The 144179-nt window shown below is 35.4% G+C and overlaps 9 protein-coding genes and 1 long non-coding RNA gene across 12 annotated transcripts in view; 6 read left to right on the forward strand and 4 right to left on the reverse strand.

The window, feature by feature from the left end:
• The first annotated feature begins 2715 nt into the window (after nucleotides 1-2715).
• On the forward strand, nucleotides 2716-19406 carry tspan5b (tetraspanin 5b). The gene is made up of 9 exons (XM_048197286.1): nucleotides 2716-3075; nucleotides 4337-4387; nucleotides 4518-4664; nucleotides 7653-7823; nucleotides 9846-9971; nucleotides 10211-10258; nucleotides 11227-11343; nucleotides 13725-13786; nucleotides 18105-19406. The coding sequence occupies exons 1-9, from the start codon at nucleotides 2995-2997 to the stop codon at nucleotides 18115-18117; spliced, it is 816 nt and encodes a 271-aa protein (XP_048053243.1). The 5' UTR covers nucleotides 2716-2994; the 3' UTR covers nucleotides 18118-19406.
• LOC125272463 lies at nucleotides 11254-50000 on the reverse strand. The gene is made up of 4 exons (XR_007185848.1): nucleotides 49224-50000; nucleotides 48742-48867; nucleotides 46960-47057; nucleotides 11254-11337 (listed from the first exon to the last, which is right to left on the reverse strand). It is a non-coding gene; the product is annotated as an uncharacterized LOC125272463 (long non-coding RNA).
• slc24a2 (solute carrier family 24 member 2) lies at nucleotides 27834-48747 on the forward strand. The gene is made up of 10 exons (XM_048197285.1): nucleotides 27834-29478; nucleotides 32541-33600; nucleotides 43256-43291; nucleotides 43407-43515; nucleotides 43614-43688; nucleotides 44163-44239; nucleotides 44386-44520; nucleotides 44757-44846; nucleotides 46898-47064; nucleotides 47167-48747. The coding sequence occupies exons 2-10, from the start codon at nucleotides 32692-32694 to the stop codon at nucleotides 47414-47416; spliced, it is 1848 nt and encodes a 615-aa protein (XP_048053242.1). The 5' UTR covers nucleotides 27834-29478; nucleotides 32541-32691; the 3' UTR covers nucleotides 47417-48747.
• Nucleotides 50001-50486: 486 nt separating the features above from the next.
• Nucleotides 50487-56932, forward strand: saraf (store-operated calcium entry-associated regulatory factor). Its single transcript, XM_048197292.1, has 6 exons — nucleotides 50487-50729; nucleotides 52387-52565; nucleotides 52644-53139; nucleotides 54131-54293; nucleotides 55811-55902; nucleotides 56082-56932. The coding sequence occupies exons 1-6, from the start codon at nucleotides 50657-50659 to the stop codon at nucleotides 56105-56107; spliced, it is 1029 nt and encodes a 342-aa protein (XP_048053249.1). The 5' UTR covers nucleotides 50487-50656; the 3' UTR covers nucleotides 56108-56932.
• LOC125272465 (group XIIA secretory phospholipase A2-like) lies at nucleotides 56755-63774 on the reverse strand. 3 transcript variants are annotated; one of them, XM_048197290.1, is made up of 6 exons: nucleotides 63639-63774; nucleotides 59761-60654; nucleotides 58582-58701; nucleotides 58356-58432; nucleotides 58048-58213; nucleotides 56755-57555 (listed from the first exon to the last, which is right to left on the reverse strand). In XM_048197290.1, exons 2-6 carry the CDS (start codon nucleotides 60569-60571, stop codon nucleotides 57437-57439), a joined length of 1293 nt encoding a protein of 430 aa, XP_048053247.1. In that variant the 5' UTR covers nucleotides 60572-60654; nucleotides 63639-63774; the 3' UTR covers nucleotides 56755-57436. The 3 variants fall into 3 exon arrangements, with proteins under 3 accessions (XP_048053247.1, XP_048053246.1, XP_048053248.1); XM_048197289.1 differs by lacking the exon at nucleotides 63639-63774 and adding an exon at nucleotides 61935-62072; XM_048197291.1 differs by lacking the exons at nucleotides 59761-60654; nucleotides 63639-63774 and having other exon boundaries at nucleotides 58582-59008.
• A 284-nt stretch (nucleotides 63775-64058) lies between these two features.
• On the forward strand, nucleotides 64059-70818 carry xpa (xeroderma pigmentosum, complementation group A). Its single transcript, XM_048197293.1, has 7 exons — nucleotides 64059-64206; nucleotides 64739-64923; nucleotides 65050-65160; nucleotides 67397-67502; nucleotides 67722-67887; nucleotides 69443-69560; nucleotides 69755-70818. Exons 2-7 carry the CDS (start codon nucleotides 64746-64748, stop codon nucleotides 69907-69909), a joined length of 834 nt encoding a protein of 277 aa, XP_048053250.1. The 5' UTR covers nucleotides 64059-64206; nucleotides 64739-64745; the 3' UTR covers nucleotides 69910-70818.
• A 6195-nt stretch (nucleotides 70819-77013) lies between these two features.
• Nucleotides 77014-87550, forward strand: LOC125272464 (uncharacterized protein C4orf54-like). Its single transcript, XM_048197288.1, has 2 exons — nucleotides 77014-82031; nucleotides 87219-87550. Exon 1 carries the CDS (start codon nucleotides 77838-77840, stop codon nucleotides 82023-82025), a length of 4188 nt encoding a protein of 1395 aa, XP_048053245.1. The 5' UTR covers nucleotides 77014-77837; the 3' UTR covers nucleotides 82026-82031; nucleotides 87219-87550.
• A 4821-nt stretch (nucleotides 87551-92371) lies between these two features.
• On the reverse strand, nucleotides 92372-110250 carry LOC125272468 (microsomal triglyceride transfer protein). The gene is made up of 18 exons (XM_048197294.1): nucleotides 110029-110250; nucleotides 108680-108867; nucleotides 107288-107431; nucleotides 107062-107169; nucleotides 106858-106974; nucleotides 106639-106778; nucleotides 106406-106556; nucleotides 105902-106059; nucleotides 103710-103878; nucleotides 103200-103307; nucleotides 102458-102670; nucleotides 102166-102377; nucleotides 101954-102051; nucleotides 100207-100328; nucleotides 99887-100114; nucleotides 98617-98741; nucleotides 93353-93523; nucleotides 92372-93264 (listed from the first exon to the last, which is right to left on the reverse strand). The coding sequence occupies exons 1-18, from the start codon at nucleotides 110087-110089 to the stop codon at nucleotides 93117-93119; spliced, it is 2661 nt and encodes an 886-aa protein (XP_048053251.1). The 5' UTR covers nucleotides 110090-110250; the 3' UTR covers nucleotides 92372-93116.
• A 17190-nt stretch (nucleotides 110251-127440) lies between these two features.
• Nucleotides 127441-128289, forward strand: spink4 (serine peptidase inhibitor, Kazal type 4). The gene is made up of 4 exons (XM_048197295.1): nucleotides 127441-127571; nucleotides 127818-127849; nucleotides 127985-128097; nucleotides 128178-128289. Exons 1-4 carry the CDS (start codon nucleotides 127523-127525, stop codon nucleotides 128221-128223), a joined length of 240 nt encoding a protein of 79 aa, XP_048053252.1. The 5' UTR covers nucleotides 127441-127522; the 3' UTR covers nucleotides 128224-128289.
• Nucleotides 128290-132059: 3770 nt separating this feature from the next.
• Nucleotides 132060-144179, reverse strand: part of b4galt1 (UDP-Gal:betaGlcNAc beta 1,4- galactosyltransferase, polypeptide 1) — a 16771-nt gene continuing 4651 nt past the window's right edge. Inside the window, exons 4-6 of the mRNA XM_048197296.1 lie at nucleotides 133854-133976; nucleotides 133188-133292; nucleotides 132060-132887 (exon numbers count right to left, since the gene is read on the reverse strand). Coding sequence (XP_048053253.1) covers nucleotides 132758-132887; nucleotides 133188-133292; nucleotides 133854-133976 — 358 coding nt within the window. The 3' untranslated portion in view covers nucleotides 132060-132757. The remainder of the gene's footprint in view (nucleotides 132888-133187; nucleotides 133293-133853; nucleotides 133977-144179) is intronic.

A 144179-nucleotide genomic window follows, 5' to 3' on the forward strand; every position in this document is an offset into this window, starting at 1 on the left:
TCTATTATACGATTCTATTATATGCATTTCTATTATACGATTTTATTACACTAAACAAAGTGTAACAAACTCTACACTAATGTATACATAAAATAATCTAATACAGTTAGTTACAATATCTGTATGTTGTCAATTTGAATTCAATTTTATGTATATTTTAAGGTTAAAAAAAAAAAACAAAAAAAACAAAACAATGAATTTACACCTTTGGTTCTTCAACAAAGGGGAAGAGGTCCACTAGGGGGCCTCAGCAAACGATGTACAACATGTAAACTGACATTTTTATTTAATTTGTCCTATGAATTGTGTTTATTGAACAACATAAAACTTGTGGAATCCAAAAAATGTTCATGGTTAATTGACACTCCTAGTAAACAATGTTTGCAAACAAGCAGCAAAAGTTCTAACGGAAATAATCAGTGTGCATTACTAAATAATTAATTACTGCAATTTAATTTAGTTAATTTTTCTGTAATTTAAATACAGTTACTTCTGATTGCATTAAATACTGTATAGACTAGAAAAATCATATATAAAACAAGAGTGGATTTAACATCAAAATGTTATGTCTAATGTTATGATTTCAAAACACTGCTTCGGAGCTTTGCGAATCGAATCAGTGATTCGGATCTCCTATCAAATGGCTAAACTGCTGAAATCACGTGACTGTATAATATTACGGTAGAACTACTGAACTAGCATGAACTGATTTAAATATGTTTTTAGTACCTTTATTGATCTTGAGAGAGGAAATGTCATTGCTGTGAATGCAGGCCTCACTGAGCCATCGGATTTCATCAAAAATATCTTAATTTGAGTTCCGAAGATAAATGAAGGCCTTACGCGTGTAGAACGACATGAGGGTGAGTAATAAATGACAGAATTCTCATTTTTGGGTGAACTAACCCTTTAATAACTTTTTTAGAGTAACTTACCCAACACTGAATAATATGTTACTCTAAATGTTGCAAAAAGACAATGTTGTTCAAAATCAAGTTTTCTCAACAAATTTTTATAATCTGAAAGGTCTAAAAAATCAATGAAAATGTTTCTGAGGGCAGTCCTTGAGTTTTATTATCAATTGACAAGTAGATATTTCAATATTTGCAGAGGATAAGATTACATTCACATACGATTATACATATGTTGCACCTATTTTGAAGTTGAGCATGTTTTTTACATTTCTAGGAATACATTTTTATGAATGTTTTCTCAATATTGACAAACAAAATTGTAAATGTAAATCTACAGGATTATTGGTAGTTTTTAAAGATTTTTTTTCTTTTTATACATAGGAGATCATCATAATAGTACAAATTTAATTCATTTTGCAGTACATCTTGTTCATGCAGGGTGCTTAATTAGTGTTGATAGTTTGTACAAATTAGTTTTTGGTCTGTAGTTTAGAGAAATAGATCAGTATTGTGAACTCTATTGACTAATTTAGGTCATGAGTATTGGCTGCATATAGTGAGTTTTATTTAATGACTGTCGTGATCTTTGGTATAATCGCTGTGTTTGGGGATTTTAGGGTGAGATCTGTATGATAACTGCAGTGATTTGCTGACTCATGGAGGTGATTGTGGATGACCTTATTGCAGAACAGTGAGGTGGTCAAAGGGCCTTGGATTTCCACCGCCCTTGGGGATATTACAGCCTGCTTCACTCTTACTCAAGGACACAGATACAGCCTGTCTAGACTGTGCACTCAGCTGTCTGATATTCCAATTAACTAAGACAGTGTCCCCAAATAACTAAATGTTTTACTGCATAACATATTTTAGAAAGCAAAGCTCTTCAAACACACCTCTTTAAGTCAAAGTGAATCTGTAATCCACTTATTCAATATAAATTCCATCCACATCAAAGTACTGATGGTTTTTAAAAGAAAGATATAAGCAACTGAAGTGCCTTCGAATTGACACAATCAAAAGTCATGCATAAATGAGTATTGCAGTGATTTTATTCAGTATTTGTGACCCTCAAAATGTGATTTTACTTATCAAAAAAGCACATTTTCTGATGGCAGCACTTTCCTTCTTCAAAAATGGACAAAAAATAGGCTATTCTGTTGACTGCTTAGGCACCTAGTACACCAAAAACAAGTCCTTTTCCTGTACTACTGGCACATCTGCTCAGTTTTGATGTTTAGTTTATGTCCCATCAGGATACTGTTCAGTTTATTTCACATTTGGGTCTCAGGATTTTGTGACTTTTATTTTGAAATTATAGCCTTGTCTTTGTCAAATGGGTGTGGTACTGACAATGCATGTCTACAGTGACAGTGACAGTTAAATTGTGATTAATTGAATACTCTGATAATGTTACAGGGACAGAACAGAACCTGATAATACAGCTACATGCACCTCTGAAGATCATCCTTTCCTTGCACAATTACCCTACAGAGATGTGTTCAACCAAAAAGCCATGTGATTTTGAGTTTCATATTTTTTATTCAAAAATGATACTGCTGCAAATGTCTCATCACAAAATTTAAAAGCATAAATAAAAAATAAAGCATATATAATGTTACAGGATTTCACTGTAGCCTATATAACGTTAATGCATATTGTATTTATTTCATAATAATTCTTTACTTAATAATAGACATGCAGCTATTATCATTATAAAAATTCGTTATTTTATAAGTTATATCATTGCGCTCATTATGCGTTTTTTCCCTAATTATGAAACTTTTATTTTGAAGAATCGTGTAATGACATAATTCATTTAGCCGGAAGTGACTCTCGAATCTTTATTTGTAGAGGAGCGCTTGTCCCGTTATTCGCTGTTATTATCACCAATAATTATTTTGTTTTTTCGAGGCAAATTAATCGTTCGGGCGAAATAGGCAAAGCCCCGTGTGGCATTGCCTGACAATCTGTAAAAATGTCACAAACATGGTGTGAAAGGACGGAGTGAGGTTACCAGTCGGTGGGCGATTTTTTTTCTTCATCATTAGGGAGGAATTTCTCTGTTTTATCAAACGCAAGTATGTCAGGAAAACACTTTAACGTGCACGAAGTGGGCTGTTGCATCAAATACTTCATATTTGGATTTAATATTATATTTTGGGTGAGTTAAGAATTTTTGACATTGTGGTCGTGCTCTTTTTCATTTTTTTTATCGCCCGGGGTTTTCACTAAATCAGCCTCTGGGAGTCTGACACATTGGCGCTGCCTTAAATCCTAGTGAGCTGCCTACCTAGACAGAGCTGTCAAACGTTTCAAACGCGTTTATGACAACCAGACCGAACGTTATGCATTACTTATGAAGACCCAAACCTGTGCTGAATGTTCTTTGGCTCGTTTAGGGAATCATCTGATGCATCTTTCAATGCTATGAAACAAAAAAGTACATTCGAACGTTACGAAAGGCGCTTATCTTGGTCGTGAATGGAATTGCAGTTTGAACATTCCAAACGCGCTTGTGATTCCAGAAATGCTTTTAATAAAACGTTCCGACTGCACTTATGGTAATGGTTCAAACGTTCCAAACACTCCTTTGATGCCACAAAAATGTTCGAATGCGCTCATCCTACTCAGAAATTCTGTTAAAGCATTCCAAACGCGCCTATGATGCTAAAAAAAATGCTCCAAAGTTTATAACATGCTTATAATCGCAAAAATAGGCTGTCATCTTTTCCAAACATGCTATCTACGCAGGCAGCTCACTAGGTTTTGAGACACAACCCATGTGACAGGTGGTTTGTGCTTTGTCCATATCAGAGGTTAATATGGAAGCCCATTTCCACTACATATGATTTTTTTTTAAAAATCATAATTTTGACTTTTTATGTAAGAATTATGAGATTAAAAAGTCAAAATTATGACAAAGTCGAAATTGATCATAATTGTGACTTAGTATGTCGTAAATCATCAATAATTTGGGATTTAAAAAGTCGAAATTATGACTGTCAGAATTTAAACTTTTTTATGCAATACTATTTAATGACGTAATTTTGACTTATGTCATAATTATAACACACTGTCATAATTATGAGATAAAATGTTGAAAGTAAGTATGACTTATATACTGTAAATCGTAATTATGAGATTAAAAAAATGAAGTTATTAGATAAAAAGTTGAAGTTATGACTTTGTCATAATTCACTTTCTATGTCATAATTATGACTTTTTAAGTCATAAATTAGATTTAGAATGTAATAATTTCAACATTTCTATGTCATAATTATGATTTACAAATGTTCTTATGTAGCAGAAATGTAGGCTTCCATATTAGTAATCGATTTTAATATAACAACAAACCAAATTTAGTTTCAAAAGTAATTTATAGTGCTGATCTGATCTCTCACTCTATCTGACACACCGTCTAGCTGCTGGGAGTGGCGTTCCTGTCCGTGGCTCTGTGGGCCTGGAGTGAGAAGGTGAGTGAAGCACATCTTTTTACAAGCACTTCATATATGAATCTAACAAATCAAGTGTGATCTTGATCTAAATAAAGCAAAATAAAAGTTATTATTCTTACTTTTGTTCCTGTTCGTCTCTTTCCATCAGGGGGTTCTCTCCAACATATCCTCCATCACAGATCTGGGTGGGTTTGACCCAGTGTGGCTGTTTCTTGTGGTTGGAGGGGTGATGTTCGTGCTCGGCTTCGCAGGATGCATCGGTGCTTTGAGGGAAAACTCCTTCCTTCTTAAGTTTGTATGTCATATTTTGTTTTTACCAATGAGAACCTCTAAGCAATATATATTTATTGCACCTGCCATCTGCTTTAAATAATATCATGCTCTATATATTATGTAAAGCATGAGTGTCCATAGTGTAGTTCATGGCCTTATTGCAGCTAATTTAACATGCTTATTTGAATAGTTTGTACATTACAAGATAATGAATTCGGGTACATTAGAAAAAAATGATTTGAAACTTTCAGAAGGACATAAAATGTTGCGGGGATGATGTATTTTGTTGTAGGCCAAAACCTGGAAACGGGTTAGCATTTTTTAACTTCCAGTTCCATCGTCCCAAAGTTAATGGGTTTTTGGTTAAATTCCTGAAATGAGGTATGTCGTTAACAGAAGCTCAAGATATATTCATGTTTAATTATATGACATAAAATACATCGGTAATACTTCCTTGTGTTTTTTAAAAGTTTTTCTTGAAAGAGGTGGTATAGCTAAATGAGACTACAGAGGTTGTTGTGGACATTAAACCTCGGCTGCATCCGAAATCGCATACTTTCTTACTATATAGTAGGCCAAAAACAGTATGTGACAAAAGAAGTCTGAAATCACAGTACTCATAAAAGAGCAGGCAAAAAGTACCTGGATGACCTACTTCTAGCGAGATTCTGAAGTGTGCATATGATGGACACTTTACTTTCACATGAGGCCACGGGAGAGGATGTGTGAATAAGATTGAAGCGACACAACTGATGCTGGTCGGTCACATGATAATGACAATATGGTGAATATTCACATTCATTCATACTATAATATATAATGTACTTTATTAGTGGTCATGAAGTAATTACTTATTGAAAATAAGTACCTACTCAAGAGAGTATGCGATTTCGGACGCAGCCACTATCACGCAGAACAAGAAAACTCATCTACTCTGGGAAAATTGTTATTTATTTATTTTTAAAACTGAAATAGTTGTCTGATGGTGCGACCATGGTGTTTATAACCTACGTTAAGATTTTTGCCTCTGGTGATTGTATTTAGGCTTAAAAATTAATTAAAATTGTGTTCATTTATGAAGATTATCTTGATGAACAAAATGTGTAAGAATCACAAACACAGAGGTTATTTAGCAATAATCCAGAAGCCAATGGAAAAACCCTATTAGCTTTTTGTCAAGGTGATGCTAACTTCCAGGTTATTTCAAGGCAAATGTGACTTTTTATCTCACAATTTTGACTTTTTTTCTCAGAATTGCATGATATAAACTCACAATTAAGAGTTTAAAAAGTCAGAATGGTGTTATATAAACTTGCAATTGCGATAAATAAAGTCAGAACTGCATGATAAAAAGTCACAATTCTGACTTTTTTCTCAGAATTGCGAGTTTATATCTTACAATTCTGACTTGCATGTTATAAAGTCAGAATTGTGAGATATAAACACAATTGTGAGTTATAAAGTCAGAATTGGATGATGTAAAGTTGCAATTGTGAGTTATAAAGTCCAATTCTGAAAAAAAAAAGACGACTTTTTTTCTCAAAATTATGTTTATACTTATAAAGTAAGAATCTTGCAATTCTGACTTTATAACACGCAATTGTGAGTTTATATCTCATAATTCTGAGAAAAGTCAGAATTGCGAGACAAAAAGTCGCAATTATCTTTTTTTTTTATTATTCAGTGGAGGAAACAAGCTTCCATATGCTTAGGTTTAGGCTTTCAGGCTGGCATAAATTAAATTCCTTGTTATGACGCTCGGCATACATTTTGTAATCTTTATCTGCTGTGCAAGAGAACATTCTCCACAAAATGCAGCTTCTGTGCCCCATTTTGCAATGTAATTTGGTGAAAGTGGTTACAGTGATTTGTAAGAAGAATGTAGGACGATTGCAATTATTACACTGACGTCATGACTGCCTGTCAGATTAAAGGGCCGTTCTCACGAAGAAAGATAACTATAACAATGACTATATAGTTTCCACACCAACACATGCCATCTTTCTGTGTATTATGCACACGCTGCAGCTGTCATCTTCCACTTTAAATGCTTGAGCTCGCATCGCTGATAGTTCATCAGCTGGAAATAATCATTATGAAAGTAATTCCAACAATATTGTTTCTCTGTGCTGTTATTGTTATAGGGGTGGTGTTGAGCTCTACTATACTTTTATCATTATAGTTATCATCCTTAGTGTGAACGGATCTTTAAAAAGGCAAATATTCTAAAAATGACAATGCGAGATTTTCATATTTTAGTTTTAAAGCTGAAATTATCTACAAAGCAAAGCTGATTGAAGTCTGTACTGTATGAATTAATTGCAAAAGTTTAATACTTGATCCCTAACCTGAATGTTTGGAAATGCTAATACTGATGCTCCACTGTAAATAGAATCATTGTCTCAGTCCTGTTCAGACAAATGTGAATAGAGAGTGCAGGTGTGCAAACGTGTTTTTGAATGGCTGGATATGAGTAACTACGTGGAGGGGTGGGATTGACTGGATTTGAATGCGGTTTGAAAGTGTGTGAACTTCCTCTCACACAGGTTCTGGTGGTCTGTGTTACTCCTTTCATGAGAGAGGATGCTATAAGAGCTTTGTGAGAATGTCAAGAATGGTATTGCAAAAGCATACAAGAGGCCCATTTCCTCTGTAGGGTTCTTAAAACATCTGGAAACACCAGATGAACTGTGATGTCACTCTGGAAGTATTCATTGCGGTCACAGTGACAAATCATCGCTCACTGGACTTGTATAAAACATTGTGTATTCAGTTGTGAAAATATGTGGCTGTTTTGAGATGGGAAATAAGAACTGTGTCATCTCTAAAAAATGTACATTTCTCTGTAAATGTGTCGAGTGATGTTGGCAGGGTTAGTAATCATAAAACTGAGAACATTAACTTAATCTGTTGTGGGAAAATAACACATTCTTTATTTATTGGATACCCTTAGGGCAGATACTATCCATCATGAGTTGTGTAACCCGAACTTTGCTGTCCTCTTCTGCAGTTTTCCGTTTTTCTGGGAATCATATTTTTCCTGGAGTTGACAGCAGGAGTCTTGGCGTTTGTCTTTAAGGACTGGATTAAAGACCAGCTCAAGTTCTTCATCAACAACAATATTAGAGCGTACAGAGACGACATTGACCTACAGAATCTCATTGATTTCACGCAAGATTATGTAAGGACACACTGGCACACAAAACCAAACCAAGAAAAGTGTTTACTTAGTTTACTTAAAGGGTTAGTTCACCCAGAAATGAAAATTCTGTCATTAATTACTGACCCTCGTGTCGTTCCACATCCGGAAGACCTTTGGAACACAAATGAAGATATTTTTAATGAAATCTGAGAGCTTTCTGTCCCTCTATAGAGATCCAACACAACTACCAATTTTTAGTAAAGACATCATTAAAATACTCCATGTGACTCCAGTGGTTTAAAGGTGCCATCGAACGTTTTTTTACAAGATGTAATATAAGTCTAAGGTGTCCCCTGAATGTGTCTGTGAAGTTTCAGCTCAAAATACCCCATAGATTTTTTTTTTATTAATTTTTTTAACTGCCTATTTTGAGGCATAATTAGAAATGCGCCGATTCATGCTGCGGCTCCTTTAAATTCTCGTGCTCTCTGCCCACAGAGCTCGCGCTTGCCTTAAACAGCATAAACAAAGTTCACACAGCTAATATAACCCTCAAAATGGATCTTTACAAAGTGTTCGTCATGCATGCTGCATGCATACATCAGAACATGTGAGTATAGTATTTATTTGGATGTTTACATTTGATTCTGAATGAGTTTGAGACTGTGCTCTGTGGCTAACGGCTAATGCTACACTGTTGGAGAGATTTATAAAGAATGAAGTTGTGTTTATGAATTATACAGACTGCAAGTGTTTAAAAATGAAAATAGTGACGGCTCTCTTGTCTCCGTGAATACAGTAAGAAACGATGGTAACTTTAACCACATTTAACAGTACATTAGCAACATGCTAACGAAACATTTAGAAAGACAATTCACAAATATCACTAAAAATATCATGATATCATGGATTATGTCAGTTATTATTGCTCCATCTGCCATTTTTCGCTATTGTTCTTGCTGGCTTACCTAGTCTGATGATTCAGCTGTGCAGCTCCAGACGTTAATACTGGCTGCCCTTGTCTAATGCCTTGAACATGAGCTGGCATATGCATATGTTACATAACAGTCGGTGTTATGTTGAGATTCGCCTGTTCTTCGGAGGTCTTTTAAACAAATGAGATTTATACAAGAAGGAGGAAACAATGGAGTTTGAGACTCACTGTATGTCATTTCCATGTACTGAACTCTTGTTATTCAACTATGCCTAGATAAATTCAATTTTTAATTCTAGGGCACCTTTAACCCCAGTTTTATGAAGCAACACAAATGGTTTGTTTGTGCAAAAAAACATAATTTACCACTTTATTTATGAAATATTGAGCTGCGTTAATGAGCATCACAAGAGCACCACGACACATGCGTTTTGTGTCATACATACGCGAGAGCTGACATTGTTGCGTGAACACACTTTGGATATTATTTTGTAAATGAAGTGGTAAATTGTGTTTTTGCACAAACAAAGCACTCAAGTCTCTTCATAAAATTTAAGTTAAACCACTGGAGTCACATGGAGTACTTTAATGATGTATTTCCTACCTTTTTGGATCATGAAAGTGGTAGTTGCATTGAATCTCTATGGAGGGACAGAAAACTCTCAGATTTCATTAAAAAGATCTTAATTTCTTACGGATGTGGTGAGTAATTAATGACAGAATTTAAATTTTTGGGTGAATTTCCCAAGTGTTATTTTCAATGATAATCTCAATTTAATGTGCAAAGATAAGTATTACAACAACTAACCATTTTCAAAGTATTGCCCTGTTTATTTTACCAGTTCAACATGTAATCTGTTTAGTAAAGTAAATGATATACTACTACTACTACTACTACTACTAGTAATTATTATTATTATAGTTGATATAAATATACTATATGTCCAGAATATATATATATATATATATGTGTGTGTGTGTTCCATCTGTTCACATGAACTAACAATGAAAATACATCTAAAGCAGTTAATGTTAATCTTAGTAACTGCAATCTGTTCTAAACTGTAATGGCTTTCAGCTATTGGTAGGTTCACATAGGAATATTAATTGCATGTATGTTTCTACAGTGGGAGTGTTGTGGAGCTTTTGGGCCTGAAGACTGGAATCTGAATATTTACTTTAATTGTACTGACACTAATCTGAGCAGAGAGAAATGTGGGGTTCCCTTTTCCTGCTGCACCAAGGACCCCGCTGTAAGTAAACACACAAACACACGATTTCCAGTCATCTTATATCACCTAGAATGTGTCATTGTCTCCTTCCTGAAGACCTGGGAACATAAACAGGAAGTGATTACCAGCACACCCACATACAAAACAACAGTTCTCTATTTTTTTAATGCTTAAACCCTTTGATTTAATGCGGAATGTTAATTTGAAGTTTTTTTTCAGAGAACTAAATCTAAGCCTTCTTCCTGTTTCTCTTCCCAAAGGAGGATGTGATCAACACACAGTGTGGATATGACATTCGAGCGAAAGGTGTAAGTACGCTTTCTTCAAAAGAACATTCACCCAAAAATTCAGTCAACCCTTAATTACACTCATGTCACTACAATCTGTTTGACTTTCTTTCTTCTGTGGAACGCACTCTTTTCCATACTATTGAAGTGACTGAGAACTGGGGCTGTCAAGCTTCAAAATGACTCAAAATCCCCATAAAAGTATCATAATAGTAGCACATATGCACTATATTCCAAATTTTCTGAAGCTGTATGATAGCTTACCATAATGTTTTTATAAGTAGAATTGTTTTATATTTTGCATGCATTTGGCTAACACTGTGTCTGAACCAGACGCAAGCAGCGTGATGCGACAAAAGCAAATACAACCCATTATAATCACTGATGCTGTCTACACGATGTGGCACGACATGACAAAATCCTGACAGTAAACTGATGCTCCATTCTATTTCTGACATACTCCAAGCCCTCGCCCTACTTCTGACATGAGTCAAGTCAAATCAAGTCACCTTTATTTATATAGCGCTTTTTACAATGCAGATTGTGTCAAAGCAGCTTTACATTGATAACTGGTACATATTTTTTGCTGCACAGCAGCAGCATGTCAATGCAGGCAGAAAAAAGCACTGTTGAATATCAAATGTCAAGTCAAATGTCAAGTGTCCCCAACTAAGCAAGCCAAAGGCGACAGCGGCAAGGAACCCAAACTCCAACAGGTGACATCAGGTGGCAAACAAGTGGCAAATAGGTGTTAAAATGGAGAAAAAAAACCTTGGGAGAAACCAGGCTTAGTCGGGGGGCCAGTTCTCCTCTGGCGAACAGTGCTTTGTTACGAATCAGGTTGCTGTCATAAGTCTGATAGGATCGCAACAATCAAAGACAAATAGATTTGCAGTGGTCGCTTTGTTGCCTCAAGATGTTACAGCATGATGCGACAACAATCGCATCTGGTGTAGACACAGTGTAAATGTTTGTTTTTATGTTTAAAGGAAAACGAACAGAAGACGTTTATACATACAAAAGGATGTGTGCCACAGTTCGAGAAATGGCTACAGGAGAATCTAACCGTAGTTGCCGGAATCTTCATAGGAATTGCACTTCTGCAGGTGAATAAACAACGAAAATCAGCTAAATACACACAACATGTTTTGTTGTGTATGTGCCACTGGAAACAGTAGTGAAGGGACGATTTCCAAGGGTAACTGATAATGGATAATTATTTAACATAATGCAGTGCTCTGCAAGAATATGAAGACCTATAGACAGTTCTCTCACTTTACATTTATCCTACATTTTAGTTTATTTGTGATTTATTATTTTATTTCTAGGTTCTGAAACCTAAAAATGATTCATATTTATTTATATATACAGAGAGGTTTAAGCCCACTTTTTCTATTCCAGTTTTACACTGCCGTTCAAATGTTTGGGGTCAATAAGATATACACTACCGCTCAAAAGTTTGGGATCGGTAAGATTTTTAATGTTTTTAAAAGAAGTTTCGTCTGCTCACCAAGGGTGCATTTACTTAATTAAAAATACAGTAAAAACAGTAATATTGTGAAATATTATTACAATTTAAAATGACTGTTTTCTATTTGAAAATATTTTAAAATGTAATTTATTCTTGTGTTGGCAAAGCTGAATTTTCAGCATTGTTAATCCAGTTTTCAGTGTCACATGATCCTTCAGAAATCATTCTAATATGTCAATTTGCTGCTCAAGAAACATTTATTGTTTACAATTGTACAAAATATTTGTGTACAATATTTTTTTTTTTCAGGATTATTTGATGAATAGAAAGTTCAAAAGAACAGTGTTTATCTGAAATCTAATCTTTTGTAACATTATAAATGTCTTTACTGTCACTTTTGATTGATTTAATGCTGAATAAAAGTATTAATTTCTTTCATTTCTTTTCAAAAAAATAAAAATAAAAATTCTTACTGACCCCAAACTTTTGAACGGTAATGTATAATGCTACAGAAGCTTTGTATTTCAGATAAATGCTGTTCTTTTGAACTTTCTATTCATCAAGGAATCCTGAAAAAAAAAAGTACACAACTGTTTTCAACATTGATAATAATAACAAATGTTTCTTGAGCAGCAAATCAGCATATTAGAATGATTTCTGAAGGTTCATGTGACACTGAAGACTGGAGTAACGATGCTGAAAATTCAGCTTTGCCAACACGAGAATAAATTACTTTGTAAAATATATTCAAATAGAAAACAGTTATTTTAAATTGTAATAATTTTTCACATACTGTTTTTACTGTATTTTTAATTAAATAAATTAAGCCTTGGTGAGCAGACAAAACTTCTTTTAAAAACATTAAAAATCTTACCGATCCCAAACTTTTGAACGGTAGTGTATATATAATTTTTTTTTCTTTTCAGAAATACAAAAAAATGTGATCAAAAATGACTTTTACATTTCTCTTTCAAATAAATTCTGTTCTTTTAAACTTTATATTCACCAAACAAACCAGAAAAAAATGCATCATGGTTTCCACAAAAATATTAAGCATCACAACTATATTAAACTTTGATAATAAGAAAAGTTTCTTGAGCAGCAAATCAGCATATTAAGGCCATTCACACTAAAGACGATAACTATAACGATGACGATAAAGATATATGTCTAAAAATCGTTCTAAATATAAAAGATCAGCATAGTCCACACCACAACTACTGTATAACGATAACAGCACAGAGGAACTTTATTGTTGGAATCACATTCAGAATGATTTTTTCCAGCTGATGAACGATAAAAACATTGACAGCCAATCAGAATCCATTCTGCTTTAAAGCGACAGACGACATAAACTACAGTGCGCACTTGGAATAAGCAATGATATCGGACATTAATATAGTTACTATCTTTATAGTTATCATTCTTGGTGTGAACGGGCCTTAAGAATGATTTCTGAAGGATCATGTGACACTGAAGACTGGAGTAATGATGTTTTGCCATCACAGGAGTTAAATTACATTTTAAAATATATTAATAAATAAAACAGTTATTTTGATTCATAAAATAATTAATGTCACAATATTACTGTTTTGTATTTTTTTTAATCAAATCAAATAAATGCAGCCTTGATGAGACTTTAAACAGTAAAAACAATTGTCCCTGACAATTAAAAAAAATGAGGCCTTCTGATACATCAAAACCCTTCAATGTTGATTACCAGTATAAAAATTCATGGATTGTTTAATTTATCTCCAGTTTCTTTTGATTGCTTTTTCGTCTCAGCCACTGTCCTTCAAATTTACAAACTAAACAACCTGCCAAGTGTGGTTATTTTATTGATTTATTGGCAGCTCTGTGCTCTTTAGGGGGTTTGAATACTTTTAGAAGGCATTAAGCTTATATCCGATTTAATAATGTACAGGAAGCCACCTAATAAATTGTTGTGCTTTGTAATAGTGATGTGTAACTCTGTTGTCTTGTTGCCTGAGACATTAACCCATCCTCTGCTTCTAGATATTTGGGATCTGTCTGGCACAGAATCTACTGAGTGACATTGAGGCGGTCAGGGAGAGCTGGTAAGAAACATCAATGCTATAAGAAGTACACTGTCTTGAGCTCTGCATTTTGATTAGAGCCACCACACTCCCTAATGTAAAGCTGGGAAAGACTAAAGGCCTGTTCACACCAAGGACAATAATGATAAAGCTATAGTTCTAAATATTTATTCTAAATATAAAAGAATAGCAGAGTTCCCAACACTAAAACGATAAAGGCACAGACAAATGATATTGCTGGAATCACTTTCACAACAATTTTTCCAGCTGATGAATGATAAAAACATTGAGAGCTAATCAGAATCCATTCTACATTGAAGAGCTCGAGCATTTAAAGCGGTAGTTGACAAAACTGCAGCGCAGGCTTATAATAATCAGAACAATGTTGTCTGCTGGCGGGGATGCTAAAATATGGTGTGTTCACACTTGGCAGGTTTGGTTTGATTAAAACAAACTCTGGTGCGATTGCTCTGTTAGCGTGGTTCATTTGAATAAGTGTGAACGCTGCCATCCGAACCCTGGTGTGCACCAAACAAGTCGACCGAGACCCCTGAAAAGATGTCTCGGTCTGCTTCCAAACGAACTCTGGTACGGTTTAACTGATATATGAATGCAACACAGGCCAAAGACATGTAAACTAACCAAAAGCAGGGAATGTTAAGATGCGAGCCTTAAAATGGACAGAATGCTGAAGCTTTAGGGGTGTAACGATACACTCATGTCACAATTCGATACATATCATGATACTGAAGTCACGATACGATATTATTGTGATACTCCAAGACATATAGTAAAAGGATAACAAAAAATTTACTGTTGATTTAAAATGGTGAATTTGGTCTTACATTGGGAGTGGAAATGAATAAGGTTGGACTTGGTGCTGGTAACCCAATGTACAGGACAATGTTGACACCAGAATAAGTATATTCATAATTCTAATGCTGAAACACAGATTTATTTTAGATGAATATGTTTGCACTCTGTCACTGACTAGATATATTTAAAATAATGTAGGCCACTTTTTACTGGTAACATAAGACATTTGGCATTATCAGGACCCACAAATATTCCCCCATTGCATTCTTATACATTATATTCAATATTATATATAGTAGTTTAATGTAGTACCGTACGGAAGAGGATTAGGGCAAAGCAATAATAAAAAAATAAAACCATCTCGAGGTTAAAGTTGTTAAATTTTGAGAAAAAAACTCATTAAATTTCAGGAAAAAAGTCGAGATAAAATGTTGAGAATAAACATTAAATTTCGAGAAAAAAATCGAGATAAAATGTTGAGAATAAACATTAAATTTCGAGAAAAAAGTCGAGATAAAATGTTGAGAATAAACTTGTCAAATTACGAGAAAAAGCTCGTTAAATTTAGAGAAAAAAGTCGAGATAAAATGTTGAGAATAAACATTAAATTTCGAGAAAAAAGTCGAGATAAAATGTTGAGAATAAACATTAAATTTCGAGAAAAAAGTCGAGATAAAATGTTGAGAATAAACTTGTCAAATTACGAGAAAAAGCTAGTTAAATTTAGAGAAAAAAGTCGAGATAAAATGTTGAGAATAAACATTAAATTTCGAGAAAAAAGTCGAGATAAAATGTTGAGAATAAACATTAAATTTCGAGAAAAAAGTCGAGATAAAATGTTGAGAATAAACTTGTCAAATTACGAGAAAAAGCTCGTTAAATTTCGAGGAAAAAAGTCTAGATAAAATGTTGAGAATAAACATTAAATTTCGAGAAAAAAGTCGAGATAAAATGTTGAGAATAAACATTAAATTTCGAGAAAAAAGTCGAGATAAAATGTTGAGAATAAACTTGTCAAATTACGAGAAAAAGCTCGTTAAATTTAGAGAAAAAAGTCGAGATAAAATGTTGAGTATAAACTCGTTAAATTTCGAGAAAAAAGTCGAGATAAAATGTTGAGAATAAAGTCATTAAATTACGAGAAAAAACTTGTTAAATTTCGAGAAAAAAGTCGAGATAAAATGTTGAGAATAAACTTGTTAAATTACGAGAAAAAGCTCGTTAAATTTCGAGAAAAAAGTCGAGATAAAATGTTGAGAATAAACTCATTAAATTATGAGAAAAAAACTCGTTAAATTTCGAGAAAAAAGTTGAGATAAAATGTTGAGAATAAAGTCATTAAATTACGAGAAAAAACTTGTTAAATTTCGAGAAAAAAGTCGAGATAAAATGTTGAGAATAAACTTGTTAAATTACGAGAAAAAAGTCATTAAATTACGAGAACAAATTCGTTAAATTATGAGAAAAATGTTGTTACATTTTGAGAAAAAAGTCTAGATAAAATGTTGAGAATAAAGTCTTTAAATTATGAGAAAAAAGTCGTTAAATTACGAGAACAAATTCTTTAAATTACGACGTTAAATTATTCTCAACATTTTATTTTGACTTTTTTCTCGAAATTTAACGAGATTTTTCTCAAAATTTAACAACTTTAATCTCGAGATGGTTTTATTTTTTTTATTATTGCTTGGCACTAATCCTCTTCCGTAGTACTGAGACTAAAACTCTGTAAACTTTTAAAACTTTTAACTTTCTAAATTTTTCTCACACATTAATTTTCATTTTGGGTGAACTATCCACGATACGATATTGTTGCATTTTTGTATTGCAATATATTGTGACACGATATATTGTTACACCCCTATCAAGCATACATGTATTTTCTTGTCATAGTCGCAATGTTGTCCATCACAGTTCGGTACAGGCATCAGAATTGCATCTCCTCGCAGCAGATCTTTGTGTGTGTGAGACGGGGATTTCTGCCACTGTCTTTATACATTTTATAAGCTCTTTATGAGCTGTCAGCTCCATCATACAACATTATATGTATGCACATACAGCGAGTGGATTTAGCCCAGGGCACAGCATTGTTTTGGATGTTTGACAAGGTCCGTCGTAAAATATACATCATAAAAGAATTTTTATTTATTTTTTTTTTTTTTTGGATCTTTAAGTTTTGTGTTAAAGGGTTAGTTCACCCAAAAATGAAAATAATGTCATTAATTACTCACCCTCATGTCGTTCTACACCCGTAAGACCTTCGTTCATCTTCGGAACACAAATGAAGATATTGTTGATGAAATCCAATGGTTCAGTGAGGCCTCCATAGCCAGCAATGCCATTCAAACTCTCGAGGTCCATCAAGGTACTAAAAACATATTTGAAACAGTTCATGTGAGTTCAGTGGTTCTATCTTAATATTATAAAGCAACGAGAATATTTTTTGTGTGCCAAAAAAAATTAAATAACGACTTTTCAACAATATTTAGTCATGGCCGATTTCAAAACACCGCTTCATGAAGCTTCTGAGCTTTATGAATCTTTTGTTTTGAATTAGTGATTCAGATCTCCTATCAAACGGCTAAACTGCTGAAATCACATGACTCTGGCACTCTGATTCACTGATTCGATTCGTAAAGCTCCGAAGCGGTGTTTTGAAATCGGCCCATATACTGTATATATTGTCGTTATTTTGTTTTTTTGGTGCACAAAAAGTATTCTTGTCGCTTTATAATATTAAGATAGAACCACTGTACTCACATGAACTGTTTCAAATATGTTTTTAGTACCTTTATGGACCTTGAGAGTTTCAATGGCTTTGCTCTTAATAGAGGCTCCACTGAGCCATCAGATTTCATCAACAATATCTTAATTTGTGTTCTGAAGATGAACGAAAGTCTTACGGCTGTAGAACGACATGAGGGTGAGTAATAAATGACATTATTTTCATTTTTGTGTGAACTAACCCTTTAAAAATGACAGTGTGAATGCTAAGAAAACCAGAACTAAATGTATCATTTTCTTTTTTGATTCGGACGGCGATTAAATTACCACACGACCTTGGTGTTTGTCAAAAAACGGTAGGTAATTCGGCTGGGGATTTTTCCATGGGTAGTGGGAGAAAAACACTGACATTTTGAATTCACCGACTAGCCCCTGTAATTGTTGCAAATACCTTACGCTCCTATGAGAAACAATTACCGTATGAATGGGGCTATAGTTATCTTTAAAGTTGGTGTGAATGGGCATTAATGAAACTGACTAATGCAGATATATTATGGCTAATTTGGGTTGTGTTGTAGTTGAGGGTTGTAGTGTATTAGGCCATTTATTAAAACCACCTTTTGTATTAATTTAGAATGAAATGGCAGCAAAAATCGGTTTAGTTTAATGCAGTCTCAGACCTTTTTTGGTGTGTAGTGCACTGACAGAAATCTTTTCTTAATCAAACAGTGAGTTTGATGGTAATAGGCAGGTAGAGGATGTTTCATCTTCCTAACATTTCTGTCTTTTCATCCTCCAGTTTGTTTACCTGAAGCACTTGAGCCGTTCTACAGACAGAGCCTCCATCTCTCTGTCACTCAGCAACAGGGTTGGCACATTGTCATCACAGTATCCTAGCAACCAGTGAGGGATTCCATTCACATACCTCCTTTATTACAATGTACAGCGACATCTTCACGTTTCCATGATAATGGTGTCCGATGATAGATTTGTGTTTAATCCTTCTTCAAATATCACACAACGAAATCCAACAGTATTAACATGCTTAATCTACATACAACTAAGTTGTCTTCCTTAAGACTATCCATAACGTAACAACAGGCCACTTGCATTCTGTCTGTGTTGTTTTTTAACTGTTGATCTATGTACATATGCCTCAGATGAACATATTTGACACAACGAGCATCGCATTTCGCAAGTTAAAATTAGTGCAACTAAAAAAAAATAATAATAATCTGAAAACCTGCATTCGTTTCCATTCCAGATGATTACACTACAATTCATCAGTTTGGCAGATACAGCAATGATTCAGTCATTGAATTATTTCCATGTTTGTAGGCAAATACAAAGAAGCTTTGAATATTTATAGATTATTAGTTGACCTAAACGAATGAGCGCACCTTTTCCTGCATTTTCTGCACTGTTTGTGCGGGAGGAAATCTGCATAATTGTGCAAAATGGATATTTAAATATGATAAAATGTGTTTGTCAGTGCTAAGAGTACTATAGTTCTATCTGAAAACATGATCAAATTAGGCAAATTATTTATTACTTGCGGGGGATGTGTAAAATTTTGTGAATGACTAGCATCCTGTGGAAATCTGCTCAAGCCCAAAGCCCGTGTTCTGCGACGGTCCGCGCACCGTCCGTGTCGGCGTACAACAGCGCATGTGAGAATGACTTGAGCACTTGAAAAAAATAGATAGTGCGTATGCGCCAAATGCTTCTTTCCGCGCTCACGACCAGAGGCTCGCACACTGTCCACGATGGTGGTCTTTTCGCGCTCGACAAAAGAAGAATACGTTGAAAGGCTCGCACGCTCAATTGTGCGCAAGACGGAGCGGAACGCGGAAAATTAAGTATTCCAGGGCCTTCAGATTTCTGGCAGATTCTGTGCAGAACCCGTTTTAGTAAGGCAGTTGTAGCCTGCAGATTGTGCTAAATGATGAGTTACTGTCTACTTAACACTACATGAGTGTTCGACTCTCTCAAATGTATTAAATTCATCGAGACTATTTGTTTATTTTGTTCACATTGTCAGATTGTGTGTGTATATTACCTGTTTAATGGATTTTATAAAAACAGTTGCTTTTGAAACGAAGGGAAATTGCACTTGCATGCTTACTGGAATAACACTACATTTTCCCAGTGTGTTCAGCTATATGAAGATATTTTTGTGAATCGCTCTGTTTATCTGTACTGATTTTGAAATTATAGCCACTGTGTAAGTAAAGGTGTCACTAGAAACATTAGCACTGGAATTTAAGACTTTGATTCAGACTGTTAGATCTGGGGGAGGTTAGAACAAAACCTAGCAAACTGGGTAATATGGGTGAATCTCACAAATAACATGTCCAGCTCACATTTAACCCCTAGAAAAATTCTATATTTTTTCTTTAAAGAAGTACGGAAGAGGATTAGGGCCAAGCAATAATAAAAAATCTTGAGATTAAAGTTGTTAAATTTCGAGAAAAAACTTGTTAAATTTCGAGAAAAAGTCGAAATAAAATGTTGAGAATAAACTCCTTAAATTACAAAAAAAAACCCTTGTTAAATTACGAGAAAAAAGTCGTTAAATTACGAGAACAAATTCATTAAATTATGAGAAAAAACTCGTTAAATTTAGAGAAAAAAGTCGAGATAAAATGTTGAGAATAAAGTCGTAATTTAATGAGTTTATTCTCAACATTTTATCTCGACTTTTTTCTCAAAATTTAACGAGTTTATACTCAACATTTTATCTAGACTTTTTTCTCAAAATTTAACTACATTTTTCTCATAATTTAACGAATTTGTTCTCGTAATTTAATGAGTTTATTCTCAACATTTTATCTCGACTTTTTTCTCGAAATTTAACGAGTTTATTCTCAACATTTTATCTAGACTTTTTTCTCAAAATTTAACTACATTTTTCTCATAATTTAACGAATTTGTTCTCGTAATTTAATGACTTTATTCTCATTTAATCTCGACTTTTTTCTCGAAATTTAACGAGTGTTTTTTTTTGTAATTTAACAAGTTTATTCTCAACATTTTATCTCGACTTTTTTCTAAAAATGTAACTACATTTTTCTCATAATTTAACGAATTTGTTCTCGTAATTTAACAACTTTATTCTCGTAATTTAATGACTTTATTCTCAACATTTTATCTCGACTTTTTTCTCTAAATTTAACGAGTTTATTCTCAACATTTTATCTCGACTTTTTTCTCAAAATTTAACTACATTTTTCTCATAATTTAACGAATTTGTTCTCGTAATTTAATGACTTTATTCTTATCATTTAATCTCGACTTTTTTCTCGAAATTTAACGAGTGTTTTTTTTGTAATTTAACGAGTTTATTCTCAACATTTTATCTCGACTTTTTTCTAAAAATGTAACTACATTTTTCTCATAATTTAACGAATTTGTTCTCGTAATTTAACGACTTTATTCTCAGAATTTAATGACTTTATTCTCAACATTTTATCTCGACTTTTTTCTCTAAATTTAATGAGTTTTTTCTCATAATTTAACGAGTTTATTCTCAACATTTTATCTCGACTTTTTTCTTGAAATTTAACGAGTTTATTCTCAACATTTTATTTAGAGTTTTTTCTCGAAATTTAATGAGTTTTTTCTCGAAATTTAACAACTTTAATCTCAAGATGGTTTTATTTTTTAATTATTGCTTGGCCCTAATCCTCTTCTGTAAAGAAGAGTAAGGCTATTTATGTAACATTAAAATGTTGCATTATTTTCATGACAATTAAACACATTTCCCCTTCTAATTCTCAGTATTGTAATGATAAAAACAATTGTATTTTTTTTAAAATTTAATTTAAAGGTAAACTGTTTAACTTTTGCCTTCTAGCAGTTAAAAACAAAACTGCGTGCATTGGCATAGCAGTGGAAGAATGTTGTTTTGGTTGTGCTTCGGCTCTGCGTGACTGACTGGGCGGATGAATATGATCCTTCACCATAGATATGCTTTACAATGAACTTTGTTAGAGAGCTACATATGGCAATATATCTGTTCAATAAAATACCTTACTCACCTGTTGAGTAATAAAAACACCTTCTCAGCCAAGCTGATTGATTCAGACTCTCCTCTATTCTGCGTTTTTTTATATGTGTGATTCGGGCGAGTGACGCATGTGTATGCAATTTCCCCCGAAAACCATCCCGACAGGTCTAAAATATAACAGTTATAATAGGCTTACCATAGTGAATTAGAGTAAGGCAAAAACGCATTTTGGAAGAAGAATTGGTGATGTATTGACTCATTTAAATTTTGAATCAAAAAAGCTACATGGTGTACCTTTTATTTATAAAGTATTTGTTACAATCGCTGGAATAATTTTTGGATAAAAATTGGATCATTTTTAATATAGTGATATTCGTGTTAATGGTACACACAAACCTTGATGGTACAAAAAATAGGCTTCTTTTATTATTATTATTATTATTATTATTAACATTAATAACACCAAGTTCAGGGGTTTGATTTCCAGATAATTAAACTTATAAAACATATTCCTTCAATTCAATGCAATATGATTTCAGAGGTGTAAAGAGTAGGCTACTTGAAAACCATACTTGAGTAAAAGTACAGATACTTGATTACAGTGAAAATGACTCTGTTACAAGTTAAAAGTCACCAATTCCAACACAACTTGAGTAAAGGTCTTAGAGTATCTTATTTTAACAGTACTTTATTCATACTGAATGTAGGCTCAAAGATGCACTAGTCCTCAACACCTGAGAGACATGTCAGTGAAACACAAGAAACAGTTGATTTGTGAGGAGAGCAGTTTATTTTCTAAAATCAAAATGAAGCTGAACACCTAAAAAATGCCAAAAATAAAATAAAGGTTGACAGCCTTTTAAATGTCTACCAACACTCAAGCGAACAAAAAGGGAATAAGTAAAACAAGTAAAGCAGTAAATGGGGTGAATTATAATTGGGACTTGTTATAATGAGATTCACCTCAATATATGATATTGAATCATGAAATATTTCTGAACTCATAGTATCTGTGTCGGAAAGATAACAAGAATGTTTTGCTTTGATTGTGAAATGAATCTGCAGCAGCCTGTTATATAGTGGTTTTGTGACTTTTGTAAAAACAGGGTTTGTGAGGTTATTTGAAACACGAGCTGATTTAATGAATCCATGTGATTGTGATAATGCCTTTTCACTTTACACTTTCCTGATGTGTGTAACCTTAATATATCATAATATGTTTGTTTTCAGTTGATTAAAGTTTTGGACAGTCTTTGTGAAAGGTGAAGTCCAAAGAATTGCAAAAGACTGCATATAAACTGGCTTTCAGTGGTTTTGCAGTATGTGCTCAGTGAAACTGGACAACGAGGAAGTTCCCTTTTTTTTTTTTTTTTGTCTAGCACTTGTAATTAAACCTGAATTTTAAGCTTAAACTTTTGGTAGATTGTTGACTGGTAGTGCCATAAAAATATTAAATAAATATGTATTTTCTCAAAAACTATTGTATAGTAATAACAAGATGATGTAAAATTACATTTTATGATAACTTGAAAATTCACAGAATCAGTCATCTTGTTATTACCAGAAAGTGTAGTTTTTCTGAAACACTATGGATCTCTTAATAATGGCATACTTGCAGGAAAATGATATATGATCAGAACTTTCTTCTTTCTTTTTTTTTTAAATTCAGTTCTAATTTCTTCATGTTTCTGTGTCATTTCTTAATATTAATTTTACATTATCTTATTTAACAAATGTTATAAACAATTTACATTGTTTTCCAAGATGGTGGTATTGGAAACAATAAATTTTATATATGTTTTTGTATGTGTGGTAAGCCTGTGTCTATGTCTGTGACTCTTTTCTAGACCCTATAAATAAAGTGTTATTGTTGCCAATATTTAATTATCACCAACCTGTGCCATATGTTTTAAGGTGTTTTAAAAAAAAAAAAGTTATACTTTTTAAAATGAGAATATTTCATAAAATTGTTAACAAACCTTATTATTCAATTCTTATTTTGAAGGTTATCATTTTATCAATTTTATCATCTAAACATCAGCAACTATATAGACTAAATGTTACTTAAATTTAGTTATATGTACTTTAAAGTTACAACATTTGCTTGTGTGATTTGCGTGTAATAAAGCTGAAGATATGAGCGTAACAATGTATTGTAGGTATTAATAATGTCAAATCATGGCTGCATCTGAAGACAAAACATTCCTTGTGCAGTTTTAAGTATGGACGTTAGATGGCGCTAAAGGCATGAAATGTTGGGTAACATCATGTTACATCAAGGTGTCAAATAGTACCTGCCCTCTAAAGATAAACTGATGAAGGTCAGGATTCAGTTGTGAAAATTGCATAGAAATTAATATTTACTCATAGCAGTGAGCTGTACAAGAACTATCACAACATTGCAAACAACGGTTCAGTTATGAGCCACTCATTAGTGGTTCACGTGACACATTTACAGATTAACCTTTGTCTGAGTCTTCATGGTTTACGGTCAAATAAACTTCATTAATTCCACAAAGCGTAGCTCTTTATCTCAGAAGGTATGATTCAATGCTATATTTCACTGATGCTCTGTTAAAGGTTTATTTATTCCTAGAAATCCACCAACAAACATTAAAATATAAATATGAAACATGAATTGTAATAAAACAGTATTATACACACATGTACACACTTAACTAAATTTCAGGGGTGTGTCCACCTCGAGACCTTGCTGGGAATGAAACCGCGATGTCTAAATCACCTTAATTGCACTTGCTTATACAACCCTCCTTCTTCCTTTGGGAAGCAGCATGGGTAATCTGAGCAGATTAGGATCTGCTGTGTCTTCTTAATCCCACCACGATTAAAATAGGATTAGAACTCATCTCCTGGCCGCAGTATCTCAGTAACTGCTCAGTGACACTTTGTCTTTTTGTCCCATGGACCAAAGGCACAGCAATAGGGGTCACTGTGTTTTGAACTCTCATTATGTCATTGTCCTGGCAGCAATATGGCATTGCTCGCTACCAAATTCTGTACACATATGCATAAGATTTATGGCCATAATTCAACAGTAAATAAATAAGAATTGTGTGTTTGCAATTAATATATACCACATAAAATCACATTATTGGGGTAAGTGTTTGAAGTCTCTGGAGTCATATAAGACTTAAAGGGATAGTTCACCCAAAAATGAAAATTTGATGTTTATCTGCTTACCCCCAGCGCATCCAAGATGTAGGTGTCTTTGTTTCTTCAGTAGAACACAAATGATGATTTTTAACAGCAACCGCTGCCGTCCGTCAGTGGTATAATGCAAGTCAGCGGGAACTTGGACTATAAGAGTAAATAAAACACGACAGACAAATCCAAATTAAACCCTGTGGCTTGTGACGACACATTGATGTCCTAAGACATGAAACGATCGGTTTGTGTGAGAAACCGAACAGTATTTATATCATTTTTTACCTCTAATACACCACTATGTCCAACGGCATTCATCACTCGATTCGTGAGGTCTGATCGCACTCTGACAGCGGCAGTGATGTCTGGCACTCATTGAAGTATATGCGCGAGACATCACTGCCGTTGTCAGAGCGCGATCAGACCTCATGAATCGAGTGATGAATGCAGTTGGACATAGTGGTGTTTTAGAAGTAAAAAACGATATAAATACTGTTCGGTGTCTCGCACAAACCGATCGTTTCGTGTCTAAGGACATCAATGTGTCGTCACAAGCCGCAGGGTTTAATTTGGATTTGTCTGTCGTGTTTTATTTACTCTTATAGTCCAAGTTCCCGCTGACTTGCATTATACCACTGACGGACGGCAGCGGTTGCTGTTAAAAATCATCATTTGTGTTCTACTGAAGAAACAAAGACACCTACATCTTGGATGCGCTGGGGGTAAGCAGATAAACATCAAATTTTCATTTTTGGGTGAACTATCCCTTTAAAGGAACACTCCACTTTTTTTGAAAATATGCTCATTTTCCCACTCCCCTAGAGTTAAACAGTTGATTTTTACCGTTTTCGAATCCATTCAGCCGATCTCCGGGTCTGGCGGTACCACTTTTAGCATAGCTTAGCATAGTCCATTGAATCTGATTAGACCGTTAGCATCTCGCTCAAAAATGACCAAAGAGTTCAGTATTTTTCCTATTTAAAACTTGACTCTTCTGTAGTTACATCGTGTACTAAGACCGGCGAAAAATGAAAAGTTGCGATTTTCTAGGCCAATATGGCTAGGAACTATACTCTCATTCCGGCGTAATAATCAAGGAACTTTGCTGCCGTACCATGGGTGCACCAGATGCAATGATATTATGCAGAACCTGCAAGGCACGCTCCCTGTGCAAGAAGGGGGTCACAGGCAGAAGACTCAACTCAACTACAGAAAAGTCAAGTTTTAAATAGGAAAAATATTGAAACTCTTTGGTCATTTTTGAGCGAGATGCTAACGGTCTAATCAGATTTAATGAACTATACAAAGCTATGCTAAAAGTGGTACCACCAGACCCAGAGATCGGCTGAATGGATTAGAAAACGGTAAAACTCAACTGTTTAACTCTAGGGGAGTTGGAAAATGAGCCTGCTTTCAAAAAAAGTGGAGTGTTCCTTTAAAGTCACCATGAAATCAAAATGGACATATATATTATATTCACGACAAAATCAAGTCCCGTCTGACATAACATACTAAACTGTAACTTCAAGTACAGTATGTCCTTGATTTGCCTTTACATCATTTATAAAATTATTAACACATAGAAAAATATTAAGGACACACATTTTTATTCAAACATAGCTATATATTTTTTAAAATGTCAAAACATAATTGTTAACATATCATGGATAAAATTTTATGTAAAACTGTGTTATTTATTTAAAGGTTAACTGACTCTCTATCACCATCTGTGGTTAAACTTCAATATATGCGAAAATACTGTCGTCTGAGCAAGCAAGTAGCGTTTTTGTGCTAAAGTAGCTGGACATTCTTTTCTCTACTTACGAATATGACGTAAACACACAAGGACGAATGACATAAACATAAAATTTCACTGAAAATTCGATCTGACAACTTAAAGGTGCCCTAGATTATGTTTTTAAAAGATGTAATTTAAGTCTAAGGTGTCCCCTGAATGTGTCTGTGAAGTTTCAGCTCAAAATACCCCATAGATTTTTTTTATTAATTTTTTTAACTGCCTATTTTGGGGCATCATTATAAACGCGCCGATTTTATGCTGCGGCCCCTTTAAATCCCATGCTCTCCGCCCACAGAGCTCGCGCTTGCCTTAAACAGTGCCTTAACAAAGTTTACACAGCTAATATAATCCTCAAAATGGATCTTTACAAAGTGTTCGTCATGCATACTGCATGCATGCGTCGGATTATGTGAGTATTGTATACTGTTATATTGTTTACTTCTGATTTTGAATGAGTGTGATAGTGCTCTGTGGCTAACGGCTAATGCTACACTGTTGGAGAGATTTATAAAGAATGAAGTTGTGTTTATGAATTATACAGACTGCAAGTGTTTAAAAATGAAAATAGCGACGGCTCTCTTGTCTCCGTGAATACAGTAATAAACGATGGTAACTTTAACCACATTTAACAGTACATTAGCAACATGCTAACGAAACATTTAGAAAGACAATTCACAAATATCACTAAAAATATCATGTTATCATGGATCATGTCAGTTATTATTGCTCCATCTGCCATTTTTCACTATTGTTCTTGCTTGCTTACCTAGTCTGATGATTCAGCTGTGCACATCCAGACATTAATACTGGCTGCCCTTGTCTAATGCCTTTTATAATGTTGGAAACGTGGGCTGGCATATGCAAATATTGGGGGCGTACACCCCGACTGTTACGTAACAGTCGGTGTTATGTTGCGATTCACCTGTTCTTCGGAGGTCTTTTAAACAAATGAGATTTATATAAGAAGGAGGAAACAATGGAGTTTGAGACTCACTGTATGTCATTTCCATGTACTGAACTCTTGTTATTTAACAATGCCAAGATAAATTCAATTTTTCATTCGAGGGCACCTTTAAAATAGGCTAGTAGTGAATCGCAGTAAGCCAAAACCAGTTTTAAACACAGATTTTTAATGTACTCACTCAATTATCATATTTTGTTGTTTTTTTACCTCAAAATTCTTTTGTAGCACCTTTTTGTTTATTGCGTTAATTTGTCTTTGTGTAGATAACACTGTGAAATATATTATATATATTGACCCTGGTTACTGAAAAATACTTGTAACATCAAATGACTTTATTATAATGGTGGTTATAAGTATCAAGAATAAGTATTGGTGGTTATAAGTATCATGCCATTTAAAGACAGCATGAAGTGGAAGTTGGATATTCTTATCTCCCCTATTGTGATGTATATCCAGGGTTGTCAGGTTTTCTTCACAACAGAACTCGTTCAATTTAACAACCTGTGGCAACAGTGTTAAAGTAGCCCAAGTTCCGCGGGAAAACTGTGGGCTCTGCAATACTGCGCATATCCGAAATGGCTTCTTGAACAAGGAAAAATATAAGGTGGGACTTGATTATGTTTAGCAGGAATTGTTTGGATCATTGGATGATTGTGGCTTGCTACTGCTGTGATGTCATGTGAGTGACAGGTTGTCTGGCCCTTAAATACGTTATCAAAGAAGATAAGAGATGTTGTTGCAAGAGGCAGGGGAAGTTATTTTGATTAAAGATTACAAAGGCACATGAATTTTAACAAAAGAATGATGTGCACAGATAAATCATTTGTAATAAATACTGCAATGCTCTCTCTCTCTAATATTATATATATATATATAAATTAATATATATATATATAAAATAATTGTCCATTTAGTTTTCATGTTGATTCATCACCAACTAATGAAGAATAATATATTCACATTTTATGTAGGCCGTATATACCATGCCATCCTGTAATGCCTAAACCAACAACTGGCAACCACATTGGCTAAACTGAAGTGTATGAATCTACAGAGCGTCAAGAACCACAGGAGGAGATTTCACCCTGCAGAACAGAGTTAGCCTCAGGTCAGATGTGTTTGCACATTCTACATGATTTTCCATATAACTGAAGGACCAGACTCCTGGGCCATTTCCTGGAAGATTGTGTGGTTGATTGGAGGTGGAATTAGTCAATAGTTAAGCTGAAATGTCCTCTATGCAGGGCAGGGTCAGGTTCAGCTGCATCCAGCATGCTGCGCTCATATGCTATTTAAAGCCTAGCGAAAGCTTTGGCCTTACAGGCCTAATCTTCTCTTGACAAAGATGCATTAATCTATGGCTTCAATCTATGGTGCTGGATGGCAGCTTTAGGTCCAGTCAGAGTGGGATGGGTCACAGCAGCCTCAGGACTGGTATTATGGTATATCTCGTCCTTGCGTGCCTGGTTCGCTGACATCTGGGAACAGGCTCTTGAGAAAGACAGAGTTTATCTGAAAGGGAGGGATGAAGTAGGAGGGGATCATAGTGGAGATTGCATAAAATTCGCCATGGCTTAAGAGAGTGGCTAAAGGTAATCTTAACTCTGCAACACAGATGACCACTCAAGAGTGAGATCATAGCCAAAGATGACTTTATATATATAAAAGTTTTTTTTAATCCATGTAACCTACTTATCCAACTGCTATTTTTCTTTTTAATTCAAAGTATTACGTCTGTACACAAACTAATAAATAATGTTTATTTCAAATCATATAAAAAAAATAAAGTGTCACAAGAATAGTATTAATTTTACAAGTGGAATATGAGTTTTTGACATTAAATACTTTTGGAAAGGTGAACAGTTTTTGCTAATTATTTTCAAAGATTCTGCTTAATTGTTTTATATTATGCATGCAGCTTTTATCATCTCATATTGATTGAGAATACATGGAATACTTTTGAAAACTTTCATGATAAAAAAAAAGCCCATTGTTCTTTACACCATTGCAGGTTATGTATCCAACTTGTCAAGGGCAGAACAAATGGGTAAGGGATGGGGCAAGGAAGGAGAGAGTGAGGCGGGGGAGGGAGGAAAGATCAGACCTCCCCTTTAACCTGTGGCAGCAGTAGCAGCATTCTTGATCCATGACAGTGAAACAGCAAGTGGTTGGTGTCCATAAGTCTGTGGGATTCTTCCGAAAGGTTCACCGTCCACGGTTAACCACCAGATGTGAAGGTAAATTTATTATTTAAAAGTGGTATTCTGGCATGTGTCATGTTTTCCTTTCCATGTTTTTATTATTTCTTGAGTTTTTCTTGTAAGTCTTTAAGATCTATTAGGCTAATTTCAGGAGAAATGCAAAAATACAAAGAAAGACATAAGGTAATTCTATTAAATGAATGTGAAATAGTGGAATGATTATCCTATTAAACTTGAGATATGTTCTATAAATGTCTTTAAATCAAGGTGACCGATGGAAATGGTGTTCATTCACTGTTACTTAATGTTCCTATCATGCAGATATTATCACTGATAATACATATATATTAGTGTGTGTGATACAGTATGTGCTAAGATATACTGTGAGTCAGGGTAAAAGTAAAGGCTGTGTAAATCAGGATAACAGTGGCCTATAGATCCGATTAAATCCTTAACTTGACAGATGGACTCATCAGAGGACGCAGCCAAGAGTTTTAAAATTTGAAAGATATAAATGCATGAAAAGTTTTTTTTTTTCAAGGACTGTGCAATAGATTTTTATACATTTTAACAGTATTAATACATGAACTTGCAGGCATGCTTTAAGTTAAAATATTTTAAGTTAAAAATAAAATATTAATTATAGTTCTGTCTCTAAAATTCTGATTGGATGAGCCACGTTGAAGCTGTAAAATCATCAGTCTTTCTACAGAACTATACATCTTGGTGGAAGAATATGATCATTTTTAATATATGTAATATAATATTTTAATTATTACATTGTATTAATTATTTCTAATATAAATGTATAATTTTATATAATAATTGTAACTATTGGTTTATATGTATATATATTTTTTTTTTTTCATGAGAAAATAAGCCATGCAACACTCATGTTTGTCATGTGTGAATGAATTATTTATTTATTAGTTATATGCATTGTGTGAGTACAGGACCTGTCAGCTAGATTATAGTGGTTATATATTGGTTTAAAGACATTAGCACATGTCCTCCTCTAACCTACACATGCCAGATCAGAACAAAAGTGTCTCTCTTTAGAGCTGCATACTGGGATTGGTACATTTTTAGAAGCAGTTAGTTATATTCAGAAATTGGGTAATTGCGCACTACATCGGAACTGAATTATTGGCAAAGTTAACTGTAACTAACTGTCATATCATTCAATGGTTTAACTTTAGACTGTCGTAGGTAATCATATGTGAAGGGATTCTATTTTAGGATTCACGTGGTACCCTATATGTCTAAAAAAAGGGAAGGATAACTCTATTTGTGTTGTGAGCATTGTGAGGAATTCTATGGCATTGCAAAAAGTATCAGTTGATTTAACTTAAAAAAAAAAAAAAAAGTGAGGAAACCTGTTGCCTTAAAACTATTCCAAGTAATAAATGTAATGTGTCATTGAAAAAATTAAGTTATGTGAACTTGAGAAGTCCACATAACGTAACTTTTTTTCAGTTACGAATAAAGTTTATGTACTTAATCATTTTAACTGGTTTCCTCACTTTTTTTAAGTTAAGTCAACTGATCACTTTTTATAGTGAATGGCTACCGTCAACTGAGAGGAGCTAAGCTTTCTGTTGCTTTGTTGACATAGGCTAGTTGTCACATTGAGTAGATAGTTCAATGGCAATTTTATAATGCAAAAGAGAGCTTTGTATGTGTGCCAAACCACAGGGTCTCTCAATGTCATTTACTCACCCTCATGTTGTTCCAAACCTATACAACTTACTTTCTTCTGTGGAACATAAAAGAAGATATTTTGGAAAAATCAACAACATTCTTCAAAACATTCTTGTTTTGCAGAAGAAAGAAATGCAAACAGGCATACAAGAAAATTGGGGTTAATAAATGATAACAGAATTAAAATTTTTCGGTTAACCATCTCTTTAATGCGAAGATTAAGCATAAAGGGTTAGTTCACCCAAAAATGAAAACTCTGTCATTAATTACTCATCCTTATGTTGTTCTACACCCGTAAAACCTTTGTTCATCTTCGGAACACAAATTAAGATATTTTTGACAAAATCCGATGGCTCAGTGCAGCATGCATTGAAAGCAAGTTAATTAACACTTTCAATGCCCAGAAAGGTACTAAAGTTATATTTAAAACAGCTCATGTGACTACAGTGGTTCAACCTTAATGTTATGAAGTGATGAGAATACTTTTTTTGCGCCAAAAAAACGAAATAAAGACTTTATTCAATAATATCTAGTGATGAGTGATATCAAAACACTGCTTCGAAGCTTTACGAATCTTTTGTTTCGAATCAGTGGTTCGGAGCGTGTATCAAACTGCCAAAGTCACATGATTTCAGTAAACGAGGCTTCGTTTTGTCATAAGTTTTTCGAAATTTCAATGGTTCACCACTGGGGGGTGTAACTTTGGCAGCTTGATACGCGCTCTGAACCACTGATTAGAAACAAAAGATTCGTAAAGCTTCGAAGCTTCATGAAGCAGTTTTGAAATCACCCATCACTAGATATTGGTGAATAAAATCACTATTTTGTTTTTCTTTTGGCACACAAAAATATTCTTGTCACTTCATAACATTAAGGTTGAACCACTGTAGTTACATGAACTAAATGACTTGACATTTAACATTTTAAATACAACTTTACTGCCTTTCTGGACGTTTGAAGGTGTAAATTAACTTTCAATGCATGCCGCACTGAGCCATCGAATTTTATCAAAAATATCTCAGTTTGTTTTCCAAAGAATAATTTTTGGGTGAACTAACCCTTTAAGTCAACAGTGTAGCTTTATATGGAGAGCAAGTGTGGGATCAGTCTTAGAAACACTCTTGTCCTCCTTCGCCACTGCAAAGACAGACATGCTCTGGAAGTTAATAGGTTACAGCAAAGTGACTGACAGACAGATTCTTGATTGGCTGAGGAAAGTTATGTTAATCCTACTTAAATGATGTAGAATGAATAAATAAAATGAATATTCATGCTATTCAGTCATACAAAAATGTGATATTTTGGAATCACAGACTAGTAATAATTAATATGATATTTGTGAAAGCAAAATTGTTTTGATCCAGAATAACACACTCTTGTGATATGTTGTGTTTCAGAGATTATTATGAGGAAACCATTAGAGATTCTGGACCCTTCGAGGAATCGGAGAGTACATTGTTCCTGTCAGGTTTAAGTAGAGTAGGAGTGTAACCATGACCGGCACTCCATAGATTTCGGACCACCGGACCCCCGAGCTGCCCATCAACCATGGATCCCATGTTCCACAACATCAAACTGGGGTCAGTTTGCACCCCTTCGGAGCGGAACAGCAAGCGTCACCGATTGCAGCATGTCAGGAGGAAACTACGTCCTTCACGGATTTTTGGTTTTATCCTGAGCCTCTCTGCCCTCACATTGTTCCTGTCCTGGAGTGCCTTTACCCTCACTTTGGGCCCGTTCCCGAGATGGATGCCACTCACCTCTCTCGCCAACCATGAGGGACTTGCAGAGCCAGTGCCACAAAGAACTGTCCTTTCTTCCGACGAAGACCGTAACGTTTCAGCAGATACGCCCATCGCCATGGCCTCGTCCACTGAACACACCCAGGGAGACTACCCTGAGGATCTGTTCACACTGGAGGAGAGGAGGCAAGGTGCTGTCGTGCTACATATGTTCGGCATGATATACATGTTCATCTCCCTCGCTATTGTGTGTGATGAGTTCTTCGTCCCCGCTCTCACCGTGATCACAGAAAAACTCGAGATCTCAGATGACGTGGCGGGCGCCACCTTCATGGCCGCTGGAGGCTCTGCTCCTGAGCTTTTCACCTCTGTGATTGGTGTGTTCGTCTCACACAGCAATGTGGGCATCGGGACCATTGTGGGTTCTGCTGTCTTCAACATCTTGTTCGTGATCGGGATGTGCGCTCTCTTTTCACGTGAAATTCTGAACCTCACTTGGTGGCCTCTGTTTAGAGATGTCACCTTTTATATCATTGGACTAATTATGCTTATCGTCTTTTTCCTGGATAACCACATTACCTATGGTGAGAGCATTGGACTGTTATGCTGTTATGCTAGCTATGTCACTTTTATGAAGTACAACGTGGCCGTAGAGACTTTGATCAAGACTAAAGTACTCAGGAATCAAGTGGATGACATTGAAGCTCCTCCCAAGGTGAGTTGTATTGTTCCAGGTGAATTATCTGCTTCCCAGGTCAAAGTTGGCATTCAGTGGATGTGAATTACTGATGTCTTTCCTTCTACTCCTGTTATATCACTGTGGTTCTCAACCAGTGGAACTCAGCCTTTCCTTCAAGTCAAAAAGGTTGAGAACCACTGGTATCTCATGAAAATGGATTTGAAGTGCTTACAAAATAACTAGTATTTAAAGGGATAGTTCACCCAAAAATGAAAATTCGGTCATCATTTACTCTCCATCAAGTTGTTCTAAACCTGTACGAGTTTCCTTCTTCTGTTGGACATAAAATAAGATATTTTGAAGAATGTGGGTAACCGAACGGTTGATGGGTCGCATTGACTTCCATAGTATTTGTTTTCCATACTACAGAAGTCAATGGGGACCAGCAATTGTTTGGTTACCCACATTCTTCATCTTCAATCTTCTTTTGTGTTCAGCAGAAGAAAGAAATTCATACAGATTTGGGACAACTTGATGGCAGAATTTTCATTTTTGGGTGAACTATCCCTTTAACAACAACTTTGCTCTAAAATACACCATTGTGCAATAAGTACAGCTCCACTTTAAAACATTCACAAAAAAAAAAAAAAAATGAGAAAAACATTTGTGTTCCCCTGAGAAACTTTGCATTTGCTCACAAAAAATTGGATGGATATAAATTATAATGAGGTGGGAGGTAAAATTATGTTTCTTGCAAGCGAACACGTTAAATAAAAATAGTTTTTTTTTTTTCTACAAATTCTAACTTTAATTTCTGAAAGTATGTTGAAATGCATGTTTTTATACACAATAAGGAAACTGACAGAATAGACTAACTTACAAAGACATGGCAACTTTGTGAATATAGCGAGCAGCCGATGCTCACTGGTTTTCTAAGGAATTTCTAAGGATCTTGAGCAGTAACAACAGAACTAGGGAGCTGTTTGCAACAGCAATGGGAGTTGAACCTGAATATTGGCTGAGAATCAGTGTTCCCACTGAAAAGAACACAGACAGTTTTATCACCTCTCTGAGCCGGATTAGGCATTATATCAGGTGTCACCTGGACAGAGCAGACAACACTGCTCTGAATACACAATCAGCTGAGTAAGACCAGAACCCCTGCGATACGGACAGCAGAAAAAGAGACAGAGAGTAAAAGAGCAAAAGTATTAGAGATGAGGCAAGATGGAGATATAAAGGAAGAAAGTTGTTAAAATCTTCTACTTACAACCCTTTTGTTAAAAACTGTGTTTAAGCAGCCAGGCATCTAGCATCAAGAGGGATGAATATCTATTTTTGTCTTTTCCTGGCACAATTATCTTTGTTGATACTACCTCAAGAGAGTTCTTGGAGTTGGTTTTGTGGATCAATTCCTGATTTGTTAAAACCAGTATTTTGTTTTGTTTTTCAGTGAGAAAATATCTAATATCATCCTTCGAACAAAATAAATTTACTTTAGAAGCAAAACTGCATGATATATCTTTTAACAGAGAATTTTAGTTTTAACCTCTTATTAAATTAATACTTAATTTAAGTATAAACCTCACTAAATGTTGTTACTTAAACAAGAAAAATATTTCCAGTAGGCTAAGACCGATAAACTAAGATTCAAGATACATTAATAACAGTATTTGCAATCTTATTTTAAAGATGTTTAGACTTTTCACTGGGAAAAACGATAAAAATATTGATTAGGAATAGCTTTTTTTTTCTAGTGCAAAACATTGGATTTTATAGATTCAACTGTTTACTGAATTGTTGAATGTTTGTGTGTGTGTGTGTGTGTGCGTGTGTGTGTGTGTGTGTGTGTGTGTGTGTCCATCGTAGAATACTACAAGTGCATTATAGGACAAACACCAAAAACAACAACTGCGTGGACATTTTTAAAGTTATTTCTCTATCAAATAAGCATTATTAATAATCATAAATCTGACTAGAACAAGAAACAAATGTACACAGTATATGCAGCTGATTTTTATATTAGAAAGAAATATTAGAATTTCTTTATCATCATTCTTAGGTAAGAACTCATAGTGGCCCCAAAGTATTTAGACAAATCAGCCACATATACAGTATAAAATATCAATTGGTACACTTTTAATTCAAAATATTGAATAAAAAGCACTAAAACAAAAGATATACCATTGAAAATGAAGAAAATACATATATGGACACTTTCTGGTTGTCAGACATTAGTAAAATGACCTTGGGTCCAGTTGGTTACTGACCAAAAATGACATGAAATGCTAAATTTATTTGCAGAAGTCTCTAATGCAGCAACATTCAGACATTTTTAAATGTGACTTAATTGTCCAAAAGTGTCCAAATTGTTTTGGGGCCACTGTATATTGACTGTATATAGAGGTGATATGAGTAATGTATGATTGTATGCAATGCATTGTCAAATTAACATGAATCTGGATATCAGTTTAGTGGTGATATGTATTATTGGTATAGTTTAGGCCAATATGAAGCCAGTTAAGGTTAAAAACTCTCGTTTGTATCTCTATTACTTCAACCTGCTGTGTTTCGTTCAAACAGCTGGAGTCGGATTTGTTGTTTGCAGATGCAGTTTGTCCCTCATATGGAACACAGGTGAATCAGCTGACCGTGCTGCTTTGATAGGCTTCTTAGTAATGCACCAGGGGCATATACATTACTTTTAAGAACCATTAGTAGCATGTTATCTATATAAACCCACACTCATTAGTGTTAGATTGCTCTTTGCTGGTAGATTGCTTTTTGAATGTAGGAATGTCACCTCAGTACATTGGGAATATGATTCCAGAAAGCTTGTTAAAATTTTTCATAAATGTCCCACTTTTCATTCAGAATTGATTTTAACTACACATATATGCTCTTCAGGAGGACAGGTAGGCCTACTAGAAGATGGCAACATTATAGAAAACTTTACAAGGGATTTTTATCCTTCTGGATTGGAATGAAAAATGGCTTTGGTTTAGAGAGACTTCTAAAATTAAAATTAATAGTCAGGGGGATGGTATAGGACAGTTGGTACATGTGCTCTTTGCTCCTTTAGCTGAAGCTCGGGTTAATCCAATTAGATTTGATCCTTTTAGTACTGCTAAGTATAGACAGGTGTCCGGTTCTTTTTTAAACAGGAATCAAATATAGAGTATTGTGGGAAACGGGCAGGTTTTTGAATCACGACATCAGATTTCTTTCGCAGTTAGACTTTTATATTTGTTAGTGTTTAATGTAAGTTCTGAAACATGGTGGATATCTTCATCTCTGTTTGTGGTTTATGACTTCCAACCTGAAATCCTTTGTAATCCCAAATCAACTGCTTAGAATGGGTGACGCCAACCAAAGTAAAAAGACTCTTAGTGCTTATAGGAGTGACCTGCCTTCTGAAGAAGACTTTTGAGGGAATATCGAACATTACAACAACCCTTTTCACTATCAGTCCTATAATAGACAATTACCTGGGAGACCACTTTAAATTATTTAATTACACTTTGTTGCGCTTTATGGATATTTTGAAACCTTTTAAATGATTTTCATAGTAAACTGACAGCAAATATGAGCATGCATTTTAAGTGATAAAGTATCTGAATTTGAATAAAATAAAACAAACACTTCTCAATACTTTGAGAAAACATTAAATAGTTATTTTGTTATCTCCCACCTATTAAAAGTCATTGCAAAATAGGTTTCATAATTCATTTTGTGGTACTGTATAATATTCTAAGTGCCCTCTGACTTATAAAAAATAAGTAGTGCATTTGACTTTCTAGTTATATAATATGTAAATGCTTAGAATATTTGCTGGCATAATTCCAAGTGCTTAAGTATATAATTAACTTCATATGAAAAGTAAAGAGGGGAAAGTGTGAGAACATGGTGTTAAGTGTTGTGTGAGGTAATTTGTGAATCCTTAAATGCCTCTGTCTCTAAAATTGGTTACCTGTCACATTAAGCCTCTTTAGTGTGCTCACCTGCCTTCTCTGGTTAACTACAGGACCCTTGCTAAGAGACACTGTAGAGGCAATTCAAGTTCCCAGATGACCCATACAATGTTAGAAAAAAATGGTACGGTGCTCGTCACTGGGGCAGTACCCTAATGTACAAAAGTGAAAAGGTATATATTTGTACCTTCTTACCCCTAAATGGTGCATATTAGTACCTTAAGGGTACATATTACTACTTTAAAAGTACACTTTAATACCTTTTTACCTTTGTACTGCCCCAGTGACGAACACTGTACCTTTTTTTCTGACAGTGTATGATTAAACCTGGAATGAAGTCCACAAGGTTTTCAACCTTGTAATCAGTCTGCCTGCCTGTGTTTTTCCACAGATGTGTGCAAATGCAGTTGTTACAGAATTGAGCTCAATTGGATCTTTAGCTGGATTCATTTGAAACAAAGATGATTCAGCATCTTCAGTCTCTCTGTTAGATCATGCTGAATTATCTTCATTAGTAAAGGCATCAGGCCAGGAGACTAATCGGAAATGAGCTCAGATCCTTTTGTGATGTAACGGACCGTCTATTTATCCATTGTTATACTGATTGATGCAGACTGATTGAGTTAGTGACGTGGTGATGAAGTAAATGAAAAGTATTAATATACAAGCTGAAAATTTAATTTTGCATCACTGCTTAAAATACAGTAGTTTTTTTTCTAGTGCTTGCAGTACTATATATAGTACTGTAATGGTGGCATTGCACGGATCTAGCATGTTAATTGGTACAACTAATTGCTAAAACTGTTACTCTGCAAAGTTCATTAGCTGATCTTTGGTAAGACTGCCCTTGATCCCATTGACTTCATTTTTAGCATCCGTGTCTTGTGTAAGGGTACATGTCAAATGCAATGACAAAATTCTACAATATTTGTTAAATGTGCTTCGACTTTGTGATATTGGAAAACATTTCTGTTGTTTTGTTTTTTTTTACCTCCACAATCAAATTTTAGTCATGCATAAAGTTTACCATTTAAGATTTCACAAGGTCAGTTGTTTATTTTCTAACATTTTCACATGATGTCGACGGGCCATCCTGTTAGAATTTAAGTTATTGTGTATGCCTGGTGAAACATCTGTAAGTAAGGATTAATTTTTATGCCACACATATGGTAGCTCTCCAGAGTCCAGACAACCGAAGGCCAAAACAAGGTTGATTCTTTTCTGGAGGACACTTAACAAAAGAAAATTGACTTTTTCCTGTCCTCTGCCTTTCACATCTCAGCTAGTCGCTAACAAAAAGCTTGAAAATGTGCATGCTGTTATGGTGCTATAGCCCATCAGTATTGTAATTTTCCTGCAACTCCAGAAGGATTTATAATTCAGGTGATTGGCTCAAAAAGTTTGGGTAAAAATGATTTTGAGTCACATGTTCATTGAACTGCCTTTGAGATGAATCAGTCAGATCAGTCAGTACCTGTACTAAGTTGAATGCAGTAAAATATGCACCATTTCAAACCATTTTTAACTCAATTCTTTTAATGTTTGCTTTAAACACTAGTAATTTAACTGATCTTGATGCAGGATTTAGCTTTGAAGGTCTGGTTTCGCTTTAGTTTTTAAGGTCTGAGGTCAGTTTGTTTGTTTTTTTGGTGCCTATTTTTATGTAAAAAAAAAAAAGAAAAAAAAAAAAGATGTTCACATGATTGCTGTGTAATGAGTTTTGCAATGTGAATGTGTACTTGCATCTGCGCTACACTTTTAAAAAATTAAGTTTTTAAAAAGGGGGTTTTTGTAGCAATGCAATAGAAGAACCATTTTGGGTTCCCCAAAGAACCTTTCAGTGAACAGTTCTTAAAATAATTTTTTTCTTAGTGTGAAGAGTGTAATAATCTGAAGAAACTTTTTCCATTATAAAGAACCTTTTATGCCATGGATGTTAAAGGTTTTTCATGGATCCATTGATACCAATAAAGAACCATTATTTTTAAGATTGTAAAACACCAATGATGGTGAGAAAAACACCACAGTATAACGTTTTAAAAATGCTCTAACTTGTTCAAGAATAGCCAAGTCCACACCACAACTATAACAATAATGACACATGAACGATATTGCTGGAATCACATTTAGAGTGATTTTTTTTCTCCAGCTTATCAGCAATTAAAAAAATTGACAGCCAATCAGAATCCATCTGACTTTAAAGTGTGAGCTGCTGTTATGTTCATGGGAATTGGGAAGTCGGTAAGAATAAATGCTAATGTAGTTATCATTATACTTTTCATTCTTGGTTCGAATGGCCTTAACTCAGACATTTAAGAGTGTTGGCCTAACAGCAGGAAGTCTGTTAATGTCAGACAGCTTCAGTGAGCTGGTCTCTGGTTGGCTGACCTCTGCTTTAAAGCTTGCTGAGCGCACAGAGCTCAGCTCTATTTCCACAGGCATCACTTAGAGCTTATCTTCCACCTGCAGAAAGACCAAAGCTGGGGAGGGAGGAACATGAAGAGCAAATGGCAGGGCCTGCTAATCACAAACGAAACGTGCTTAAGCCCTCTATGTTCTACTGGGCTGATTAGGCTTAATTAAGGCTGCTCGTGTGTCTCTGCTAAGCCAACCAGTTTTCTCATGAGGACACTGCTGTTGCTGCCACCCCACTGGGCAACCACTTATTTCGATAGAGTTTATTTGAACCATTTAGAAGCAGCGCTTGTCACAACTGAAACTTTGGAAACATTTTGGAAAACCCAATGAAATAAAGTATGTGTAGATGTATTTAAAATGTTTAAATTATACAGTGTAATTATACATTTAAGAATTGAATAATAATAATTAACTACATGTACTTACTATAGGGTTAGATTAGGTTTAGAGTTAGTTCCATGTAATTAAGCACAATTTATAGTAATTACAATAGTAACTACATGCAACATGTGTAACAGACAAAAGACTAAAATAAAGTGTTACCCAATATTTATTTTCATAAGTACCTTTTCCTAAGTTCCACAAAAAAAAAAAAAAAAAAAAAAAAAACTGTTATTGATGGTATTTGGATGGTGGGGCAAAATTCTATGTTTGGTCTTCCAATACAATACTGAAAATTGTATTATCATTTACTCAGTCTCATATTGTTCCAAACCTGTATGAGTTTCTTTGTTTTGTTGAGCGCAAAATAAGATATTTTAAAGAATGTTGGTGGTAACCTGATAGCCATTGACTTCTATAGTATTTCCCCCCTACTATGGAAGTCAATGGCTGTCAACTGTTTGATTACCACCAACATTCTTTAAAATATCTTATTTTGTGCTCAACAGAACAAAGAAACTCATACAGGCTTGGCTGAATAAATGATGAGTTTTCATTTTTGCGTGAACTATCCTTATAAGAAGTGGTATTTAAGGCCATGTAAAAGCAGAAGACCAGAACTATAGTAGGTCTTAGCTGTTTTTAGCTTTTCTGTGTAACAGCTTAGCATGTTATTGGTTACCTGCATGTTGAGAACAGACTGATCTGATCTTTTTTAAAGGTGGCTTCGAAAGGTGGCCCCTTCTCTTTGTTAAAAGTCATGAGACAGTCCAGCTCTATTTATAAATTTAGTTTGCTTTATTTAAAGAATATGACCAGATTTAACTGCTGATTCTTTCATAGTGTTTGTTAATGGTTAAAATATTCACTGCACCCCACTGTGACCAAAAAGACTTATTACATTTTTTTATGCTTAAATGTATTTTAAGTTTAATTGTGGTATGTATTTATATACATAGAGAGAGAAAGAGAGAGAGATTTCTTGAGCACCAAATCATCATATTAGAATGATTTCTGAAGGATCATGTGACACTAAAGACTGGAGTAATGATGCTGATAATTCAGCTTTCCTATCACAGAAATAAATTAATACATTTTATAATGTATTAAAATAGAACAAAGTAATTTAAATTGTAATATACAATATTACTGTATTTTTTGACCAAAAAAATGCAGACTTGGTGAGCATTAAAGATGCTTCAAAAACATTTTTAAAAATTCCGCTAATGTTTCTACTAATATAGTCCAGATCAAGATAATGCTGGAGATGTTGCTGTTTGTAGGAGGAGCCAATGATGTCATAACAAAATCAAGAGAAAGTATAGTGTGTGTATCATTCAGATGACACTTTTACCATATACCTTGTTTTTGGACACAGTGGTGATAAAACCATTGTTGTCCAATTCTCTTACTTGGTTTTATACTTGCAGGCTATATTTTTAAAACCACTAGGTGAAATTCATCCTCATTGGAAGTAAATGATTTGTGCTTTCAAGTCTGGCGTGCTGTTGTTGTGAAGACTAAAATATATACAGTGGTGGTCAGAATTATTGGCACCTTTGGTAAATATGACCAAAGATGACTATAAAAATAAATCTGCATTGTTTATCCTTTTGATCTTTAATTCATAAAATTAGCAAAAATCTAACCACTGATGTGCAGCAAAAGATTGTTGAGCTTCACAAAATAGAAAGTGGCTGTAAGGAGGAAAGTTTGAGTGGCCAAAGACTCTTCAAGGATCACAGCTGGAGAATTGCAGAGATTAGTTGAGTCTTGAGTCTCAGAAAGCCTAAAAAAATGATCAAACAGCACCTACATCCCCACAAGTTGTTCGGGAGTGTTTCAAGAAAAATCCTCTGCTCTCATCCAGAAACAATCTCCAGCATATTCAGTTGTTAGACAAGACTGGAACTTCAAACGGGACCGGCTTCTATGGTCAGATGAAACTAAAAAAAAGAGGTTTTATCTTCCTTCAGGACAATCCTGATTTTTTCCAAAACAAACATCAAAAACAACAAAAAAATGGGTCACTGAGCACAAAATGAAGCTTCTGTCATGGCCATCCCAGTCCCCTGACCTGAACCCTAAAGAAAATGAGTGGAGTGAACTGAAGAGAAGCACCAGCATGGAGCTGGAATCTGAAGGATCTGGAGAGATTCTGCATGAAGGAATGGTCTCTGATCTCTTGTCAGGTGTTCTCCAAACTCATCAGGCATTATAGGTGAAAACTCAGAGCTGTTATCATGGCAAAAGGAGGTTGCAAAAAGTATTGAATAAAAGGGTGCCAATAATTGTGGCCAACGTGTTTTGGAGAAAAACATTTATTTCATAATGTGATTTTCCACCCACTTTCAATTCTTTTCAATGAAAGGTTAGATTTTTGCAAATTTTATGAATTAAAGATCAAAAGGATAAACAATGCAGATTTATTTTTATAGTCATCTTTGATCATATTTACTAAGGGTGCCAATAATTCTGACTACCACTGTATGGTGCTTATATAACTAAACATTTCCTGAAGCTTCTCTGAAAATAACTTCTCATTTAGAAACTGTGGGGCTTTTTATTTAAGAATACCCCAAAATTACCTGATGAGGTCATTTGTTGAATTGTTTCTTAGGAAAATGTTTTGTCAGGTTGCAAAAAATTAACTCTATATAACTTTATTATATATATATATATATATATATATATATATATATATATATATATATATATATATATATATGACCTCATTAGGTTATGCCCTTTTTTGCAGTGTAGACATAAAACTGCCAATTGCGTTTTATATTTTTAACTATGTCCACAACTCTATGTATTTTAGGTATCTAAACTAATTGTTAATTTGATTTTTTTCCCTTTTGATAAGAGACTACTTTTCATAGAATTCAATGAGTTCTGTTTCTCTCTTTTTTCTCAAGGTTATCAGTGCAGTAGATGAAGAAAATAAACTTTCGGCAAGTATCATCTGACACTCAGCACTTGTCCTCAATGTCTACACTAACTTTTCAGTGAGTTTTTAATGATAGAAAATACAATTAGATATCTGAAGGTATTCTTTTTTCCTTATAGGCTAAACCCCGCCTCCAGCGAGGAGGAAGCTCCGCCTCCCTCCACAACACTCTCATGAGAAACAGCATCTTCCAGCTAATGATTCACACACTCGATCCTCTCAGTGATGGTAATGTGAAAAAACAGATACTCCAAATATACAAATATGCACACATATTGACTCGCTTCATAGATTTGTAGTCTTATTAATGAAATAATAAACTTCAGGGAAGTTCAAGGAGAAGGCATCAATTCTACACAAGATCGCAAGAAAAAAGGGAGAAGATGAGGCAAATGGTGTTGGTGAGTTTAAATGTTTTGTAAAAATTCAACGTGGAACAGCATTTACTTTTGTAATGTGATCATCCTGAGTAAATTCAGGATAATCAAAGTTTTTATCCAATGAAAAATGGCCATTCCAAACCAACGTAAATGATTGGAAAAATACAAGGATTTGGCAACGTCAACCGAAAAGTAAAGTCATTTCTGATGCAGAACTTCTAAAAATGTTTGTTTACAAACATTTTTTTTTCTTTGAAAATGTGCAGTTTGCAATCACAATAACATCAGCAACATTTTTGATTTCCTTTTATACTGATTTCCTTCCTATTGTGCCACAGCCTACAGCTAGATAAAACGCTTACTAAATATTTATGTCTGTCATAAAATCTGCTGATAGTGATGGGGTTAGTGCTTAAATCACATCATTACATATTGCATTATTAAAATATAATTTCAAAGTTACTAAATTGATATTCCTGTTGTTTTAATCTCTAGCCGACAAGAACCTTCCCAACAGCAGTAACGTGGAGGTAGAAGTCACTCCGCCCATGAATGGCAGTGTTGCAGCTGAGGTGATTTCAACATACATAGTAATCGCAACACAACCAGATCACCTTGGACATGTCCAACATACTCCCTCCAGTTGTTTATATATTTGAATCCCTAAGATCCTAATACTGACTGATATCACTGTGTTTTTGTGGCTCTTATCTCAAAGGTTGAGGAGGAGGAAGATGAAGACCAGCCTCTGAGCTTAGCATGGCCAGACACAGCGAGAAAGCGAGCAACATACCTCTTCATCTTCCCCATCGTCTTTCCATTGTGGCTGTCACTGCCAGATGTCCGAAGAGAGGTACGATTGAGTAGCGTTTTCTATTTTTACATTTGAACAACTGACATATTTAATGCTGTTTATAAGCCGTCGTACTTTAAGGTGCAACATGCAATTTCTGTGCAATAGTGGTACTATAAAGACTATTGACTGTTAGGCTGTTGAAACGAACGGATTGCTTGTTTTTTTTATATATATATATTTGAATAGCATGATACCCCTTCCTTATTTTCCTTATGTTCTCTTTTGTTCCATAGACGTCAAAGAAGTTCTTTCCGTTAACATTTTTGGGATCTATTTGTTGGATTGCTATTTTTTCCTATCTGATGGTGTGGTGGGCTCATCAGGTACTTCAATCTCTTCACACACTTCATCAGTAGTACACACTCAACCATCCCACACCTGTTCTAATGCCCTTTCTTTTACAAATGTATTTAAATTACTGTTAGCAATACTCTAGGCATACTGTAGGGATACTGTATGTCCAAAAAAGAATAGAATTGTGAGTGAAAGAGGAGCAATGTATTCAATGTGAGGTAGTCATAGGTGAAGGTTGATCTCTCCTTATAAAACTGCTGTAAATTTGTAACTCAGAGTAGCCAGCCAAATCCTAAAGCCAATTAGCTGTTCTTGTCATTTTCCTCAGAGGCAACTGCTCTCTAGCTCTGCATCAGCTCTCTCTGTAGAAACTCTACTAAACCCATTCAACCAGGTTTTCCAAGTTTTTAAGTAGCCTTTGAGTTAAAAAGGTTGAGAACAACTAAACTATAAATCATTTGACCCAGGACTTTTTGGATTGTACTGGATCAGAACTTCTTGTTCAAGTAAAGTCCCTTTCAAGGAAAGTCTGTTCTCCTGGTGGTCATATTTGCAATGCCTCCAGGCAGCTATTTAGTGCATTCAAGACCAAGTCCTACCTACCTGAATAGGGAATCCTGAAATCTCAAATACTGTTTGCCACACTCACAATTAAATAATATTTCAAATCAGCAACAAAATCTGACATGAACCATCCCATTTTTCAGGCTAGATCCAATGCGCATATGCAGTCATAAGGCCGATTCACACTGCACCGACAGACACAAACCAACGCCAACAGTCACTATATTACAGCATGTTACTTCTCAGACATTCTAATTCTGATTCTGCGTGTTCAATCTGTGAAAACAAGCTCTGTGACTTTCGTCAGAACCTAGTGAGATGCCTACATAGGGAGCTGCCTTTAAAGACAGCACTCTAACTGAAATGGAACCTATTGTTGAAAGTGACAGATTTGGAACATTCTAAATATTACAATACCGCTTCTTACAGTTGATTTCAATGGTGCTTAGAGTTAGTATGTTCACACAATTTTTCGAATAAGCATAAAAATACATAGCACACACAAATGTATGCACTAATATTATTTATGGCTTTTGGTTTTGGATGAAATATGAGTATATTTGTAATCAACATTTCTCTCTATCTGTCATCTTGGATGGACTTTTCACCAAGCTCATGGCAGTGCTCTCTGGGATTATTTTTTTTTTATTCTTTTTAACAAAGAATAGATGTGATTTTGCCAAAGCAATGTGATTTTGGCTATCTTAGACTGCAAAATAATTTTACTGCCTACCTTTTGGAAAGGCTTCAATGCTACCTTCATAGGCAGCAAATTAAGTTTTGGAAAAGAGCCATTGTGTGGCATAAGTAAAGTAATAGTTTTCTCTAGATCCCAAGCTAGAGCATGTTAATAGAGTGCAACTGTCGGGTCCGGAAATAAAAACTCCATTCATTTTCTCCATAAGGAAATTGATTTTGAACTATAAACCTTTAAAGACAGACCTACTGTGAGCTACAAGGTTGTTAATCCGTGTATTTACTTCTGCTAAAGCCGTCATCCTGCATTATTTCAGCTTATTTTAAAAATATTTATGTTTAACAGTGAAATTCCTGGTGAAAAACTACATTAGCCATGATACTGTACAGAAAATTACACCAATCAAAGAGACGAGAAAAGTAACAAGCTCTAAAATAGCTCTTTTGCCCACTTCCACGAAGCACTGCGAATGAAGTAATCAAGTCAATCTCCCTACACTCTCAAAATACTGAAATGTTTGTATATTATATATATATATATATATATATATATATATATACACACACACACACACACACTGTTTGCCCTTACAGAGATTTATCATTAGCCAAATACTACATTTTCCTGTAGTGCTACTAAAGTAAAATCATAATAAATTAATGCAGGAATGTAATAAAAGCAAGTCTTTTTTTGGCACTTTAATTTCTTTGATGACAGTTGTTGCCAATACCAAGTTTTCACCAATTATCATAGGGTTTTGGTGGAAACTGTGGTTAACATTTGTGCATATTAAACACCCAATGCAAATTTCTGCCACAGGTTGGTGAGACTATTGGAATAACGGAGGAGATCATGGGTTTAACTATTCTAGCGGCTGGCACCTCCATTCCTGATCTCATCACCAGTGTTATTGTTGCCCGGAAAGGTCTCGGCGACATGGCCGTCTCCAGCTCAGTCGGCTCCAACATATTTGACATCACTGTGGGGTGAGAGATCTTCATCATCAACTTAATACTCATTATTTAACTGAATCGACTAGCTAAAACAACCTTCTAATACATCATTCTGTGTCCGTTCACTGTCCCCAGCCTGCCATTTCCTTGGTTACTCTTTGCAATCCTAAACGACATGGCTCCAGTGACTGTGAGCAGCAACGGCCTGTTCTGCGCCATCGTTCTGCTCTTCCTCATGCTCCTCTTCGTCATTATCTCCATCGCTGTGTGCAGGTGGAGGATGAGCAAGCTGCTTGGTTTCCTCATGTTCCTGCTGTACTTTGTGTTTCTGGTAGTCAGCGTAATGCTGGAGGACAAGGTCATCAGCTGCCCAGTCTCCATCTGATTCCTTTATCACGCCCGCTGTTGTTCGTTTTCCAGGAACAGGCCCTCTTTTATTGCTCTGAAGGCACTCCAGGGCATACGAATTATAACACAAAAGCTGAGCTGTGGCACGGCATCTATATATCCACTGAAGTCTGAGTAGCAGGGCTTTCCAAGCAGTAGTTTGTTACGGGAAAGTAGTGCAATATTCTGCATGCACTCTCAAAGCAGTACATAGAGACTTGATGTACTGTAGATTTTAGCCATTTTTAATATGATGCGAGATGAGGCTGGACTTTAAGAGCGAGGAGACACCACATCCAGTGAGGAGGCGGACATATATGGGGAATGTCTACAGACTCAGGAAAGGACCTTTGGTGCAAATATGCAATAATAAATAAATCAAGATCCTGGTACTGTGCTTTAAAGCTCATGGTATCATAAGCCTTGTGTTGCACAATTACTTCCTAAAAAGAAGGAAGAAACAAAGCTCTATATTTGCTTTGTCCAAATGCTGGTCCTTTCTGATTGTTATTTGAGCATTTTCATTCTGAGTATATCATATAATTTATTGAATAGACTTGTAGACTTGTAGTCTTCAGAAGTCTAGAACTGCAAATAATCAATATCCAACACACAGATTTGGAGTGCTCATACTATGAAATATAATCAACCACATTAATTATGTTATTTGTAAATGCAATATTTTGTATGTTTATTCTCTGGGACTGATGTTTAATTTGATGTGATTTGTTTGGCGAAATCCAATGAGTGGATGAATAGTGCAAGATATTCTCTGCTTGTAGAGGAGAACCAGTTATCACTCTCTTATCACAGTCAGTTACAGCAAAAGCCGTCATTTCTTGTGCTGTAGGGTGACTTCATAATCATCATCTGTCTCTAGAATATTGAGCAGTGTTCATGAACTTTTACTGACTCTACTGTTATCAGAGCTGCCAGCTGGTGTCAATGTGAGTAGATCTGTACGGTGCACTTTGCAGAACTCTTTAACAATCATTCATCTCTGCCTGTATCTCTCATAACTGTCTTAATTGTAATTTCGGCTGATGGGATGAAATTTGGAAGTTAAAGTACTAAAGAAATGGAGCATCCAACAGCTTTGCAGTTGACCGATATTCTTAGTTAAATACAAATGTATCTATCCATTCATAACTTCTGTATATTTACATGAGTGATGGACAAAATAAAATTATTTCTAAACCTACATACTGCAGAAGCGCCATTACTTGAAGTATTTGTAGTTGTTTTGGAATTATTCAAAATTTTCAATTTGAGCGTAAATGAATAGTTCACCCAAAAATTAATTTTCTGTCATTAATTACTCACCCTCATGTCGTTCCACATCCGTAAGACTTTCGCTCATCTTCGGAACACAAATGAAGATATTTTTAATGAAATTTGAGAGCTTTCTGTCCTTCCATAGAGATCCAAAGCAACTACCACTGTCAAGGTCTAGAAAGGTAGGAAAGACATCATTAAAGTACTCCATGTGACTCCAGTGGTTTAACCTCAAATTTTATGAAGCAAGTGATTTTTACACACACACACACACACACACAGCTCTCTCGTGAACACAATTTTTTATTTTTCTCCTTTCCCCACCATGACCAATGAAAAGGCCAACTCTGTACAGTTCAGTCAAAACACTTCTTGAGATATATAAGACACGGCGTAAAAAGTAATAGAGTTCCACAATTCGACACAAATCATATAATATATTTTTTGTTGTCAGTTCATAATAAAAAATAATGTTAGAGGGGTATACAGGTAAATTTAACTTCACTTCAAAAAAGATCGTCTGCACCTACCGCCATCTTGGCCATCCCCTCGTGAACACAAAATGCATGTGACGCTCTCGTGTACACGCAAGTCTGTGTTCAAGGTTTTTTTTTTTTTTCGGTTTTTTTTTTACTTTTTTTTTTTATTATTACATATTAAAAAAACACACATAAAACAGTTACAACTATATCAAGACATCCAAAGACATTACAACTAAAATGATTGGGTTTACAATTCTTTAAAAAAAGATATATGTAATATTGATTTAAGTAGAAATAATGAAAATAAGCAAATACATCATTAATAAATTGTTAAAGAAGGAAGACAGCATATACAATTTTAATTTTCAAGTAACTTCAACTCTTTAACGAATAAAACGCGCGAGTCTGAACACAACACATGCGTCGTGATGCTCTCATGAACGCGCTTCCGCAGATTGATATTTTTGTAAATTAAGTGGTGAATTTTTTTGTTTGTTTGTTTTTTGCGCAGACAAAGCACTCGTCACTTCATAAAATTGAGGTTAAACCACTGGAGTCAGTACTTTAAATGCTGTTTTGTGGTGTAAAACAATCATTTGAGGAATTAATTCATAATTCATAGTTTTAGCTTCAGATCTTTGATGATGATACGGTCTTTGCCATAAATCATTGTTGAAATAATTTCATCTCATATTTTTGCTTATAAGCGCAACGTAAAGATTCAGTCCTGCTTCTAATAGTTATGTATTTATGTATGTATTTATGTATCTACACATTTTGTTATGATGCTTATACTGCAATGCCATTAAAACATCATTATTAATCAGCACAGTCATATACTTGCACATTACATTGTCATTTTACTTCATACATTTCAACGTGACAGAGACAATGAAACATTTACCAAAAAGTTTGGCTGAAGTTAATATTGTCTTATGTTAATGTTAATATTATTAGCGTTGTTTGTGAGGTAAACCATAATTATTGGAGAAGATATTACATAATTTTATATCATTTAAAATTAAATAATATTACATAATATAATTTCTAATGCTCATTTCATCTTATGAAATAAAGAAATACCCATACAGTAAGATTACAGCTGCGTTCATTGCTAATACTCGTGATTTAAAAAATAGTTAATGTAAAAAAAACAACACTAAAGGTATTATTAGAAAAGAAACCTACATTTTCAGTCTCAAACATTTTGTCAGTCTAAAACATTTTCCGCTTGTAATCCAATTACATGTAATTCAGCACATCTTTCAGTGGATGGCGATGAAGAGCAGCTCATAAGTTAACACCAGAACGCGGAAGCGGAAGTGTGATAAGAATGATGATGCACTAAGCTGTCAGTTACATTTGTTTGCATCAGACTTTATTTTTACTTCTTGCTAAAAGCCACGTACCGGCTTACAGTGAGGCATTTCGGACCATCTTACTCGAGGATAAAGAAGAGATTTTCCATCATAACCGGAGAAATGAGGAGCTCAGGAGTTTTATATCTGCAACTTTTGCTGTTGATTGTACCTCACATCAGCTGCTGGAATGATGGTAAAATGTCTTTTATATGAACCGTACAGTTAATAAACAAACAATCCTAATCAAATCAGAGATCTCAGAGAAGATAGATGGGTCGGTTTGAGTAAAATAAGTTCGTATTGAACTTATTTTATATTTGCATTGAAGTTTCAGCTTTACAGGATGTTGTTACCCTGCTGTGACTCTGAGAAATTTATTCGATCTTAAAGTTCACATTCGGTCTTTTTTATACCAAATATTTTGTGCATGTGTCTGTAATGATATTATTAAATATTACTAAGCTGATGTTATGGTGTTTTAGTAGTACTACATAATAAGAAAAACAGCAAGAAGACCATTTTGTACTTTTTTGTAATGTTTGCATCTTCTTAAACAGGACAGTTGGGGCTTTTTGATACAAAATGTTTTTTGGTGTGGGCAATATGATAATATAAATCTGTTATGATGTTTTATTATATTACTTATACCTGTTAGTATTACAAAATAATGATGATAATAATAATAATTTAAAGCAGCAGAAGAAAGAGGAAAACATAAATTAAATATGTGCATTTTTGTAGTATATGTATAATAAGGAGGACATTTTTGGTGGTGTATATGGCAAATATGGTAATATAAATATGTCTAAAATATATTATATTTTATTAATATTTGATACTACAACTTTTACTACTACTAATAATAATAATAAAAAGAAGAAGAAGAAAGAGGAAAATAGGAATTAATGTATGCCTACATTTTTGTAATATATCGTAAAGAGGACAGATAGGGCTTTTATGTGGCACAGTTGTTGGGGGTGTGGCCAAAATTATGATAAAAATATGTGATGATATTTTATTATTACATAAGAAGAAGAAAGAGGAGTATCTTAATTAAATATGTACATTTTTATAATATATGTATCTTAAAGAGATGCTTTTATATGATACAAGTGTGGCCAATATGATATGTGATAATATTTTATTAATATTTAATAATAATAATAATGACGACAATGAAGATTAAGGAAAAATACAAATTAAATATGTACATTTTTGTAATAAATATGTGACCCTGGACCACAAATAGCCAACAATACATTGTATGGGTCAAAATTTTCGATTATTCTTTTATGCCAAAAATCATTAGGATAAGTAAAGATCATGTTCCATGAAGATATTTAGTCAATTTCCTACTGTAAATATATCAAACATTTATTTTTGTAATTAATATGCATTGCTAAGGACTTCATTTGGACAACTTTAAAGGGGATTTTCTCAATATTTAGATTTTTTTGCACCCTCAGATTCCAGATTTTCAAAAAGTTGTATCTCGGCCAAATATCCAAATATCCTAACAAACCATACAACAATGGAAAGCTTATTTATTCAGATGATGTATAAATCTCATTTTCAAAAAATTGACCCTTATGACTGGTTTTGTGGTCCAGGATCACATATATCTTTAAGAGGACAGTTGGTGCTTTGATGTGGTGCAAAATTTGGGGTGTGTGACCAGAATAATCATATAAATATGGTTATATGTCATTTAAAATAAAAAAAATATAAATAATACATACCAGAAGGAAAATATAAATGGAATATTTTATAAGCTTTGTATCTTGTATCCGGTGCAGATGCAGACAGACAGATAAAAAGTAATAATAATACAATCTTTTTTCCTTCAACAGATGCTGTGTTACTGCGCGATGTTCAGGTGCTCACCCTCTACAGAGGACGCTACACCACTGCACGTCGCTCCAGCCCCGTTCTACAGCTGCAGTGTGCTGGAGGGTCAGCTGGCTGTGGATCATATGTCCCAGAGGTGGTGCAGTGTTACAACAGAGGATCAGATGGCATAGACACACAGGTCAGGGTCAAAAATGGCCTCTTGCATACGGTAACTGTCTCTGAACTATTCATAATATTACTCTCTCTCACTTTATAGTGGGAATGCAAGGCTGACATGGACAACTTGTACAGGTTTGGGCGTGTGGAGGTCTCCTGTGAGGGCTATAACAGTCCTACTGATGCCTATGTGCTGAGAGGCTCATGCGGTCTGGAGTACACGCTAGAGCTCACGGCAGAAGGGAAGCAGCAGCACACTCATGGCTCCGGGGGCTCGTCCGGCTTCTCAGGCTTTGCCTCTAACTTCTTCCAAGGCTTTTCCAATCAAAAACAGCAGCAGAGAGGAGGCCCCTATCAGCAATCCGACAGCCAGTATTCCTTCCAAAACAGCCCCTCTGGTGATGGAGTGGGTGGGCTTATAGCAATAGCCTTCCTTTTGTTGGTGGCATATGCTGTATACAAGATGTTTCTGTGCAGTCCTTCTCACGGCCACCAAGGTTACAATGGAGATGGGACTCAGGGATTTGGTGGGGCCTTTGATAACAGCCAAGGCATGGGACCGCCACCTCCTGGATTTAAACCAGATTATTACTCAGGTAATAATCTATTCAAAGAGAAAGAGTTTGTAAATCACTTTTGAAACTATAAATATGACCATGTGCAATGTGAGGAGGGCAGTTTGAGTCCATTATTCATTATTATAGACTTAATATACTTATATATACACATCTGGTTAGAAGTTTGGAATATTTAAGATTTTTACATTTTTTCGAAAGAAGTCACTTATGCTCAGAAAGGCTGTATTTATTTGATCAAATATACAGTAATATTGTGAAAAATAATTACAATTAAAACTTTTCTATTTAAATATATTTTAAAATGTAATTTATTCCTGTGATGGCAAAGCTGAATTTTCAGCATCATTCCTCCAGTCTTCAGTGTCACATGATCCTTCAGAAATCATTCTAATATGCTGATTTGCTGCTCAAGAAACATTTCTTATTACTATCATCTATGTTGAAAATGCTGCTTAACCGTGATACACTAACATGCAAACGTTTGGGGTAAGATAAAAAAAACAGTAAACAAATAAAAAAAAGTAAATGAATACTTTTATTTAGCAAGAATGCATTAGAATCCTTAAAAATGTATCACAGATTTATTGATAATAATAAGAACCATTATTAATAATTGAGCACAAAAAATAATTAATAATAATTGAGCACCAAATGATTTCTGAAGGATCATGTGACACTGAAGACTGGAGTAATGATGCTGAAAATTCAGCTTTGCCATCACAGGAATAAATTACATTTTAAAATATCCTCAAATAAAAAACAGTTATTTTAAATTATAATAATATTTTACTGTTTTTACTCTATTTTTGATGAAATAAATGAAGAGATTTCAAATGCATTCAAATCTTAATAATTCCAAACTTTCAAACTGAAACTGTGGTTTAGGGACTATAATAACCTAGTGTGTGCACTCTGCATATTGAAAGCCAAATTGAAACCAAATATGCATAATATTTGCATATTTATTTATGGGTAATGTATAAGATTTCCATTTTGTGGGTTCTCTCAGAAGACCACTCCAGCTCAAGGCCCGGGTACGGCTTTTCCGATGCGTACACCAGACCTCAGAGTTCCTGGACCGGTTTCACTGGTGGAAACAGACCTGGTGGGGGCGGATTCTGGACTGGAATGGGCACAGGTGGAATTCTGGGATATTTGTTTGGGAATCAGAGGTAAGAAAGCAACATATTCTCACACGTAATTTGCAACAGATTACACAGAAGTCACTGCCAAACGAGCAGCTTTCTGTTGGCCACGCAACCAATTAGAACTCGATGCGAAATTCCTAATGGCATGGATTCTTATTGAATTTACTGAATAGATCTCTACAGATGACGTATTTTTGTAGGCAACCCAGAAGTTTGCATCACACTGGTTCCCTCGACAAAAACCCAATAAGTGTTTCCATATGCTTTTGAATGATCTCAAAAAATAAGCTCTGTGATTAACAAAAGTTTATGATACAACATTTTGTCCAAATACATTTTCACAAATGAACACAACGTTTATGAATTTTGAAGCCTAAATTCAATCACCAGAAATAAAAAGCTGACCTTGGACTATATACGAACTATACCACGGTTGCATGACTTCAACGTCACCATCACTAAGCTTTGGTATTTATTTAAAAAAAAACACTTTCACTGAAAGTGCGAGTTATAATAGTTTGCAAGAGCATGATTATAAACACAACGAGGCTGTGAAAGTGGACTAGTGAGTAGATGAGTTTACCAGTCCGGTTGATGACTTTTAATGTCCATGACAACCTCTGTAGTCCCATTTAGGCACTTGTTATCAACTGCCTTCTTCAAAGACATGTAAAAGATTTAAAAAAATCACAGGTGAGGTATTACTGGTGAGTTTTATGTCATAGAATAAAATGTGTTCACCACAGACCTTATTTCAGGCATTTAACTAAAATCCCATTCAAAAAACCCATTGACTTCAGGACGATGGAACTGGATGTGCTAAAATGCGAATTCATTTCTGAGTTTTGGCCTACAAAAATACATCATCCCTGCATCACTCCATTTAACAGCATTTCAAAGGGTCCTTGATTATGATTTCACTCTTTTAACTTTAGTTAGTGTGTAATGCTAGTCGATGAGTTGAATGAACTCCACAGCAACTATATGAATGTATCCACTAACCATTCAGAAATGTCCAGATGCATTCTGTAAGTTGCAACATCTTCCTGAGTCTCTTCTTCAGTGTCCGACTCCGGTTTGAACAATGTTAGGCCGTTACTGACAATAGTCATTTTGGCTTCACGAGATTCTCCAGCTTTGTTGTTGTTGAGCAAGTGAGCTGTTAAAGCTGTGAGCTGTTAAAGCTCCTCCCTCTTCAGGAAAGGGGGCTGGTAGCAGCAGCTCATTTGCATTTAAAGGGACACACACAAAGACAGCGTGTTTCTGCTCACACCCAAATAGGGGCAAATTTGACAAGCTATAATAAATGATCTGTGGGGTATTTTGAGCTAAAACTTCAGACACATTCTGAGGACAACAGAGACTTATATTACGTCTTGTGAAAAGGGGTATAATAGGTCGCCTTTAATGGCATTGGTAACGGTTTGCAACTGTCATAGTTAAACATGACAGTTTTGATCTTGTCTTTTTGGTAAGAAAGGATCTGCTAACAACATAAATGTAAGTCTAACTGCACTAATTGACTTTTATGTTGATTTTAGACGCCAGCCACCAATGGGGTATACAAGACCATCTTATTCCAGCAATCCTTCTCCAGCACCAAAAACAAGCTCAGGAACACGAACCGCCTCAGGTAAACTCCAGCAAAATAAACTCTATTACAGATATCAGATGTGCTCTTGTGGGGCTTTTTTTAAGCCCATTTCCTTCCTAAAATGTCACTGTGCACTAGGCTGCATATTGCCCTGAGTAACCCATTAGAAGTCAATTAGATGTGTTTTGGTGATATATTTATGGTGTTTTCTGATGCAGGTTTTGGAGGAACTAAAAGAAGATAGATGAGATTATGAGCATCTACTCTCACAGCCTCAGTTCTCAGATTGGAAATGATAAACGGGCACATTACAACGAATTACAACTTTTTCTTCATACTACTGTTCATTCATTACCCGGACGTTGCTAGACTAAATGTAGCTCGTTATTGATCTTGATTGGTGTGTTGCTGTTCTTTTTTCATACTGGATTTAACTATGGATATAATACACCACCGAAAAAAAATGATCCTATTGTTTATCATGCATTTATTGCAATTTTGTTTTCTCAAAAGAAAATTTGAATGTTTTAATAAAAGTCTTTATTTTCTATATAAATATATTTCTGTAAATATTTAAAGTCAACATTAAATCGAAATGAACTCTGTTTACTTAATTCAAGTACTTGGCCTTATTCTGCAACGATTCAATATTATTCCAAAGAAATTATATTAAAGCCTTTTAATATAATGCATCCTTGAAAAAAAAGTCATCAGATACAGTCCTGGCTCCATTCTGGCATAGAAAATCGTAGATAATAAAATAAGTGCCTGCATAGTTTCTCATTGAAAATTCTGTTTAATGGAAAAATATTGAAGTAAAATTTGTTGCAAATGACATGTAATGTTGACTTTATATCTTTATATAAAAAGAGATGTATCAAAATCATGTAAAATATTCTAGGTTTTTTTGTGAGCGTGTTTGAGATTAGCTGTTACTAGACATACTGTGATGAAGTGCTTTGGCCACTGGCTATTGTGAAAACATGCAAACTGATACGTTAAGGCATAAGATGTCAATTTGCTTACTCTATTACTCATTGCCTTTATATTAAAATTCTGATTTGGAAAAGCTTTGACTATGACTATTCTGTGCTATTCATAGTTAATTATATAATAATGAATGAATAACAAAATCTGCTTGGTTACAAACATTCTTCCAAATATCTTCTTTTGTGTAGAGCATAATAAAGAAAATTATCATACTAGTTTAAGATGAATTAAATACTGATTTAGATAACAGAAGAATATATGCATAATGATACATTGATTTTGAATAGCGTCACTTTATTTGTATTCACTATATATATATATATATATATAATGAAAAGGAACAGCAGTATTTATATTAGATCTTATTTAGAATCAAGTTCATTTTATACATTTATAAATATAAATATATTTTATATATTATTATATATTTAGAATCACATTAATCTCACTTCTTTTGCAATTACAACATAAACAGCTCACAATGAAATAAACAAATACAAACAAAAAACATAAGGTAATGAGTTGTGCTGTACCCTGAGACAATAACAATCAATCAGTATATCACAATATACATAACTAGTGTTCATAGATCAGCCTTCTCCTCATAGTGACAAATACAGGATGATCTTTGGCTATCCAGGTAAGGCTTACATCCCATGTGCATGACAGTATCAAAGAGCAAAGTCACTGCTGACTCACAGGCTGTGAAAACATGAGTATAGGGTTTTATCTCAGCACAATGTACAAGAAATACAGTAGGATATCATAAGCTAGCTATGTATTATGTGCATAACTGTTTTCTGCAACTGGCAAAATAAATGATACAATTATTTATCACATACATATATGGAAGCTTGTTTCTGCCACTGAATAAAACTTTTTTTTTCTTCTCGTAATTCTCATATATAACCCACAATTCTGACTTTTTCCCCCTCAGAATTTAGATATACTCGCAATTGTGAGTTATAAAGTCCAAATTGCAAGATATAAACTCACAATACTAAAAAAAAAAAAGTATGTACTGAGGTATAAACTTTCAATAGTGAGAAAAATAAATCAGGATTTCAAGTTTCTATCTCACAATTCAGACTTTTTTTCTCAGAATTGTGAGATATAAACTTGCGATTACTTTTTTTATTCTGTGGTGGAAACAAGCTTCTATACTTACACAATATTAGTAAGACTGTCAATTACCTTGAACACTTTGGGACAAGCCCAGTGTCATTTGTAAATGCCCACAAATGCTCTCCAGACAGACCTGAAACTGCTCATCACAGTCATTTTTCTTTCTCCCACAGGTATCATAGCATTGATCATGCTCATTACAGCATCTGGTCATAGATGGGATCCCAACATCAAACTGCAGTCAACCAGAGAGAATATTAAAAGAGTGAGCATATAGAGCCAGTCATTTAAATCTCCTACTACAGATGAGTGAAAGTCACAATACAGCAATTCCAATAATAGATACTAGCTTCTAACAGCATATCTTCCGTCCTCACCTGAAACCCAAACAGTGGGGAGCCACATCCGTTGGGTGGAGCAGGTTTGTAGTTGGGGCGAGGAATTGGTGTGTACCCTAAAAAGAGCCATTTAAACCAAACACATTTAACGTTTAATTTTAGATGCTTATTATGTATGTATGTATGTGTGTATATATATATATATATATAACACATAACACATTTGTTTCATGTATCATTTACTGATGTCTAAAATATGACCAACCGTCGCTGCACTTAAAGAGACACCGTCCGTCTGAACCTCCGATCAGGTCCAAAGCCATGTTAAGGTATTTGTCTATCCTGTGAATCCCGTTTCGGATGGATTTTAAGGTCTTTCTCCAGTCTGGAGGTTCAATTTTTTCAGAAAACTCGTCAGCTTTAACCTCATTCATCATTATTCCAACAGAGAGCAGCAGTGCAACGCAGGAGATGACACGACAGGGCATAGTGCAACAAATCTGTCACTTTACAGGCTACCTCTAAAATCTATCTGCAAAATATTTGTTTACGTTTCCAAAAAGAGAACTCACATGTTTAAAAAGATCTGCGATAATAAAGTTGTTTTTACTAAAAGAAAAAGTTATAAGTACGAGTAGACGACAGCATCTACTTCCTGTTGATAAATGAGCAGATTTCTTCTTCTACTACCTTTACATTGAATGGAGGTTGGCAAACTAACTGGCGCATTTCCGCCATCTACTGTCCGTCCATCCATCCATCCATCCATCCATCCATCCATCCATCCATCTATCCTATCTATCTATCTATCTATCTATCTATCTATCTATCTATCTATCTATCTCATTCATTCATTTACTAAAATAAAATATGTATCTATTATTCATTATAAATATTATTTCTTAATTTTATAAAAATAATAAAACATTTAAATTAATAAATCAAATAAAGAACAATGAAACAACTTTATGTAAATATGTATAAGTATACTATATAAATATATAGGCCTATATATAAAATATTTAATCAAATAATATAACAATAAAATGTTTAAATTAAAAAAAACAAAGAAAAACAATAATGATTGAAATAGATTTATTAGAATTAGAAAAATAGAAATAGATTTTGTGTAAATATCTATAAATATAATAATCATAATCAATAATCATCATCATCAACAAAATGCTTAAAATTATAAATAAAAGAAAGTAAGACTAAAATAATGTAAATATCTCCTGAATGTATCGAACTCCACATATGAAATATATGTGCCTACAGGAAGAAAGTTCAGATAAAAGGCACATCAATGCTTTTTAACAAATAAACACTTTTTATTAATGTTTCTCAGGTTCAAATATTCTGGTAAAGAAATGTTCTCAAGGACCCACTCGCTGACTAGCCTTGTTCTTGAAAAAGAAGAGTTTGGAAAGGGAGACTTGAATACCTTTCCTCCTTACTTTAGGTGTGACGTCTCTGAGAGCTGGACCGAGAGGTTTATCAGAATCTAGTCTCTGGTCTTCACAGCATAATTCATCTATTCCTCCCTGGCCAGAATCCTGGTACTTTCCAGACCTCATGTCATTGACGCTAGCTTGAGCGGTGTTGCAAAGAGATGAATCAATATCCTCCACAGGTGATGGAGATGCAGCACAGGCCTGCATTTCGATGCAAAACTCATTAATTACAGGAGGATTCCAAGACCCAGTGTTTGATCCACATAAGGTAAAGCTTTCACTAGTCAAGTTATTCTTTTGTGCCTTAGGACACAACACCATGTATTCAAGGATAACTGCAAATAGGATAGCTGTGAGATAGATTACAGCCATTTCAGTTTCATGCCAAACTGCCTTCAGGTAGTTCTTTTGTGTCAGGGTGCCATGAGCTTCATTTACAATTTGTAAAACAGTATCGTTCTCGTCGGGAAAAGACTTATTGCTAAGACTGAAACTACTAGTAACATTAATTCCTTCCAGGTTTGCCAGTCCCTTTGCCAGACTGACGTCAAGAGCTTCAGAAAAATAAATGCCAAAAATGTCAACATGATATGTAGCCTTCAGCTTTGCGAGCAGTCCATCAACAACACTCTCTAGAAGATTATATGGCAAAGTTAAACCTTGAGAGGCTTCTTCCTCTGTTCCTGGCTGGCTGCTACTTTCAAACGGAGCTTCATCATGTACATCCTCAAGCTCCACTTGCTGTTCTGAATCAAGGGCCTCTAACTTTGTTTCAGAACTTGGTCCAAGTTTAAGTCTCATTATATCAGGCTTTGGAGTTTTACTTTCAAAAAGTTCTGACTCATGCAGCTCTTCATCAGCAGATTGAGCTCCTGTTTTCTTTCCTAAAAGAACAACAGGAATTAGTAAATATATTTTTTAAATTCAAAATCTATGAAGAAAAGTGAAATTTCCATGGGGAGTTTCCAGGTATGTTTTTTTGAGCAGACAAAATATTGGGAAAATAAATAAAATAAAGAAATAAAATACTGCTGTTGTATGCAAAAATTAAAAAATAATAAACAAATGCTGTTGTATGAATATAATAAAATAAAATATTACTGTTATATGCAAAAAATAAAATGAAAAAAATTAAAATAAAATATCGCTGTTGTATGCAAAAAATAAAATCAAACAGTTCTCTTGTATCAAAATAAAAAAAAAATATTGGTCTTGTATAAAATAAAATGAAATAAAATAAAATAGAAATATTGCTGTTGAATAAAAATAAATAAAATGAAAATATTGCTGTTGCATTCAAAAAATAAAATCAAATAGTTATCTTGTATCAAAAATAAAATAAAATAAAATAAAATAAAATATTGTTGTTGCATTCATAAAATAAAAGCAAACTGTTTTCTTGTACCAAAAAAAATAAAAAAATAAAATAAAAAAATATTGGTATAAAATAAAATGAAATATTGCTATTGTATGTAAAAATTAAATTATAATAATAATAAATATTGCTGTTATGCAAAAAATAAAATCAAATAGTTCTCTTGTATCAAAAAAAAAACATTGGTATAAAATAAAAGAAAACAGAAAGAGTGCTGTTGTATAAAAATAAAATAAAACAAAAATATTGTTGTTGCATTCAAAAAATAAAAGCAATTTTATATCAAAATAAAAATATATCAAAATAAAATTAAATAAAAAAATATTGGTCTTGTTTAAAAAATAAATAAAATAAATATTGTTGTATAAAAATAAAATAAAATATTGCTGTTGGATATTTATAAATAAAATCAAATAGTTCTCTTGTATCAAAACATAAAATAAAAATAGAAACATTGGTTTGGATAAAAAACAAAAGAATGCACTTGTATTGTTTTTTAAAAGTGATCCAACATTCTAAGTATTTCATTATATTATGGGTTTAGTGCAGGGGTAGGCAAGTTCGGTCCTAGAGAGCTGCCTATAGCCTTAGTAATCCTGAAGAGCTTGATTAGCTTGTTCAGGTATGTTTGATTAAGGTTGGAGCTAAACTCAGCAGGACAGTGGCTCTCTAGGACCGAACTTGCCTACCCCTGGTTTAGTGCCTCTGCAGACACTATAGTGACCTCTCAGATATGTCAATATTTCAGAGGTGAGTGTTGTTGACATCAAGTGAATGAAAACAACATACCTGACTATCTCAGGATTTTTGGTGGTTTGATCGATGATATCCATTATCGTATCAGTTACTGTTTTGCTGAGGATGTTGAGAGTTGTTCTCTCAGCTTTTGTCATGGTCCTGGGGCCAGCAGAGTGCCAGTTCTCCTCCAAGGTGCTGAAGTCATCCATGCAATCTTCATGTGGTGTGAGTGGCAATCTCAGAAACAACTTCAGATGGTTCTCTGCTGCCCGCTGAGAGAAGTACTTAAGCACGTCCATGTAAAATTCCCAGCGTGCAGGTATTTCAGTGAACATCTGAAGCTCCAAGCACAAATAATCAACAGGGAATGTCTTGCCCATTTCATTATTCAGGAGTTCCTGGTAAAGACAGTTGATCAGATCTTTACTAAACGTATGGATCAACTCTTGCTTGAGGCAGCCATTTAAAGACGTTATGCTGTCTGAAAACTGGTCGGGAATTTCCAGAAAGCGGCCATCGGACTTGTTTAACAGATATTTACAGTGCATGAAATGCATCACACGTACAAAACTTTTCTTGCCAATGATGCTTGCCTCAACACTTGAGATGTGATCATTGCCTGTCCTGTTACAGTGAGCGCAGTTATAAATATAGGGCAGATCGATGTTCAGTTTCTCCCACTCTTCAGCTCTTGTTTTAGCTTCCAAAACCATGCTCTCCTCTTCTCTTTTGTGGCTCTTTAATGTGTCGTGACAGATCGCTGTAACACCTCAGCTCAAGAGGCTCGTTAACCGATCATCTCTTCCTACTAGTTCATTTATAGCATCAAATAAACATGAATGAACATCAGAAGGAATGTAGTTTCCAACATGGAAAGACGTCAGTACACATCATTTTTCAAGTTCAAGTCCATTGAGGTTAATCTTCTGAATCCTGACTGCTTTGTCGGACAAAATGGCGGATTCGGCGTTATGATTGGTTAGATCGCCTGTCAATCAAACTCCTGGCGACGGGTCAGTTACTACTGTAGCAATTAAATATTTGTTTAGTTCTCACCAAATCTCGCGCTATTTTGCGGTAGATCATTAAACTGTTACGCTGCCTCAGAAGTCTGTCTGTAATCAGTTTCGTGAGGTGCCTTCATGCACAAACGCTGCTTTAAGTCATTGCCTGATGATAGGGCAGCGAGGCAATAAGTCGGCTGCCAAAGTTTTCGGATTTTTTTTTTCCTACTATGGAAGTCAATGGCTACCATCAACTGTCTGGTTACCGACATTCTTCAAAATATCTTCCTTTGTGTTCAACAGAAGAAAAAACTCATTCTCTCATTTAAATTTTTGGCTGAACTATCACTTTAACTGCTTCTAACTTAAGAAAAAAAGATAAAATATTTTGTATTTAAACCTCTCAGATAGCTTAGGCTATGTCACTATTTCAGAGGTAAAATTTGTTGAATAAGTAGCTAAAGTAGATAAAGCTCTGAAACACTGAACAGTCCAACATTTAAAACAGTGATTTGACAGTTTATATTAGCTGTATTACATAAAATAGATGGACTGTTATTCAAATTGCATTCTTGCAGAATATTTTTTGTGTTATGATGTTGATAGCCACCTTTGTATGCTGATTTGCTAATTAATTTCTTGTTAATTAGCAGTGATTATATTTCACAAATCTTTAGAAAAATATGCATTCATCATCAAAACAACAAACAAACAATTTCTGACACTAGGCCTATAGGCTATATGATCTTACCTGAGTAGTAATAGGTGGAAGCATGTATTTTCTTCCTTCCTCTACAGTGCTCTGGTCAGTCTCAAGAAAATTACTGATTTGACAGCTTGGATGAAACAATGTTTTAGAAAATTTTTTCTCCATCTTTTCAAAGAGCGATCGTTATCAGTGTCAAAATGCTTCAAGAAATTAAATCATAACACGCATCGTATCTTGTAGCTATGTGTGCAAATAGTTATTTTGTTCCGTTACAAAATATCAAAACTATTACATTTTTACTGTTACATCAATAATCTTTATATATCAAAGTGAGTATCATAAGTTGTCGTCGGATGCTGCAAACTCTTCAAATGAAGTTTAGATTGTTATGACTGAATATAACGCAGTTCTTCTCGACGTGCTTCCAGAAAAGGACCAATAGATGGCGATGTTGGACTTGTGATGCAAAATATCCGAAGAGGAGAAGAACAACACGCTCCTATTCGTAAACAGAGAACTGAAACGCTGAGCGTTTAACGCTGAACTGACATGTTTACATTTTATTTAATTCCTCATTAGACCAACTATAAAAAAACATAAACGGTTTCCGGTAAGATATCGCCTTTTAGATTACTTGTCGCACGAATTCTCGAGCTCTCTGCTTTGTGTTATGGTAACCAACTATAGTTTATGCTGCATATATATATTATTATATATTAGCGCAATAAGTTTATAACATATTCAATTTGATTTGTGATTTATCTAAAAGTGTATGTATATATGTGTTTATTAATTCATTCATATTGATCTTATTAATTATAATAATCAACTCAACTATAGTTTATGCTTTATACATGTTTATACAGTTTATAATACTGAATTTAATTTTGATTTGTGATTTAATAATATATGCATTATTCGTTTATTTATTCATATTGGTCTTATGGATTGTGTTAAATGCTTGGAAGGTTTTGATTTTTATTCATTGCATAATTTCCATACTTATAGTGAAAGGATTTGATTTTTGGTCACTGCATTATTTACAAACTTTTATTTGTATAAATACGTTTTAATTACTTACTGATTCATTCATTGTGAAACAAATGAATGAATGAGTAAATTTGTCCAAACTGGTATTGTAGGCTGATCATGGATGCACCAGAGGCTAATCATTCTCAAGTTGCACCGCCGGATGCTGCAAACTCTTCAGATGAGACCAGCGTGTCCTTAACACCACACATGTTGGCCAAAATAGAGCGGAACAGACAACGAGCATTGATGCTCAGACAAGCCAGGCTGGCTAGTAGACCATCTTCAGCTGTAGAAGGTTTGGCATGTGTTTGAAAACTGCACAACACATTTTTGCACATCACGAATTTGCATGAATTTCTCTTAAGATTGTGTAACTAATTTTATCGTTTACCATGGTTTATAATAATCTGTCTTCCCTTAGGTGCTACCTGTGCTAAAGTAGCAAAAACTATAGACTCTGGTGCAGGGTTCTTTATTGAAGAGGAGACAGCAGAGGATGAGCAGCAGGAGAAGAGAGTGGTCCAGCAACCAGGTGATCAAAAATGGCATCACATACACACACACATATATATATATATATATATATATATATATATATATATATATATATATATATATATATATATATATATACAGTACAGTCCAAAAGTTTGGAACCACTAAGATTTTTAATGTTTTTAAAAGAAGTTTCGTCTGCTCACCAAGGCTACATTTATTTAATTAAAAATACAGTAAAAAAAACAGTAATATTGTGAAATATTATTACAATTTAAAATAACTGTTTTCTATTTGAATATATTTCACAAAGTAATTTATTCCTGTGATCATTACTCCAGTCTTCAGTGTCACATGATCCTTCAGAAATCATTCTAATATGCTGATCTGCTGCTCAAGAAACATTTAATGTGTACAATTGTACAAAATATTTGTGTACAATATTTTTTTTCAGGATTATTTGATGAATAGAAAGTTCAAAAGAACAGTGTTTATCTGAAATCTAATCTTTTGTAACATTATAAATGTCTTTACTGCCACTTTTGATTGATTTAATGCATCCTTGCTGAATAAAAGTATTCATTTCTTTAATTTCTTTTCAAAAAAATGTAAAAAAAAATTCGTACTGACCCCAAACGTTTGAACGATAGTGTATAATGCTACAGAAGCTTTGTGTTTTAGATAAATGCTGTTCTTTTGAACTTTCTATTCATCAAGGAATCCTGAAAAAAAAAGTACACAACTGTTTTCAACATTGAAAATAATCATAAATGTTTATTGAGCAGCAAATCAGCATATTAGAATGATTTCTGAAGGATCATGTGACACTTAAGACTGGAGTAACGATGCTGAAAATTCAGCTTTGCATCACAGGAATAAATTACTTTGTCAAATATATTTAAATAGTACACAGTTTGTAATAATTTTAAATTTTAAATTTTAAATTGTAATAATATTTCTCACTATTACTGTTTTTTACTGTATTTTTAATTAAATAAATGTAGCCTTGGTGAGCAGACGAAACTTCTTTTAAAAACATTAAAAATCTTAGTGGTTCCAAACTTTTGGACTGTACTGTATATATATATATATATATATATATATATATATAGCAACTAAATAGTCCCATCTTGGATGTTTTTGTTGGTCAAACATTTTAAAAACTAATTTTTAAATATTAAAAGGAAGAAAAAGAAATCAAAACTTTTTTTAATGGAATATTGTTGTATTTATTACAAATTATTTATCCGTGCAGATCTTTTTTTTATTTTTTTTATTTTTTATTTTTTATTTTTTTTAAATCTTGGCATAAGTGAATCCCTGGTTGCTCGTCTTCAGTATGTTCCAAATGCTGCAGCGAGAATCTTATCAAACACCAGAAAATATGATCATATAACACCTGTATTGATATCTCTTCACTGGTTGCCTGTAAAATACAGAATACAATACAAGGTGTTAATATTTGTCTATAAAGCATTGCATGATCAGGCTCCTGAGTATTTAAAAGATCTGTAATTCCCTACAAGTCTCAACGTCATCTGCGCTCCTCTCAGAGTACGCTCTTAACCGCCCCACGGTCTGGATTGAGGCGTAGTGGAGACCGCACTTTTTCTGTTGCGGCTCCTGCACTCTGGAATGTGCTTCCATTATCTATAAAATCCTCGTCAAACATGGACATTTTTAAAAAGAACTTGAAGACCTACTTATTTTATCAAGCTTTGGAAGTTTGATTAGGTCAACTGTGAGTGACTGATGGCATGATTTTCTTGGTGTTATGTTTGGTTGTTATTTTATGTTTGTATTAATTTTATAATTATCTACTATTTATGGACAGCACTTTGGTCCATTTTTATGGTTTTGAAAGTGCTTTACAAATAAAAATTGAGTTGAGTTGAGTTAAATGCACATGCCCTCGTAATCTTGTAAATAACTTCCACTCCCTTTTGCAACGAACAAACAACTGTTGCGTTTATATTCCAGGTTAATACTTCGTATAAACCTGGTAAAAATGATTAGTGGGCAATGGAGGAAAACCTTGTTTTGCCCTCCAGATGGGCATTCCTATAAGAGACATCAGTTGAAAACTATGAATAGGGAAGAAAAAACTGTTGCAGCTTCTGTTTCATGGCAACTTTTTTTAGTTTAAAATTTGAATGAATAATTCATGTAAATCTTTAACAAACATACATGCTTCATAACTGCTTTTTTTACCTGCCCAATAGCCATCCTTTTTAATACTGGGTGACAAATTGATATAATTGTGTGTGTTTCAGCCCCAGTGATGGAGCCTGATTATCTGATGTGTGATGAGTGTCTGAAGCCATTTATGGACTCGTATCTCAGCAACAGTTTTGATCTGTCTGTGTGTGATCAATGCAGGTATGTCATCCATTCTGTATGTGGTCACAGTGGGTTCAAACGTACTGTTAAACTTGTGTTACGGAGGGTGCTCCTGGTATAATGTAGTTGTTTGTGTCTCAGTATTTCAGTTCCGTTACTTCATTGTGCTTCCTGTGCACCTGCAGTTCAGCAAGTGCTCAAAGCAAGCGCTGTAATGTGAATGCGTATTTCATTTTATAATTGCATGTGTTTGCATAGAGACAATGAAGTGAAGCACAAGCTAATATCTCGCACTGAAGCGAAACAGGCTTTCCTTCTGAAGGACTGTGATCTGGACAAGAGGGAGCCATCACTGCGATTTATCCTGAGGAAAAATCCTCACAATCCACGCTGGGGAGACATGAAACTCTACTTAAAGACACAGGTAGGTTCAACACATCCTCAATCCAGAGCTGTAAACCTGATCTGACACAACCTAAATATTAAACTCAAATCCCTTCTAATAAGAATAAATTAAAGTTGGAACAATACAGTCACATCTTCATCCTTCTCTTTACCACAAAACAAGCAGTATAAACCATAAAGGCGAAGTATGCTATTTCTGCACCACTAGCAACATGAAATGAATATACAAAATAATGTTTTTTTTTCCAAGCATGTTCCCAAACACACCTACTGTCCCAATACACAGGAGAAACGTTTTCAAAATCAAAGAAATTACACTTAATCTTAAAGAATATCAAATTGATTGTGATATTATGGTTACACTTTACAAAAACATTCTATACATTAACATTAGGCAAAGCAATAGCTAACATGAAATAGTAATGAATAATACTTTTACACCATTTATTAATTTTGGTTTATTTCTTCATTCTATCTTTCAAAAGATTTTTTTTTTTTTTTTTGAAAGAAGCCCCTATGATTGCCAAGGCTATCATACTTTTGATTTATTTGATCAAAAGTATAGTAATATAGTGAATAATTTTGTGAAATATATTTACAACTTAAATTAACTTTGTTTTATTTAAATATATTTTAAAATGTAATTTATTCCTGTGATTTAAAGCTGAATTTTCAGCATCATTAGTCCAGTCTTAAGTGTCACATGATCCTTCAGAAATCATTCTAATATGCTGATTTGCTGCTCAAGAAACATTTCTCATTACTATCATCTATGTTGAAAATGCTGCTTAATATTTTTGTGGTAACCGTGATACACTAACATGCAAACGTTTGGGGTAAGATAAAAAAAAAAAAAGTAAAATAAATAAATAAATAAATAAATAAAAAGTAAATGAATGCTTAAAAAATAATTAATAATAATTGAGCACCAAATGATTTCTGTAGGATCATGTGACACTGAAGACTGGAGTAATGATGCTGAAATTCAGCTTTGCATCTCAGGAATAAATTACATTTTAAAATATCCTCAAATAGAAAACAGTTATTTTAAACATTTCTTATTATTTTTAATGAAAACTGTTGTGCTGCTTAATGTGTTTGAGGAAACTGAGATACATTTTTCAGGATTCTTTGATGAATAGGAAGTTTAAAGGAAAAGCATTTATTTGAAATAGAAATCTTTTGTAACATTATCTCATTATCAATTTAATGTGTCCTTGCTTGCTAAATACAAGTATTTATTTCTCTTTTAAAAAAATAAAATAAAATCTTTTTTAAGCCCAAACAAATGTATATGCTAATATTTTTTTTTTTAAATAATTCCATTATTATTAATGTAATTAATATTATGACATTACTATATTTATAAATTAACTATAAAACCAGATTAATAAATGCTGTTAAAAAAAAAAAAAAAAAAAAAAAAAATTCATTGTGATACCTAATGTATGAAATTAACAAATTGAGCCATAGTGTAAAGTGTTACTAAATCATGCAACTGTTTCATGTATTCTGTTTGTCTGGTTTGTTGATTTTTGTTTGTGTATGCCATTTTTTTTTAATTGAATTTTAAGGTGGAAAAACGCGCTCTGGAGGTGTGGGGCAGTGAGGAGGCTCTGGAGGAGGCCAAGGAGAGTAGAGAGGAGAACAGGGAGGTGCAAAAGCAGAAACGCTTTAATAAAAAGGTTAAAGGTATGAAAGCCAACAGAAAACCATCAGACATAATCTATTTTTAAAGTGATTTACTGATTAGACGAAAACTGGTGAAACAATTCTGTTGTGCACCTTTAAATGAATGAATAAATCGATACTTCATTTGGTCACATGACTACATTTGGTCACAATGTGGAATTATACATTGCTCTCCATCTTCATCTGGCTTTCAGAGCTGAGGCGGGCTGTAAGAAGCAGTATGTTTAAGAAAGATACCAGCATTCATCAGCATGACTACGGCCCTGAGGAGCTGCTGGACGAAGAGGAAGATCTCTACAGGAAAGTGTGTCAAACCTGTGGACACGAACTCACTTTTGAGAAAATGTAAAGGCGTCTTCGAGCTCTCACAGCTGTGGCTACCGCACAGGGAAGAAGCAGGGTCCGGATCCAGGTCAGCAAAGAGTAATCCTGACCTTGTTTCTGATTCTTGTGGCTTGCAGTCCCGGTACCAATGCAGATTTGCATCAGTTTTCATGAATGGACTTTTTACTTGAACTTTGTTGAACAAGTTTGGAGTATCTGATACTCCTAACCAACATAGTGCTGCTGTTTTGTGTTTATGCCTTTCTAAATGTAGAAGCATCAGCAGTAGTGTCAGAAGATTAGAGTGTGCTGCACTAGATTTGATCACAAGAGGGCACTGTAGAGCTACTATTTTGAGAAAATGTTAGACGATGCAAGGTTGAGTTCTTTGTCATTTAGGGGAGAGCACACTGTTGAGCATATTCTATATCTGTAAAATGGAGACAAAAAAATACAAATGAGATATATTAAATTTTACACTCTTTAAACAATGTATTTAATATTTAGGATGTGACTAACAAAAATCTGATATTTCAACTGTGATATTATCATATCGCAATATACAGTAATTATGAGGCAAAAGCACCAAACTGGTCCAAAGTTGAGCTGGTAACAGGATCTCGTTTCTCAGTCTCCTACCTCGTAAAGTCCAGTGCCTGTTTGTTCGGCGTGGGATATTGATGATTCCATACGTAGACTGAGAGATTCTCTCACGGTGTTGTGTTTCAGTCTGTCTGTGTGTGACTATTGAAAGGATCCGACAAGGAGCACAAATGCACTCATTCCTTAATGGCCACTCTTCCTCCTCACCTTTCGTGCCAAGGTTAGCTAGATACTTTTTGCTGTATTAGAAATCATGAATTTAGTCTATGAAATGTTTGTTTAAAAAATGTGTTTGTAATACATTTTTTACATATTAGAACATGTTTCTTCATTCCGTGTTTATATTTGTCCATTATCAGCTTTTATTATCTGATGTCTCAATGACCACAAACATGCATATTATTATTCTTCAGGGACTCATATGATCGGACCAGCAACCACATGCCCACATTTATAATGGCAAAGCTTGTGTATGAGAGTGAATGTGTGAACGTTGCTTTTGTCATGGTGTCCACCGAGGCAGGGTTACACATGCCTTGCATTGCTGTCATTATTTGTCATTCACCCTAGCCTATATCTTGTTAGCGTTTTCGTCTCTAGAATATGACCAAACGAAGGACACCTCCAATTAATATCCTGAAATCAGTAGTGATACCAAAGAAAAAGATTTATTTTTAGTAACCTTTTAGTTACTAATAAAATACAAATATAGATAATGTGGTTTATGTGTAATATACTACCGTTCATAAAGATGTTTGAATGTCTGAAGAAAAGAAGTCTGTTATGCTTACCACGGCTATTTATTTGAATCAAAAATATAGTGAAAAAAAAAATAGTAATATTATGAAATATTGTTACAATTTAAAATAAATGTTTGTATTTTAAAGGGGACCTATAATGCCCCTTTTACAAGGTGTAATATAAGTCTCTGGTGTCCCCAGAATGTGTCTGTGTCTGTGAAAGTTTCAGCTCAATATACCCCACAGATCATTTATTATATCTTGTCAAACTCTTTGACAATTTGGTTGTGAGCAAAAACATGCAGTTTTTGTGTGTCCCTTTAAATGCAAATGAGCTGCTGCTCCCGCCCCCTTTCCAGAAGAGGGCGGAGCTTTAACAGCTCACACTTCGGTTGCTCAACAACAACAAAGCTGGAGAATCTCACACAGACAAAATGACGATTGTCAGTAACGGTGTTCAGCCTTACAATGTTCAAACCGGAGTTGGACACCGATAGAGCTAGCATGTGCCGTCATGTTAATCTTTTGTGCAAATCCAGCGTTGAATTGACCCTCGATTGTGAAGCAGTCCGGCGTAAAATGATGGCATGATAACAACACTCTACTACCACAACTCTTCCTCTTCTCTAAAGCAGCCCAACATGGCCTCACCCCCTTTGTTGCATGTTCCCAGAGGCAGGGTTTATGTAAATTTTGGGGTTTGTGATCCCACAAACCCGGGAAGAAGCTCGTTGTAGTCCTTAAAAAGTGATTTCTGTAAAAGAAAATAACTGCTCAAACGGCTTATGCTCAAACGGCAACATTACACAATAACTAAAGTTAAAAAAGTGAAATCATAATCAAGGACCCTTTTAATATATTTTAAAATGTAATTTATTTCTCTTAAGGCAAAGCTGAATTTTCAGCATCATTACTCCAGTCTTCAGTGTCACATGATCCTTCAGAAATCATTCAATACTAATCATTATATGCTGATTTGGAGAAACATTTCATATTATTATCAATGAAAACAGTTGTGCTGCTTAATATTTTCTTCACAAAAGATTTCAGTGCATATGTATTTGCATATGTATATGTATTTTTTGTAACAATTTACAGTCACTTTTGATCAATTCAATGCATCTGACCCCAAACTTTTGAACAGCAGTGCATATTCAGAGCTTATTGGTTGGTTTTCAGTTATTTCTCCTAGCTAGCTGTTAATTCATAAACCATAATTTATAAGCCACATGTTCACTGACCGTACATTTTTCTCTCATTGATTTAATGACCTGCGTATTCATTTTGTCAGGCTGTGTGTTCAACTCATGTGAACTATTGACATACTATGGATGCAATATTATTCAACAGCGTTAAAGTCACAAAAGGGTAATGAATTCATTCCTCAAGCTCCTTTAGTGGGGCATTTTTATTTCTGTTCTCATGCCTGGTGCGTTCTTATGACCTAATTGTGAAGTCTCAGCATAGCAGTTCTGAAATTCAAAACCCTCCACGCTTTTATCATCATTCACACTGACTCAACTAATGCACACAGGGACGTGAGATGAGCTGCCCACTAAATTGTCCACCTGTAGTCACATATGTACTGTAATAATAGGTCTAAAGGGCCTTTTGTTGATAGTTACAGGAGAAAACTTATATTGTATAGCTTAATATTAGCTACAACATAAACAAGGTACATCTATTTTGAGCTGTGTAATGCTGTTGCTTTTGCTAGATATAAATTGTATAGATTGCTTAGTGTCTTTGTGCTGCTGCTGATGTCCCAAAACCCCTGCTGACCTCTGGGGTCAATGTAAGGCCGAAAGACCAGCGGAGTGAGAATGAGAAGGACATACCACGCTAATGCCTGTGCTTTGATTAATGGCACTCATGATTTGCCACCTGCTGTTTTATATGGCCCTCTGTGAGTAACTGATCTCGAAGTACTTGCATGTGTGGCGTCCACATTTTAAATAGCTGCCTAAATTTAACAGCTTTGTAGAGGTCGTTAAACATTCAGACATCGACATGTTTGTAAGCAATTTACGTTCTGGTGTGAAAACGACGACTCTGAAGCATTTAATGTAGTCTGTAATGCAGCTGTCATAGTAGATCCATGTTTTACCCTTTCGGACACGTGATGGCAATACACGAGATGTGTGCGGGCTCGTGCAAATACTTTACATACTGTTAGCAGGTGTCCTAAATAGCCCCGTACCCGGCTCCTCCACGGCTCTAGAGGATAGATTAACCACTGCCAGGGAGGGGAATGTGTGCAGCCTGGCACCTTTTTTCAATTTTTGATACATTTTTAAGTAAAATTCTTACAAGATCTTTTGTAAAAATTTTGAAGCAAAAAAAAGTGCATCATTCCACCGTAAAAGTACTCCACACGGCTCCAGGGGGTTAATAATGGGCTTCTGAAGTGAAACGATGCGTTTTTGTTAAAAAAAAAAAAAAAAATCCATATTTAAAACATTATTAGCAATAACTAGCTTCCTGCAGATGGCTGTACACATCGATTTGCAGCGTAAGAGTAACGTCTGACCCGACACATCGCGTAATGACGAACGCGCAAACACAGAAGAAGCAAAACAAAACACCGGTCACAAATAAGAAGTCTAAAATGAGAAATTTTAAAGAGAAATGTCGGAGGATTTCAATATAAGAGAAGAGGAGCTTGAGTTTGTTGCACAGTCCTATTTGTTTAAACTGTGAGAAGTGTCTAAGCTTACAATACTCCAACATCCTGCATCATACATCACGTCACGGGTTACTCTTGTACTAGTTAACATGAATTATAAATATACAACAGCATTTATTAATCTTCGTGAATGCTAATTTGTGTACTAATGCATTTTTAACATTCCAAATGCAAATGATTTAACATTTAACAGTAAAAAAAAAAAAACTTTAAAAAGTTGTTCATTGTTCGTTTATGATAACATTCATTATGTTATCATAAACTATTAAACGGTATTGTAAAGTGTTATCTAGTCTATATAAGTATGCAGGATAAATAAAATGTTTGCATTTCTGTTTGACAAAATGTTAGCATCTCTAAATATTGGCATACTATTTGAATGTACATGAATAAAGTAATGACATTTGTAAATTATTTATTGTAATATTTTTTACTCCTGAATATTTCTTTGGGTAGGTTTATTTGCAATTTCTTGCTATATCCCTTAGTCATGGCAGCTTATATACGGAAGAGGATTAGGGCCAAGCAACAATAAAAAAAAAAAACCATCTCGAAATTAAAGTTGTTAAATTTAGAGAAAAAAGTCGAAATAAAATGTTGAGAATAAAATCATTAAATTTAGAGAAAAAAGTCGTTAGATTATGAGAACAAGTTCGTTAAATTATGAGAAAAAAAGTTGTTAAATTTTGAGAAAAAAAGTCAAGATAAAATGTTGAGAATAAAGTCATTAAATTATGAGAACAAATTCGTAATTTTTTCTCATAATTTAATGTTTATTCTCAACATTTTATCTCGACTTTTTTCTCAAAATTTAACAAGTTTTTTTCTCGAAATTTAACAACTTTAATCTCGAGATGGTTTTATTTTTTTATTATTGCTTATATAATCTAAAATTTATTTACTGACATACATTTCTTGAGACCTTCCCCATGTGACATCTAGCCCCGGTCTTTCACAAGTTATTTTAAAGTGTTACCAAAGTTTCAGAATTTAACTGACTCCTCTCACGTTGCATTTTAAAAATCAGGACTTCTAGGCAAATATGCTGTTATTAGACTGGATGTCACCATCTTAGATTTATTGTGAAAACTGTATCTCTTTCTTATTGGATGCCATGATTTCAGACTGTCATATCCCTCACACCTCTGCAGTTGTTCTTTTCTCTCTTTCTTTGTTGAGTTGTGGTTCTCATGTCTCTTTCCCAGAGCCAACTTGCCTTCTGTACGGTTGGCAGCAGGCACTGGCTCTAATACGGGGATGCAGCTGTCGTGGGCCAGAGGCGGACATTGATAACATTCAGTTGACAACAAATGTTTCTATACCCGCGTTATGTGTGCGGTTATGTGCTTCTAGGAGGCGTGCGCCCACAATAGACCCGTGGCTCTTCTGAGCATAGTGTTTTGCTCTAAGCTTTGAGGGCTATGACATGATGTCTAATAATACCTGTGTAATGTAGTGGAGAACGGGGTAAGATGTGTCATCCCCTTGATCTAGGAAACTGCCCGGGATTTTTTGTCATCTGAATTAATATTTATTAAGGACTCATCATATACAGCTGCCTACTGGGAGATGCACATGAAATCAGAAACTGATGAACATTTTTTTTATGCTACTGTTTTTGCCTGTCAAGATAAACTTTCTACACAAAATTTCTCTGAATAAAAAATATATTTCAAACATGCCAGTTGAGTAAATTTCCAATGCATCAAACTAGGGCTGGGCGATGTATCGAATGTTTTTGTCACGTGCATTTCTTCAGTAAAGCCGGTTCCCTGATTACCGCTAAATCGCCATCACCTGCTTTCAAATGGAGACGGCGATACATATCGATATTGAACGCGATATTGCGTGGCTTATCAGTGATCTACGGCTCTGTCTATTAAATGCCGCTCCATTTGAAAGCAGGTGATGGCGATTTAGCGGTAATCAGGGAACCGGCTTTACTGAAGAAATGCGCGTGACAAAAGCATTCGATACATCGCCCAGCCCTACATCAAACCATGTAGTTTTATGGCTTAAGGTTAGCTATGGATTATTACATGAAACTTTTCCCCAAAATGGTAAATGTGTCTGCTGCTTCGGGGTAAGTTGTGCCAGTGCTTTTACATACAAATCTTAAAGGGTTAGTTCACCCAAAAATGAAAATTCTGTCATTAATTACTCACCCTCATGTCGTTCTACACCCGTAAGACCTTTGTTCATCTTCAGAACTCAAATTAAGATATTTTTGATGAAATCCGATGGCTCAATAAGCCTCCATTGCCAGCAAGACAATTTACACATTCAGATGCCCAGAAAGCTACTAAAGACGTATTTAAAACAGTTCATGTGACTACAGTGGTTAAACCTTAATGTTATGAAGTGACAAGAATATTTTTTGTGCGCCAAAAAAACCCCAAAATAACGACTTTATTCAACAATATCTAGTGATGGGTGATTTCAAAACACTGCTTTGAAGCTTTATGAATCTTTTGTTTCGAATCAGTGATTTGGAGCACCCAAGTCACCTGATTTCAGTAAATGAGGCTTCTTACCTCATAAGTGTTTCGAAATTTCAATGGTTCACCACTGGGGGGCATGACTTTGGCAGTTTGATACGCGCTCTGAACCACTGAATCAAAATAAAAGATTCGCAAAGCTTTGAAGCTTCATGAAGCAGTGTTTTGAAATCGCCCATTGCTTCCCAAATGACACACTATATATGCACTTATACACTATGTACTTATCCACTATGTACTCATCCATGTAGTGTGTGAATTGTATATGGTTATTTTGTCATTTAACAAAGGACTCCGGGTATTTAAAGTGCACTTTTTCTTTTTGGAATTTTCTGTGTGAATGCACTACTTGCACTATTTGTACTTATAAACATCACAGAATAGTGCGTGAATTGGGACGCACCTATTGTCATAAAGTTGTTATTTTACAATAAGGTTGAACAACATGAACTGTTTTAAATGTGTCTTTAGTAGCTTTCTGGGCATCTGAAAGTGTTAATGATCTTGTTGGCAATGCAGGCCTCACTGAGCCATTGGATTTAATCAAAAATATCTTAATTTGTTTTCCAAAGATGAACGAAGGTCTTACAGGTGTGGAACGACATGAGGGTGAGTAATTAATGACAGAATTTTCATTTTTGGGTGAACTAACCCTTTAATAGTATAAAACTTACCATGAAACGTGTATGGGAACACAATTTCTTTGAATAATTTGAAGGGTCACTGTTGAAAAAAAAATCCTACCTATCAAAGACAATTATCAAGGTTTTTCCAACAAATGATGTAGCATAACATTTGATACATTTCCCCTCAGTCCTGAAGATTGTAATTGTATCTTCTTTTTTCTCATTTAAACGAAAATATTATTTGTTGTATTTAATTATTTTCAGTCAGTAATTTATTAAATTTAATTACTACTTAAAATATTAAAATAAATAGGCCCACATTAAGTATATAAATCCTTCTTATAACTGGTTTATGGATATTGACATCGTTATAGACACTGTGAGAGCAAATATGGGATAATGCATTTTTTCATAGCCTACTGTTGTTGTTTTTTTCATATTTTTTATTAAAATGTAAATTGCTCATATTGCTAGTACACTAATAGCTCAACTTACCCCTTAACATGACACTGACTGGCACAATTTAATAGTCATCATTTAGACTTGCGTCATTATCATTAGGCCTACTAGACATATGATTAGCGGTAGGGGGTCATACCTGTGCAGTGAGACTGTGCATATCTCTCCCTCTCTTTCCCCTCCCTCTATCGTCGTCGCAGTTTCTCCCTCGCTCACTTGTCACTTGCCCCTCGCGCACAGGACCGGTTCAGTCACACACACACACACACGCACAAACCTTACTACGGTCCGGTGTCAGAAGCAACACCACTGATCTCCGTGCGAGACGCCGTTAAGAACAGATGGAGACACTTCAAACGGCCATCGCGAGCAGAGAGGACACCGGACCGTTCAAAAAGCCGCTGGCAGACACGAAAGAACACTGCGACAGTGGCGACCACCGCGAAACGAATTATGTAGACCTGGGCAATCCATCGGACATGAAGTCAGACAGCACAAAGACTGTAAAAGTCACTTTCACAGGTGAAGGGAACCAGCTGGCAATATTTAAATGTAAAGGCGATGCATCCATCCCCGGGGTTAAGAGTCGCGGGGAGCGAGAGGAGAATGGAAATGCAGACAAAAGTTTATCGAAAGAATGTCACGAGGGAAAGTGCCATTCTGAGACGCTTTATGGAGAGCGCGTTCCGCTAATAGAAGATTATGTGGACTCGGGAACGGATGTCAAAACCGAGAATCCAAATTCTGCGTCGTATGAAACGGAGGAGTTACAATACACCGACATGTACTTGAACAGCCGCTGCGAATCAAAGGACAGCACGAGCGCAGCGGACGTAGAGTCACACTATATAACGACGCACGAGATTCAGCTAACGGAGTTAGATCACGATGTGGATTACGAGTTTGGTCGAGGATCCTGCTGGGATTTCGAGGATGATAATCTGGTGTATTCATTTGTTGACTACGCATCATTTGACAGCGACGAGACGACTCTCGGAAGAATCCAAAGCAAGTCCAAGAGCAATAAAGTTCCGCCCGCTTCACGCGCAGCGAAGCTTTCCGCCACAGGTGCTCTGGTCAGCACCGAAAGTGAACTTTGCGAATCCGATAAATGTGCCAGCTCGGATGAAGGCGGCGGACAGCATGGAAATTCGTCTGGACATATTCACCTGTCAATCAAAACGTCTTCGCGCGCGATCAACGACCCTGCCAGTGTTTTAGGTCAGAGGAATGTCCGCTTTCACAGCAGACGTGCAGGTGAGCGGAGTCATTATTCATTCAGAAGCTCTGACTCCAAAAGCGAGACCCTGTTTGACCGCTACTTTATCCCACCTCCGGGTCGCCAACACCTCGCGAGCAAACTGAGGGGAAAAGACATTAACGAATATTCCAGTGGCGCGTCCAGTTCCGTCAGCGAACTGGATGACGCGGATAAAGAGGTGCGTAATCTCACCGCGCGTTCCTTTCGGAGTTTGGCTTGTCCTTACTTTGATGCCATAAATTTAAGCAGCTCGAGTGAGTCCTCGGTGTCAGAGCACGGACTGAGTATTAACAAATGGTCCACTTTCGTCGACTTAAATTACGGGAATTTAACACGTGAGGCGCACAAGAACTCTACGCCTGTTTTTGAGGCAAACAAAAGCGCCGAGTGTACAACCACAAAAGATGTGGTTCAAACCAAAACGCCTAGTCCTCAAACTAAAATAGTGTCGCTGAAAAATAACTTGAACTCTCAGCAGGCGTCTAAGAAAATAGAAATACGAAGCAAACCGGGTGAAACAATCACACTGACTGAAACCTTGAACTTCAGCTGTAATGTCGGATCAGGGATACCTGCGCGCGAGAGGCGCGCGAAACGCGCGCTGAATGCCATAATGTCACGTTCCACAGCTGATGTTACGGGCACTACGCCAACCAAGGCGGGGTGTGAAGCAGAAAGTCCGCTCGGTGAAACCTTGGAAGATGCCCACAAGAAAGCCATCTTCGCTTCTAGTATTTTGAAAAATGTAATTTCCAAGAAAATGCAGTTTGAGCAAGAGCGTAAAATGGAAAGAGGTGAAATAAGCGATACGTATCCTGTGTCATCAGTGTGCCCTCACTCTAAGGATTGTAAAGAGACTGTGAAGAGCTTACAAAGACAGACTTCAGAAACTGCATCAGGACACTCACAAGAGGAACTTGGGGATGCAACAGACCAGCTACAAGAGAATCCGAGTTCCCATGCTGCTGAAATCACTGAGTCACCCTGTGACCCAGAAATGACCTCTAAATTAGACCCAAGTGAACCACTAAAGACTCCTTTGACCCCCAGCCAAAAAAGTGCTTTCAAAACCTGGAAAGATGGAGAGCAGGAAGCACAAGGTGATGGAGAATCTCATGAGGAGGAGACGCCACCAGACACCTCAATTAGACCTGTGATGGAAAGCAGTGAAAGTGTTGAGGGCGAGAGTAGTAAGATGATTAAGATGTCTCACTTGTATGTCCCTAGCTCGCAGCTTATGCCTAAGGAAAAGGAAGCTGCTGAGCTTTCATTACATAATCTGAAAGTGACTGGAGATCTTGCAGAGTCAGATGGGGGAGGGTGTGGAAAACTGAGCTCTGGCCAGCTCCAGTGCTCTGCGGACACAGACCAAACCTCACAGTGTCAAAAAGTGCCCGAAATCAAAATACACCTTCGAAGTGTCAAAGAAAACAAAAACAATCAGTTCAATATCACTAGTTTGTTAACACCTAACATCCATCACAACGCCAATGCTAAAAAGGCGACAAGCGAATCGAAAAGCCATTCGTTGACCATATCAGACAAAGTACCCCATTTTATGGTAAGGGATATTAGAGATAGTAAATGTAAGTTCCAGACTCCTATTCATCAGGTTAGGGATGTGCGCAAATTGGTTAAAAGCTCATACCGGTTTGTAGCACTAGAAAATGCTTGCGGTTCCTCAGGGACAGCATCCACAGCATTACGAGAGGAGAGCAAACCTGTTAATAGGGGACCTGACAAAAAGACATTTCCCACACCAATGGTAATAAAATGCCAGTCTGTGAACACAAACAATACCGCGAAACCCTCCGAGCCTGTTAATAAGGGTGAGAGGGTGGCTGAAACATCAAGATTATCCCTAAATCTCTCCTCTGAGTGGGCTACTAAAAGTGAAAGCGTGCGCGGCGCACCCAGAGTGCCATGCGCTAAGCAGCCTCTGACTGAACAGCCAGAGTTTAGCTTAAAAATCGACGCTAAAGCGGCAAAACAAAAATCAGAAAAGGCAACAGATAGCAGCGAGAAGAAACCAGAGTCTAAGGTTTCAAATCAAATAGCGCTTGAAAAGTTAAAGGCAGCTGTGAAAACTATGGAGCAACTATATGTTTTTGATAGGAACGAATGGAAGCGCAAAACGCAAGCGCCGCGACCAATCACCGACAGCCACGTGCTGTCGCTCATCACACGGGAGGAGCAAGGAGTCACGACCAAAACGGATTTTGAAAACGAATTTGGGAAAGCGGACACTTGCTCGCAGCAGCATGCTGAAAAGTTGACCGCAACCTCGAGTGCTGGTGTTGACGAGGATAAAGTGTGTATGCCAACAAGTTCTCACGGTCAAGAAGACACGGCTAAGTTAGTAGCCCAAAGGACAGAGTCTTTCAGTGACAAGTGCGTATTTAATCTAGGCAGTAACCTCAAAGCACCTAACCGTATAAACACAGTGAATGATAGCGCTCAACAAATGTTTTCTAGCAGAAACTATACGTTTAAATCTCATAAAGCACCTTTGTCGCTTAAAATCTGTCCTTCTAAATCAAAAAGTGAGGAAAAGCACCAGAAAGAGCACCAAAAAGAGCACCAGCAGCCAGACTCTGACAATTACCTAACAATCCCCGTTAAAGCTCACGCTTCAGATTCAAAACCCTTAAAACCTTCCCATCAGCCCCTGCAACGCTCACCTATTGTAATGGAGTCTTGGTCCCCTGAAAGTCCGACGGCTATGATATATCACCACGCCGTGCCCCTGCCGGCTGTACCTGCCGCTCAACCCCAGCTACTCTGCCTCACGCCCCCCACAGACCTCCCACCTCCTCACATCCAGCGCAAGCTGCTGCTGGACCCCACCACAGGCCAGTACTACTTAGTGGACACGCCCGTGCCCATGCAGCCAGCCGCCCAGCGGTTTTACCATCCTGAGAGTGGTCAGTACTTGGACATTCCTTTATCACTCACCCCAGTGCCTGTGTCAGTTTCGCCGGTCACCCTCGGTCCTGCGGCAGCCTATCCCCCTACCTACTTGGTCTACCCCTCGACCCTGCTGCCGCCTCACCCACACCCGGCCCCTCAGTCCCGCTCATCCACCTGCTCAGAGGCAGAGGATGGGGTCGAGACGGGCAGCATGTATATGATGCCTCCAGGCACCACAGTACCCAGCAGTACCACCACCAAACCTGTCATCAGTATTACATCACAGCAAGGTGCCCGTATTGTTGCTCCTCCCTCCTTTGATGGCACAACCATGAGCTTTGTGGTGGAGCATCGATAACGGAAGGTAAGTAACCACTGCATCACTGTGTGTATGTGTACATTAAAAAAAAATTAATAAATGTCTTTCAGTCATGCAATAAAATATCAAATAAAATAGCACTTATTTAAAAGAAATATTGCTTTCTCGGAAGATTTCTAAGCAAAACATTTTAACAAGTCTAAAATGCTAAAATAACTAATTTGGTGTTGAAAATTAAGACAAAAAGTAGCAAAATATTTTACAAAAATACATTTTAAATTATAAAATAATTAATTTGCTGTTAAAAAAGACAAAGTATTTGGACACTTTCTAATTGTTAAGCATAAGTGGATGTTCATAGTTAATGTGATAAACTACACCATAGGAATTGACTTCATTTACTAAAAATCACATTGGGACCAGTTAAATAAATGTGATTCTAAAATGCATTTTTATATTTAGTTGCACTTAAATTCATACATTTTCAAGTGTGGTGTAGGTCTTTTTGAATACAATGGATTTGTATTAAATCCCAACCAATCCCATTGTAATTGTTTGACTCCTTACAGTGAAGATTGCTTAATATATAATAGCAGTGGCGTAACTTTGTTTTAAAAAGTGGGTGGGACAGGAATGTGTGTGTGTGTGGGGGGGGGTATTGTAATTGTATTATTAAAAATAATAACATGATAGTTTCTTCCTTACATCTGCTATAATACAATATGTCTCGTGAGTATACATATTAGTTAATAATTACATGGATCTGATAATGTCCTGATAGACCAATGGCAGTATTTTCGTTTAGCATGCAAGAGATTCTGGGTTCGAATCCAACCATGTATAATTTTTTTTTTCTCATTAAAACCAAAGATGTTTATCAGTGATTGTATATCAAGAGCAGGGACAACTTTATGTGTATTTTGTTTTGTGATTTCAACGGAACGAGAGAGTCTCTGCAACAGTTAAGCGATAGATTGAAGCGCTCGTCCATGTGAATCGCAGTGTGCACGAGCGCCAAGAGAACACTGTTGCGCCTCTGATAACAGCGACAACGAGCACTCAACATGATTTCAAAAACAACACACCCCAGCGCCAGATCGCCTATTATTAACACAGATTGATAATCAACTAGAGGTGTTTCTTTTGTATTAGATATCCGCGAGATGTTTCAAAAAGTGGTGGGGACATGTCCCACCCGTCCCACCCGCAAATTACGCCTATGTATAATAGTAAGAAATTAGCAGTATATATACCTCTACCCCTAAACCTACCATGACAGAAAACTTTATGCATTTTTACATTTTCAAAAAAAAACCAAAAACAACAACAACCACACATTCTGTATGCATTCAAGTCCCCTCCGGGTTAGAAAAACATGTACACACACACACACACGCACACTCCTTGACAAAAAAAAAAAAATTGAGCCGGGCCAAAATGCTAAATATTTAGTCTTTTAATGGTCTTAACCATTTTAATCACAAATCACTGGTCAGGAAATTAGCAAGAATTGCACAAATATTGTAGATAAATTAACTTTATGAATAGCCTTCCCCTCTGTTTTTGTTTTTTAAATCTTTAAACCATGTGTGTAAACTTGCAGGCAGCTTTTTACAGGAAGAAGAGTCCACTCAATGTTAATGGCTTTAAGCAGTTCATGAGTATTTGAAAAATGTCTCCCATTTAGTTTGAGTTTAAAGTAAGATCAAATATTCACCATAGGGCTCAAATCAGGGGCCTGTAACATGATGGAAGTTGAACAAACTCAGGGTTATAGGATTAGTTTCGAGTTGACAAAACCAAACCACTCCAATCCGGCTTTGTTGGTACCATGATGCTGATCATCAACTTCCTCTGTCAACTCAGGCTTTGATCCTGAGTCCATAGAGCGAGTGCACATGAATGAGTGACATCAGTGGTGAACAGCCAATCACATGAGCAGAGAGAAACTATGATTCACTTCTCGCGAGAGAGTCAGCATGATTCAAAACTCCTTTGCTGAATTTAAACGCATAATGGAAAATACTTGTCTGTGAAAGAGGACAAATAAAAGAAATGATCTTTCTCTATAGGTGCAAGTGAAAGTTGTGAAGTTAGTTTATATATTTGATAATATATAGCGATATAGACTCAAACATACAAGGTCACATGTAGTCATATTTAATATTTACACCTTATTTATATTACATATGGTCTATATATATTAATATGCATTGAAACTAAATGCTTAATAACAACTTTTAAACTAAACATGCGTGCGTGTAATGGATTAATAAAAAATATAGATCATATAATTATACAAATCATATATAAATCATAAAATAATTCGAAGTAATTATCATTAAAATCAGACAATTTCATCGTTAAATATTGGTTTTTACTATATAGTGCCCTTTAATTTGGAGGAGGAGAAACTGGGGGAGTGACTTTATTGTGTTGGGTGTGTCAGTGTCACTTTGCTCACATCTGATTGGTCCAATTTCAGTTTGAGAATTTAGCTCAGCAGGTTAGCTGTGCAGCGTAAGTTACTATGGTGATGAACACCGCTAAAAGTTACTTTCATGGTACCTAAAACCCAGGATTGGCGCAAACTAATCTGAAACTTACTTGGCTAGCCAGCTAATCCAGCTTCATGGTACAGGCCCCTGGACTCTGAGCAGGCCAAAACATGAGCCTGTTGGGCTTGTTTCTTTGCAATTTGGGCAGGAGCATTGTATTGTTGAAAAATAACATCTGAACATCTATTTAGATAAATTTTCATTTGTGGGAAGCAAGCCATTCTGTAATATTCTCCTGTACTCCAAAGCATTTAATGACTTTAAAGTAGCTCACCAGTAGCAGCTAAAAAGTCTCCCCACACAATGACACCTCTTCCTCCATGCTTCACTGTGGTAGAGATGCATTTAGTATTATATTTCTCAGAAGATTTTCAAAGACACCGCTCTAGAGCATCACCATGCCACTCATGTTTCATTGTGATTCATCACTCCACACACCTTCCCATATTCTGCTAAAAAGATAATTTGGTCTTTGATGTTTTTTTGAGAGAGCTTTTGCTTTTTAAGTAGTGCATTTGCTTCAATTTTACACATTTCCTGACCAGTAAGACAATTAAAAGCTTTGTGCTTAGCTATTTTGGGCTTGGCCCATTTATTATACATATATGGGCAGATAAAAGAGATATGTGCAGCAATATTGTGTGAAAAAGTGAATGTGAATGAAGTGAATGAATTTTACTGTCTTAAATATTAAAGTAAGTGCCTGGGCATGAATATTAATGAAAAGTTGAGTCTTGTTAGATGGTTTTTTATGTGTTCAAGATTTTATGTTTTTAATGGTTTCAGTATGTCTGTGTGGTTTATTGACATCTGCATTACCACCAGAAACACATTGCATTGAATTTTTCCCTTTGAATCAAAGCAGCTTGACGAAGGATAGTGGCAAGTGAAAAACTTGTTTAGGTAAGGTGAGGAAGAAATCTTGAGAGGAACCAAGACTCGCATTGAGGCAGTTGCATGACTTTTACATAAGCTTGATTTATGTCTCATACAGTCAGAAAGTGAATGTCACAAAGATTTTGCAAATGGTAATACTGTATGTGTCAGTGTTGACGTAATTTTGTTAACTGTTACACTTCATCTAGTTTTTCTTACAATGCACATCGACAAAATCATAGAAATACCAAACACTGGCAACTATTGCTGGCACTTGACAGTATGCATGTGTGAGTGTGAGCTGGAGCGTGTGTAGCTGCATGTCTGTGTGTGTGGAAAGGTCAGTAGGCGAGTAAAGTATTTGTTGTGCTGAGGCAGTAGGATGACAGCTGCTGGGGCCGATCAGAGGACCAACTAGCTGCAGCAGGGTCAAACCTTTTTATAGAGAGAGACAGAGTGAGAGGGACCTTCCTATGTGAACTTTAGAGATTCTACAGTTTGCTGCATTACTGGCTGTAATGATGAAAGCAATATGTTCATTGACTGCATATCTAGTATTCTCATTCAGAATTACTCTCATCTTTGGTTTTGTGGCATTCCATTTGCATTATGCTGCATGATGTATATATAACGTGATGATAGCATTTCATCTATGGGTGTTTTTTCATTAGTGAACACCTTTGTGTCTAAGAGGTTGCATTAAAAACAGCATTAAGAGTCATTTTCATCACAACTAACAAGTTTTTCCATTTTTTTGGATGACATATCTATAAAAATAGAAAAATCAAGGTTAATATATTATTTTAAAAGATTTAAGTGTGTGTTATTTCCAATCTAGCTGCAATTTTGTCAAATTATGCAAAAAAAGAAAAAGAAAAAAAAGTAAAATATTAATTTACTGTCTTGGTTACATAAAATTCTAGCTAATATAAATTAGCCTAACAAAGCTGTATGTTTATTGGGAAAATGTCAATTTCATCACAGATGCTACTAAATGCTATACAAAATTTAAGATTGACATTTGTTGATTCAGACAAAAAAATATACACTCTAAAAAATGCTGGGTTAAAAACAACCCAAGTTGGGTTGAAAATGGATAAACCCAGTGATTGGGTTGTTTTAACACAGCTGTTGGGTTAACTGTTTGCCCGACGTGCTGGCAACTATTGTTAAAAATGACTATATATAGATGGCTTAAAATGAACCCAAAATAGGTTGGAAATTAAAAAAACGACAGATAATTACTAGAGGCAACAATAATAATCAAAATGTGAATATTTATTAATAAGCAATTTAATAAATGTTTATTGTTCAAATATTATTCATTAAACTTATTAATAAATGTTCATTTATTAAATATATTAATAAATGTTAATTTCCAACATACTTTGGATTCATTTTAAGCAAGCAATACAGTAAGTTTTAAACAATAGTTGACTTAAATAAAACTACCCAGCAGGTTGGGCGAACATTTAACCCAACCGCTGGGTTAAAACAACCTAATTGCTGTGTTTATCCATTTTCAACCCAACTTGGGTTGTTTTTAACCCAACATTTTTTATAGTGTACAATTCTAAATGTATGAATTGAGAATGTATGATCACTGTTGGACATTGTTAGTAGACAAATTAAATTTAATAGGAATAATTTTTATTTCATTTTCTAAAAGTCTGTATAGGACTGAAAGTGTGCAAAGTTAAAGAAACACCCAAATAAGTGTAAACTAATAGAGTAATATAATTAATCCTTGATATTTATTGTTCCGTTGATTAGTCTGTTCTCTCTTTTTCTTTCTCAGGATGGTCTGTCTGTCTGTCGGAGTTTGTCCTCCTCCCACTTCATCAAAAAAAAAAAATTCCTCAGACATGTTTCACAGTTTCCCACATCTGTCTTCATCAATTCCTGGTGTTGCCTCCTGATCTGTGACTTTTGCAACGTTCAAAAGCTAAAGATGACACATTTTGAAGCCGTTTTTACAAACCTATGTAACATTTGCTGTTTATGTAGTCTGTAGACTTTTTGAGGCAACTTTTTTTTTTGCCCATCCAGCCTTCTTGAAGCACCGCACAATTAAGGGAAAATGTTGCTCTTTCAGTTTTCATTACATTGTATAAAGTGTTTGTATTTTTACATTTGTATGGACTCCTTTTTACCTACCTATAGTAGGTAGTAGCAAGTTCTGATTGAGTGAAGCATGGCTTGTGTGAAAGAGAGAGAAACTGAGATGGAGAAAGAAACGTAGTGTTTGGTGTCCGTGTTGTGTGTGTGTGAGAGCGAGACAGAACAAACTGTGTCTGTTTCCTCTTACTGTGATGAAAATTATGGTTATAGCCAGTGTTGGGGGTAATGCATTACAATAACGCGAGTTATGTAATCAGATTACTTTTTCAAGTAACTAGTAAAGTAACACATCACTTTTAAATTTACAACAAAATATCTGAGTTACTTTTTCAAATAAATAACACAAGTTACTGTTTTCCCATTTATAGACTGATTCTCCTGTCCCCATGTTGAGAGAAATCGAGAGTGCAGAGGCGTTGTGTGTGTGCTGTGTAAACATGATGGTTATTCTAGTTCAAGACTAAATGTGACCATATGTGTACTCATTTACATCTTCTCATGCATCCTATTGTTCTGTATTCCAGAATGGCAGCACAGCTGAAAGGTTTGTTTGAGCTGCGCCCTCTACTGTACAGGCGTAAATATGCATTTCCTTCAGACTGAGGCTTATTCGTTTCACTTTTGGTGTGAAAGGGCCTTTGCATTTGCCAAAAATAGAACTTTTTGTTGTTATAAAAACAAACAGCCCAGTCCAGATGAAAAGTAATGCAAAAGTAACATGATCAGTTACCTTTTTAGGGAGTAACACAATATTGTAATCCATTACTTTTGAAAGTAACTTTTCCCAACACTGGATGGATCATTGGGGAGATCTGTATAGTGTCAATGTATGATAATCATGCTGTTATAATCAAACTGAAAACTTGTACACGTAAGAAGTAATTCACTATGGTCTCAATTACCTCAGTTTGCAGTGCAGGCATGTTGCTATCTTATGGTATTTTGCCTCCACAGTATTATTCTCCATTTGCTTTTGTTCTGTTTTACCCTTCTTTTCTATCATCTGTCCTCCCTGTTCATTTTTGTTAAATTGATATTATATTAAAGGTATATGGATCTGCAGGCCAATCTATGTACCAATTTTAGAAGGAGCGCATTGTTATTTTTGTCAGTGTTAAATATCTTTATTATAAATTAATTCCATAAAGGTGATGTCACATTCATATAATAGGGTAAAAAAATCCAGCTAAACATACTGTTCCATCATGAGACTTGCTACTACTTAAAAACAATTATCTTTATGTAGAAGTATTAGATCTATTATTAAATCAGAACACAAATAAGGACATCACAACCTGTTTAATAAATTATAATACTTATTTGATATATGATACTTAGTCATTATAGTGCTTATTTATGATACATATTTGGTATGCTAAAGAGTATTTAGAACGTTTTTCTGAGTAAACTGAGTATTTGAATGATTCTTCATTTAGTGGAACATGCACGTCATTGCACTATTAAAATCAGTTATACGTCTAGTTCCAGTGATGTTAATAGTACACGAGTAACATTGGAGGAATCTATTGGCTCTCTCAGCTGCCTTTGTAAGGGCAGTTAAGTCTTTGGATGCTCTGTTATAGGTTGAGAATTGAATGTTAAAGACTCTATGTACTCAACAATACACTTCAGAGGGAAAAATATGAAAGTCATTTGATTTTAGGCTAAATATTGTGTTTAAAAAAAAAAAAAGTTTTGTCAGGTAACTTTAAAAATGTGCTTTATATGGTAACATCTAAATGAACTGGTTTTTATTAAAGTCAAAAATATTAAATTGATCTTTAAGATAGCAATTGCTACCACTTATAACAATGAGGAAACCAATATGTTAAAGTCATAAAACAAAAAGAATTTGATTCAATTTGAATGTGCGTAAATGGGAGATATTTAATAAGTAAGCTAATTTAATGTGTCCACGCTCATTTCTGGCATTAGTCCTGAGAGATTACTCTTCGGGTTTTATGATGGTGGTCATTATTCCCTCACAGATTAGATGTAACGTTACTACATACCCTTTCTCACACCCTCGTGTGGCGTTGTTGACCTCAAAAGGCCTTAAATCTTCAACAGAAACAGATAGTTGTTGTGGGGCTCGTTTGATTTACACAGCTGGCAGAGGGTCGTTTGACCCGATGCCAGCGTGCTAGGTAACTTTTCCGTGAGCTCCTGAAACTTCACCCGCCAGAGGCATTAGCTCGAGCTGACAGTTTGTGGGTTTGTTTACGGGGTCGCCATGGCAGCAGCGCCAGTGACAGACACGCGCGCTCAGCTGCTGTTCGCCGCGCGATAGGAATGTCCGCGAGAGCAGTTGTTGGTTTTCAATTGCCAGCCGCCCCCAAGCGGAACTCCAAGTGTTATTCAAAACGTTTGACCTGCAACAGTTGTGTTCATAAGAAGCGAGCTTTCGTAAAAAGCGCTTATTATCTCTGTTGTGCACACTTATCTGCATTTAATTATATTTGAAGGTCAGATGGGAGTTATTGGTTCGCATTGAGGGCATCTAAATGCTTCAAAATGATCGTTTTTAACGTTTATTCACTTAAAAAAATTAAATTTTCATATTTTCATGGTTTTGTACAATAGCCGCTCTCATACAGAGCAATGGCAGATGTAGTCTTCATGAAAATGTAGCTATTTATTATAAACACGTGCAAAATCGAGAATTTCTTAAAGGGTTAGTTCACCCAAAAATGAAAATAATGTAATTTATTACTCACCCTCATGTTGTTCTACACCCGTAAGGCCTTCTTCATCTTCTGAACACAAATTAAATTATTTTTGATGAAATCCGATGGCTCAGTGAGGCCTCTATCCGCTTGTTAAGTCGTGACGTAAGGAACGCCGTTTCCGGGTCCAAGCCTCGACTCGTTTCACTTGAGAATGCCATCGACGGCCGTTTATGAGCGCTATTTATTCATATTAAACATCAATCATTTTAAAAAATTTAAACATTTTAAATACTTACAGTCTACACAACAGTCTCCGTGCTCACAGCGTCACAGATATTAATATTTTAATGATTTATAAAAGATGAATCATTGTCTGGCCATCTGGAATTTTGGTATGGAGATAAAGGTTATAATTATATATTTTTTGTAGTATTACACCACATCGTGTATGTATATTAGCACCATTTGTTGTTTTCTTGTGGTATGAGATAGAGCGTTAGGACCCGGAAGCGATGCCGCGTGACGTCAGACTTAACAACCGGATAGACGGCTATGCCTTCGAATCTTTTGTTTTTTCGCGTGTCAAAATGCCATACTGCTGAAATCACGTGACTTTGGCGTTCCGAATCACTGAGTCGAAACAAAAGATTCGAAGCAGTTTTGAAATCGGCCATGACTAGATATCGTTGAAAAGTCGTTATTTTGTTTTTTTGCCACACAAAAAGTTTTCTCGTCGCTTTATAATATTAAGATTGAACCACTATACTCACATGAACTGTTTTAAATATGTTTTGAGTACCTTTCTGGATCTTGAGAAGTTCAATGGCATTGCTGTCTATGCAGGCCTCACTGAGCCATCATATTTCATCAAAAATAACTTTATTTGTGTTCAGAAGATGAAGAAGGCCTTACGGGTGTATAACGACATGAGGGTGAGTAATAAATGACATAATTTTCATTTTTGGGTGAACTAACCCTTTAATGGAATTCAGTAAAAATTATGAAAGTGTGTATATTGAAAGATAGCTGGTCTTATAGTTAAACTGAAGCCTCTTTGGCTGTTTAATAAGGAGATGAGTGCCTAAATATGTCCCATACTGTAAACTTTCATTTTCAGTAGGATGTAGAAAACTTCAGCTTTAGGTGAGCTATTTATTTTTATTTGGATACTTTTTAAATTTTATACTATGTTCTCAGTATATCAACTTTACTTCTCGGCAAAGTGTTTAAAACTTCCCAAAGTTTATTATACTGTGTAGTGAATTTTATTAGTACTGTCAAATTGATTAATTGCAATTAATCACATCTAACATAAAACTCTGTATACACACACACACACATACATACATATATATATATATATATATATATATATATATATATATATATATATTAGAGATGCACCGATACTAAATTTCTCCACCGATACCGACAGCCGATTATTCAGAGTGATATCTGCCGATTTTGATACCGATATGGGGGTTCTGCATTTTATAGCTTCTTTTAAATTAATGATCATTTCATTATAATTAATAATTAATCATTATAGTTTTGATTATTATATTTTGAAAAAAAATTGAATAAAAACATTATTCTCTCCATGTCATCAACTTGTTTCAGAGTAACTGCTATCAGTTATAAACAAACACATTACTCAAATTAATATTAACACACAATAAACTATATATAAACTATAATAACAACAATAAACTATAATAACTAAATTCTGAAGATTAAATTCATATTTCTTAACTTTCTGAATTATTAATTCATATAATTACTGTTAATATTGAACATCAAACTGATTTCTTAGCATTTACACAAAGCACAAATTCAGTGCATTTTTCTCTTTTGATTGAAAGGATATATCGGCCCTGACTATCTGCTTTCAAACTATCAGCCGATACGATTTTTGGCCGATATATCGGTGCATCATATATATATATATATATATATATATATATATATGTCATGTTTTTAAAAAATACAGATATGCTGAAAAAAGAGCTATCAAGTTAATTAGTCTGCATTCATCCTCATTTTAGCTTAATGAAGCCTCGGTAGACAATCTATTCTATGCAAAGGATGAAGATAAAGATCTATTTATTATTAAAAATGTGACACTTTCAAAGCTATTTACACCAAAAAGATCACAAAAATATCCAAAAAAGACAAAAAAAAACCTTTATTCATGGTTGATTATCTTCCCATGTACAAGACTGACATAAATATTCTCAAGAATGTAAACATCTGGTGTAATCATGGAAACCAGACAGCATGAACTGCCTGTGGAGGGATGAAGTGTGTCAGAAAGCCCTCTGATTAAATAAATAACACAGTAGCACCTCAAATACACAGTCCTGTTATAATGCTATAATGTTACATTTCATAAATATTTCACTTTTGCTTTTATGGGTTGAGAAATTCTTTCACATGATGAGAGTGCCATTGGTTATCCTGACAACATTTCTATACATTCCTCTCATTTATAAAAATGGACAAAAAACATTAATTGAATTTGTGCTAATCATTCTTAAATGGAGAAAACAGGGCTGGACTTATAAGGACTCTATAAAAATAAAGGTTCTTTATTGGCATAAATGGGTCCATAAAGAACCTTTAACATACATTTTTCAAAAAGGTTCTTTCTAGTGGAAAAAGTTTACTTAGATCATTAAAATGCTCTTCACAGTAAGAAAAAAATGTTTACTGAAAGGTTCTACTGAATGGTTCTTCTATGGCATCACTGCAAAAAACACCTTTTGGAACCTTTATTTTTAAGTGTCCACATGCCTGACTGACTCAAGGTTTTAGCACATACAGCCACCGCAAAAGTGCAGAGTGGCTGTCTGTGTGAAAACCTTTTACATTTGCTAGCTAAAGCATCCAGTGTGGTCCCAGCTGGTCTACCAGACCTGCTCAAAGACTTTCTTGCACATGTTAGAGTTCTCCTGGTGTAGAGGAAACTCTGAGCCTGGCACCAGCTGAACTCTGCTTCTCTTTGTGGAGAATGTCTGTCCTGAGGGCAGCTTCTCCTGCTTGGACACCATCTCTCTAGAGAGCATCAGAAGCAAAGCAGGTTAGTTGTGTTCATTTAACACATTTTTAAATGTTATATGACTATAACCTAGAATCTAGATACCTGAAGGGGAAAGTGGTTTTGTCCATCTGCATGCAGACGAGGAAGGGGTACTCGGAAAACTGCACAGTGGTGATGAAGTCCAGGGAGGCTTCTGTCTCAAAACCTACTTCCACTCCAGCACTTACAAAGTCCATATCCACTGTCACGTTACCAATGACGACCAGAGCTCCCCTGCACACAATGTCAAGGATGAGCTTATCAAGAACACTAAAAACTCTAAAGGCCTGCAACTATAAAGATAACCATAACGATAACTATATTAGCGTCCACTCAAATGAACCATAACACTCTGTTCCAGTGTTGGGGGTAACGCGTTAAGAGTAACTTGTAATCAGATTACTTTTTCAAGTAACTAGTAAAGTAACACAAGTTACTTTTTCACATTTATGGACTGACAACTCTCCTGTCCCCATGTTGAGAGAAATAAAGTGCAGGTGTTGTGTGTGCTGTACTAAACATGATGGTTATTGTAGTTAAATGTGAACATGCATTTACTCATCTCACTTGCCCGAAAACATTCAGTATTCCTCAAAATGAATAAAAACAGTGAAATGCAATCTCAGAATTTTACGCAAACCTGCAATAATTAACTATATTAAATTACACAAATATACGTTATGTATTTAATCTCACTTTATTAACCAATGTCTTTGCTGCTGAGCTTTAATGATCTAATTCAACCATACTAATAAGCAAAATTACTTTAGATTTAGAAATAAGCCTTCTGCATCCTATTTTTCTTTAATCCAGAATGGCAGCACAGCTGAATGGTTTGTTTGAGCTGCGCCCTCTATTGTACAGAAGTAAATATTATGGAGTCAAATTAATGCCTTAAAGTTTTGCACAAAAATAAAGTTTTGCAAAACAAAAAAAAGAATTGAGCAATAAAAAAATGTTTTGCAAACAAAAATAAAGAATTGCAAAGGAAAAATAAAGTATTGAGCAGAAAAAAATAAGTTTTGCAAGCAAAAATAATAAATTGCAAAATAAAATAACGTAGTGCAAAAATAAAAATATAATCAATTACAAAAATCAATGACAGCTGTAATCCTATTTTATCTTTGCCACATATTTTTCATGCTCAAACCTACTAAATCATTTGCAACGCTCATTTTATTCTGCGTTTCAGTCAAGCGTGCGCTCACGATACCGGCTTTCGTTTGCGCTGCACTGTTCTGTGCGGTTCCCTTTATGGCACTGGTTTGACGTGGGGGTGGAGTCAAGAAACGGGGGCACGCCCCCGCGAAACACGTCATCGACAGGAGACGCAGATCGCAACAGAACAGATCAAGCATAGAGACAGAGCGCATTTATTATAATCTGAAAACCATGCCCACCGGGGGAAAAACAATCCAACCGGGGGGAAAATCAATCCAACCGTCTCCAATGACTTTGTAATGCATGATGCTGCCTCCTTGTCTTTTCTGACTCATTACAAAAAACAGAACAATGCCTAAAAGCTGCTGTGTGACAAGGTGTACAGCTAACAAGCTAAAAACCCCAGAAATAAGTTTTTATAAGCTGTCGACCCCAAAAAACGAATGTTTAAGGACACAAAAGTGGATACAGGCAGTGAGACAGAGCGCAACAGGTCATATTACTATAAGAAATGCATTGGAGGGGGTCGTAATTGGCGACAACATATGCTAAACAAACCAACAAAAACAAACCATTCATTATTTTTAACCATGTCAAAGAATTATTTCACCTGTCGCTGATTACGTTCCCCTCCAATGCATTTCGCGGGGGCGTGCCCCCGTTTCTTGACTCCACCCCCACGTCAAACCAGCGCCATAAAGAGATCCGCACAGAAAAGTGCAGCGCAAAAGAAAACCAGTATCGTGAGCGCACGCTTGACTGAAACGCAGAATAAAATGAGCGTTGCAAATGATTTAGTAGGTTTGAGCATGAAAAATATGTGGCAAAGATAAAATAGGATTACAGCTGTCATTGATTTTTGTAATTGATTATATTTTTATTTTTGCACTACGTTATTTTATTTTGCAATTTATTATTTTTGCTTGCAAAACTTATTTTTTTCTGCTCAATACTTTATTTTTCCTTTGCAATTCTTTATTTTTGTTTGCAAAACATTTTTTTATTGCTCAATTCTTTTTTGTGTTTTGCAAAACTTTATTTTTGTGCAAAACTTTAAGGCATTAATTTGACTCCATAAAATATGCATTTCCTTCAACCTGAGGCTTATTCATTTCACTTTTGATGTAAAAGGGACTTTGCATTTGCAAAAAATAGAACTTTTTTGTTGTTATTAAAAAAACAAACAAGCAAGCCCAGCCCAGGTGAGAAAAAGTAACACAAAAGTAATGTAACACATTACTTTTTATAAAAAGTAACTAAGTAATGCAATTAGTTACTTTTTTAGGAAGTAACGCAATAGTGTAATGCATTACTTTTAAAAGTAACTTTCCCCAGCACCGCTCTTTTTATGATAAGCGCATGCTGCAGTTTTGTCATCTGCCGCTTTAAATGCTCAAGCTTTTTAAAGCAGAATAGATTCTGATTGGCTGTCAATGTTTTTTTTTTATTATTATTGTTCATCAGTTATTGTTAGAACTGTGGACTCTGCTATTCTTTTATATTTAAAAAGATTTTTAGAGCTATGTCTTTATCATTATCAATATAGTTATCATCCTTTCTGTGAATGGGCCTTAAAGGGATAGTTCACCCAAAAATGAAAATTTGATGTTTATCTGCTTACCCCCAGCGCATCCAAGATGTAGGTGACTTTGTTTCTTCAGCGGAACACAAATGATGATTTTTAACTCCAACCGCTGCCGTCTGTCAGTCAAACAATGCTAGTGAATGGGAACTTCTACTATAAGAGTAAATAAAACTTGCATAGACAAATCCAAATTAAACACTGCGGCTCGTGACGACACATTGATGTCCTAAGACACGAAACGATCCGTTTGTGCGAGAAACCGAACAGTATTTATATGATTTTTTACCTCTAATACACCACTATGTCCAACTGCGTTCAGCACTCAGTTAGTAAGGTCTGATCGCGCTCTGACAGCGGCAGTGATGTCTCGCGCATATACTTCAATCAGAAGTATGTCTTAGGACATCAATGTGCCGTCACGAGCCGCAGGGCTTAATTTGGACTTGTCTATGCAAGTTTTATTTACTCTTATAGTAGAAGTTCCCATTCACTAGCATTGTTTGACTGACAGACGGCAGCGGTTGGAGTTAAAAATCATCATTTTTGTTCTACTGAAGAAACAAAGTCACCTACATCTTGGATGCGCTGGGGGTAAGGAGAAAAACATCAAATTTTCATTTTTGGGTGAACTATCCCTTTAAGAAAACACAGCAAAAATTATTCTTACAATGCTGAAGAAATATTTACATTTTTTTAAACTTACTCCACTAAAAGCTTTCAGGGACAGTAGTGCATCTCTGTTCAGATTTTCTATTTTTAATAATTAATTTATTTAGATTTTTTTTCTTTTTTTAAAAAATGGAACCAACAGGCACAGTATAATTTTTCAAATATGCTTTTTTTTTGGATCAGTCTCATTCGCTGTCTTCCTAGCAGCTTGTTTGCCAGTTTAATTTAGGTGTGTTGCATGTTTATTCCTGATAGGAAACATAATAATGAACAATTTAAAACATTATTATGAGCTGCTTAGATTAAGAGTTAATTAGATTTAGTGTTGATATTTGGAACTAGTAAAATAAATTATTTTCATTGATTGAAAAAAAGCTGAAATAAAATAAAATATACATATTACATAAAAAAAAAACTTAAACTTAAAAATGTAAACAAAAAATAAATCTTGCCTTGGCAGCTAACTGAAATAAAATAAGTTTAGGCTGAAGTATTAAAATTACTAAAACTAAAACTGAAGCTAAACTATAGCTAAATAGAAATATATATAAAAAAACAAATATGAATAAAAAGCATAAATAATATCACACTGACAATTATTACATTTACAGTACAATTGTTACAAAAACTCAATTTTTTAACTTTAATGTTTCACCTTATTTATTTTTTTTTTCTTTAGGGTTATACCTTTGGGTGTGCACATAACATAATTTTATACAGTATCTAAGCTTTATTTTAAGCTATTTTATGTCAGGATTTTACATGTTTAATGTTATTCTTCCTACAGCACAACAATTTGCAATAGAGAAACATTGCCTTAGTCTCTTCCTCGGAGTCTCTGCTGAGTCAGTTTTGGTGTTTGGGCTCACATATCACATGAGACTGTCTGGCTCCATGCTTTCAACCTCCACCTTAAATGATCTGTTCAACATGGCTGCCCGTGATGAGTGGGCCGAGTGGAGGCATGCTAATCTTGTGCGCCCGAGAGAGCTGTGGTTTATTTAGTTTCTAAACATAACCTGCTTGTGTCTGACTATGTGTGTCTGTGTGCGTTACTATCTTTCTATCGGTTTCCCCGCTTCTGTGTGCCCGCACGCACATGTGTTTACGTATTAGGTTGTCTGTCTGTCAGTGAGTCTTTGTCTGTCTACTAGTGTGTGCGTGTGTGTGTGTGTGCGTGTGCTTTCAGAGAAGGTAAGGCTTGCCTCCCTGATCCATACACCTGCCCCTGCCTGTCCTGAGGGCTGGCAGATGTAGAAAAGCAGATGCCACCCAGAAATACCCATCATGAAACAAAGAACAGCAAACCCACAGCGCTAAATGTAAGGTAAAAAAAGAGACATTTCCTCATACAGTAAGAACATGGAGTATTTTGTCTTAAACAACATGGAATTGATCCAAACGTAAAGATGATGAACTATCTGAAATGGGTCCCTGAGAGGATTTGGTTTCTCACAATCGATATCATAACCTAATTTTACCCTCAACCCCTGATCTTTTACTCCTACCACAGCATCTTTCCATTGCCCTCATTTCCCGCCTGTCTCATTTTAGCCAAGTTGCCATTGCTTGCATCCACAAACTAACAGTAAGCAAGCAGGTGCAGTTGTGGCTAAAGATGTGGATTAGCATTGAATCTCTCTGAAGGATTAATGATGTTATAATAAGATGCACCGGCATCATATTTACTGTCATTCGGAAAACCTAGAGAAGAAAAACATCTGGCAATGGCTTCTAATTAAGCAAAGTAGGTAGTCGATTTTATCAAAACCAACTTTGCATCCAAAGCAAACTAGGACATCATGGGTTGTTGTCCCATGTGGGGTTCAGTCTTAATTGGCAGCTCGGATCTTTATTTGAATGCACGACACCATTCCCATTCAAGGATGTAGTTTAAAAAGAAGAAAATCACCTGTTGTTGACGCTCGTCTTAGACTCTCTGTACCATAAGCTGAACTCCATCCCTCCAGAGATATCGATGGCCAGACCGCCTTGGAACTCAGCACTGGCTCTTAGACCAGACTGAAGAGGAATCACCTTCAAAGAAAGTGAGAAAGCATGAAATTTTACTTTTATCAACATTTTTTTTATATATATATATATATATATATGTTTTATAAATATGTTTTAAATGTACTACTGTTCATAACATTTGGGATGAGAAAATAGGCTGCATATATATAGTAAAGTGTTGTCAAGGGATTCAAAAATAACTAATTAATCACACATTTTTCTGTAATTAATTGCACCTAACATTAAAGCATTAATATATTTTTACATTGTAATGATTTCACATTTAATGTAAAAACAACATAAAGACATAAAGAGTAAATTTTAAATATTTAATCTAACAGGTAGGAAATATACCAAACACTTCAGACTTTACTGCAAAAAAATTAAATTAAATATAGATTAATCCTTATTAAAGCTACAAAAGTTATTCAGTCAAGAGTAGTGAGTGATTTTCTCTTTGTCTTTTGTTCTCTGATTAACATTAACGACAGACAGCAGCAGGTTTATTACGCTGCTGTCCCTTTAAGACCTGGTGGCGATGACATGGATCTGACATATATCCGATGTCCTCAAAACTCTTTACGGTCATTTAAGACTTTATGTAACTCGTTTAAGGAAATTCACAGACAGCGCGCCAGTCAGGGTTGCCAGATTTTCACACCAAAACCCGCCAAATTGGTACTCAGAACTAGCCCAATCACGTTTCAGGGGAGTCCCTCAGTAAACATCACGTTCCGGGGGGTAAATTATGTGTTTTTGGTGGAGTTCCCCTGGTGAAATTCACATTTCATGGGCTAAATATCATGTTATTTGGGGTTGCTTCAACGCGTTAAACTGAAAACTTATATTGTGTGCGTTAACGTGTGTGTGTGTGTGTGTATATATATATATATATATATATATATATATATATATGCTGGAAATTACACAATTATAATATAGACACACTTTCTAACCATGCTAACTAACTGTTTCAAATCATTCCCATCATTCACTTTCAGAATGCAGGACTGGCCCTGTAATCTAGCCCATAACTGTCTCACACTGCCCCCAGGCTGTCAGACTATAGTTTATGATTGCAGAACATCTGTTGCATGTGTCAGATCTACTATGGAGTGTGATGAGTCAAGCGTCTCTTCTATAAGTGCATATTAAGGTGATTTTCATACCTGTGAGTGGTCTGTCAGCAGAATAAGACCCTTCACTACATTTATCGGATCTCCAGACATAGAGAACATCTTGGACATCAGGTCACTGTAGCCCTTGAAGAAGGTCACTGGGCGGAGCTGAACATCGAACAGCAGAGCAGACATTCCAGCAAAAGACTCCAGTTCTTCTTCTCCTTCATCTGCCGTGGCTGCAATTAGAGACTCCAGACCCTGTGCTTCAATTGTCACCTGCAAAACAGAACACAGGCATAAAGTACAGGTGAATATCAGCACATGCAATGCATGTTTATGGGATATGCTGTACAACACTGTGACAGTACCTGGAGGCCATGAAGGAGGGCATTGTTGCTCTGACCATAAATGTTCATGTTGCTTCTCCTCAATACACCTGAGCCAGAGTACAGGATGTCCAAATTGTAGGTAGAAATGACATCAGCAGTTTCTGTTGAAAGAAAAGATATATACTACAGACACTGCTACAAGACTTTATTTTTCTACAAAAAATGTGCTAGGTTGTTCTAGGATCTATATATCATAGAGACTGCTAATATATATATATATATATATATATATATATATATATATATATATATATATATATATATATATATATATATATATATATATATAGTTTGGGTTATATATATATTTATATATATAGTTTGGGGTCAGTACTATGTTTTAAAATATATTAATACTTTTTTTACTTTCATTCAGCAAAGATGCATTAAATTAATCAAAAGTGACTGCAAAGCAGGGGTGCCCAATCCTGTTCCTGGAGATCTACCTACCTGCAAAGTTTAGCTTTTATCAGGGTTGGAGCTAAACTTTGCAGGTAGGTAGATCTCCAGGAACAGGATTGGGCACCCCTGCTGTAAAGACATTTATAATGTTATAAAATAGATCTATTCAAAATAAATAAAATAGAACTTTTGAACATTCAATTGATAAAAAAATCTTGAACAAAAATATATCACAATTCCCACAAAAATATTGAGCAGCTCATCATTGATTACAATAAATAGCTAATGTCTCTTGAGCAGCAAATCAGCATATTAGAATGATTTCTGAAGGATCATGTGACACTGAAGACTGGAGTAATGATGCTGAAAATTCAGCTTTGTTATCACAAGAATAAATTACATTAAAATAGAAAATAGTTATTTTAAATTGTAATAATATTTAACAATATTAATGTTTTTACTGTATTTTTGAACAAATAAATGTAGCCTCAAGATTTACATAATCTTACTGACCCCAAAGTTTTAATCGGTATTGCATATTAATATTTATATATTAATGTAACAGAGGTATTTATTTATATCCAACTGTGTATATTCAACTGTTTTATCATCCACCAGGCAAAACCGTTTCATTATAGCTTTTTAAAATAATCAATGTTATTTTACTGAGGTTATTTCTTCTAAATCATCTTTTATAAAACACATTTTTATCATAGTGTGAAAGAATGTAATGAAATAATTTTTAGACTGTATATTTGCAATACTTCCATCACTCCCAGAAAAATGGTACAAACGTTGTCACAGGAGAGGTACCTTTTCAAAAGGTACTAATATGTACCATTTAAGTACACTGTGAAAAAAATTATTTTTATGATTTGTCATCACAACATTTTTTCTTTTGTCAAATCAATTAGATAATTAATGTGGTTCAGATAACATAATATTTTGAGTTTCTATTGATTAAACCAATCGCCTTCATTGTATTAACTCAAATTTCTAATTTCAATGAACTCAAAATTTTAAGGCAAAGAGGTAACTTACTTTTTTAAGTTCAACCAACAATTCTTTTTACAGTGTACTAATATGTACACTTTAGGTGTTAATATGTACATTTAAGTTACTAATATGCACCGTTCAATGGTATTCAATGGTATAATGGTACAAAGATGTACTTTTTTAAAAGGTACCACCCCATTGACATTTTTTGTACCTTTGTTTCTGAGAGCAATGCTGACTTTGTATCAGGTAACATTATATAAACATAATAGTGTCTTAGAATTAAGTTTAAAGGTTGTGAGCGGGCATAGGAGATGAGCTCACTTACGTGCCATGAAGCCTGAAAAAGCAGATGATGACCCAGTCTTCGAGAATCTGTCATAGTTGTGGGAAATCATGTCCTTCATCACCTGTTGTACCAATTTACTGCAAACCAGACATGACTTTTATCACACAAGTGCCACACAGCACCAGAGACAATAAAATATTTGTTAATTTAAAGTTTGATTAAGGAATGTGATTAGTAAACGTGAGACCCACCAGGCTGGCATCTCGAAGCGCAAAATGTCCTGGACTTTAGACAGCATGTATTTGTTCATCTCATGCGGCAGGTGTCCGATGGAGAGCAGAACGTTCTTCACTTCCATATAGGATGGACTACTGCTCATAATCACATCAGCTGCCGCGGCACGAACGTTCTTCTCATAAATACGCTGGTTCTGATGGTATATGCGGTTCACGGTCTTTTTCACCTGTGGAAATAGAGTGTTAAATGTTTTGAAGAGTACTTGAAGAGTAGTTTTGTGGCCCTTTAGATAAGCTGATGATGTACCTCTGGTGTGATAAGCACAGGGTCGTATCTTTGCAGCGCTGTGATGGCAATGGTGCTATACGCTCCCACCTCTGACTCAGCATATTTGGCAAGAAGAGGAACAGCCTCCGGTAGAAGAGCGTTCTTCAATGCTAACAGGTACATCTGAACCTCAGACTCCACCTGAGTGCTGTCAGGCCCTGCCAACAGCAGCTCTTTCACCTTAACCACTGTCTGCACATCAAACACAAGAGAAGCACACTCTGTCAGTTTGAATTACTGAACGATTAATATGATGATTCAGACTATGTAGTTTATAATGCAAGCACGGTTAAATCTATTAAATGTTGCTGAGAGTTCTTTATTGTTATTTGTAGCAGATAGCATAAGCAAATTATTTAACCCTTACACTGTATGATACTTAATCCCCCGGTTTCACAGACAAGGTTTAAGACTAAAATGCATGTTTGAGCTGTTTTAACTGAAAGCAACTTTCACTGACATATCTTAAAATATGTCAGTGTCATTGTTTTGTCTCAAGATGCACACCAGTAATGTTTTTTTCTAAGGCATGTTTATAAAAGCTACGTAAATGCCCTAATTGAACTAAGGCCTAATCCTGGCTTAATCTAAGCCCTGTCTGTGAAACCGGGCCAATATATTCATCTATTTTTTGTTCACTTATATGAATCATATATGAACATGTAGATTAAATTGCAATTTATAAACAATGCACCAATAGAAGTGATGTGTGCAGACTCACCGGTAGTTCACATGCTCCTTTCAGACAGAGTTTCCTAAGCAGAGCTCCCATGATGATCACAACTGACTCCTTAATGTCTGGGCTGCCAATCTTTCCTTGAGACACATCCTACAGGCGAACAAAGATAGAATAATTCATTAAATAATTTAAAGACTGCAAAGCTACACAAATATTATATAATAGTGTATGTATCCATTACTATGCTATGTGGCCTTGATGGAATAGATCTGCTATGCTGCTGCTGTTGATTATTGCTGTTGTTGTAGCCTAGATTATTGCTGTACAGGAATTTGCTACTGCATACGCTGATACGCTGCTGTGCGTATGTAAGACATACTGCTGCTGCACAAATAGCATATATATATATATATATATATATAAAGAGTTTCATCTAGAGTTTAATGACAGAACTAGGCATATATATGTCTTTGTAAGGGTAATAGTCACAGTAGGGAGACTCTAAATTCAGATGAGAATTCAGATATGAGTGCAATAATGCAGGTCTCTTACCAGCAGGGACTGCAGCATGGTCTCTGTAGGGTGGGAGGCAAAGCCACATGCGTACAGAAAGCGCTCCTGTAGCACTAAACCTTCCTTCTTGCTGAAGTCCAGGAACTCCAGAATGGCTGAGAGAGAAGATGTAGTCTGAGCTGATGTGACTGCATCCACCAGCTGAGGCCTAGAAAGGAGAAACAATGTAAACTGGTAGTAAAGAGGCAGGACAACAATAATGGCTGCTATTTTCTGTGTATATAACGAGCCAGTACTTCAGTCTTCAATGTCACAGGATCCTTCAAAAATCATTCTAATCGTAACTTAGCATCTCGGGTATCATTAGGGATGGCCATTTACCCAGCTACTTAGCTAAATATGTTCTAATAATGTTTTGCCAAAGTTCCCATGAAGTTTTGTGGTTATTTTGGAATGCTCCAATTTTTTTATATGTTTTAAAAATGTTTCTTGGTTATGCAAATGCTACGGAAACATTCCATTTGATAATTTTGCGAACATTAAAGGAGCTGTGAACAGATATGTATAGGCTGCACATCACTGAAAACACTAAAGGTACTCATTCATTTTATTCATAAATTGAAATTCGTTATTTTTGCACTTTTCAGAGCGATTTCTGTCTTCCGGTTTAAAAAGCAAAGTCGGAGCAACGTCACAAAATCTGAAGTCATCATGTAATCCCGGCAAGATCTGGAGTGCTGATTGGCTCCAGTATGGGCTGGTCGAACATGCTGACTTCAACAGCAATTCTCTGCATTTATTCATGACAAAAAGCACATTCAATCCAATCACTGTGCTGTAGTATGTATAAGAATATAACTGCGGTATTGTAATTATGCGGTATTAACTTTACTATCGCATGTTCAATAAACATTCTGAAACAAATAGTAACATTTACATCCAACTAGGGCTGTCAAATGATTAATCGCGATTAATCGCGATTAATCGCATACAAACTAAAAGTTTAAGTTTGCCTAATATATGTGGGTGTACTGTGTGTAATTATTATGTACATATAAAAACAAACACATTCATGTATATATTTGAGAAATATTTACAAGTATATGTATTTATTTATATTTTTATATAATTTATATTATATATAAATACAAATATTTTGTACATAAATAACATATTTCTTTTAAATATAAACATTAACTTGTGTGTATTAATTACACACAGTACTCACACATATATTATGCAAACTCAAACTTTTATTTTGTATGCGATTAATCGTGATTAATCGTTTGACAGCCCTACATCCAACTAAAAACTTTTTAGAAAAAAACATTCCATGAACGATGTATAAATAATGTTTTTGTGCTAATATTTTGGAAACGTTATTAAAGACCAGATATTTGACTTGAACCAAATTACTAAAAGTAACGACACTGCTAACTATATTTTCAATAATGTGATATTAGTTCAGCTGTTTTGAAAATAGTGTAGTTTTTCCAGTAACTATCTTTTTTTCTACAAGTAGAGATGTAGCAAAACAGAATGGTTCATCTTTACAGTGCATACAGCTTAACAGCCAAGCAAACCAAGGACATAGTCAAATGCAAATCATTTTTTTTTTTAGTGAATCGGTTAATTTGTTCATTGTTCAAAAAAAGAAACAATTTGCTGATTAGTCTTTGCACAGAATTTCACAAGTCTTTTTTTACAGCAACATTTTGTGTTAATCAAATGGCACCCTAAGCCCTCACGATCTTCCTCCAAGTGTGTGTTCCACTTCGATTTTAGACATACACTCGCAAACTTCCCTAAGCACTTCTCCTCGGGGGAATCACTGCCATCATTTTGAAGTTAGTTCCACTTTGTTAAGTGGACAAGGGAAGTTTATGTGGATAGACCCTCCGTCCCCTCGATTTTGACAGAGGGAGCTACTCCGATGTACACTTCAAGCAGCTCTATATCACTCCAACAACTTATATGCACATAGAATGGTGCATAAAAGAAATTCATAAGTAAAAAGGGGGTTTAAATAATAAATCAGCTCCATAGTCTCTGTGGTGAGCAGCCTCTTGACAAATGGAACACCCTAGAGTCTTATGGACTTAAAGGACACGCACACGTGATGGTCATTGCAAGTCTACAAGACCGCAAATGCACATGAAGTGTGCCGTTTGGGACAGGGCCTAAGTGTATAAATTAAAAAGAGTTAGACGCAATGAGGCGTTTGGTCTTACAGTGCAGTCTTGCTGCAGTTGCGCAGTACTGTGAGGATCTCTGCCTTGCTGGCTTTGCGCAGGCTGTGTAAGAGCGTGAGGAAGCTTCTTGGGGCTTCTGCTTTAGAGAGTGAGTCCGGCTCCAGCTTAGACCTCACCGCCTTCCATGTGTCCATCAGCTATTGCACACCAAAACAATACAACGCACAATTAGTATGATGAACACAAAAACAGATTTTTACACATTTCTGTCTGTTTTTATACAGAACAACAGAGCTAATGCTGCCATTTTACACAGTTAAAGGAATAGTTCAACAAAAATGACAACTATCATTATTTACCCAGCCCAAAATCTGTATGATATTCTTGCTTCCATGGAACACAAATAGAGAGTTTTTTGAAAAGCAAAATGTCTCCTTTTTGTGTTCCACAAAGAAAATCATACAGGTTTGGAATAACATAAGAGCTGATGAAATGATGACAACACCAGATTTATAAGCACAAACACAACACATAGTTACTTACATTAGGGCATCCCTTGCATTTGGCTTTAACTTTCTCCACTATGACTCCAACAGACATGAATTTGTCATCCAGAGACTTCACCACACCTGCGACATCTTTTCCCGCCACTTCTGTTGGCCCTACCTCAATCTTTTTAAGCGTCAATGACTGCCTGAGAGAAACGAGAAGATGCTTTAATTTCATTCATTTATTGTGTTGATCATGCATGATATGTTTTCTCATTTCTTTGGTACCTGGACAGGACTTTAGTTGCAGCTGTGTGACGAGCATTGATGGACAAAATGTGTGTTTCTTCAACATCAGCAGACTTAATGATGCCATTCTCCAGAGTGATTACTGTTTCAGAGGCAGACTTCCCACTGACGCCCAATACCTAGAAGAGCAGAGAGGAAAGGTGAATAAAAAGTGCCGGGAATGGTGTATAAATGAGATAAGATGAGTTTTTGTCTTACTGGGCTGTAAGTAGTGAATCCCTTCTCTTGTGTTTTGCAAGTATCCAAGTGTTTTGTACGGATCACCTGATGTTTGGTAGCCTTGTACTCAACTAAACATTTCCCTGAAGAATCAGCCTGCAGATTATGGAGAAAGTATTTTTGCAAAGAAAAACTTACACACTTTAAACACTTCAGTGGAGAATTTTAATTGTCAGACTGTACCTCCATCATCTTCCCAGACTTTAGCTGCATCATTAACATACTGGCCACACCCCTCTTCAAGTTTTTGATGGTAGCAGGCTCACCCTTATGGGCATACAGGCTTCTGATCTAAGTAAGCAAGAAAAATCACACAAAAAGTCAAAACACTATGGAAAATATTCAAAAGTTCAAAACTACAATGGATATGTAACACACATTTATGACATAATTGAAGTGTGTTTATTACCTTTCCCATCTTCCACAGCACCATGAAGGGCCTCTGAAGTGCCTCAAGCCTGACTTTACCCAGAATGCTTTCTGTTGAGCTGCCGTGGAAGATGTTGTTTTTGCGGGAGTGCTTTCCAGCACTTTCAACTTGGACATTCGAAATCTGAGAACAGGACAGAGAATGTGAAGTGCACCAATATTATTATTGTTAGCTAAAACTAAAACCATAAAACTGACATTGCCTGAAATAATAAAAAACATTAAATAAAATAAAATTCGATATGTAAACTAGTTGCCATGCCAACATTTCTCATTTTCAGTTTACTAAAATAACTAAAACTAAAAACAAGAACTTAAAAACTATATAAATAGATATTTTTAAAAAATGATAAAAATGACAAAAAACAATAACAAAGGGTATGTTTACACGACAACAATTTACTAAAAATGGAAAAAAAAATAATTTAGCATTCAGACGACAACGTTGTCAAAATGATCCCTGTTCACACTGATCCGCAAAAATGACTAAAAATGCTGTTTTATGCCAGGCCAGTAGATGGCGATGTCACTTTGTAAAGAAACACTATGCACCTATAGACTGAACGCGTAATATGCATGCGCATGACGTTACCATTTTCACAAAATCACTTTTTTGTAGACTACAAGGAGACAATAACAGTATCGTTTTCGAAAATTGCACCCTATTTCAAAAGTTTGTGTTTTCAGGCCCCCAAATGAACGTGAATGAATGGTCAGAATGCATAAAAAGTTTTCTGCTTGTAGTTGAAAACAGTGTCATGGAAACGGCCCTTCAAAAATAACACTGATTTGCACACCAGGTTCACATAGCCTTGTGAAAAATGAGTACACTTTTGCATTCAAACACTTAATTGCAGGTTATTTGCAATTAAATGAAAATGTATTACAGTTTAAATTTATATTAAATTCAATTAGTTTAGCTTAAAAGTCCTTCCTTGACATACTTAAGTAGGACATAAGTACATCTTTATATGTAATTTTATAATTATATTGTCTTTGAAATATGGTTCAAGTGTATGGTTAAAAATGTAATGTCATTTGTATTGAAATTTTATTTAAAATATTTGTAATGATGAAGCTGCAAATTAGTAGTGTAATAATAAATAACGAACTAGTTTAAATTATAATCAAGTGCTTAAAAATGTTAGTCAGCATGGAAAATAATGTTAAAAGTAATTATTTAAAATGTACTTAAGTGTGTTAAGACACATGTAATCTCTTTAAGTACACTTAAGTGTCCTTTTATAATTTCATTAATATTATATTGTCTGCAAGTACACTACAAGTGCACGTTCAATACAATTAAGCACACTTCTTTTTCACTAGGGTATCCAATCAAAAAACTATCAATAAGTACTTTTCTCCTCTTTACCTGCACTTGAAGTAGCTGTTCATCCTGGATCTCTGGGTTCCTCCAGACGAGGCTGATGTCCACATCACTGCTAATCCTGAATCCAGCATTCCCCCTAGTGGATCCCGTCGGCCTGTTCAGCCCGAGCTCAGCGCTGTAGCTGTATCTGTAGAGTCTGTCATTATCCAGCCGAGGTCCAGCATTCGCACCTGAAAAAACACAAAAATGTCATGCTGTGACACATAGAGCTTCAGCCGACTTTAGGGCAGCGGCATGTAAGACACAGCTGGATTAGGACGAGGGAGGAATGTGAAAGGAGAGAGGCAGGAAGTGGACTGAACATCTCCTATAAAATCGCACATCCTTAAACCCAGTATGGATGTGCTGGAAACACTTACTCTTTCTGAAATCTGAATTTAATCCGTAGGTTTTACTCCACAGGGTTTATATCCACATGCTCATATAATTTGGTCAAGAGAAAAATAAAGCAACAGGCTATCCAGAGACACTCCAGAGGAAGTCTATAGCCTTTCTCAGAATAATTAGAGGTAATACAGAAGGAAAAGGAATGTAGTCCTATCTGTAATTGTAGGTGGGTCTCAGATAACACTGTATGAGCTATTAATCGTCAGGTATCTGTAATCATCATATATTTGTATCATATTCTACTTTGTGTGTGATGCAACTACATTTCTTTTTGTCTTATAAATGTCTTAGAATCAGAAGTAGCTAATCAAGGAAAAGTTTGTGCAAAATCATAATACTTCGTGAGGGCAAAAACACTGAACAAATCGTAAAGTGTCAAAATACACATTACGATTTAATGCTGCTCAAACATATTTTATCTGAATATGTGGTTTTAGGATTGTTGATTCATAAACAGCAACCTGTCTCTCTAAAATGAGACCATTGTCCTCTCTGCCAGCACAGTTCAGTCCTGAAAACACTGACGTGTCACATTCAGATTGCATCACATCTTCTGATATAGAGATTATGGCCTGATTTTACCTCCTAAAACAATTAAATGGTTCTTTTTTAATTAGTATAGCCTATTTATATAAACATGAACACAAAAAAAAGGTTTTCAGCAATGGTACTGATACTGATAAGAGTCTACTTACAATGATTAGATGAATCTGGGCACAGAATGAATGAAAGGTGTGACTAGCCACAACTCAAAATGAATATTGCAGAGACCTCAGTGAACTGGCTAACCCCTTAAATCAATGTAATATTAAGAGTAATTTAAATCTTAAACTGGAAAATATGAGAACATTTGCTAGCTTTCAACAACAAGCAAACTTATAGAAACAGCTTGTACTAAATATAAATGTTTGTTTTAATCTTTAGACTTTTATAAAATCGCTTACCAAGAGATGAGGTACTTAAAAAGGAGGTCACACATAGTAAGAGTCCAGCAAGCCGCAGCATGGTTGGCTCGCTGTGTGGTGTGCGCGTTAGAGGTCTGCGGGCCAGAGAGAGGATGGGTGCCTGATTCCTTCAGCTCTCTCTGTGTTTATCTGGATTCGAGGGGCAGACTCCAAACTCCACGCTCCGGTTCTAAGTACGAGATAACGGCTAATAATTAACCGGCAGAGCTCACTGAGATTTGGTGAATGGACGCTCCTCAGAGACGAGGTTTGATTTTTATAGTGTAGGTATGATCGTATCGCTATACGGTAGCGATCATTCGACGAATGCACTCACTGATGGTGTGAATGGGGAGTTTCTGTCTCATTTATCATGATCAAACGCTCGTGACAGGATTAGGTCATTTATTTTGTTTCACTGAATCACTTTATAATTATATTAGCCTATATTACTTTGGTATGAACAAATAATTAATGTCCAAAGTTAAAACGGAGAAACTTTACTTTATCTGAAACTCTTGAAATGTATTCATGTTGGTTTCAGACATTTTTGAAAAACAAAAATGTATTTTATTTTTGAACTGCATATAGATTTGTTAAATATATAATAAAATGATTAAGCCAAACCACTTTGGTATTTGAAATTTCTCACATTTCTTTTTAAATTGTTATTTTTTACCAAGTTTACCATTTATTTTTTTTGAAAAGTAAAATTATTATTTTGTGCAAATTACATTTGCATAACTCTATCTATCTATCTATCTATCTATCTATCTATCTATCTATCTATCTATCTATCTATCTATCTATCTATCTATCTATCTATCTATCTAGTTTGGGGTCAGTGAGTTTATTTGAGAGAAATTAAATTTTATCCAGCAAGGAAGCATTAAATTGAACAAAAGTGACAATAAAGACATTTATAATATTCTAAAGGATTTGTATTTCAAATAAATGCTGTTCTTTTGAAATTTCTATTCATCAAAGAATCTTGAAAGAAAAAAAAAAGTATCACAGTTTCCCCTAAAATATTCAGCAGCACAACTGTTTTCAACAATGATAATAATAAGAAATGTTTCTTAAGCAGCAAATCAGCATTTAGATATAAAAACTTATATATATAAGGGATAATATGAAGACTTCAGATGCAAAAGCCTCTAAGTGCTGTCTGAAATTTTCTTCTAAAATAAGCATTTTTATCAAGCTCATATGTTTAGGTTCATTAAAGTGAAATCACTGAACCTAAACATACGAGCTTGATAAAAATGCTTATTTTAGAAGAAAATTTCAGACGGCACTTAGAGGCTTTTGCATCTGAAGTCTTCATATGTATAAGATGTGCGTTTAGCCAACCAATAATAAATTGGATAAAGGATCCATTATGTGGATGATGTGGTCAATGATCTTTGATGCATGGCATATTTGTACCCATGCGTAATTTATAGAGTGATATGCACCTGTTAGAGAGTAATTTTCATTTTACTGCAGTACCTTTCACCTAGACTGCAACTGTATTATCTGATTACAGCAAAACTGTCACATATCATTTTATGTACTGTACTCTACTGTAGAAGAGTAATTCCTTATAGCTATAATATGGCCTTTAGATGATAGTTGAGGTCTCGTGCTCATCAGGACAAACACTGAAACATGCTGCAGGCAAGACAGAAAGAGCTTTTGATTGAATCAGCTGTGATCACAAGCTATTTTTGATGCTGATTATCTTTCCTGTAAAGAAACCACTGTCAGGAAGTGATCAGATTAGTACTGAGTAATAGCTCCTCACTTGTATTCTGGAGGTGGTTAACCTAGTAATTCAGCACTTAAAGATGTTTTACACAAACATTCAGTTAACATTTGGTTCCATATACTGTTAATGTGTTCAAATGTGTCTCCCTGTAGTCAATAATTGTATTCCTTAAAACTCATCTTTGATCACCAAAATCACATATTTAAACGTTTTTTTCAGTGAAAAAAAATCTTAATGCCTTAAAATAGCTTGAATTTAACTCTTCACCCTTGTCTCATTTAATATACACAGATCTATGAATATGATAATTAGCTCCGCCTCCACTCACTCGCACGAGCTCAGACGAGATCCACTCAGTCAACTTACTGAGGTAAACACTGAACAATGGTATCACTTTTTACAACATCATAATGGTAACTAATATGATTAGCGTTTTGCTTGACTACATTATCAAACAGATAATAATGTGTTGCTAATAATGTTACACAAACCATGTTCACGTTCACAAGTCTGACAGCTGCCTTCTAACAATCAGTATCCTTAGAAATGCTTTGAACAACTCAGAACATCAGTGGAGAAAGGCATATTCATCATAACATCGTAATATACATCATACACCTGCCATATTGCTAAATCTACCAGATTTTTCATATCAACAGAAAAGTTTTAAAGAAATATATCTATATATATATATATATATATATATATATACATACATACAGTGCTCAGCGTAAATGAGTACACCCCCTTTGAAAAGTAACATTTTAAACAATTTCTCAATGAACACAAAGACAATTTCCAAAATGTTGACAAGACTAAGTTTAATATAACATCTGTTTAACCCTACAGCACAACGGAAAGTTTTCTTAAGCCCTATGTTTAGTAAATTTTTCTTTAAATGATTACAACCAATTAGAAAGGTCGAGAAAGTAGCAAAGAACAGTCCAGTAAGGTGTGGGAATCACTACCAAGAACCATTTAAAGGTGGGACGTCCTGTTCTGACACATGGTCACAGGAGCACATGGTGTGAGAAGAAGGCAAGATTATTTGTAATCTTATTTAAAATGACATGAACACGTAAAAAATATATGTGTGTGTGTGTGAAGGTGTAGAAAAGCCTTTTGTCAGGTTTTATGAAGTTTTTTTTTTATTTTGCATGTTCAGAAATTCAGTTTTTCTTTTTGTTGCCTCAGGGCAACGTTGTGTGATAAGGGGTACATTTTGAGGAGGTTTTGGGCAATACCTCACATTGGCAACAATGTGTTATAAGATGGGAAGATGCAAGGTTCCTGGGTGTGCAGGAACACCCAAAGTGATGTGCAAAAATTGTAAATCACACCACTATTTCACAGCAGAGAAGAAGTGCTTTTTGAAGTTTCGTACAGAGTGAAATCTTATTACATGAAGTACATTATATGGCATAGCACACTACATGATACAGACCTATGCATGTATCAAATTCAATATATCAATGTCTTTCAATTGTTTTTCCCTTTTTACTTAATGATTTCTTGAATTTAAAAAAAAATAAAAAATTTGATTTTGATGATAATTTTCTCTATGATTCTGTACCATTGTCGCATAACGTTGCCCTGAGGCAACGAAAAAATATTTTGGGGTTGGGGGAGGGTGGGGGGAAAACATTTTTAAATTAAATGTTCCCAAATGAACCAAAAAATGATGTGGAATATTTTTTTTTCATGTGCCATCAACATGTGTGCAGTAACATGAAAGTAAGGTTGCAACATCTATCTTTTTCCATTCTTCAAGAATGACCTCTTTTAGAGACTGGATGCTGGATGGAGAGTGATGCTCAACTTGTCTTTTCAGAATTCCCAATAGGTGTTCGATTGGGTTCAGATCAGGAGCCACTGAATCACTTTCACCCTGTTCTTCTTCAGAAATCCAACAGTGGGCTTAGATGTGTGTTTAGGATCATTGTCATGTTGGAAAAGTGCACAACGACCAAGGGCACAGATTGATGGTAGCATCTTCTCTTTCAGTATAGAGCAGTACATCTGTGAATTCATGATGCCATCAATGAAATGCAGCTCCTGACACCAGCAGCACTCCTGCAGCCCCACATAAGGACACTGGCACCACTATGTTTCACTGTAGGCACCATACATTTTTCTTTGTATTCCTCACCTTTGCGAGGCCATACAGTTTTGAAGCCATCAGTTCCAAAAACATTTCATCACTCCTGAGTATAGAGTCCCAGTAGTCTTCATCTTTGTCAGCATGAGCCCTGGCAAACTCTAGCCATTTTTTTTTGTGCCTGGGCTTTAGGAGAGGCTTCTTTCGTGGATGGCACCCATGCATGCCATTCCTCTGCAGCGTACGCCGTATTTTGTCACGGGAAATAGTCACCCCAGTTTTACTTTCTACTTCTTTAGATAACTGCAGTTGCGTGCCGATTTTCTTCTACCCTTCTCATCAGAAGACGCTCCTGTTGAGGTGTTAACTTCCGTGGATGACCTGGACGTCTCTGTGAGATGGTTGGAGTTCCATCTTTTTTACATTTTTGTATTCTGACTGGTAAGTAAAGCTTTGCTGATCTTCTTGTCACCTTCACCTTTCATGTGGTGCCATTGCTGACAGCATGAAATGGGAAGGGGTTTTTAACACCCTTTTATAGTCAACTGTCTGCTGGACACCTGTGTAATGAATAATTCGACTCACCTGTGGTTGAATTCTTGTTAAATTAGACATCTGTAGTCTAAAATTTAGCTTTGCTCCAGAGACTTTCAGTGGGGTGTATTCATTTTTGCATCACCCTAATTTGAGTAAAACTGAAAATTTTGTTCTCTTAGTTATATTATTAACCTCACTTTCATGTTATAAGTTAAACAGATGTTATATACTTAGTTTTGCCAACATTTTGGAAATTGTCTTTGTGTTCATTGAGATATTGCTTAAAATGTTACTTTTCAAAGGGGGTGTACTCATTTACACCGAGCACTGTATATATATATATATATATATATATATATATATATATATATATATATATATATATATACTGTTTATTTTGGTCAACAAGCAAAATTCCATTTGCATCATTGCACAGGAAAGCATGAGACTTACAGGTACATACATACATAAAACTGTGCACATGCATGTACACATACATAACCTTACAAAATAAAATAATTACAAGATCATTCAAAAAAAGAAAGAAAGAAAAATAAAAAACAAGATGTTTACACTCTTATTGACCAAAAAGTGTAGGCTGAAGCTAAAGCTTATTATGCCTACCCTTAACTTCACACAAGCAGCACTAATTGACATTCATTTAATATGACAATATATAATTATCATCACTACTACTACTAATATTATCATCACTATTCAGTATATCTTTTCATTACCAATCCTTTATAAAGTATTTTAAACTGTGTTAATGAAATAGCCTTTTTTAACTCATCAGGGAAGCTATTCCAAAGCTGAACACCTTCTAAGGTCATAATTACTGTCTCTCAAGCTGAACGTAGCTTGCAAGGACTGAGGGAGGGTGCGTTGCCTTGCCTTATACACAAGTTTAGCAGTATACAAATCTACCAAATCATAGAATTCTAATGTTTTCAACTGGGTAAACAAAGGATTCGTGGGGTATTATATGGATTTTATGGTAGTAGAAAAACTGGAGTAGTTCTAGATTTATATGTATTTCCCCAGATTTCTATTCCATATGTTAAATATGGAGTGATGAGAGAACTGTACAATAATTATGTATCTTGTTAGTACCAGGTTGGACCCCATTTTGCCTTCAGAACTGTCTTAATCCTTCATGGAATAGATTCAACAAGGTGCTGGAAATAATCTTCAGATATTTTGGTCCATATTGACATGACAGTATCACGCATTTGCTGCAGATTTGTCAGCTGCACCTACATGATGTGAACTTCCCGCAACATTATGAAGCTGCAGGCCCGGAGGCCCAACTGCACGCTCAGACCTGCACTCCCAGAACTATCGTTTTTTCAGACAGTGCCACCTGCTGTTTGGAAGGTTATTTAACCTGATTAGATATTACCTAACCTGAATTCAATTGCTGATAGATTGCAACTTACTAATAACTGCCATTGTTGTGGACCTATGTGCTCTAAAACCAAATTGTTGTTCCGTTAAAATATTAAGTAATATTTAAGTATCCAGCCTTTTAACAAATAACTTTTCTAATATTTTGGAGAATTGAGAAAGCAAGGAAATGGGTCTATAATTAGAAAACAAATGCTTGTCACCATCTTTATGTACCGGAAGAACTTTGGCTATTTTCATTTCATTTGGAAAGATACCGGTTTTGAATGACTGGTTGCAAATGAAGGTAAAAGGCTGAACAATATTATACATTATTTCCTTAACTATACACATATCCAACCCGATTTTTTTCCTTTGCAATATCTCACAATTTTTAATATTTCATTTTCGTTAGTTGGGCTTAAAAAAATGAGTTTGAGCTCTTGTGAATAGAATCGCTGTTTATGGATTTATTTTGTGGGATGCACTATTTTATTTGCTAAATTATAACCAATTTTGATAAAATAATCATTAAACTCATTTACAAATTCATTAATATTATTTATAATTCTATTGTCTTTAATAAAATGATTTGGATACTCACCCTTATATTTTCTTTTATGTATTACACTATTTAGCACTTTCCATGTTCCTTGTATATTTTGTTTATATATGATTTATATATGATTCATATATGAAATATAAATGTGACCCTGGACCACAAAACCAGTCATAAAGGAATAAATAATCTTTCCATTGATGTACGGTTTGTAAGGATAGGACAATATTTGTCAGAGATACAACTATTTTAAAATCTGGAATCTGAGGGTGAAAAAAAATCAAAATACTGAGAAAATCACCTTTAATTTTGTCCAAATGAAGTCCTTAGCAATGCATATTACTTACAAAAATAATTTTTTGATATATTTACAGTAGGAAATTTACAAAATATCTTCATGGAACATGATCTTTACTTAATATCCTAATGATTTTTGGCATAAAAGAAAAATCAATAATTTTGTTCAATTTTTTGGCAAAAAAAATCAATAATTAATTATTATAATATCTGTTTTCCGTTACTATGCAAACTTTAAAAGGCCTTGAGAAAACATTTGGTCTGTTCAGTTTCCATTAATGTGCGGGTGTGTTGCCATTTCTTTGTCTGTTGGTTCTGGTTTCCACTGCTGAACCAGAGCTTCAAGCCAGCAGAACAAAGTTTTACCACACCTATTATAAACATAATACTTGTAATCATTAACCTCCTAATGACCATTTTGATAACCTTTAGGTAACCTCTGAAGAACATTACTGAATATATTTCCCTCTGATTGTCCATTCCAAACCAAGGGACCTCTAAATTATATTGTTGGCCAAATGTTACTTTCTACAAACTGGTAGGAACATTTTGAGGTCAAAACTCACCCCTAGTCACAGGTCAAACCGGCACTGCAATTGCTGAACTGTGTTTGTAATACTGTGGTCAAGCATGTAATACTGTGTTTATTATCATATACACAACAATGTATAATGCAAAGTAAATTCAATAAATCTACCTGCACTGATCTGTTTCCGCCTGTAGATGGAGACAATATTCTTTTTCCAATTAACAATTTTAAAAAGACTAAAGGTCTAAAAAAACTCAATATAAATTTGATTCACCTTTACCACTTGTATCAACCTATACTTTAATAGATTAGATGGTTTTATTAAAATTATTACAATAACACACACACACAAAAAAAATAAAGTAAAAAACTTCTACCACATGCTTTTGCTTGCAATGTGTGTTGGATATACGTATGTATGTATCTTGTTAGTACCAGGTTGGACCCCATTTTGCCTTCAGAACTGTCTTAATCCTTCATGGAATAGATTCAACAAGGTGCTGGAAATATTCTTCAGATATTTTGGTCCATATTGACATGACGGTATCACGCATTTGCTGTAGATTTGTCAGCTGCACCTACATGATGTGAACTTCCCGCAACATTATGAAGCTGCAGGCCCGGAGTCCAAACTGCACGCTCAGACCATAGGGCTCAGGCTCAGACCATAGACTGTAAAAAAAGATGGACGACGCGACGCCGCTTCCTTCCATTGTAATGAACTGAAGGTAAAACGGACGATGATGGGCGTTGACATGTTGGAACCTGGGCATGCGCAGAAAGACTCGTCAGTGAAACCAGGAGGCGGAGGCGGAGTCGCGGTATCAAACTTCCGCCCAGACGTCTGCGTCATCAAGATCAGATCACCTATTTGTTTTATTATCTATTTTTTATTATATTTTTCTTTTCCTCCTCCCTTTTTCATTTGGCTTAAACGATGGCTTAATTACATCTGGCAATAAGGAATTGACATTTATTTGAATGTTTATTAATGCACATTGTTCAGTTTTAAACTATAAATTACTCATAACTAGGTCAAAACAACATATCGTAATTGATGTATTTTAAATAAATAAATTATACACAAATTAAAATTATACTTGTAAAAAAATATTCTGTTTCTAGAGCAATAATATTTTTGAAACCTCTACAGCTTATAAAGCCCACATTTAACGTGACCGAAAAAAACTCAGAGATCCGTCAGATCTGTAGGTCGGTTAGGACAGTTTACTGCTGAACAACAACTTTTGTCAGTGAAAAATAACACAGAAATCGAAAAATAATAGTTATTTATTAGGGGTGTAACGGTACACGTATTTGTACCGAACCGTTTAGGTACAGGGCTTTCGGTACGGTGCACGTGTGTACCGAAGCATTACATTGCAACCAATATTCACCACCAATAACCGCAATAAGCTCTGCGTTTTGTTACTTTCGATAAGAAACAAAGTGTCATCCTTCAAATTCTGTCCACGAAATCATGAAGTTTAAACAGAAAATGCCATTTTGACGTGCTTTGATGTGGGGTGACAGATCACTGTACAGGCGCCTCAGTTCAACCGGCAGCGCGAGCGCGGAGCGCAAGTGAATGTGTTCATCTCTTCCTCCTTAATACTAGTTACAGAATAAACATGAAAGAACATCTGAAGGTATGTTGCAAGATTCAGTACAACTTACTGAAACGGTCATATCTCATGTAATCGCTCATTCAGTGTTTCAACGGTGGAAAGACATCAATGAAAGCTTCCGTATTCAACAATGATGCATTTACCTCAGAAAAGCCATTCAGTGTTCACAGCTTGTTAGTTCGCTAGAGAAATGAACTCTTTCGCTTAATTAGCCTGTATTAGCCAATATATTCATTATTTTACTTAACCTTTTAGTGATATCCTGATTAGGCTATTTAATGTATGTTTAAATAAATCTGATGTTAAAATAACAGCCACTGTGTAGAAATGATTATATTTCAACAACGAATTGGAGTAAAAACATTTAGAAGTTAATGCAAAAACTGCCTTAGGTGCAGCTTACAGGTTTGCATACAATTTGTTATTTGAGTGTTGATTATTTTATCTAAAAATAAAAAGCAATTGAATTTAGGCTAATAGTTTGGGCTTCTTTCAAGTTAGGGCTCCCTACATAGTTTATAGCATTAGCAGAGATCATTTTTTTTATCCTTAAGAAACTTTTAGTTTTAATTTAATTTAATATATTTAAAGACAAAAACACAATTTGTTCAGTAAACCTCTGTTTAATAATAAAAAAAAGCAATTTTATGTTTAGTTTTCTCTCCACCTGCTGTACCGAAAACTGTACCGAACCGTGACTTCAAAACCGAGGTACGTACCGAACCGTGAGTTTTGTGTACCGTTACACCCCTATTATTTATTCATCTTCAATCTCCCCTCAAAGCTCCGACAGTCCTCAGAGAAGCTGTCAATCAACTGTAAATCGTGACGACACGCCCCGTTTCTATAGCACCAAATTGCTTGCAAAAATCAAACTGATCACAAAAATGAACTATTGAATATATATCAGCATGATAACAACTACCTTAAATGACCAAAACCATCTTTCGGAAAATTTTATTGTATGTGTAATTAATTTTTTGTTATTTTGACAAGTGCCATTAGTTTGCATTGAGAGGGCGGGTTTATGACTTGTACTGCATCCAGCCACCAGGGGGCGATCAAAGAGCCCGCGGCTTCACTTTTCAGGACGTATGAGACACACCCGGCTCAGACCTGCACTCCCAGAACTATCGTTTTTTCAGACAGTGCCACCTGCTGTTTGGAAGGTTATTTAACCTGATTAGATATTACCTAACCTGAATTCAATTGCTGATAGATTGCAACTTACACTATTTTTCTACTAGAAAATATTACGCCATGACTGAATGCATTATTATACAAAATATTACACATACTAGGTTATGATTTAATGCATTATGTCTGGTTTATTTTTATTAATTGTATTTGTAAATAGAAATTGTTCAGTTACTTAAATATTTTCATAGTCATTTATTGTTTTCCTAATTCTTAAGGATTTAACACATTCTTCAATATAGAGTTAGGGGATGAACATTAACTCTGTATTTAGATACAATAAATGATAGTGCTCTGAGTCATTTTCTCACACCAAACTTTATTTTTGTATTCTTTTTCTTGAGGTCCTACAAGTCATCGAGCTGTAAACAATGCAGAGAAAAACAGTGACAAAAATAATTGGGTTAATAATGTATATATTACATATTAAACAACATCAAGTAAAATAAATGCTTGACATTCTTGTTGGGGAGATTTTTCATTTCTCAAGCAATTCTTCGGTCAAATTCCTCAACTTCGCTAAAAGAAAAGATCAATTCTGTTGTCAGAAATGTTGTGTAACAAAAATCCAACAGTTTGTGTACAAACAAAAAATAAACTCAAGGCCGCATTTTATTCCAAAGATCGTATTTGTAATTATTACAGAACTTATTTCTAATTGTTACACTGTTATTGTCTGTGGTAGCACTTTGAGATTTGTAAAGTAGCCTACAATAAAAAGAACATGCCATATTATTTTTCCTACACATACTACTAATAGTAAATGTAGTAGTAATATTAGTATGAAATAATAGTAGTTAATACAGCTATACGTACAGTAGACCTACATAGTACTAAAATATGTTACACATAATAATTGTATTATACAGTACAGTCCAAAAGTTTGGAACCACTAAGATTTTTAATGTTTTTAAAAGAAGTTTCGTCTGCTCACCAAGGCTACATTTATTTAATTAAAAATACAGTAAAAACAGTAATATTGTGAAATATTATTACAATTTAAAATAACTGTTTTCTATTTGAATATATTTCACAAAGTAATTTATTCCTGTGATGGCAAAGCTGAATTTTCAGCATCATTACTCCAGTCTTCAGTGTCACATGATCCTTCAGAAATCATTCTAATATGCTGATCTGCTGCTCAAGAAACATTTAATGTGTACAATTGTACAAAATATTTGTGTACAATATTTTTTTTCAGGATTATTTGATGAATAGAAAGTTCAAAAGAACAGTGTTTATCTGAAATCTAATCTTTTGTAACATTATAAATGTCTTTACTGCCACTTTTGATTGATTTAATGCACCCTTGCTGAATAAAAGTATTAATTTCTTTAATTTCTTTTCAAAAAAATAAAAATACAAATTCGTACTGACCCCAAACTTTTGAACGGTAGTGTATAATGCTACAGAAGCTTTGTATTTCAGATAAATGCTGTTCTTTTGAACTTTCTATTCATCAAGGAATCCTAAAAAAAAAAAGTACACAACTGTTTTCAACATTGAAAATAATCATAAATGTTTATTGAGCAGCAAATCAGCATATAAGAATGATTTCTGAAGGATCATGTGACACTGAAGACTGGAGTAACGATGCTGAAAATTCAGCTTTGCATCACAGGAATAAATTACTTTGTGAAATATATTCAAATAGAAAACAGTTATTTTAAATTGTAATAATATTTCACAATATTACTGGTTTTTACTATATTTTTAATTAAATAAATGTAGCCCTGGTGAGCAGACGAAACTTCTTTTAAAAACATAAAAAATCTTAGTGGTTCCAAACTTTTGGACTGTACTGTATATTATACATTCTATTTTAACATTTTAACGTTTTTTATTTTGTTAGAAAACATTAAGTAACCCAGAATGGTACAATAACACAGTAAATAAGAGCAGGCTGTAAATATTATAAAATAATACTATCTTTCGACACTAATTTTGATCAAATCAAACACTGACTAAGCTAGCAATAATAGGTTACGCACCACGCGTTTGAAAATAACTGGGGAGAACACAATTCACGGCTTATTTTGTTGAACTATCTATCTAAACTAACATTATATACTAAAATAGTCTGTTCGTTTGTTGGTGTAATAAGATGTCACATTGATTTATGCCATAAAACCTGGTAATTTTCAGGAATCATTTTAATAAAATTAATAACTTTACTCACTTGTCCGATGTTGCTACTTGCTAGCAGTTTTATAATGTTGGAAATTATTACGGTTACACACGCTACAAAAAAAAAAAAAAGTTAATCCAAACAGCAGGTGGCACTGTCTGAAAAAACAATAGTTCTGGGAATGCTGCTCTGTGGAATTGATTGCAATTTTACTGGCATTAGAGTGGGTGGGGAAAAATCATCAGAGTCAAGGTGTTATTATAGCCTCAGACAGTTTATCAGCATTATTAAGCATTCAATCTGGGAGAGCGTCATGTAGACAAGATCTCATTTATCAAATACTTCACTTGCTTCTCACACTTCATAATAAGGGAGTGGTTGTCTCCTTCCTTTGGGTTCCTGCCCATGTGGGGGTGGAAGGAAATGAAGTTGTGGATATGCTAGCAAAAAATTCTATAAAGCATGAAACAGTAGATGTGCAAGTACCAATAAGTAGAGCAGAGGTCAAAACCATCATAAAGCAACATTCACTCAATATATGGCAAGAATATTGGAACACAGCAGATACAGGGCGTCATCTATACAGCATACAAAATCAAGTAATCACAAGTATGAGGAAGGGCAGAAGCCCTAGGGAAGAGATGTTAGTCTCACGTCTTAGAATGGGTCACACTGGTTTAAATACAACATTGCACAGAATAGGAAAACATCCCACTGGATTATGCACTGAGTGTAATGTGCAGGAGACAGTGAAGCATATACTGTTAGACTGCAAAAAATATGAAGAAGATCGGGCAGAATTAAAGGCACAGATGGATGAACAAAGCATGACACTTGAGCATTTATTAGGGAAATCATCTGGGGTTATACACAATTTATTAATTTTGTTTTTGAAAAACACTGGATTAAGTGAAAGAATTTAATAGGAAGGAATTTTCTTTTGTAAAGGTTTTATATAAGTTTTTATCTCTATTAATTTACTTATTTAATTTTTCTTCACCTCTCCTTTGATGTCATTCTAATGCCCACACTCCAGTCTAGTAGGTGGCGGTAATGCACCTTTGAGATTAGTTGCCAACCGCCATTAAACCCGGAAGAAGAAGAAGAAGAATGCTGCTCTGAGCGTGCAGGTCTGAGTGTGCAGTTGGGCCTCCGGGCCTGCAGCTTCACCCTACTCACTTCACGTTCCACTGCATTCCTAAAGTGCTCTACTGGATTGAGATATGGGCTGCGTCCGAAAACTGGAAAATGCTGCCTTCTGAGGACACATTTCAAGGTAGTAAGGCATCAAGGCACGTCCGAATCCAATGTTAGCTTCACTTCCTGTCTCATGAGATACCTTCCTCAGATGGATTTTTGAAGGAAGCATAGATGTATCCTTAGCTGCCTTTGATATCCCACAATCCTGTGCTTTCCATTCTGTGACAGTTGAGCTAGAAAAATAAAGATGGCGTCCGAAAGTTGCGTTTGCTGCTCAGTTTGTGTATAAATGTACGATTTTGACCAACATATTTCAATTTTGATATCATTTCTATCGAGAAATTACTACTGTAGTAATTAAATCTTTGTTTAGTTCTCACCAAAGCTCGCGCTATATTGCTGTAGATCATTAAACTGTTACACTGCCTCAGAAGTCTGTCTGTTTCGTGAGGTGCCTTCATGCACAAACGCTGCCGTACAAGTCATTCTCTTATAAGACAGCGAGGCAGCAAGACAGCTACCTAGGTTTTCGGACGCAGCCCTGGTGACTGTGGAGGCCATTTGAGTATAGTGAACTCATCGTCATGAAACCAGCTTTGTGACATGGCACGTTATCCCATTGTGTACACTGTGAATGGATTCAGGTAGGATGTGACATTTAAATGATGCTCAATTGGTACTAAGGGGCCAAGAATGTGCCAAGAAAATATCCTAGACACCATTACACCACCAGCACCAGCCTGAACCGTTGATACAAGGCTGGATGGATTCATGCTTTCATGTTGTTTACGCCCTACCATCTGAATGTCACAGCGGAAAGCGAAACTCATCAGATCAGGCAACGTTTTTCCAATCTCCTATTGTTCAATTTTGGTGAGCCTGTGCGAATTGTAGCCTCAGTTTCCTGTTCTTAGCTGACAGGAGTGACACCAGTGTAATCTTCTGCTGCTGTATACCATCTGATTCAACATGTTGTGCCTTCAGAGACGCTAAGGTTGTAATGATTGGTTATTTGAGTTACTGTTGCTTTTCTATCAGCTTGAACCAGTCTGGCTGGTTCTCCTCTGACATCTGGCATCAAAAAAAAAACTCACTGGAAACTTTCTCTTTTCTTTGAAACATTCTTTGTATACCCGATATGGTTGTGTGTGAAAATCCCAGTAGATCAGCAGTTTCTGAAATACTCAGCCCGTCACCAACAACCACGCTTAAGTAACTTATATTACTTTTCTTCCCCATTCCATTCTAATGCTCAGCTTGACCTTCAGCAGATCATATTGACCATGTCTAGGATACATGCCTAAATGCATTGAGTTGCTGCTATGTGATTGGCTGATTAGATATTTGCATTAGAGAGCAGTTGAACAGTGGCCTGTTGCATGTAGTTAGTTTAACAAACTCTTGAGTTTCAGAGTAGGTTTGGAGTTGATAAATCCGAACTGGTTTAGATCAGGCTCAACGGGCTCACAAAGCTCGGTATAAACGTTCTCTGTCAACTGAGGTTTAATCCAGAGTTTTGCGATTGAGCGCGTACACCTGAAAGTGACACGTGCGGCAAACAGCCAATCACACGGAACATGGAGAAAGTCCGTTTGATTCGCTTCTCACGAGAGAGTCGTGCAATTTGCGTCTCTTCTGTTGATTAAAAGATTGTTATGAAAAAATATCTTAAATGCATTTACAAAGCAGGAATAAACATTACTGCTGCGGCGAAAGTTTGAGAAGGCAAATGAATGAAAATATATGACTATATCAATGCATGTGAATCAAACGAATAGGCCAAATAATTTATAGCTTTACAATGAGCTCAAAAGAATACTGTTTTTTAAAGCCTCATATATTAATGCATGTATTATATTTATTTTAATTTAAAAGCAAAGTATAATATTGTCAATTAATATAATAATTATATGAATATGTCATATGAATTATACATAATTTTAATATTTTTAATATAAATATAATAAATAATTAACAGCAAAAGATGAAATTTTTTCACTATAAACTGATTTAATTTGGAGCGAGAGATGCAGGGGCAGTGGCTTTATTGCATCAGCTTTATTGCATTAGATACAGGTCACTACTCACACCTGATTGGTTGAGTTTTGGTCTGATATCTCTAAACCAGAATAAAACCTGCTCCAGAGCAGGATAGCCGTGTAGCGTAAGTTATCATAGCAATGACACCCACTAAAAAACAATCCACCTTCATGAGCCCGAAAAACCAGAGTTTACTCAAACTAATCTTAAACCAGGGTAGAAACTGAAACCGACTTTGTGCAACAGGCCACAGGTGCACACGCACGCACACACACACACACACACACACACACACACACACACATATACTGCAAGCAACACAAAACAGAAAAAGAAAAAATCCACACATAATAATTCAATTCAAATAATATATCACATGACTTATTACAAAAACTGTTATGTCATGCTATTAACTAAACAAAAATGTCAAGAAGTAGGCTAATAAACAAATATCAAGGAATGACAGGGAAGTTTATTTTAAACTTAATCCATCCTGCCCTTCCAGAAAACAGGTTATGTGAAATATCTGGGTATGTTTAAGAGTAAGTAAGTGGATAACCTCAACTTTCGGTTATTCATTTCTACACTGTAAAAAAAATCCCAGTAAAATTTACGGTAAAAAACCGGCAGCTGTGGTTGCCAGAACTTTACCGTAAAAAATACAGTAGCAACCTAAAAAAAAAATCTGTTAAATTTACGGTAAAATAACGTATTTCATTAACTGATATAATGTTAATTTACCAACCTAATGAAGTACTAATATCTGTTTTGTACCTTTATAATACACTGACAATCACCAAACACAGTGGTGATGAGTCACATGATGAATCAAAGTTCATCACAAGCTGAGAAGGACAGCACTAACATATAGAAGGTGCACACAGTGTCATTCACACACACACACTAAACACCAACAATGGTAACATGCATGAAATTTTAAAAATGCAATAAACATTAATTTAACAACATTAGATGTAACATAAAACCCTAATGTACATAACTGATTAGAAAAAAAGAGAAAAACTAAGAAGAAACAGAGTTATTTCAACGAAAATATATGAAATGTGAAGTGTCATGCAGGGAATTGTGGGAATGTCAATTTACGGTTTTTCACTGTAAATTTTACAATGAATTATTTTTCACTTCCAAAAACTGTGAATTTAACGGTATTTTACCGTAAAATTACATTAAATGTACCGTTAGATCTATTACAGTTATTCACCGTACAGAAAACTTTCTGTAAACCAATTGACAGTTTTTCACCGAAGCATTTTAACAGTCTTTTACTGTTAAAATCACGGTCATTTTTTACAGTGTAATACTGTATATGTACTTTATTTATTGTCATCTCACACATGGATCTGCTTTTTTCCCCCTTTTTATAACAAGAAGTTTTCTATGCTATAATTTCTGTAATAAAATACACATGTGATATCTTATTAAATAATTAGCATCAAACAAATAATATAATTCTTATTATCATTGAATAAAGATTACTTATTAAATGAAAAGATTGAAAAAATGATTGCACAACCACCAAATATGTGGCGATGTGCACTTATGTAAATCGTCATTAAACAAAAGAAGAAGAAGGAAGTATGTTTCCATGGTGAATCATCAATTCGTCACTCTGTTGAGAATGCCTTGTATGTGAAGCCGGGAACATACTCTGGGCTGGATGATGCTTTAAAACCAGATGTGTTTTTGGAACCAGCATACCTCGAGTAAGCAAGGTTTGGGTTAATTAACTGAGAGTTCAGGGCATATGTGACGGTAAGTTAACTTTGCTTTCTGGAATACACCCCTGGACAATGTTCTAATAAAAGTTGATGGTTCATACTGTACTATTTATTTAGTTTGTCACCATCAGTAATAAATAAAACAAGGTCACAGATGAATCCATGACGCTATTTACACTCCAAGAAGTTCTCTAAAATTCTGTTTACAGAACAGAGCCAATATTCCTGCATTAAATTGTCTTATCACTACTAGAGTGGATCTAAGGTGTGCTTTGAGAGGTTGGGAATGTGTGTGTGTGTGTGTGTGTGTGTGTGTGTGTGTGTGTTCAGGTGTTGGAATTCCCACACTTCATTGCCGTCATATAAAGTCATGTGAGTACTGTAGTAATGCTCATTCTGTGTCAACATGTCTATAGGAGTGCTTCTCTTTGGCTTGCTTCTGCTGCTCACCTCAGGTACAGTCAACACAAAGTCTCCACTTATGTTGTATGTATAGTGTTAATTAATATTAATCATTTGATGTCTTTGTTGAACATACTACTGTTTGTCATACCTGAGGCTTGAGGTGTGTAAAATGGTAGTTAACGTCACATGCTGTCTGTAAAAATTGCGTAAGAGATTTAAAGAACAAACAAACCCAGGAACAGGTTTAACCTCTTCTGTCACATAGAGAAATACGTTAAACAATTCAATTGTTTCAGGGGCGCAAGGATCATCTGGCTCAACCCGAAAGGTATGGAGGATTTTTTTTGTTCTCTGAATGATTAACTGTGGGGTTTTTTTATTTCACTTAACTTAAAAATGGTTAAAAGTATTGTGATACAGTGGTTTAATTTGTCTGCCACATGTGGATGTGTGTGTTTTGTAGCCAGTGTGCGCTGAGATGGCGGAGATCCTGGCGTGTCCTATGAACCTCGCACCTGTGTGCGGCAGTGACGGAAAAACCTACGGCAACGAGTGCTTGCTGTGTGTGGAAAGACTGTAGGTCACGGACATACACACAAACCACTAGATTATATATACTTCTATGAAATTATAGCATTTTTGTGTCCTTTTTTTAGGAGAACCAAATCAGAAATTGTAATCACAAGAGATGGAGACTGTTGACCTTCTGCAAAGCACAGAGGATCATGAAGATTTGTGGTCAAAATAAAGCTGAAAATGGAAATGGAACATCTGTATTTGTTCATGTCTATTTTTTCATGTCTTCTTCAACCCTGTATGTCACAAAAGTCTCTCTGGCCTTAGACATTATGCTCTAGTACCACCAGAGTTCTTTTAGTATCATCGATATAGGCAACTATTATAGTTTTGAATTAGATTTAATTTTTACATTTTATGTTTTATTTTAATTTTAGTTAAAATGTTAGTAATTTTGTTGTATTTTTTATTTTTACTATTTTTTTTTTAACTGTACTAAAATATATATATATTTAATTTTTATATATTAGTTTTAGTTCATTTAGTTTACTAAATAAAGTAAACAAAAATCTACAGAAATGTTGACTTGAGCAACTAGCTGAAATAAAAAGTTGTTTATATTTTATTTTATTTCAGTTAACATTTTTTTTTAAGTAACAAAAATATTTTTATGTTTTTATTTTTAAGGGTCGTTTACACAACACATTTTCAACTACAAACAGAAAACTTTTTATGCATTTTGACTGTTTATTTTCACAACAACAGCATTCTGGGGGCCTGAAAATACAAACTTTTGAAAACGGGTTTCAAAAGTGCAAGGTTTTAAAAATGATACTGTTATCATCTCTGTGTAAACTACAAAAATGCAGATCTGTGGCATGCACATGCACATTACGTGTTTAGTCGACAGACATGCACGTTTGGCGCGAGTGCTCTGTAAAGAATGCATATGTGTGTCGAAACAATCTGCGTTCGCACAGATCTGTAAAAAATTATTACAAACACTGTATTATGCTGCCAGGCCTGTATTTGGCGATGTCACTTTGTAAAGAAACACTACGCCTATATACTGAACACATCATTTGCAGTGCCGATGTCACCGTTTTCACAAATTTGCATTTTTGTAGTTTGGACAATAACAGTATCGTTTGAAATCTGTTTTCAAAAGTATGTTTTTTAATGCCCCCAAAACGGCCTTGTCATTTAAATGAACTGCCAAAACGCATAAAAAGTTTTCCGTTTTAAAGGTGCCATCGAATGAAAAATGTAATTTACTTCGGCATAGATGAATAACAAGAGTTCAGTACATGGAAATGACATACAGTGAGAATTTCCTCCTTCTTATGTAAATCTCATTTGTTTAAAAGACCTCCGAAAAACAGGCGAATCTCAACATAACACCGACTGTTACGTAACAGTCGGGATCATTAATATGTACGCCCCCAATATTTGCATATGCCAGCCCATGTTCAAGGCATTAGACAAGGGCAAAACGTCTGGATGTGCACAGCTGAATCATCAGACTAGGTAAGCAAGCTAGGACAATAGCAAAAAATGGGAGATGGAGCGATAATAACTGACATGATCCATGATATCATGATATTTTTAGTGATATTTTTAAGTTGTCTTTCTAAATGTTTCGTTAACATGTTGCTAATGTACTGTTAAATGTGGTTAAAGTTACCATAGTTTCCTACTGTATTCACAGAGACAAGAGAGCCATTGCTATTTTCATTATTAAACACTTGCAGACTGTATAATTCATAAACACAACTTCATTCTTTATAAATCTCTCCAACAGTGTGTAATGTTAACTTTAGCCCGTTAGCCACGGAGCACAGCCTCAAACTCATTCAGAATCAAATGTAAACATCCAAATAAATACTATACTCACAGGAATCGATGCATGCATGCAGCATGAATGACAAACACTTTGTAAAGATCCATTTTGAGGGTTATATTAGCTGTGTGAACTTTGTTTATGCTGGTTAAGGCAGTCAAGAGCTCGGGGGCGGGGAGCGTGAGATTTAAAGGGGCCGCGCACTGAATCGGTGCATATATAATTATGGCTCAAAATAGGCAGTTAAAATAATTGATAAAAAAAAATCTATGGGGTATTTTGAGCTGAAACTTCACAGACACGTTCAGGGGACGCCTTAGACTTATAGTACATTTTGTTAAAACTGGTTCTAGGGCACCTTTAAGTTAAAACTTTGTTGTGTAAATGGCCCCTAAGGAGTATTGCACTAAAATAAATGCTAAAATACACATTATTTTAAAGGTATAGCCACAAGTGATTATGTTTTTCTTTACACTTTTATGATTTTATTAGATTTTTTTAGGTTTTTTCCCACAAAAATGTTTTGCTCCATCAATATTAAATCATATTTTATAGATTGCCAGCATCTAGGGTTCTTCATCACCTCAGTTCCCTTCCACTCACACTATTAAAGCCAAAAGTATACTTCACTTTTCACGTGTACACGAGGGTCATCGTACAGTGTGTGTGACGCGGATTTTTGTAACCGTGCGTACTTGTACGTGCAGGTCACACATGCGCATTTAATTTTTTTGTTGTTGCAGTAATTAGTTTAACCGTGCCCTGGGGGCATCGATTTACAAAGTAGTTGAAGAAAAACTGTATAAACAGAACAGACCGGAACGCGTGCAAGCTACAGCGACAAAGGAGGCCTAAATAGACAAGAGATTATGCGAAGAGGTTAGAAAGTACCCTCATTTATACAACTAGCATGAAAGAATACAAATATCTTTATACGGGTTGTAACTCGTGGCGAGAGATTGTTCAAAACTGCGCATGCGTCGAACGCCAGTGTATACTTACGAGTCAAATGAAGTATACTTTGCAAGGCCGTGCGTTCGACTGTGCGCATACACTAGCGTACACAAGACTTTAGGCAGTAGAAAAAACTTCGGCATAGAGACCAATATTGCACTTTGATGTAGAGGAGTTTTATAACCAGAGTGAACTAGTAAACTGTTCTATTTATATTTTCAGATTTGTACAATCCAGTATCTCCTAAGATTTACTCATTATAAACTACTCCTCAAATGTAGCCCCATCTCTGCCCGAAAGTTCAGTGACTCTGCCTGGTTCTAACAGAGACCAGCACAAGACAAGAAACAGCATTGCAAATGTTTATACAAGCATTAAAAGATGACAATATGGGCTTATTTTGTGTATGTTCATGATTCTGAGAAAAACATTCTAATGATTAGAGTAGGCACTATTAATGAGTAATAGTTTTCTTTTCTTGTGATTGCATTGTGGGCCATTGGAAGATAGATGAACATTCTGATGTGGCATGATTTATTAGATGATATTAAAATTCCAGGCTTCTTTGCTTTACCAGTCAGTACCAGTTTGGGGTCAGTACAATTTTTTTGAAAGAAATGTATGCATTAAAATTATTTAATGTACAGTAAAAACATTTATAATGTTACAAAAGATTTCTATTTCAAATAAATGCTGTTCTTTTGAACTTTCTATTCATCAAATACCATCTTTGATGAATTTAAAGCCACACAAAGATGAAATGCCACATGAAAGACACACCATGTTGCTTTGGTTCCATCTACAGGAAATGCCACATTAATAATTATATTCAGCAAGGACGCATTAAATTAATCAGTGACAGTGAAATTAATAAGTGACAGTAGACACTTATTAAGTGACAGTAGATAGTAGTTTAAGTTCTATTCATCCTAAAATGTTTACTAAAGGATCATGTGACACTGAAGACTGGAATAATGGCAGTTTTCTCATCACAGGAATAAATTAAAATGTTCAAATATATTAAAATAAAAAACGGTTATTTTAAATTATACTAATATTTCACAATAATTCAGTTTTTACTGTATTTTTTTAACCAAATAAACGCATCCTTGATAAGCATAAGAGACTTCTTTCAAAACATTAGAAAATCTTACCGACCCCAAACTAACTCTAAGTACCACTATTTTCAGTTCCTTTTCATAGTTGCGAAGAGGAAAACAGCCTGAAATTGTTCATGATTTGTTTATTTATTGAGCTAAAGCTATTTTCCCCCCAAAAAATATCAGTAACAAATAATAGGACTTAGTGTGAAATATATGTCTAAGGCATACACAACCCCCACCAATCAAAATTATATTCTACTGGGAAAATAACACTTTACAAGAGTATCCGTATGTATTATGTATATGATATTGTAAAACAGTACCAAGGTATTGAATACATTTTGTCCACTGATACAGTATTGCTTGAGTACTTAGCATAGTAACATGGACACTAATGTAAAGTTAGACTTGAAAGATCAAACTACCAATGCATATTTACTACATGAAAAGCCAAGGGGTTTTGTAAGGAGTGTGCAGGGTTGTGTTAGTCATTGCAATACTCACAGTATTCAGTTGTTCCCTGAGGTGTGCTCTTCACCTGCTGCTTTGCATGGAATATTTACAAAACTTAAGTTGAGCTTCATTCAAGTGTGGGACAGACAATTTACATGCATATGAGGCACACAGGTGAGTCAGGTGAGTCCTTCAGGAATGTTAAAAACTATAATTCATCTTTCACTTAGAAGAATACGTTTTTCAACGATTTTCTTTTAAAAAAGGGCAAGGTTTTCTTTGTTGTTCACTAGGTTTGAACTGATTCGGAGATGGCTGTGCAGTCTAAAGATCCCTGAAGATCATGTTTCTTCTGAGCTCTATGAAGTTTTCATGGTTTGCCGATATCCACTGTGATTTTGGTGTAGAGTTTGTTTTTCTCTATATTTATCACTTTGTATTCGAGTGAGTTGATGCCATCCGTGTTCATTGTCTGTCGTGTGTGAGTAATTCTATTAAATCTGTAATACAGAAATTACAGCTTTAGAACGTCATTCAATCTGTTTTGTATTTATGCATGTCTACACTCTTAAAAATAAATTTTCCCTACAGCAATGCCATAAAAGAACCATTTTGGGTTCCCAAAGAACCTTTCAGTCTTAAAGGATAAATCAAAAGAATCTTTTTCCACTATAAAGAACCTTTTTGTGCATTGGAAAGGTTCCATAAATGTTGAAGGTTCTTTATGGAACCTTCAATGCCAATTTAAAGAACTTTTATTTTTAAGAGTGTATGTAGTTTCTGTGTGAAAGAAAGATTACCTCTGTGGGTTTGGCTCATTTTTCTTGTCTCTCGAATGACGAATCATTCTGCAATTACCGATGTCTCCGTTCGGCCTTGATATTTTCATGCCTCGAAACGACAGCCTTCAAAGAGAATAGCCCTCATTAAAATATCTAGTCATGAAACTCTAGATGGCACAGACTGATAGATCCTTTACATGTAATCTGCAAGCAATCACATCATTACCACATGACACAAGCTGATTGGCTTCTACTGATCCTGCAGCAAATGGGACTGCTTGTTCAACATTTAAATAGTCTGGTTTAGTGTTTTTTGTAAGCTAGTCCTGCAGCACAATATCAGAGTTCCTCGGAAACCCTCCACCTCCCCAGCTCCACCTGTCTAGATCTGCTACAGGATTTATGTATGTCTATTCATGCAGCAGCAGCATATCTTTCATGCTCACAGCAGCATGTTTGTGTATCTATTAGCAATAGCAAATCCATACTTGCTCTGCAGCAGCAGCAGCTTACCAGATCTAGTCCGCCAAGTCCAAATAACAATGCCAAATTCAAAAACATGCTAAATCTATTTTGAGAGTTATAGGTTGTAAAAAACAAGAGCCTTGCATGTTTGTCTAAATGATCTTATATATGATAGGACAGAATTTGTAATTAATAATAACAGTTAGATATTTTCCTCACCTGTTAAAGATGTCATCGTCTTCTCCTCCCCAGCCCCAGTAGTTATTAGGAAAGCCATTAATCTTTTGAAACTGCTCTTTACTCATTGCTGATACACCCCCAAAATACTGTTTATATGGCAACCTGTATTCAAACAAAAACAGTTGTTAAATTAAAAATTGGTCATATTGACAGTGAATATATAACAATAACCACATCTTGATACCAAATGAGATCTTCCTATTTATGAGTTTGGATGTCATAATTAAGGCCCGTTCACACCAAGGATGATAACTATAACGATAATGATAAAGATATAGTTTTAAAGTGTACTATTATGCCTTTTTATATTGTTTTGGGAGTCTCCAACAACAGGTTTACATGCATGCAAGGTCAAAAAACACTTTCGTTTTCTCATAATATACATTTAATTTCACCTCAGTTCTCAATTATTTGTAAACGATTCGTTAGAAGCATATCAAAGAATCAGTCTCTCTAAACCCCTCCTTTGCTTGAGCCTACACTGCTCTGATTGGTCAGATAGCCCAATCCTTGTAATTGGTCTACTGCGTGCAACGTGCGCTCATTACCATAACTGAATGACAGCTATCAATTCACAAGACGTTGTATACAATCAGAGGCGGCGCTAGGGGTGGGCTAAGTTGGCTGGAGCCCTGAATGTTTATCCAAAAGCCCCGAATCTTTCAGGTTTGAAGTTTCTTAAAGCTGCAGTCCGCAACTTTTTTTGTGTTAAAGGTCCCGTTCTTCGTGATCCCATGTTTCAAACTTTAGTTAGTGTGTAATGTTGTTGTTAGAGTATAAATAAAATCTGTAAAATTTTAAAGCTCAAAGTTCAATGCCAAGCGAGATATTTTATTTAACAGAAGTCGCCTACATCGAACGGCCAGTTTGGACTACATCCCTCTACTTCCTTCTTTAATGACGTCACTAAAACAGTTCTTTGACTAACCTCCGCCCACAGGAATACACAAGAGTTGCGTTTGTAGAGTGTGTTTGTCGCCATGTCGTTGAAATGCTGTTATTTTCATCCCGCAGTCCAATCACCGGGTCTGATTCCGGCTCAAATTGATAGGGTAAAATTAAAGACATGTTTACAATAACACTGAGCGCGTGCATCTCCACGTTATGGTAAGAGGCGTGACCTTTCCGGGCAAGGTTCGCTAAGCTGCTATCGAATCACAACACAGGAACCGCTGGCACAATCAGAACTCGTTACGTATTTCTGAAGGAGGGACTTCATAGAACAAGGAAGTCATCAGCCCGTTTTTATGACAGTGGAAACAGCGGTATACAGATAAGTAAATTATGTGAAAAATACTGTGTTTTTTTACACGCAAAACATGAACACATGTTATATTGCACACTATAAACACAATTAAAGCTTCAAAAAAACACGAAAAACGGGACCTTTAAAGATTTACAAAAATTATATAATGAGAATATACAACATGAATCCATTTTCCAAACTGTGTTTTTGTCTTACCCTGAATCATTATGGTACACTTATAATAAGTGTTTATATTCGGACTATTTCAGACCGGATTGGTAGGACTCGCCGCAGAGTATCACAGAAACTGCGTGACTCGCCCAAGCGGCAACCTCCCCCTTTCTCTCGTGAAGCCAATACGGAAGTAACTTAAACTGCGATTCATCGACTGGCCGCTAGGGACAGGCTCCAAAAGAGAGCAGAATCTCATAGAGTCCCATGTTAAATTGGCCAAGTTTATAGCAGAAAAAAACATGTTTACAAGTTGGTTCAAATTGTGGTTTTGGTCTATACTGCTATTTTTGCCCTTCATGACAACTCTGAGGGGGGTGAATTTTTTTATAACTTATCCGTTTAAATTATATTAAGCCTTAAAGTTCTGCATAATTAAGGGCGTGGTCACTTGAGTGACAGGTATATTGCGCTGCTGTCTGTGAGCCGTCATGTTACCCAAGCTGCAGCAGAATTTGGCATCTCAGCCGTATTTGTGCTTGATTATTTTATACAATTATAAAATATGGCTTGCTGCATAATATTCGAGACTGATGTGTGTCTGTGTAGATGTGCATGCATGGGGAAGAGACACAGAACACACGTTGTTGGATCGTGGCATTGGCTGAAAGTTTTGGTTGTGAGATTTACTGCAATGACAATGGCGGGAGGATATCAAAATCCGACAGCACTGCTTGGATATTATAACTAAAACTGCTGCACTATTTTGAAAAAAATATACTTTGGACACAGGCTCATTTGTTTGTTAGATACGATCGCTGCTCAGATTGCATCCTTTCTTGTAGAACGATGACAGAGAGCAGATCATTCAGAAGAAATGTGATATGTTTTTTTGTTTTGCAATGGACATTCATATTTTACCCCAGTGCCACGGATTGGATTCATCTCGCGATCTCTATTTCATTATAAAGGTATGAAGTCCCACTTGATTTTCCATGTTGTTATTTGCACAACCAACACTACTGGTGTTGGAGCATCTATATCTTAAAAAACACCGTAGATTGACAGTAAACCTTTAGAACGTTCTGATGATAAAACTTATCTTCATTAATATTTTAGATCGTATCTTAGATAGATATATAGCTCCTTTGCTGCTAACATGGTCACGTCGAGCTAGGCAGGCGTGGTTTCAGCAACCAGTCATATCAGCTCAAACCACCTCCCCGCCTCTTTGCCCATTTTCAGTTATCCGGGAGTGACGTGCTGTGACGCGCAGCTAAGATGGCCGCGGCCTCATTTAGGCGTCAAAACTGCTGTTCAGAACTCTATGGGTGACGTCACGGACGCTACGTCCATATTTTTTTACAGTCTATGGACTCGCCATAGACGTACCATAGACTGTAAAAAAATATGGACGTAGCGTCCGTGACGTCACCCATAGAGTTCTGGGGTGCGTTTCCCAAAGCGAACTATGGTCGTAAGTTCTGTCGTTACCAATAGAGTTCAATGGGACTTGCGACCATAGTTCACCATAGTTCACCATAGTTCACCAACGATGACCAACGAAACGCACCCCTGAACAGCAGTTTTGAAGCGAAAATGAGGCCGCGGCCATCTTAGCTGCGCGTCACCGCACGTCACTCCCGGATAACTGAAAATGGGCAAAAAGGCGGGGAGGTGGTTTGAGCTAATATGACTGGTTGCTGAAACCACGCCCGCCTAGCTCGACGTGACCATGTTAGCAGCAAAGGAGCTATCTATGTATCTTAGATACGATCTAAAATATTAATGAAGATAAGTTTTATCATCAGAACGTTCTAAAGGTTTACTGTCAATCTACGGTGTTTCTTTAAGATATAGAACCTCCAACACCAGTAGTGTTGGTTGTGCAAATAACAACATGGAAAATCAAATGGGACTTCATACCTTGATCGCGTGAATCCAATCTGTGGCACTTGGGTAAAATATGAGTGTCCATTGCAAAACAAAAAAACATTTCACATTTCTTCTGAATGATCTGCTCTCTGTCATCGTTCTTCAAGAAAGGATGCAATCTGAGCAGCGTTTATGTTGTAAAACTGTATACGATCGTATCTAACAAACAAATGAGCCTGTGTCCAAAGTATATTTTTTTCAAAATAGTGCAGCAGTTTTAGTTATAATATCCAAGCAGTGCTGTCAGAGTTGTATATCCTCCTGGTATTGTCATTGTAGTAAATCTCACAATCAAAACTTTCAGCCAATGCCACGATCCAACAACGTGTGTTCTGTGTCTCTTCCGCATGCATGCACATCTACACAGACTCACATCAGTCTCGAATATTATGCAGCAAGCCATATTTTATAATTGTATAAAATAATCGAGCACAAATACGGCTGAGATGCCAAATTCAGCGGCAGCTGAGGTAACATGACGGCTCACAGACAGCAGCGCAATCTACCTGTCACTCAAGTGACCACGCCCTTAATTATGCAGAACTTTAAGGCTTAATATAATTTAAACGGATAAGTTATAAAAAAATTCACCCCCCTCAGAGTTGTCATGAAGGGCAAAAATAGCAGTATAGACCAAAACCACAATTTGAACCAACTTGTAAACATGTTTTTTTCTGCTATAAACTTGGCCAATTTAACATGGAACTCTATGAGATTATGCTCTCTTTTGGAGCCTGTCCCTAGCGGCCAGTCGATGAATCGCAGTTTAAGTTACTTCCGTATTGGCTTCACGAGAGAAAGGGGGAGGTTGTCCCTTGAGACATACACGGAGAAAAGTAGCTCCGGCTAGAATGTTCTTCCGCAAGACGCGTGCTGTTCTGTTTATTAACCGCTAGAGGGCCAAAAATCGCGGACAGCAGCTTTAACATTGCTGTCAAAATATCATTTTTCTAATCTCTTTATTAAAATATGTTAAACAGTTCAATATCTCTTTTCTGCAGTATACACCAATACCTACAGCGCTTTCTCTCTCTTCTCTCTGACAGTGAGTTCACGCACACCGCAGACACGCCTCCTGTCACTCACTCAGAGCAGCGGCAGGCCTCGAGACTCTCTTTCGGTACGGTTAAAGGGTTTTTGTTATGATAGAACAACTGATATGACAACTTTAGCACATTTGTCAGCTAAACATTTATTCAGTGTTTTCCATTAATTACCCTATGCCGCCATTGTTTCATAATGAAGCGAACATTTAAAACATACATAGCCTAAAAGGTCTCTAACGTTGTATTTTGCCAACAAACTAAAATCGAAACCGTGACACGGCTTTGTGCCTTTATAAAACAGCAAAAGACAGCAATAAAGTATATATACAGTCTGTTTGTGCTGCGTGTTTTAAAGAGAAGTGCACACATTTGCTCACGCGATCAGCTGGTGATCAAAATAATAGGTTTATCTCTTGCAAGTGAAGAAATTAGAACAAAAGTAAGAGGCAACACTTTGATACGTTTTGGGTAACAGCCTCTAGATGGCGCTCCGGTAGCGCGGCCGCCATTATGGGGTGAAAATACTAACTGGACCATAGAATCCTACATCTTACGCACCCAAAATCGGAAATTTCACTGCCAAATCAGAAGCGCAATAGAACAGTTTTTTAAATTAAGTCACCAGTAAATTGTATGGCTCCTACAGTTAATGTTGTATTGTCTTATATATGTTTTATTTTACCAGTTGTGGAATCCAACCATTCATCCATCTGAGGTAACCTACTTATTGAGTATTTCCATTTTATGCAACTTTACACATTTATTAATAGTAAATTAATAATTAATAAATTTAAGATCATCATGTTTGCAGCGAACAATATATTTTAGACCTAGTGGAGTAATAGTAATAATATCTAGGTCTGAATTGAAATATTGTAAGTTTTAATGGATGACACTACAAACATAACGATCTTATAATACATGATGCATTGCTGTGTCCGTTATCGCATAATTCACACTTTTGGACACTTTTGCTTTAACGGACATTAGACAACACTGCAAAATCAAGCTGTTATATTCATATAGTTGTCCAACATTCCCATTTTTTTCTGATGCATGTCCTTAATTTAATTTCATATGTTGGTAATAATTCACTGTTTATAAGCCTTTTAAAGAATTTTAACCCAAACTGACTGGGTTTCTAGAGAGCAAAGGTTTTGTGAAAAAAGTGGAAGATTTAAACACAAAGTGTGTAAAATAAACTGTTAAAAGGATTTGATGATCACTAGTGATAGTATTTTATTCTGTGTTGTCATCATTCAAGTTTGATTTCAGCTTTAATGTATGTTTTGTTTTAACAAAGCAGCTGATATTGCCATAGAAACTGTGGACTGCCGAGTCGCTTTCACCCCAAAATGGCGGAAACGCAGGGCCGCTGCTGGGCGCCGGTGTTGCAATGGAACGTTCTATTGACTGTCACTTCTTGTTAGTGTATATTCTTTGCCGATGTACACTCAACAGCTAGAGAATACCCATAATGCACTGTGAGAGTTGCGCCCCGCGCCGAATGAATTCCCGCGTCTGACCAGAAGACTGCGTCCGCATCTGAATCTTCCATCCACCCACTTCCCAATGTGGCTACAGCGTATCGGGTATACTTGATTATTAAATTGTTTAATTAAGGTTTATACATGCTATTTCTTATGACAGAGCTCAAGATAATTTTTTTCATTAACTGGTGGTGCCAGTTTGCCAAGATTCAAATGATTTTTAAACAGCAAGCACAAACAGGGGCGGATCTACCGGGGTGGCACGGGGTGGCAACTGCCACCCTAAGAAAAAGCTTTGCCACCCCATCTGCCACCCCAAAATTATCACAGAATAAAATATAAATGTAAGCAGTGTTTCAAGTACTACTGTTCAACAGCGGCGCTTTAATGTGATGACCTAAGTCAGCGTAACGCAAAATAATGGCAAGAAATAAACTTCTTTCAATAAACTGTGCATGGTTGCATGCGCACGCAGCACGTCCAGTGTAGTCAGCTTCATTAAAGGTGCTCTAAGTGATCCTGGGTGGAGTAACTTCCTGTTGACGTGTTGTCAAACAAAACAGAGACTAGTTAGACCCTCCCTCCTCCTCCTCCTCCTCCCCCTCCCCTCTGTGCTTCCTGAAACAGTCATGAACGCGCATTTAAAATCATTCTTGTCGGTTATTGGCTGGAGCATGTTTATTATGTTTTGGGGTCCAGGCTGCACCAGTTTGTTTTTATTGCCATTTTTGGAGCTTGTGGCGACTACAGAGACCGCGTTTTTTACAGTGTGTTCAGGGGACAGGCAGCTAGCGGAGAGTGAGGAGATGTTTGCTGTATGTGACAAAAAATGTTTTGGCCTAAAAACGTGTGACATCACTTAGACCGGTTCTTTGACAGTCAAAAACTCAGCGCAGCCAAGTTCACTTACGATTTTTTTCCCCTATTTGTTTGCAAATCGGAAAATGACTGCTTCCCGGTGAACTCAGAAGTCCCGTGAGAAATGTAATCCCATCTGAATATGTCTGAGATTCATTTTCGTAATTTTTTGGCGAGCTGATTCACCGACCGCCCGCTCCACTTTCATCATGGATACGTTCTTTTTGTCATCCGACGAAACAATAACATGAAATCAATAAGAAGATCCCAATCACAGAATATAATAGCAGAGTTAGGTAAGAATCTAAATGTATTTTAGCTTTTCTCGATTGCTAACATGTCACTTATAAGTGATTGTTAGCCCAATTTCCCAAACCATTCGTTCAGTTCAAAACAAAGACATTTCTCAAAATGTTTATCAATGACAACATTTGGTAGCAAAACTGATGACACAGTCAAAATCTGAGAGAAAGCTGAATGAATAATTTACAGGGGTTTAGTCTAGTGTCAGAAGACCAATACACTGCTATAGTATACTGTAATGAAATTTGTCCAAATGTGCAGAGGATGCTGAATTTACTTTTACTGCAATTGACAGTATACTGTATTGTGTGGCATACCAAGTTCATTCTTATTTTTTCATGCTTTTCATCTACTGCAAGATCAATTTATAATAGTAAAATGAAAAAAGTCCTTCCAAAAGTTCATTGCTGTATTTTACTGTATCTGCATCTGTAAATGTATTTTTGTATAGTGTAGTAGACATTGAGCTGCAAAATAATTCCTGAATCCCAATAAGAGGTATTTTTGTTACAGTGTTAAATGAATTGATATCACTAGTGCAGTAGTGTGTATTTGTTACGTTTTGTGTGTCATCTGATGCCAAAGTTTGATTTTGTCAGACATGAATAAGTTTTTGACTAGAACATTTTTTTTTGACCTGGAAGTTTGAGGTTTGTACAAGTTGGTGTATTTTGAGATTGTGTTTATAGTTGTGAGAAAATGTTGAATTGTTTCACGAATTGTGCGTTAGCAATCAAAAAAACAAAAACAATAACTAGACTGAAAAGTTTGAAAGACAAATTTATGCTGGCTTGTCATAAAGCCAATTTAAAGTCTTGTTTAAAAACTGTAAAAACTTTGGTCAGTTAGGCCAGAATATAGATGTTCTGGGTGATTGCTAAAGTGTTGCTAGGTGGTTGCTAGGTGATTCTGGGTGGTTGCTAGGCTCTTGCTATGCAGTTGCTGGGGTGTTACTAGAGTATGTGGTTGATAGGGTGTTCTGGGTGAACACACACAGACATTCCCATCTCTGTTAATAACAAAAACTCAAAAATTGTTTTGTTGCTCTTTAACTTGCACTAAAACATGTGATTTAAACCATCAAAGTAGTCTGTGTAATATTAATAAAACTGCTCATCTCCTTTAGTGATACAAGCTCAGACAGAATCTGTTGATATAGTGTCTTCACTTGGTGTCATGATGGATATTGAAATCTTGTTATTTATTTTTAAATTTTAAACAGTATATAGAGGACTACTTTGTGGTAATGCAATGTTTGTGAACACAATTGTGTATGTCAGGCCTTAAATCTCCAAAAACTAAGCATGGGTGCTTGCTTTGGTGTTGCCACCCTTCATAGACCTCATTCCACACCTTTGCCACCCTAAAATATTTTTCTAGATCCGCCCCTGAGCACAAACCATACAAAAGCCTTCTGGCGCACTCGGTGTCTTATTTCACTCACTCGTTTTCATTTACTTCAAGTTCGAACACAGCAATTGTTTCCTGTTCTGGTTTGCCTGTGTTCCTTGTTCCATTTGCTTATTAGTTTCCATGGTTCTAAATAAGTTAGCACCTGTTCTGTTTTTCCCTCCTGTTTTTAAACCCTTTGTTTCCTTTGTTCAGGGTTTAGTCTTGTTTCAGTTTATTTGGTTGTGTTGCATCCTGTTATCTCCTGTTTCTTAATTGATGATATCAGAATAAAGACTATTCTTTCTTTGAGTTTCTTTGTTGCATGCTTTATTTCTACAGCCACATGTGGCCTTTTAAAATATAAAGTGTACAATCAGCAATCACAATTAAAGCTTACTTATGACCAATACTAATTTGTTTCCATTATACTTCATTAACTGACAAGCCCTCAACTTGAAACATAGTTGAAACTTGAAGCTTAGTGAAAATCCTGAGTTTCCCACTTGTAATTATGATATTGTGGTGGCATTAATGTGATGTGACCGGAAGGCATTATTAAGAAGGTCATTATTAAGAAGTTTTGTTTTAATTCCACAAATTCCACATTGCAGAGAACTGACACAATCACATACTTCCAAAGCAAACAAAACAGTTTTACTGTAAATAACAGTAATTTGATGTTATTTGTAAAGAGAGAAAAAGCTGCATTCCTTAGTCAATGAACCTAACTGTCATACAGTAGTTGTCAAACTAAACTGTGCACACGAAGGGCTAACTGACAACAGCTGATACTTCAGGTACTTCTCCAAAGCAAAAGCCTGCCACTCTGCAATCTGACCCCTTTCATTAAACTCAGAATCTACACAAACGGGAGATTTGTTTGTGCTTGACACAATTGGTTTCAGAAACTTGAGGCTGTATATTGTGTAGCTAACTTGCTGATCTTTATACTTCAAACTAAAATGAGGACAACATTCCAAACAAATCCTTGAAAGACTGAAAATGGCTGCCAGGAAGTATTACAAAAATGACTGCCATGTGAATCAAATAACTTTTCAAAGAAACTCTAGAGAAATTCCTCTTCACACATAACACCTGGGCCTCTTCCAACTCAAACATCGCAAACGCAGCTCGTACCGGGGCTTAAGAAGGCATGTCTCAATAGGTAGAAGTACACTATTTTAAAAGACAATAGACGATAAAAGTTCCAACATTTAAGGAATAATTTTAGCTGTGTTGCTATGTGTCATGAGTAAGCAATTAAGTAAGCAACACTCTGTCTACAGCAAACGCAACATCTCGCTTAATAATAAATCCATCCATAAATCCATATCCGCACCGGGAGCATGATGCGCCACAACTATTTGAGGCTGTTCACACTGGACACATCAGTTGGAACTATAAACTGCACCGTATTTGAAAACAACAGTAAAAGATTTAGGTTTCCTAATTGATAATAACTTAAAATTAGATAAGCAAATTAACTCAGTGGTTCGGGCCTGTTTTTATAATTTGCATCTATTAACTAAAGTAAAACCGTTCCTAACAAACTCTGACTCTGAAAGAGTAATCCATGCCTTTATTATATCACGGTTGGATTTCTGTAATTCTCTGTACTCTGGCATCACTGCCACATCTTTGTCCCGACTACAATCGGTACAAAATGCTGCGGCGAGGTTACTAAAGAAGGTGAAGAAATACGAACCAATTACCCCGGTGTTAGCTTCCTTAAATTGGCTGCCAGTCCGTTTTAGTATAAAATACAAAATTTTATCATTCGTGTTCAAATCCTTAACCAGGCCCCATCATATTTGGCAAACCTTTTAATTCCATATAATTCTCCCAGAACACTATGCTCAGAGAA

This window comes from Megalobrama amblycephala, linkage group LG7 (genome assembly GCF_018812025.1).
Source record: "Megalobrama amblycephala isolate DHTTF-2021 linkage group LG7, ASM1881202v1, whole genome shotgun sequence".
Lineage (NCBI taxonomy): Eukaryota > Metazoa > Chordata > Actinopteri > Cypriniformes > Xenocyprididae > Megalobrama > Megalobrama amblycephala.

What these genes read in the sequence shown, in the direction of transcription:
- tspan5b (XM_048197286.1), top strand. Translation starts at nt 2,995, where the DNA reads ATGTCAGGAAAACACTTTAACGTGCACGAAGTGGGCTGTTGCATCAAA. An exon ending in TGTGGGCCTGGAGTGAGAAG is followed by an intron (nt 4,388 to 4,517) that starts GTGAGTGAAGCA and finishes TCTTTCCATCAG; the next exon opens with GGGGTTCTCTCCAACATATC. An exon ending in ATGACATTCGAGCGAAAGGT is followed by an intron (nt 10,259 to 11,226) that starts GTAAGTACGCTT and finishes TTATGTTTAAAG; the next exon opens with GAAAACGAACAGAAGACGTT.
- slc24a2 (XM_048197285.1), top strand. Translation starts at nt 32,692, where the DNA reads ATGGATCCCATGTTCCACAACATCAAACTGGGGTCAGTTTGCACCCCT. An exon ending in ATGAAGAAAATAAACTTTCG is followed by an intron (nt 43,292 to 43,406) that starts GCAAGTATCATC and finishes TTTTCCTTATAG; the next exon opens with GCTAAACCCCGCCTCCAGCG. An exon ending in ATATTTGACATCACTGTGGG is followed by an intron (nt 47,065 to 47,166) that starts GTGAGAGATCTT and finishes CACTGTCCCCAG; the next exon opens with CCTGCCATTTCCTTGGTTAC.
- saraf (XM_048197292.1), top strand. Translation starts at nt 50,657, where the DNA reads ATGAGGAGCTCAGGAGTTTTATATCTGCAACTTTTGCTGTTGATTGTA. An exon ending in CAGATGGCATAGACACACAG is followed by an intron (nt 52,566 to 52,643) that starts GTCAGGGTCAAA and finishes CTCACTTTATAG; the next exon opens with TGGGAATGCAAGGCTGACAT. An exon ending in TAAACCAGATTATTACTCAG is followed by an intron (nt 53,140 to 54,130) that starts GTAATAATCTAT and finishes GGGTTCTCTCAG; the next exon opens with AAGACCACTCCAGCTCAAGG.
- LOC125272465 (XM_048197290.1), bottom strand. Translation starts at nt 60,571, where the DNA reads ATGAGACTTAAACTTGGACCAAGTTCTGAAACAAAGTTAGAGGCCCTT. An exon ending in TCTCTTTAAGTGCAGCGACG is followed by an intron (nt 58,433 to 58,581) that starts GTTGGTCATATT and finishes GGCTCTTTTTAG; the next exon opens with GGTACACACCAATTCCTCGC. An exon ending in CCCCACTGTTTGGGTTTCAG is followed by an intron (nt 58,214 to 58,355) that starts GTGAGGACGGAA and finishes GGTTGACTGCAG; the next exon opens with TTTGATGTTGGGATCCCATC.
- xpa (XM_048197293.1), top strand. Translation starts at nt 64,746, where the DNA reads ATGGATGCACCAGAGGCTAATCATTCTCAAGTTGCACCGCCGGATGCT. An exon ending in TCTGTGTGTGATCAATGCAG is followed by an intron (nt 67,503 to 67,721) that starts GTATGTCATCCA and finishes GTGTTTGCATAG; the next exon opens with AGACAATGAAGTGAAGCACA. An exon ending in CTTTAATAAAAAGGTTAAAG is followed by an intron (nt 69,561 to 69,754) that starts GTATGAAAGCCA and finishes TCTGGCTTTCAG; the next exon opens with AGCTGAGGCGGGCTGTAAGA.
- LOC125272464 (XM_048197288.1), top strand. Translation starts at nt 77,838, where the DNA reads ATGGAGACACTTCAAACGGCCATCGCGAGCAGAGAGGACACCGGACCG.
- LOC125272468 (XM_048197294.1), bottom strand. Translation starts at nt 110,089, where the DNA reads ATGCTGCGGCTTGCTGGACTCTTACTATGTGTGACCTCCTTTTTAAGT. An exon ending in AACTGCAGCAAGACTGCACT is followed by an intron (nt 103,879 to 105,901) that starts GTAAGACCAAAC and finishes TCTCCTTTCTAG; the next exon opens with GCCTCAGCTGGTGGATGCAG. An exon ending in CCATGCTGCAGTCCCTGCTG is followed by an intron (nt 103,308 to 103,709) that starts GTAAGAGACCTG and finishes GTTCGCCTGTAG; the next exon opens with GATGTGTCTCAAGGAAAGAT.
- spink4 (XM_048197295.1), top strand. Translation starts at nt 127,523, where the DNA reads ATGTCTATAGGAGTGCTTCTCTTTGGCTTGCTTCTGCTGCTCACCTCA. An exon ending in CATCTGGCTCAACCCGAAAG is followed by an intron (nt 127,850 to 127,984) that starts GTATGGAGGATT and finishes TGTGTTTTGTAG; the next exon opens with CCAGTGTGCGCTGAGATGGC. An exon ending in TTGCTGTGTGTGGAAAGACT is followed by an intron (nt 128,098 to 128,177) that starts GTAGGTCACGGA and finishes TCCTTTTTTTAG; the next exon opens with GAGAACCAAATCAGAAATTG.